This window comes from Sardina pilchardus, chromosome 2 (assembly GCF_963854185.1).
Source record: "Sardina pilchardus chromosome 2, fSarPil1.1, whole genome shotgun sequence".
NCBI lineage: Eukaryota > Metazoa > Chordata > Actinopteri > Clupeiformes > Clupeidae > Sardina > Sardina pilchardus.
Genome location: NC_084995.1, coordinates 43,657,151 through 43,799,253, shown reverse-complemented (window position 1 = coordinate 43,799,253; position 142,103 = coordinate 43,657,151). Strand labels below are relative to the sequence as shown.

The 142,103-nt window shown below is 44.5% G+C and overlaps 10 protein-coding genes and 7 gene segments (V, D, J or C); 11 read left to right on the top strand and 6 right to left on the bottom strand.

Moving 5' to 3' along the window:
• LOC134075187 (NACHT, LRR and PYD domains-containing protein 3-like) overlaps positions 1–2,730 on the top strand; it is a 15,172-nt gene extending 12,442 nt beyond the window's left edge. The window contains exon 12 of the mRNA XM_062530720.1: positions 1,121–2,730. Within this exon, the coding sequence (XP_062386704.1) occupies positions 1,121–1,304 (184 nt within the window). The 3' untranslated portion in view covers positions 1,305–2,730. The remainder of the gene's footprint in view (positions 1–1,120) is intronic.
• Positions 2,731–3,922: 1,192 nt separating this feature from the next.
• LOC134075195 (Ig kappa-b4 chain C region-like) lies at positions 3,923–5,569 on the top strand. The segment is given in 2 exon segments: positions 3,923–4,078; positions 5,208–5,569. Coding segments are annotated over 2 exon segments (432 nt in total).
• A 4,206-nt stretch (positions 5,570–9,775) lies between these two features.
• Positions 9,776–12,301, top strand: LOC134075200 (Ig kappa-b4 chain C region-like). The segment is given in 2 exon segments: positions 9,776–9,904; positions 11,625–12,301. Coding segments are annotated over 2 exon segments (432 nt in total).
• Positions 12,302–13,756: 1,455 nt separating this feature from the next.
• LOC134099856 (Ig kappa-b4 chain C region-like) lies at positions 13,757–15,815 on the top strand. The segment is given in 2 exon segments: positions 13,757–13,874; positions 15,474–15,815. Coding segments are annotated over 2 exon segments (432 nt in total).
• A 5,455-nt stretch (positions 15,816–21,270) lies between these two features.
• On the top strand, positions 21,271–23,221 carry LOC134075197 (Ig kappa-b4 chain C region-like). The segment is given in 2 exon segments: positions 21,271–21,395; positions 22,556–23,221. Coding segments are annotated over 2 exon segments (432 nt in total).
• A 3,706-nt stretch (positions 23,222–26,927) lies between these two features.
• Positions 26,928–29,347, top strand: LOC134099849 (Ig kappa-b4 chain C region-like). The segment is given in 3 exon segments: positions 26,928–26,970; positions 27,547–27,642; positions 28,970–29,347. Coding segments are annotated over 3 exon segments (453 nt in total).
• A 7,885-nt stretch (positions 29,348–37,232) lies between these two features.
• Positions 37,233–39,198, top strand: LOC134075196 (Ig kappa-b4 chain C region-like). The segment is given in 2 exon segments: positions 37,233–37,363; positions 38,536–39,198. Coding segments are annotated over 2 exon segments (432 nt in total).
• A 1,488-nt stretch (positions 39,199–40,686) lies between these two features.
• On the top strand, positions 40,687–42,591 carry LOC134075199 (Ig kappa-b4 chain C region-like). The segment is given in 2 exon segments: positions 40,687–40,817; positions 41,997–42,591. Coding segments are annotated over 2 exon segments (432 nt in total).
• A 9,073-nt stretch (positions 42,592–51,664) lies between these two features.
• On the bottom strand, positions 51,665–57,369 carry LOC134075190 (acid ceramidase-like). The gene is made up of 14 exons (XM_062530723.1): positions 57,222–57,369; positions 56,980–57,026; positions 56,633–56,723; positions 56,276–56,362; positions 56,073–56,151; positions 55,911–55,985; positions 55,753–55,798; positions 55,396–55,540; positions 54,665–54,719; positions 54,296–54,377; positions 53,836–53,967; positions 53,139–53,262; positions 52,746–52,802; positions 51,665–52,395 (listed from the first exon to the last, which is right to left on the bottom strand). Exons 1-14 carry the CDS (start codon positions 57,291–57,293, stop codon positions 52,306–52,308), a joined length of 1,182 nt encoding a protein of 393 aa, XP_062386707.1. The 5' UTR covers positions 57,294–57,369; the 3' UTR covers positions 51,665–52,305.
• A 170-nt stretch (positions 57,370–57,539) lies between these two features.
• aip (aryl hydrocarbon receptor interacting protein) lies at positions 57,540–62,902 on the top strand. The gene is made up of 7 exons (XM_062530724.1): positions 57,540–57,993; positions 58,796–58,978; positions 59,159–59,347; positions 60,459–60,635; positions 60,899–61,040; positions 61,165–61,385; positions 62,084–62,902. The coding sequence occupies exons 1-7, from the start codon at positions 57,895–57,897 to the stop codon at positions 62,087–62,089; spliced, it is 1,017 nt and encodes a 338-aa protein (XP_062386708.1). The 5' UTR covers positions 57,540–57,894; the 3' UTR covers positions 62,090–62,902.
• Positions 62,903–62,983: 81 nt separating this feature from the next.
• On the bottom strand, positions 62,984–65,494 carry cdk2ap2 (cyclin dependent kinase 2 associated protein 2). Its single transcript, XM_062530728.1, has 5 exons — positions 65,004–65,494; positions 64,793–64,909; positions 64,391–64,482; positions 64,045–64,165; positions 62,984–63,314 (listed from the first exon to the last, which is right to left on the bottom strand). Exons 2-5 carry the CDS (start codon positions 64,845–64,847, stop codon positions 63,247–63,249), a joined length of 336 nt encoding a protein of 111 aa, XP_062386712.1. The 5' UTR covers positions 64,848–64,909; positions 65,004–65,494; the 3' UTR covers positions 62,984–63,246.
• Positions 65,495–67,320: 1,826 nt separating this feature from the next.
• gatb (glutamyl-tRNA(Gln) amidotransferase, subunit B) lies at positions 67,321–78,720 on the top strand. The gene is made up of 13 exons (XM_062530722.1): positions 67,321–67,497; positions 68,048–68,201; positions 68,648–68,761; positions 69,181–69,379; positions 69,697–69,819; positions 69,933–70,046; positions 70,537–70,621; positions 70,974–71,018; positions 71,448–71,637; positions 75,891–76,024; positions 76,321–76,399; positions 77,770–77,904; positions 78,315–78,720. Exons 1-13 carry the CDS (start codon positions 67,337–67,339, stop codon positions 78,441–78,443), a joined length of 1,662 nt encoding a protein of 553 aa, XP_062386706.1. The 5' UTR covers positions 67,321–67,336; the 3' UTR covers positions 78,444–78,720.
• Positions 78,721–80,261: 1,541 nt separating this feature from the next.
• On the bottom strand, positions 80,262–109,366 carry fhip1aa (FHF complex subunit HOOK interacting protein 1Aa). Its single transcript, XM_062552858.1, has 13 exons — positions 108,936–109,366; positions 99,147–99,239; positions 96,857–97,077; positions 93,175–94,038; positions 91,770–91,928; positions 91,578–91,664; positions 90,926–91,093; positions 89,806–89,885; positions 89,150–89,337; positions 87,285–88,265; positions 86,965–87,143; positions 84,379–84,499; positions 80,262–82,899 (listed from the first exon to the last, which is right to left on the bottom strand). The coding sequence occupies exons 3-13, from the start codon at positions 96,962–96,964 to the stop codon at positions 82,715–82,717; spliced, it is 3,120 nt and encodes a 1,039-aa protein (XP_062408842.1). The 5' UTR covers positions 96,965–97,077; positions 99,147–99,239; positions 108,936–109,366; the 3' UTR covers positions 80,262–82,714.
• A 2,031-nt stretch (positions 109,367–111,397) lies between these two features.
• Positions 111,398–123,834, top strand: gtf2e2 (general transcription factor IIE, polypeptide 2, beta). Its single transcript, XM_062530725.1, has 8 exons — positions 111,398–111,586; positions 112,226–112,383; positions 117,587–117,678; positions 119,547–119,654; positions 120,131–120,313; positions 122,647–122,740; positions 122,985–123,100; positions 123,371–123,834. The coding sequence occupies exons 2-8, from the start codon at positions 112,227–112,229 to the stop codon at positions 123,485–123,487; spliced, it is 867 nt and encodes a 288-aa protein (XP_062386709.1). The 5' UTR covers positions 111,398–111,586; position 112,226; the 3' UTR covers positions 123,488–123,834.
• On the bottom strand, positions 113,439–114,018 carry smim18 (small integral membrane protein 18). Its single transcript, XM_062530729.1, has one exon. It carries the CDS (start codon positions 114,013–114,015, stop codon positions 113,719–113,721), a length of 297 nt encoding a protein of 98 aa, XP_062386713.1. The 5' UTR covers positions 114,016–114,018; the 3' UTR covers positions 113,439–113,718.
• Positions 123,835–123,892: 58 nt separating the features above from the next.
• Positions 123,893–132,111, bottom strand: LOC134075193 (RNA-binding protein with multiple splicing-like). The gene is made up of 9 exons (XM_062530726.1): positions 131,696–132,111; positions 130,776–130,853; positions 130,446–130,484; positions 130,235–130,297; positions 129,522–129,672; positions 127,567–127,691; positions 127,260–127,325; positions 125,562–125,635; positions 123,893–125,311 (listed from the first exon to the last, which is right to left on the bottom strand). The coding sequence occupies exons 1-7, from the start codon at positions 131,762–131,764 to the stop codon at positions 127,266–127,268; spliced, it is 585 nt and encodes a 194-aa protein (XP_062386710.1). The 5' UTR covers positions 131,765–132,111; the 3' UTR covers positions 123,893–125,311; positions 125,562–125,635; positions 127,260–127,265.
• A 3,723-nt stretch (positions 132,112–135,834) lies between these two features.
• Positions 135,835–138,491, bottom strand: LOC134075194 (dynactin subunit 6-like). The gene is made up of 7 exons (XM_062530727.1): positions 138,386–138,491; positions 138,055–138,119; positions 137,788–137,893; positions 137,593–137,681; positions 137,459–137,506; positions 137,178–137,320; positions 135,835–136,963 (listed from the first exon to the last, which is right to left on the bottom strand). Exons 1-7 carry the CDS (start codon positions 138,415–138,417, stop codon positions 136,874–136,876), a joined length of 573 nt encoding a protein of 190 aa, XP_062386711.1. The 5' UTR covers positions 138,418–138,491; the 3' UTR covers positions 135,835–136,873.
• Between the last annotated feature and the right edge of the window lie 3,612 nt (positions 138,492–142,103).

The following is a 142,103-nucleotide window of genomic DNA, read 5'->3' as shown; positions in this document are numbered from 1 at the left end:
TTTGGATTTGTGTGTAGAGTTCTGAGAATATGAGGCATGTTTTCAGAAAATGTGTGTTAACAATCGAGAAAAACTGTAGACAGAGAGATGATTAGAGTATTACGTATTGTTGTTACTTGTTTGTATTGTTTCTTTAGTTTTTCTTCAGTGACTGTAAGTGTATAGTACTTTTTATTTGTGTACAAATTTAGATTTTTCTACACTTTACAGTAGTAAGAACTATAATTTTGTAACTGAACATATGGTACAGTGAAAGAAAGAAATATTGTCTGCAGCATCAGTTTTGTGCATTGCTGGATGAGGGTTCATGAAAAATATTTTTGTCATCTAAATTATCCTAATGCTCTCAAACAATATGTCTGAATAACATCCATATATTGGAAGAGGGTTTTTACAGATGTGTTTTGAATTTATTGTGTTGGTGTGTATAAGATAGCGACAGTGTAGAATCATTCAAAGAATGTGTTAGTGATACGAGAACAGTATAAGGTTTTATCGATGTGTTTATTGTTTTGACAGAAATATTTCATTTTGCAAACAATCTGTTATGTTTTGCTGATTGGGTGTTGTGTTTGGTTAATTGTGTGATGTGTTTAGACAAAAAGAGCCCCGTTTTCAAAATTGTGTGTAAACGATTGGAAAAAACTGTAAAGCTGATGGGAGGGCCCAGAAGGCCAAGCCTTTTCCATTCTTGCAACAAGTGTTACACATGTACCATTTGAAATACTCTCTCAAATCGGCACCAATGCATTGATCTGCTGCCATTTCCTCAGACAGTCCTCTTTGAAACTAATTTACAAATGAAATCATCAAATAATTTACTAATCCATACAATACAATGCAATACACTAAACGAAACAAAGGGGGTAATGCTATTGTAAATAATGATAGTGTGTGTGTGTGTGTGTGTGTGTGCGTGCGTGCGTGCGTGCGTGCGTGCGTGCGTGCGTGCGTGCGCGCGCGTGGAGTGTGTGTCTTTGTGCGTGTTTAGGGGGGGAAGGGTGAAAATCTGTGTTTTACTGTAATTGCAGATGTATCCCCATGCCCTTCCTTTGCAGATCTGTATCAGGTACCGTGGGCTACTCACTAATAGTGTTATGTAAACCTTTTATCTCCTCAGTCTGCAGAAATGTGACCTCAGCGTGAGGAGCTGCACATCTCTAGCTGCAGCTCTCAGATCAAACCCCTCCAGTCTGAGAGAGCTGGACCTGACGCTCAACAGACTGCAGCAGTCTGGAGTGGAGCTGCTCTCTGCTCTACAGAGAGACCCTACCAACAGACTGAACAATCTCATTACTCAATAGAAAGAATGACTCACTGTAGCATATTTTCCTCCATATGAATGTTGCATCCATGTTTTTATGTATCTATGATAATTCAGTACTTATATCGGGCACAGTATCAGTATCGAGAATCCCATGCACTATCACAATTGAAAAAGATTGACCATGTTTACCCACATTAGTCTGGAGACACCCAGCATGTTTCTGCACTTCAGACCAATACTCTCCAAGCTACTGTGGGTTTGGTGAGGGGAGATGGGTGTCTCAATCTTAATATTTTGTTAAAGTTTCACAAGCCCATCTCATTGACTAAACCACCTGGTAGTGTCAAACTTTGCATGATGGTACATTTACAGGTAAAAATATAGAGCTAGAATTTTCCATTGATGTCATTGGGGGGCGCTGTGGCACTGCCACAGACATTAGGATTCAAACATGAAGCTGCATCTGTTCATTTACAGTTTTTCACAATGGCTAAACTAAAACCTGTCACCCTTTTCTCAGAACTATAAACACAAATCCCAAATCTCAAACTACATTTCCGAAACCTTTGCCAGCCTCTGCAAAACTGAACAATCACCTCAAAACAGTTGAATCTGTACTCTAAACCAAACACTCTTTTCAGAACATTCACAGAGCAATCCAAATGAAAACAGCACTGAGCAGGCAATACTAACAATGGATGACACGGCATTCAAGGCACCTCATATAGATCCAGGATTTAGACGAAATGTTCATTGTTTACAGTACAGTCAATGCATTTTGCATCTAAAGAACAAAACAAAAGAAGAATATTTCATAACTCCGGGGGGTTGTGAACAGAGTGGATGGTTAAAAAAAAAAGAGTTTTAGCGTTTTGTGAAAAACTGTATACCGGAAAAGACAGGCATTTCAGTACTTTAAATGAGAAGTACATTGCAGCCTACAATGTTCAGCCTACACGATTCAGGCAACTAAGAATTTGTTTCATAGAATGGAGTTTAGTGTTTCAGCAATTGTGAAAAACTGTAGAACGCACCACACACTCTTTGTCTTATACACGTCTGGCACTAGAGGGCGCTCTTCAGTCAGTGCAGACATCAGAGGCCCTTACCCATCACCCCTACTGAAGTCAGCAGCATGTTAGTGATTTACATCAGTGTGAACTTTTAAATGAATTGATTCAGTATATTACTCACTAGTAAAAATCACAATTCACAATTCACAATTCACAATACACGATCACAATTCTTAATTCAATGTTCTTTTTTTAAAATATTACTCAACTCAAAGTGGGCTTGTTGCATGGACTTGACGTTGCATGGGACCAACTTGAGTTGACGTTTAAAAGACAAAGTAAACAAATAAAACCGTGTAATTACTGTATATCTCAAATGAGTTGTTGTACACATTATCATTTGCAATGATGAACAATGATTAACTGAATAAATATGTCCTTAGCAATGTAGAGTATGTAGGCTATTGGAATTCAATAAATAACTGATTTGCTGTTTTGGAATAGCACATATCAAAATAAATGAACTGTGCATAAATAATGAGTTAACATTGTTCCATGTAAAGCAAATGAAATGTAAAGCATGGATGTCTTGTGTGACAGGTGTCCATCACATGAGTCATGCAGAAACTGCAGACCGGAAGTGAGATATCTATATCCAGATACTGTTCTGTAGAGACTGAGGTCATCTGCATATAAACTGAAAGAGCTGCTAGCGTGAGCTGAGTTCATTCATCTGTAGCAGCTCTGCACCTGTTCTCAGATCAGTCTGCTGAGGCCTCTGATCCTCTGCTGCTGAGGGAGGTTTTTGTACGGCGCTCTAACACTGTGTGAACGGATGTGAGCCATATTGCTGACAGTAGTAATCTGCTGCATCTTCAGACTGGACTCCTGTAATGGTCAGTGTGTACTGTGTACCAGACCTACTCCCACTGAACCGACCTGGAACACCAGACTGACGAGATGTTGCTGAATAGATCAGGAGTTTAGGAGCTTCTCCAGGTTTCTGGGAGTACCAGTTGAGATTATAATAAACACTCTCACTGGCTGAGCAGCTGATAGAGACGGTATCTCCAGGCTGAATAGACTTTGAGGTGGGAGTCTGAGTCAGAATTACATCAGCCAATGACACTGTTGACAAAAGTTGAAATTAATTGAACGTAAATAGATAAATATTTGGTATTACATTTGGTAACATTTAAAGTAGAACAGAAGTGTCTCACCTTGGACCATGAGGCCCATGACTAGCAGTACCAGAGTGGGAGAAATCATCTTTGTGGTTCTTGTCAGTGAAGCCCTGAAGTGCTCTGATCCCCACAGGCTCTCTTAAAGTAGATGGAGCTGCAAGCTGTGTGTGTCACTATGCAAATCTGACACACACACACACACACACACACACACACACACACACACACACATCCACCTTTCCCTCGGCATTCCTTTGGGAATTCCTTTTTTCCATATTATTCACATTTTTATTAGTAAAAATAAGCAGTACTTTCATTGACAAATACTGTAATAAGCAGTAGTGTGGAACTATGAAAATGCAGTTGGATACTTGACTGAAATATAACTATCCATTTTTAAATATATTCAATAAATCTCTATCACCTTGAAAGTCAGACATCCCAAAATAAATAAATGTACATTATTCAACACGTCCCCATAAATGGAATGTAAAGCATGTGCTGTGTGTGTACTGGAGACTACTGGAGTGTGCAGGAGGTTTTTGTACGGCTGCTTAATCAGTCTGTATCACTGTGGCGCACTTTTGGTGGAGGAACCAGACTGGCTGTTGGAAGTAAGTCACCATTTGATCAAACTTTTCACTGTAAAGAAATGTAAACGTGTAAGATATTCAGCAGGATGATGGCACACACTGTATTTTACCATATTTGGCTGTAGTTGCTGATTTAACCAACAGAAATATCGCCAAATGTCTGATAATAGCCCGATTGCTCTCCAAATCTCACAATGATTTCAAAATTGATTAGACACAACTGTAACACATCTGCCATTACAGTATGACAAGGTTATATATTTAAACAAAAACAAATTACTAGTGTTCCTATTTTTTATTAGAGTTATACAGTAGTATATATGTGGTTAGGATGCAACTTGCAGGATGCAACTTGTTTGTTCAATGTTCATACATTGCAATTTTCTTCTCAAGGATTATGTTGCAATGTATTCACGTCTAGTCGCATGCTTTTTCAAACACTGTAGTGATATAAAATTGAGGACATATACAGTATTTCAGAATAGATTTCAGAATATATGCTGTCTTCAATTTATTTGTGTCCTGCAAATAACATTGCTAACAAGCTCATCTGAACTAGCTTGACAAATATAATAATAGTTTAACAAATATACATAAATGTATCAAAAACCTTAATGTTGCCATTTAACTGTTTGCAGTATTGAGTTTGAAAGCTAAAAACTTTGGGCAAATGCAGTTCTCAAATTAGTTGATTTTTATATTGCCAAGAGATTATTTGCGAGTTGAATCTAATAACTGAGATCACTGATATATTGTGCAGATATCCTGAATGAAACGTACGGTTGTATTGTGGTGTGTAAGTGAGTGGAGCGTTTCCAGTGCTGTGCTGAGTGGGTAAAGAGAAGTGAGAGTGGGATGCAAATGCAGGCCTGTGTGTTGAGTCCTGTTCAGATCCCCAGAGGAGGAGCTGCAGCTGAACCCAGAGAGATGATGCTCCTCCACCCTGTTGAGGAGGACAACTACAGTACAGTACAGTACAGGCCTCCTGAGGACATACACCTGCACCTCCCTCTACTCTAACCTCCCTTCTTTTCTCCTCTCTAACCTCCCTTCTTCTCTCTCTCTTCCACTCCAACCACCCTACCCCTCTCACCTCCTCTCCCTCTCTAACCCCTTCGACTTCTAACACCCCCCCCCCCCCCCTCTGCAGGTGACAGGCGCCCCAGGCTGACGCTGCTTCCCCCCTCCAGTGTGGAGCTGCAGCAGGGGAAGGCCACCCTGGTGTGCCTGGCCACCAAGGGCTTCCCCTGGGACTGGAGGCTGAGCTGGAAGGTGTCCGGGAGCAGCTTGGAGGGGAGCCAGAGCCCTGCTCTCCTGGAGAAGGACGGCCTCTACAGCTGGAGCAGCAGCCTCACCCTCACCCAGGAGCAGTGGAGGAAGCAGCCAGCCGTCACCTGTGAGGCCACCCAGGGCACCCAGCAAGCCGTCACCCAGGACATCAACACGGGGGACTGTGCCCAGTAGAGCCGCGGCACACACACACACACACATGCTTACAGAGAGATAGAGACAGCACACACACACACACACGCTTACAGAGAGATAGAGACAGCACACACACACACACACACACACACACACACACACACACACACACACACTTACAGAGTGAGAGGCAGTACAGACAGACAGCTGCAGCCACAAACACACACTTATAGATAGAGAGAGAGAGAGAGAGAGAGAGAGAGAAAGGTGTGTGTACAAAAACATATAGACAGTGAAGGTGTTGCTTTACAAATTCAAGATATGCTTTGTCCTTTTTCATTTCAGCTTATGTGTTTCTGATGTGTGTGTGTGTGTGTGTGTTTAGTGCCTTATGTGAGAAACTGTTAAAGAATAAAAAATCAGAGTGAAACTGTTTGTGTGATGTCATTAGTACTTACTCATGTCCCACACAGCATGAAGGGGAAATACGGTTAGTTTCTCCACAAGATGCAGAAAACAGAAATGCTCTATGGTAGTCTGAAAAGAACATTAGTCACTGATCATCTTTGACTGGTGTGGTGGTCCAAAAAATACTTGGAACAGCTTGTTTAAATATACACTATATGGCAAAAGTATTTGCGCACCTGCCTTGAACTCTTATGCACATCATTAACTTAGGAGGGCATTGCTCCTGCTGTACATACTGTACTTATCAAATATAATCAAATGACTTCTTTGGAAAGCTAAGACACAGTAGTCTCAGTCAAGACAATCAGAATAACTGTGTGATGTACTGACACAGGGCTACAGAGGCTAGAAAATAGTTTTTACTTTCTGGCAGATTGCAAGTATCTCTGATCTGACCACATTTCAGCCCTCTAAGTCATATCAAGTGACCTAGAAACACAACTGAGCCCTGGCACCAGGTCATGTAAAGCAGGGTGCAAAAGTAGATCAATATAGCATGAAATATGAGTACTTAGACCTGTAGACTGTATTTGCCAAGGTATGCTCAGATGTTTTTTAAATGCCCTATGGAAATTCCCCATAGGACTTTTGGCTATCCAAAATGCCTACTGACAAGCAAATTCTTGCTGCACATGGACCCCTTTGTGTAGAGGCATAATCTTGGTCTCAAATGAAAGAGTTTGGATTGTATGTGAGGTGTTCTGATATAGAGTGACTACACAAAATATGGAATAATTGCACAAAAGACTATACATCTGCACAACCAATATTGGATACAACACTATGAAGACTTTTTTTTACCATTCTTTCAGAGGAGCATTTGTGAGGTCACACACTGATGTTGGACGAGGCGACTGGCTCTCAGTCTCTGCTGTAATTCATCCCAAAGGTGTTCTATTGGCTCTCAGTCTCTGCTGTAATTCATCCCAGAGGTGTTCTATTGGCTTGAGGTCAGGACTCTGCAGGCAAGTCAAGTTCATCCACACACACATCAGCTGCTCTAAAGTGCGTCCATAAGAGGGCAGACGCCCCGTGTCATGGTGTCTGGAGGCAAATATTTACAGTGTTGAAAATGACACTGGACAGGGTTACCTGAGTTACCAGAGTCTCCTCTAGTGTGGGGCCTTGGCTATATGATCACCACATGTGGTGGATGCACTGTGCTGTAGTGTGGGGCCTTGGCTATATGATCACCACATGTGGTGGATGCACTGTGCTGTAGTGTGGGGCCTTGGCTATATGATAACCACATGTGGTGGATGCACTGTGCTGTACTCTAGTGTGGGGCCTTGGCTATATGATAACCACATGTGGTGGATGCACTGTGCTGTAGTCTAGTGTGGGGCCTTGGCTATATGATTACAACGTGTGGTGGATGCACTGTGCTGTAGTCTAGTGTGGGGCCTTGGCTATATGATCACCACATGTGGTGGATGCACTGTGCTGTAGTCTAGTGTGGGGCCTTGGCTATATGATCACCACATGTGGTGGATGCTCTGTGCTGTAGTCTAGTGTAGGGCCTTGGCTATATGATCACCACATGTGGTGGATGCACTGTGCTGTAGTGTGGGGCCTTGGCTATATGATAACCACATGTGGTGGATGCACTGTGCTGTACTCTAGTGTGGGGCCTTGGCTATATGATCACCACATGTGGTGGATGCTCTGTGCTGTAGTGTAGTGTGGGGCCTTGGCTATATGATAACCACATGTGGTGGATGCACTGTGCTGTAGTCTAGTGTGGGGCCTTGGCTATATGATAACCACATGTGGTGGATGCTCTGTGCTGTAGTCTAGTGTGGGGCCTTGGCTATATGATAACCACATGTGGTGGATGCTCTGTGCTGTAGTCTAGTGTGGGGCATTGGCTATATGATAACCACATGTGGTGGATGCTCTGTGTAGTCTAGTGTGGGGCCTTGGCTATATGATAACCACATGTGGTGGATGCACTGTGCTGTAGTCTAGTGTGGGGCCTTGGCTAGATGATAACCATATGTGGTGGATGCTCTGTGCTGTAGTGTAGTGTGGGGCCTTGGCTAGATGATAACCATATGTGGTGGATGCAGTGTGCTGTAGTGTGGTGTGGGGCCTTGGCTATATGATAACCACATGTGGTGGATGCACTGTGCTGTAGTCTAGTATGGGGCCTTGGCTATATGATAACCACATGTGGTGGATGTGAAGATGGTCAGAGCTCCACTTCATGATGTGTGTTCAGAGATGTGAGTAATGAATGATGATGCACATTATGGATCTCAGTGGGATCATGGTTGGTCATATGAAGAGATTATGTGATGTAATGTTGCTTGATTCAACAAGTGATCCACTGATCCACACTAGCAATAAGGAAGGAATTCACTTAGAATAAAACTATAGATGGATTAACTAATCGACTATTGACGGATGTTTGTGTGTGTGTGTGTGTGTGTGTGTGTGTGTATTAGTATGCAAATAAGTGAAGTTTCTGCATGACTCATGTGATGGACACCTGTCAGTCAGACAGAGGAAGTGAGAGATATATTTCCAGCTACAGCTCTGTAGAGACTGAGGTCATCTGCATATAAGTTGTTCTTTGTTTTGGTTTGTCATTTATTCGTTAATGGCCTATGTCTCTTGATGTTTGCATGTGCAGCGCTTTGGGTATGCACTTTGTGCATGCTTTATAAATAAATGTGACTTGACTTGACTTGTCTTAATCTGAAAGAGCTGCTAGCATGAGCTGAGTTCAGTCATGTGTAGCAGCTCTGCACCTGTTCTCAGATCAGTCTGCTGAGGCCTCTGATCCTCTGCTGCTGAGGGAGGTTTTTGTACGGCGCTCTATCACTGTGTGCACGGGGGGTATGCACACTGACCACAGTAGTAATCTGCTGCATCTTCAGGCTGGACTCCTGTAATGGTCAGTGTGTACTGTGGATCAGACCCACTCCCACTGAACCGACCTGGAACACCAGACTGAAGAGTTGTTGCATAATAGATCAGGAGTTTAGGAGCTTCTCCAGGTTTCTGGGAGTACCAGTTGAGATAGTTGCTGATACTCTCACTTGCTGTGCATCTGATAGAAACTGTTTCTCCAGCCTGGACAGACTTTGAAGTGGGAGTCTGGGTCAGAATTTTGTCTCCTGATGATTCTGTTGAGATGAAAGAGGAGACATTGTTGCAGTTGATACTATTTTAACAGTTGGGTGCAATATATTAGCACTGCGATGTAACGTAATCACTGAATAAATGTCTCACCTTGGACCATGAGTCCCATAACTAGCAGTACCAGAGTGGGAGAAATCATCTTTGTGGTTCTTGTCAGTGAAGCCCTGAAGTGCTCTGATCCCCACAGGCTGTCTTAAAGTACATGGAACTGCAAGGTGTGTGTGTCACTATGCAAAACTGACACACACACACACACACACACACACACACACACACACACACACGCACAGACAGACACACACACACACACACACACACACACACACACACACACACACACACACACACACACACACACACACACACACACACACACACACACACACACGCACAGAGATCCACCTTTCCCTCAGCATTCCTTTGGGAATTCCTTTTTTCCATTATCACATTCTTCGTTATAATTATTTATTATTCACATTTTTATTAGTAAAAATAAGCAGTACTTTCATTGACAAATAATAAGCAGTATTGTGGAACTATGAAAAAGCAGTTGGATACTTGACTGAAATATAACTATCCATTTTTAAATATATTCTATAAATCTCTATCACCTTGAAAGTCAGACATCACAAAATAAATCAAATGTACTGTACATAATTCAAAACATCCCCATAAGTGAAATGTAAAGCATGCGTTGTGTGTGTACTGGAGACTACTGGAGTGTGCAGGAGGTTTTTGTACGGCTGCTTAATCAGTCTGTATCACTGTGGTACACTTTTGGTGGAGGAACCAGACTGGCTGTTGGAAGTAAGTAACCATTTGATCAAACTTTTCACTGTAAAGAAATGTAAACGTGTAAGATTTTCAGCAGGATGATGGCGCACAGTATTTTACCATATTTGCCTATTTGACTAATTGCTTATCTAACCAGCAGAGATACAGTATTGCTATACAGTATGTCTGATAATAGCCTGATTGCTCTCCAAATCTCACAATAATTATTTCCATTTTGATTAGACAAAACTGACACATCTGCTAGCACAGCAGGACAAGGTTATATATAACAAAAAACAAATTCCTAAGTGTTCCTATTTTTTTTATTAGAGTTATAGTACTATATGTTATATTCGGCTACCTTGCAGGATACAACTAGTTACGTTAAAAACATTCCATGTTCACACATTGCAATTTTCATCTCGGACTATTTTGCAATGTATTCACGTCTAGTCGCATGCTTTTGAATTCACTGTAGTTATGTGTAAATAAGGATATATATTTCAGAATATATTTCAGAATATAAAAGACAGTGAGATATAGAGGAGCACTGGTTCTGTTCTTAAACAGATGAGATGGAAGTACAAATTATCATTAAATGCTGTCTTCAATTCATTTGTATATTGCACTTGAAATTGCTAACAAACTGATCTGAACTATCTTTGTGATAGTTGCCCAGTGCTCTTCGTTCCATAGTATTGAGTCGTTCAAGAGGAATCTGAAGGCATATTTATTCAATATGCATTTAGTCTATTAATGTTCTTGTGGTGAAGTTTGTATGTTATAGCGCTGTTTTGTTACCATTAGGCCATTGATTAAATTGGCATTGTTTTATTATTGTTATTTATTCCATAGTTATTGTTATTAGATAATTGATTGAATGACTTTATTGTCTAACTACTATTCTCCTATTTAGTCACTGTTTTATTTTCATTGATTGCTTTCATTGACACTATTTATTGTTTAAGTAGGCTAGCTATTCTCTTTAGTCGACACTATAGTATGATCAACTGCTACATTTAATTATTGTGTTGTTTTGTTTGTATGTCACTTTGAACAAAAGCGTCTGCTGCTGCACCACCACCATAACCATAACCATCTTAACAAATACAGCAATAGTTTAATAAATATCAAATATCAAAAACACTTAATGTTGCCGTTTGTTTGCAGTATTACGCTTGAACAGCTTAAAACTTTAGGCGTACTGTATGCACTTTTCAAACTATGTGATTCTTATATTGCAGATTATAATAAGAGATTATTAGCCAGTTGTCTGTAATAACTGAGTTGTCTGTAATATCACAATATATTCTGCAGAAAAATAAAACATGTGTAAATGAGTGGAGCGTTTCCAGTGCTGTGCTGAGTGGGTAAAGAGAAGTGAGAGTGGGATGCAAATGCAGGCCTGTGTGTTGAGTCCTGTTCAGATCCCCAGAGGAGGAGCTGCAGCTGAACCCACAGATATGATGCTCCTCCACCCTGTTGAGGACACCTACAGTACAGTACAGTACAGGCCTCCTGAGGACATACACCTGCACCTCCCTCTCCTCTAACCTCCATTCTTATCCTCTCCATCTCCAACCTCCCGTCTTCTCTCCTCTCCGCTCCAACCTCCTTTCTTCTCCCCTCCTCCTCCTGCTCCCATCTGTCCCTCCCTCTCTCCCCTCCTCTTCTCCTGTACTCCTCCTCTAATCCTCTTCTCTCCTCCCTCCCTATCCTCCCTCCCTCCCTCTCCTCCTCCTCTGCTCTGCAGCTGACAGGCGCCCCAGGCTGACGCTGCTTCCCCCCTCCAGTGTGGAGCTGCAGCAGGGGAAGGCCACCCTGGTGTGCCTGGCCACCAAGGGCTTCCCCTGGGACTGGAGGCTGAGCTGGAAGGTGTCCGGGAGCAGCTTGGAGGGGAGCCAGAGCCCTGCTCTCCTGGAGAAGGACGGCCTCTACAGCTGGAGCAGCAGCCTCACCCTCACCCAGGAGCAGTGGAGGAAGCAGCCAGCCGTCACCTGTGAGGCCACCCAGGGCACCCAGCAAGCCGTCACCCAGCACATCAACACGGGGGACTGTGCCCAGTAGAGCCGCGGCACACACACACACGTGCTTACAGAGAGATAGAGACAGCACACACACACACACGCACGCACGTGCACATACACTCTTACAGAGAGATAGAAACAGCACATACACACACACACACACACACACACGCATCACACACACATGCTTACAGACAGATAGAAACAGCACACACACACACACACACACACACACGCTTACAGAGAGATAGAGACAGCACACACACACACACACACACACACGCTTACAGAGAGAGAAATCTTCTCTCTTTGTCCTTTAATTTCCACTCATGTGTTCTGATGTGTGTGCATGTTTAGTACTTTATGTGTGAAACTATTAAAAAATAAAGAATCTGAGTGAAAATGTTTGTGTGATGTCATCAGTACTTCTGTCCTAGACAGTATGAAGGGGCATGACGGTTAGTTTCTCTATGAGATGCAGAGAACAGAAATGCAGATGTGCGTGCCATTAGAAAATACAGTAAGATTGTCTGTCTGTTAGTTGGATATGAACATACTGTATGTTACTGATCAGCTCCGTATACACAATATAGGTTCCATATTGCTGCCTTAATGGCGGTTTCTCAAGACCGTCAGGTTGTCCACAGTTGACATTATGAATGATTTTTTGCAATGCAATTTTGGGAAGAATTTGGAAAACAAACTATTTGATCACTTGAATGTCCTGATATTCAGTAAACAGTTTATCTGTCGGTATCCAGACACCAACTCAGGCTATTCTACAGGATATAAAGATGAGGGCTGTGGTTTAAGACTGGGTCTGATGTGGTCATCTTACTTGTGGATACCATGAGAAGAGGGCAAAACTGTCTGTGAAACAGGGGAAGAGGGAGCGCTATTTTTACATGAGCTGAGTTCAGTCATCTGTAGCAGCTCTGCACCTGTTCTCAGATCAGTCTGCTGAGGCCTCTGATCCTCTGCTGCTGAGGGAGGTTCTTGTACGGCGCTCTAACACTGTGTGAACGGAGTTTCACTACCCTGCTGACAGTAGTAATCTGCTGCATCTTCAGACTGGAATCCTGTAATGGTCAGTGTGTACTGTGTGTACTGGCTACCAGACCCACTCCCACTGAACCGAGCTGGAACACCAGACTGACGATTTGTTGCATCGTTGATCAGGAGTCTAGGAGCTTCTCCAGGTTTCTGGGAGTACCAGTGGAGACTATCATAAACACTCCCACTGGCTGAGCAGCTGATAGAGACGGTGTCTCCAGGCTGAACAGACTTTGAGGTGGGAGTCTGAGTCAGAATTATATCAGCCAATGACACTGTTGACAAAGGTTGAGAAAAAATAATTGAACGTAAATAGACACATATTTGGTATTACAACATTTAAAGTAGAACAGAAGTGTCTCACCTTGGACCATGAGTCCCATAACTAGCAGTACCAGAGTGGGAGAAATCATCTTTGTGGTTCTTGTCAGTGAAGCCCTGAAGTGCTCTGATCCCCACAGGCTCTCTTAAAGTACATGGAGCTGCAAGCTGTGTGTGTCACTATGCAAAACTGACACACACACACACACACACACACACACACACACACACCTTTCCCTCAGCATTCCTTTGGGAATTCCTTTTTTCCCCATTATTCACATTTGTATTAGTTAAAATAAGCAGTACTTTCATTGACAAATAATAAGCATTGTGGAGCTATGAAAAAGCAGTTGGATACTTGACTGAAATATAACTATCCATTTTTAAATATATTCTATAAATCTCTATCACCTTGAAAGTCAGACATCACAAAATAAATTAAATGTACATAATTAAACACGTCCCCATAAATGAAAAGTAAAGCATGTGCTGTGTGTGTACTGGAGACTACTGGAGTGTGCAGGAGGTTTTTGTACGGCTGCTTAATCAGTCTGTATCACTGTGGTACACTTTTGGTGGAGGAACCAGACTGGCTGTTGGAAGTAAGTGACCATTTGATCAAACTTTTCACTGTAAAGAAATGTAAACGTGTAAGATATTCAGCAGGATGATGGCGCACAGCATTTTACCATATTTGGCTGTAATTGCTGATTTAACCAACAGAAATATTGCTGAATGTCCGGTAAATAGCCCGATTGACTCCAAATCTCACAATAATGATTTCCAAATTGATTAGACAAAACTGTTACATACTGTATCTGCTAGTACAGTATGACAAGGTTATATATTTGAACAAAAACAAATTCCGTTCCTGTTTTTTTATCAGAGTCATAGTACTATTATCTTCGGCTACCTTGCAGGATTGCAACTTGTTACGCTAAAAACGTTCAGTGTTCATACATCGCAATTTCCTTCTCAAGGATTATGTTGCAATGTATTCACGTCTAGTCGCATGCTTCTTAATTCGCTGTAGTGATATAAAAATGAGGACATATACAGTATTTCAGAATACATTTCAGAATATAAAGGACAGTGAGCTATGGAGGAGCACTGGTTGTGCTGTTCTTACCCATATGAAAAAGAAATAGAAAAAAACGTATACTGCCAGCAAAGTGTTTTACATACAAAACTTGTATGATTTACTCTTGAAAGTGGCCCCTTTCTCGTTTTCCTCAACATGTCATATATAGCCCTTACAGGTTACAAAGTTTTTTATGTTTCAGGTTACACAGATTTACTAAGGATCTTATACTGGTCTTATATGGGACAAGCTTCCACCCATATGGAAAAGAAATAGACAAATCATACACAATTTTACCATGCTTTATCTGAATCCTGATAGATTTTTATATGACAGTGAAACCATTATAAGATCCTTAGTAAATCTGTGTATGACATTGTATGAGGAGAACGAGAAAGGGGCCACTTTCAAGAGTAAATCATACAAGTTTTGCATACAAAACATATTGCTGGCAGCATAAGTTTTTTCTATTTCTTCTTCATATGGGTAAACAGATGAGATGGAAGTAAAAATGATCATTAAATGCTGTGTTCAATTTGTTTGTGTACTGCAAATGACATTGCTAACAAGCTCATCTAGACAAATATAATAATAGTCTTACAAATATACGTGTAAATCAAAAACCTTAATGCCATTTAACTGTTTGCAGTATTGAGTTTGAACAGCTAAAAACTGTGGGCAAATGCGATTCTCAAATTGTGTGATTTTTATATTGCCAAGAGATTATTAGCAAGTTGTCTGTAATAACTGAGATCAGCGATATATTCTGAGATATCTAAATAAAATGTCCGGTTGTGTTGTGGTGTGTACTGTAAGTGAGTGGAGCGTTTCCAGTGCTGTGCTGAGTGGGTAAAGAGAAGTGAGAGTGGGATGCAAATGCAGGCCTGTGTGTTGAGTCCTGTTCAGATCCCCAGAGGAGGAGCTGCAGCTGAACCCAGAGAGATGATGCTCCTCCACCCTGTTGAGGACACCTACAGTACAGTACAGTACAGGCCTCCTGAGGAGATGCACCTGCACCTCCCTCTCCTCCTCTTCTCTAACCTCCATTCTTCTCTCCACCTCCCTCTTCTCTCCTCCTCCCTCCCTCCCTCTCTCCCCCCCCCCCCCCCCTCCTCTGCAGCTGACAGGCGCCCCAGGCTGACGCTGCTTCCCCCCTCCAGTGTGGAGCTGCAGCAGGGGAAGGCCACCCTGGTGTGCCTGGCCACCAAGGGCTTCCCCTGGGACTGGAGGCTGAGCTGGAAGGTGTCCGGGAGCAGCTTGGAGGGGAGCCAGAGCCCTGCTCTCCTGGAGAAGGACGGCCTCTACAGCTGGAGCAGCAGCCTCACCCTCACCCAGGAGCAGTGGAGGAAGCAGCCAGCCGTCACCTGTGAGGCCACCCAGGGCACCCAGCAAGCCGTCACCCAGGACATCAACACGGGGGACTGTGCCCAGTAGAGCCGCGGCACACATACACACGTGCTTACAGAGAGATAGAGACAGCACACACACACACACAAGATGTGCTTTGTCCTTTTTAATGTCCGCTTATTTGTTTCTGATGTGTGTGTGTCTTTAGTGCTTTATGTGAGAAACTGTTAAAGAATTAAAAAATCAGAGTGAAACTGTTTGTGTGATGTCATTAGTACTTACTCATGTCCCACGCAGCATGAAGGGGAAATACAGTTAGTTTCTCCACAAGATGCAGAAAACAGAAATGCTCTATGGTAGTCTGAAAAGAACATTAGTCACTGATCATCTTTGGTGTGGTGGTCCAAAAAATACTTGGAACAGTTTGTTTAAATATACACTATACTGGCAAAGTATTTGCTCACCTGCCTTGAACTCTTATGGATATTTCAGCCCTCTAAGTCATATCAAGTGACCTACATAGAAACACAACTGAGCCCTGGCACCAGGTCATGTAAAGCTGGGTGCAAAAGTAGATCAATATAGCATGAAATATGTACTTAGACCTGTAGACTGTATTTGCCAAGGTATGCTCAGATGTTTTTTAAATGCCCTATGGAAATTCCCCATAGAACTTTTGGCTATCCAAAATGCCTACTGACAAGCAAATGCTTGCTGCACATGAACCCCTTTGTGTAGAAGCATAATCTTGGTCTCAAATGAAAGGGTTTGGATTGTATGTCAGGTGTTCTGATATAGAGTGACTACACAAAATATGGAATAATTGCAAAAAAGACTATGCATCTGCACAACCAATATTGGATACAACACCATGAAGACTTTTGTTTACCATTCTTTCAGAAGAGCATTTGTGAGGTCACACACTGATGTTGGACGAGGCGACTGGCTCTCAGTCTCTGCTGTAATTCATCTCAAATGTGTTCTATTGGCTTGAGGTCAGACTCTGCAGGCCAGTCAAGTTCATGCACACACATCAGCTGCTCTAAAGTGCGTCCATAAGAGGGCGGACGCCCCGTGTCATGGTGTCTGGAGGCAAATATCTACAGTGTTGAAAATGACACTGGACAGAGTTACCTGAGTTACCAGAGTCTCCTCTAGTGTGGGGCCTTGGCTATATGATAACCACATGTGGTGGATGCACTGTGTAGTCTAGTGTGGGGCCTTGGCTATATGATAACCACATGTGGTGGATGCTCTGTGTAGTCTAGTGTGGGGCCTTGGCTATATGATAACCACATGTGGTGGATGCTCTGTGCTGTAGTGTGGGGCCTTGGCTATATGATCACCACATGTGGTGGATGCACTGTGCTGTAGTCTAGTGTGGGGCCTTGGCTATATGATAACCACATGTGGTGGATGCACTGTGCTGTAGTCTAGTGTGGGGCCTTGGCTATATGATAACAACATGTGGTGGATGCACTGTGCTGTAGTCTAGTGTGGGGCCTTGGCTATATGATAACAACATGTGGTGGATGCACTGTGCTGTAGTCTAGTGTGGGGCCTTGGCTATATGATAGCCACATGTGGTGGATGCACTGTGCTGTAGTCTAGTGTGGGGCCTTGGCTATATGATAACCACATGTGGTGGATGCACTGTGCTGTAGTCTAGTGTGGGGCCTTGGCTATATGATCACCACATGTGGTGGATGCACTGTGCTGTAGTGTAGTGTGGGGCCTTGGCTATATGATAGCCACATGTGGTGGATGCACTGTGCTGTAGTGTGGGGCCTTGGCTATATGATAACCACATGTGGTGGATGCTCTGTGCTGTAGTCTAGTGTGGGGCCTTGGCTATATGATAACCACATGTGGTGGTCTGGTGGATGCTCTGTGCTGTAGTCTAGTGTGTGGCCTTGGCTATATGATAACCACATGTGGTGGATGCACTGTGCTGTAGTGTAGTGTGGGGCCTTGGCTATATGATAACCACATGTGGTGGATGCACTGTGCTGTACTGTGGGGCCTTGGCTATATGATAACCACATGTGGTGGATGCTCTGTGCTGTAGTCTAGTGTGGGGCCTTGGCTATATGATAACCACATGTGGTGGTCTGGTGGATGCTCTGTGCTGTAGTCTAGTGTGTGGCCTTGGCTATATGATAACCACATGTGGTGGATGCTCTGTGCTGTAGTGTAGGTTGGAGCCTTGGCTATATGATAACCACATGTGGTGGATGTGAAGATGGTCAGAGCTCCACTTCATGATGCGTGTTCAGAGATATGAGAAATGAATGATGATGCACATTATGGATCTCAGTGGGATCATGGTTGGTCATATGAAGAGATTATGTGATGTACTGTTGCTTGATTCAACAAGTGATCCACTGATCCACACTAGCAATAAGGAAGGACTAATCAACTATTGACGGAGGTTTGTGTGTGTGTGTGTGTGTGTGTGTGTGTGTGTGTGTGTGTGTGTGTTAGCATGCAAATAAGTGAATTTTCTGCATGACTCGTGTGATGGACACCTGTCAGTCAGACAGAGGAAGTGAGAGATCTATTTCCAGCTACAGCACTGTAGAGACTGAGGTCATCTGCATATACGTTTTTTTGTTTGTTTTTGTTTGTCATTTATTCGTTAATAGCCTATGTCTCTTGATGTCTGCATGTGCAGCGCTTTGGGTGTGCACTTTATGCATACAAAAAATGTGCTTTATAAATAAATGTGACTTGACTTGACTTGTCTTAATCTGAAAGAGCTGCTAACATGAGCTGAGTTCAGTCATCTGCAGCAGCTCTGCACCTGTTCTCAGATCAGTCTGCTGAGGCCTCTGATCCTCTGCTGCTGAGGGAGGTTTTTGTACGGCGCTCTAACACTGTGTGAACGGAGTGGTATAACCCTGCTGACAGTAGAAATCTGCTGCATCTTCAGGTTGGAATCCTGTAATGGTTAGTGTGTACTGTGGATCAGACCCACTCCCACTGAACCGACCTGGAACACCAGACTGAAGAGTTGCTGCATACTTGATCAGGAGTTTGGGAGCTTCTCCAGGTTTCTGGGAGTACCAGTTGAGATAGCCACCAACACTCTCACTGGCTGAGCAGCTGATAGAGACGGTATCTCCAGGCTGGACAGACTTTGAGGTGGGAGACTGAGTCAGAATTATATCACCTGAGGACCCTGATAAGAATAGTGAAAGAGTTAATTCAAGTAGAAGTGAATAACTTGCTAGCACACAATGATTTAAGGAAGTAATAATAAGAATATAATCACATAAAACACATCTCACCTTGAGCTAAGAGTCCCATTGTCACTAGCATTAGAATATGTTGACCCATTGGTGTATTGCTTGTTGGTCCCCAATAGCGGTTAACACCAGTAATGACACTGAGGCTTTTAAAGTGTGAGGAGCAGTAGGGCAGCTCAGCTATGCAAACACCACACAGTCACACACTCTTCCCCAAGGGACCCTCCAGTTAGCCCTTACAGGAATCACACATGCTCTCTTTACTCTCAAAATACACTTCCATAGAATTTATTATTCAGGGGACACACTGACACACCTCCTCACATAAAACCCTTTGAATAGATTATACTGTGGATTAAATATATGTTTCATCCTGCAATAATTGTGGTTAAGGTCGGGGCTGTGCTCTGTCTCCCCCTTGTGGGGGATGTGTGTAACAGCAGCTGTATCATGACGTGAAATTAGTTCCAGTGTTGAGGAGTGACGCCGGGTAGAGTTACTTTGCTGTGTCACTAACTCTAAGTACTTTAGTGGGCTGTTTGCTCTGTGCTTCTTGTGAATGTGGTCAGAACTCTACATGACAATGAGACATCAATGACCTGAACCATTGAGTCATTATGCACATAGTAATTGTCACTCACTATAACTTACAATATGGGCAGTTTTGAGAATGTGCAAAGATGATTATGATTGAATTGAATTTTATGATCATAGAATCCTACAGTAAAGTTAGACACTGAATTACAGTAATTCACTGAGAAGAAAATGTTAGGGGCCAGAATGCCCTCTTCATAATGGTATTGATGATAAGCAGTGTGGCCAGTATTTTATGGAAGAGCAGTTTTCAAGTTTTCAGAGCATTGAAAAAGAACACAGCAATAGGCTATGAAACTGTTATACTACTCATTAGCTTTAAATATGCATGGGTGATTATACAGTACCATCACAAAACTCATTCATGTTTTAGTCTTCATGCTGACTATTTTTTAGAAGCAGAGTAGAATGATACTGGCCAAAATGATGACGTAGCATATTGGAATTATGTAAAAAATTAAATTCTGTGTGAATGCATGCACTGTGTGTCTAAATCGTTCTGAGTTGCCATTAGTGAGCAGCCTGTGGCTCAACTCAGTTCAGGAGTCGGAGCTCAACAGCCACAGCTGATACTCTGAGAAACTGATGTGGTGTTTCAGGATGACTCATGTGATCATGGACACCTGTCAGTCAAACAGAGGAAGTGTGAGATCTATTCTTACATGAGCTGAGTTCAGTCATCTGTAACAGCTCTGCACCTGTTCTCAGATCAGTCTCCTGAGGCCTCTGATCCTCTGCTGCTGAGGGAGGTTTTTGTACGGCGCTCTAACACTGTGTGAACGGAAACTGCTGACTCTGCTGACAGTAGTAATCTGCTGCATCTTCAGACTGGACTCCTGTAATGGTCATTGTGCACTGTGTGTACGGGCTACCAGAGGACATCCCACTGAACCGAGCTGGAAAACCAGACTGACGAGTTGCTGCATTATAGATCAGGAGTTTAGGAGCTTCTCCAGGTTTCTGGGAGTACCAGTGGAGATTATTATAAACACTCTGACTGGCTGAGCAGCTGATAGAGACGGTATCTCCAGGCTGAACAGACTTTGAGGTGGGAGTCTGAGTCAGAATTATATCAGCCGATGACACTGTTGACAAAGGTTGAGAAAATTAATTGAACAGAAATAAATAAATATTTGGTATTACAACATTTAAAGTAGAACAGAAGTGTCTCACCTTGGACCATGAGGCCCATAACTAGCAGTACCAGAGTGGGAGAAATCATCTTTGTGGTTCTTGTCAGTGAAGCCCTGAAGTGCTCTGATCCCCACAGGCTCTCTTAAAGTACATGGAGCTGCAAGCTGTGTGTGTCACTATGCAAAACTGACACACACACACACACACACACACACACACACACACACACACACACACACACACACACACATACACACACAGATCCACCTTTCCCTCAGCATTCCTTTGGGCATTCCTTTTCTCCATTATTCACATTTTTATTAGTAACAATAAGCAGTTCTTTCATTGACAAATAATAAGTAGTATTGTGGAACTATGAAAAAGCAGTTGGATACTTGACTTAAATATAAGTATCCATTTTAAAATATATTCTATAAATCTCTATCACCTTGAAAGTCAGACATCGCAAAATAAATCAAATGTACATAATTCAAAACGTCCCCATAAATGGAATGTAAAGCATGTGCTGTGTGTGTACTGGAGACTACTGGAGTGTGCAGCATGTGTTGTGTGTGTACTGGAGACTACTGGAGTGTGCAGCATGTGCTGTGTGTGTACTGGAGACTACTGGAGTGTGCAGGAGGTTTTTGTACGGCTGCTTAATCAGTCTGTATCACTGTGGTACACTTTTGGTGGAGGAACCAGACTGGCTGTTGGAAGTAAGTGACCATTTAATCAATCTTTTCACTGTAAAGAAATGTAAACGTATAAGATATTCAGCAGGATGATGGCACACACTGTATTTTACCATATTTGGCTGTAACTGCTTATTTAACCAACAGAAATATTGCTAAATGCCTGATAATAGCCCGATTGTTCTCCAAATCTCACAATAATGATTTCCAAATTGATTAGACAAAAATGTTACACAGTATGACAAGGTTATATATTTCGATTCTGTTCTTATTTTTTATTAGAGTTATAGTACTATATGTGGTTATCTTCAGCTACCTTGCAGAATACAACTTGTCACGCTAAAAACGTTCAATGTTCATACATTCCAATTTTCTTCTCAAGGATTATGTTGCAATGTATTCACGTCTAGTCGCATGCTTTTTACTGTAATACACTGTAGTGATGTGTAAATGAGGACATATATTTCAGAATTTCAGAATATAAAAGACAGTGAGATATGGTGGAGCACTGGTTCTGTTCTTAAACAGATGAGATGGAATTAAACATTATCATTAAATGCTGTGTTCAATTTATTTGTGTACTGTAAATAACATTGCTAACAAACTCATCTGAACAAATACAATAATAGTTTAACAAATATAAATGTATCATGTTGCCATTTAACTGTTTGCAGTATTGAGTTTGAACAGTTTAAAAACTTTGGGCAAATGCAATACTTTGGGCAAATGCAATTCTCAAATTATGTGATTTTTAAATTGCCAAAAGATAAGTTGAATCTAATAACTGAGATCACGGCTATATTGTGCAGATATCCTAAATAAAACATCAGATTGTGTTGTGGTGTGTAAGTGAGTGGAGCGTTTCCAGTGCTGTGCTGAGTGGGTAAAGAGAAGTGAGAGTGGGATGCAAATGCAGGCCTGTGTGTTGAGTCCTGTTCAGATCCCCAGAGGAGGAGCTGCAGCTGAACCCACAGAGAGATGATGCTCCTCCACCCTGTTGAGGACAACTACAGTACAGTACAGGCCTCCTGAGGAGATGCACCTGCACCTCCCTCTACTCTCTAACCTCCCTTCTTCTCTCTTCCTTCCTCTCCTCTCTAACCTCCTCCTTCTTCTCTCTCTCTTCCTCTTCTCCTCTGTAACCTCCCTTCTTCTCCTCTCCTCCCCCCTCCTCTCCTCTGCAGGTGACAGGCGCCCCAGGCTGACGCTGCTTCCCCCCTCCAGTGTGGAGCTGCAGCAGGGGAAGGCCACCCTGGTGTGCCTGGCCACCAAGGGCTTCCCCTGGGACTGGAGGCTGAGCTGGAAGGTGTCCGGGAGCAGCTTGGAGGGGAGCCAGAGCCCTGCTCTCCTGGAGAAGGACGGCCTCTACAGCTGGAGCAGCAGCCTCACCCTCACCCAGGAGCAGTGGAGGAAGCAGCCAGCCGTCACCTGTGAGGCCACCCAGGGCACCCAGCAAGCCGTCACCCAGCACATCAACACGGGGGACTGTGCCCACTAGAGGAGCAGCACACACACACACACACACACGTGCTTATAGAGAGATAGAGACAGCACACACACGCTTACAGAGAGATAGAGACAACACACACACGCACATACACACACGTGCGCACACACACACACGCTTACAGACACAGCATACACACATACTTAAAGAGAGAGAATTGGCACACAGAAAGACACTTAGAGAGAGAAACATGCGTGCACATACAGACAGACACAGTGAAAGGTGTTGCCATAAAAATTCAAGATACGCTTTGTCCTTTTTGATGTCCGCTTATTTGTTTCTGATGTGTGTGTCTTTAGTGCTTTATGTGAGAAACTGTTAAAGAATAAAAAATCAGAGTGAACTGTTTGTGTGATGTCCTTAGTACTTACTCATGTCCCACACAGCATGAAGGGAAATTACAGTTAGTTTCTCTACAAGATGCAGAAATCAGAAATGCTTGTGTGTGTGTCATCAAAACATGTGAATTGTGCAACTCTCTGATGGATATGAACATACTGTACAACAAATTGCAATGTCCTATTCAATACTGCAGGAGTCTCAGGGCTCGGCATGTTAACCATACAAGCCCTGTGACAATCAGTTTAAAGACAAAGGAAAGCTTTACAGCAGATGATGAAGCTTTGTCTGTAACAGCACACATGAAAAACTCAAAGTTGAGCTTCTCCTGCATCATCTTGCTGTGACAGTATAGAGTTTAGAGTTTTGAGTTTACTCTTCATATGAGAAACTTTGATTTAGCCTACTTTGGAAATAACAGAGTAGATAGTATATTCACAAGAGCAATTATGGCTAAATGACCACGGAACACAACAGAATGAATCATAAACATCTGGAGAGGAATCTGATATTGATTGAGGTAGGATAAAGTTGGAATTCTAAGAACAGCTACTTCCTGTGTCTGATTGGGTGTAGACAGTGTTATGATGAAGTCAACAGTGAATTCTGATATTTTTCACCCTTTTCATCAATTTCCTGTATATCTACTGTATAACATGTTATGGGGTAAGGGGCTACCCAATTTCACAGCAAATGACAGAGAGGGTCACAGAACCTGCAGCAATAACAACACTAGATCATTACCAGGCGTTCCGGGGACACAACAGAAAAGCCAGAGAGTGTGGCATCCAAGAGAGCATAAAGCCGTTATTGTATAGTAGCATACTGTAACTACACGACAGTGCTTTAGGGCACAACAAATCTAGATCAATAAAATCCAAATCCATGAGACCTCCATACATCAGCTGCTCTAAAATGCATCCATAAGAGGGGAGACGCCTGTGTCATGGTGTCTGGAGGCAAATATCTACAGTGTTGAAAATGACACTGGACAGAGTTACCCTGTCTCCAGTGTATCAGGCACTGTGTACTCTAGTGTTAAAGAAATTATGTTATTATCATTGTTAAGTAGATTTAGGTGTGTCACAGTTATCTTGTCAAGTATGCATGTATACGTGGACTGCTGATGCAAGGAAAATTCTTGCATACATTGTTCTTCTTTACGTCAAAGGAAACAGATGTACCTGCAAAAGCAGGATATGGGGGCCTGCAAAAGAAGGATATGGGGGTTGGGACAAACAAGGACAAGGACACTTTTCTGTCAATAAAAGGATGCCCTGAGTTTCAGAGGATAGAGACTGTTTAGCAGAGAGGGGGAACCCTCTTGTCTGGACACTCTCCCCTCTGGGCCAGAGTCAAAAAACATACTACTTTTGTGGTTCTTGTTTCTTAAAATCTTAAATACTTGGAAGATTTTCCTAACATCTAGTGTGGGGCCTTGGCTATATGATAACCACATGTGGTGGATGCACTGTGCTGTAGTCTAGCGTGGGGCCTTGGCTATATGATAACCACATGTGGTGGATGCACTGTGCTGTAGTGTGGGGCCTTGGCTATATGATAACCACATGTGGTGGATGCACTGTGCTGTAGTCTAGTGTGGGGCCTTGGCTATATGATAACCACATGTGGTGGATGATCTGTGCTGTAGTCTAGTGTGGGGCCTTGGCTATATGATAACCACATGTGGTGGATGCACTGTGCTGTAGTGTGGGGCCTTGGCTATATGATAACCACATGTGGTGGATGCACTGTAGTCTAGTGTGGGGTCTTGACTATATGATAACCACATGTGGTGGATGTGAAGATGATCAGAACTCCACTTCATGATGCGTGTTCAGAGATATGAGTGATGAGTGATGATGCACATTATGGATCTCAGTGGGATCATGTGGGTCATATGAAGAGATTATGGGATGTAATGCTGCTTGATTCAATAAGTGATCCACTGATCCACACTAGCAATAAGGAAGGAATTCACTTGGAATAACACTATGCAGGACACTATGAGGTTCATGTGTGTGTGTGTGTGTGTGTGTGTGTGTGTGTGTGTGTGTGTGTGTTTGTGTGTGTGTGTGTGTGTGTGTGTGTGTGTGTGTGTGTGTGTGTGTCTGTGTGTGTGTGTGTGTGTGTGTGTGTGTGTGTGTGTGTGTGTGTGTGTATTAGCATGCAAATAAGTGAAGTTTTTGCATGACTCATGTGATGGACACCTGTCAGTCAGACGGAGGAAGTGAGAGATCTATTTCCAGATACAGCTCTGCAAACTGAGGTCATCTGCATATAAGGTTTTTTTTTGTTTTTGTTTGTCATTTAGTCGTCAATAGCCTATGTCTCTTGATGTCTGCATTTGCAGCACTTTGTGCATACAAAACATTTGCTTTATATATAATAAATGTGACTTAACTTGACTTGACTTAAACTGAGAGAGCTGCTAGCCTGAGCTGAGTTCAGTCATCTGTAGCAGCTCTGCACCTGTTCTCAGATCAGTCTGCTGAGGCCTCTGATCCTCTGCTGCTGAGGGAGGTTTTTGTACGGTGCTCTAACACTGTGTGAACGGAGTTGTCCAATCCTGCTGACAGTAGTAATCTGCTGCATCTTCAGACTGGACTCCTCTAATGGTCAGAGTGTACTGGTTACCAGACTGAGTTCCACTCAAACGATCCGGAACGCCAGACTGACGATTGTTTACATGATAAATCAGGAGTTTGGGAGCTTCTCCGGGTTTCTGGGAGTACCAGTCAACTTCAACACCAACATGTGAATTTGCAGTGCAGCTGATAGAGACTGTGTCTCCAATTTTAGCAGACACTGATTTTGGAGTCTGTGTCATAAGTATATCTGCTGAGGACTCTGGAGGGAACCATGAAATCATTGTTACTGCAATATTTAAATTAATTACATCAATTACAAGTTGTATGCCTAAAGTGAGATTGATTTTTTACCAGATATCAGCAATACATTATGAATAGTAATTAAATATTTGTTTGTCTCTCACCCTGCATTAAGAGTCCTATTGCTGTCATTTGTAAAACGACTGAGATCATCTTCATATTTCCTCTCGGTGTCCCTAACAGAACTGATCCCTTCTGATCAGCACTGGGTCTATTAAACTCTGAAGAGAGGAAGCAAGATATATATGCTAACACCTTTCTGTCAAACCTTTCTGCACCTCCCTCTTGTCTCCTCTTCCCTCCCTTCCTCTACCCCTCCCCTAACCCTCTCACCTCTACTCTCCTCTCCCATCTTATCTCCTCATTCACTAACCTCTTTCTCGTCTTTACTCCTCTCCCCTCCGCCTCTTCTCCCCCTCTCCTCTTTTCTCCTCTCCCACCTCTGAAGTTCACCTACTGTAAAAGCTACCATCTTTGCCCATATCACGAAATCCGGGTGTTTTGCAGCTAACTACCTATGGCAAGTTGCAAAAGCGTGTAGAGCAAACAATCTGCATTTCTTTGTGCTCGCAAGAGTTTAACAGCGATAATTCAAAATCCCTGTGTTATTTTCCTTTAGGAAAAATCTAAAGATACTGGATCTTCATATGGACAAAGATTGTAGCTTTTTTGTAGGCAAATTTCAGTGGTCTGGCTTCTTGGACAACGGAAGTTTCCAGATTACCAGATATTTGAATTGTGGTATCTAGACAAGCCAGAGTAGAGACAGGTGATTCGATAAGTGAGTTGACAGATTAGAATCCCCTGAAACCCATGAGTATGTTAGCTCATCACCCCAAATTCTACACCAATAAGGATGACAGTAAACAAGCCCTAAGAAATTGGTTCTGCAGAAGACCGGCACAGATTAGAAATGATACATATTTGATATGTGAAACATACTGTATGCGCCTCAATCAGTCATCAGGGGCCCTTGCCTTTCACATCTAAGTCAGAATTCAGAATACACAGGTTTTTGTTAGTGTGAATTGTAAGTACATTGATTCAGTAAATCTAAAGATCTAATTTAATCTAATCTGATGGATTTAAAGTGAGGAGAATGAACAAACATGTTATAGTAAATGCATTCTTAATTATCTAAATAACTTTGCCTTTATCCATGCCTTTGGAATAAAACGGTATTCATTTCAGACGGCATGATATATCTTTTTTCCACATTTCAGTTTTCATTGTTCACATTTGATTTTGTAAGAATGATAACATACAGCATATCAAAAATAATTGTGGTGCTATGAAAAATCATGTGGTTCATTACAGACTCAATTGTATGATACATTCAAAACAATGTACACAATTAATAACATTCACCATGTACATGCAGTCGATTAAATGTAAAGCATGTGTTGTGTGTGTGTGTGTGTGTGTGTGTACACTGAAGACTACTGGAGTGTGCAGGAGGTTTTTGTACGGCTGCTTAATCAGTCTGTATCACTGTGGTACACTTTTGGTGGAGGAACCAGACTGGCTGTTGGAAGTAAGTAACCATTTAATCAAACTTTTCACTGTAAAGAAATGTAAACATGTAAGATATTCAGCAGGATGATGGCATTTTACCATATTTGGCAGTAATTGCTAACCAACAGAAATCTGGCTAAAAATCTGATAATAGCCCCACTGCACTCCAAATCACACACTAACTGTTTCCAGATTGATTAAACAAAACTGGTTTGAACACATCTGCTAGAATGACAAAAGTTATGTATTAAATATTTGAACAAAAACTAGTTACTTAGTGTTCCTAACTTTTTTTTTTTTGAGTTATACTGTGTGGTTATCTTAGTCTACCTTAGTCAGCATTTAACAACTCAATAGACAACGTTAAATGTTCATACTTTGCCATTTATGTTTGAAGGCTTATGTTGCAATGTATTCACATCTAGTTGCATTCTTTTGAATACATTGAAGTGAAACAAGGACATATATTTCACAATAAATTTCAGAAAATAAAAGATTGTGCATGTGATATGGATGGACAGGGGATACTGGTTCTGTTGTTCTTAAGCAGATGAGTTGGAAGTAAAAATGGTCCTTTATAATGAAATCTAAATGCTGTCTTCAATGTATCTGTATATTGCACTTAAAATTGCTAACAAGCTGATCTGAACTATCTTAAGAAATACAGTAATAGGTTAACAAATGCAAATATAAAAACACTTAATGTTGCCGTTTAACTGTTTTGCAGTATTGAGTTTGAACATCTTAAAACTTTAGGCAAATGCAACTCTCAAATTATTTGACTTTTATATTGCCAAGAGATTATTTAGAAGTTCTAATAACTGAGATCAGTGATATATTCTGCATATATCTAAATAAAATGTCCGGTTGTGTTGTGGTGTGTAAGTGAGTGGAGTGTTTCCAGTGCTGTGCTGACTGGGTACAGAGAAGTGAGAGTGGGATGCAAATGCAGGCCTGTGTGTTGAGTCCTGTTCAGATCCCCAGAGGAGGAGCTGCAGCTGAACCCACAGAGATGATGATCCTCCACCCTGTTGAGGAGGACACCTACAGTACAGTACAGTACAGGCCTCCTGAGGACTTACACCTGCACCTCCCTCTCCTCTCCTCTAACCTCCATTCTCCTCTCCTCCTCCTCCATCCCTCCCTTCCCCCTCCTCACCTCCGCCTCTCCTCTCCTCTAACCTCCCTTCTTCTCTCCTCTCCTCTCCTCTCCTCTCCTCTCTAACCTCCGTCCCTCCTTGTCATCTTTTTCCTCTCCTCCTCTCCCATCTTCTCTCCTCTCCTCCCTCTCCCTCTCCTCTCCCTCTCACCGCCCCCCCCCCCCCCCCCCCCCCTCTCCTCTGCAGGTGACAGGCGCCCCAGGCTGACGCTGCTTCCCCCCTCCAGTGTGGAGCTGCAGCAGGGGAAGGCCACCCTGGTGTGCCTGGCCACCAAGGGCTTCCCCTGGGACTGGAGGCTGAGCTGGAAGGTGTCCGGGAGCAGCTTGGAGGGGAGCCAGAGCCCTGCTCTCCTGGAGAAGGACGGCCTCTACAGCTGGAGCAGCAGCCTCACCCTCACCCAGGAGCAGTGGAGGAAGCAGCCAGCCGTCACCTGTGAGGCCACCCAGGGCACCCAGCAAGCCGTCACCCAGCACATCAACACGGGGGACTGTGCCCACTAGAGGCGCAGCACACACACGCGCACACACACACACACACACATACGTGCGCAAACACACACACGTGCACACACACACGCTTACAGACACAGCCTACACACACGCTTAAAGAGAGAGAATTGGCACACAGAAAGACACTTAGAGAGAGAAACATGCGCCCACATACAGACAGACACAGTGAAAGATGTTGCTTTAAAATTCAAGATATGCTTTGTCCTTTTTAATGTCCACTTATTTGATGTGTGTGTCTTTAGTGCTTTATTTGAGAAACTGTTAAAGAATAAAAAATCAGAGTGAAACTGTTTGTATGATGTCATTAGTACTTACTCATGTCCCACGCCGTATGAAGGGGAAATACGGTTAGTTTCTCCACAAGATGCAGAAAACAGAAATGCTCTATGGTAGTCTGAAAAGAACATTAGTCACTGATCATCTTTGACTGGTGTGGTGGTCCAAAAAATACTTGGAACAGTTTGTTTAAATATACTCTACACTGGCAAAAGTATTTGCTCACCTGCCTTGAACTCTTATGGATACCCCTCCGCCCCCAACATTGCACATCATTAACTTAAGAGGGCATTGCTCCTACTGTACATACTGTACTTATCAAATATAATCAAATTACTTCTTTGGAAAGCTAAGACACAGTAGTCTCAGTCAAGACAATCAGAATAACTGTGTGATGTTGTGACACAGGGCTACAGAGGCTAGAATATAGTTTTTACTTTCTGGCGGATTGCAAGAAATCTCTGATATCTCTGATCTGACCACATTTCAGCCCTCTAAGTCATATCAAGTGACCTAGAAACACAACTGAGCCCTAGCACCAGGTCTTGTGAAGCTGGGTGCAAAAGTAGATCAATATGAAATATGAGTACTTACTTAGACCTGTAGACTGTATTTGCCAAGGTATGCTCAGATGTTTTTTAAATGCCCTTTGGAAATTCCCCATAGGACTTTTGGCTATCCAAAATGCCTACTAACAATCAAATGCTTGCTGCACATGAAGCCCTTTGTGTAGAAGCATAATCTTGGTCTCAAATGAAAGGGTTTGGGTTGTATGTCAGGTGTTCTGATATAGAGTGACTACACAAAATATGGAATAATTACACAAAAGACTATACATCTGTACAACCAATATTGGATACAACACCATGAAGACATTTTTTACCATTCTTTCAGTAGAGCATTTGTGAGGTCACACACTGATGTTGGACGAGGCGACTGGCTCTCAGTCTCTGCTGTAATTCATCCCAGAGGTGTTCTATTGGCTTGAGGTCAGGACTCTGCAGGCCAGTCAAGTTCATCCGCACACACATCAGCTGCTCTAAAGGGCGTCCATAAGAGGGCAGACGCCCCGTGTCATGGTGTCTGGAGGCGAATATCTACAGTGTTGAAAATGACACTGGACAGAGTTACCCTGTCTCCAGTGTATCAGGCACTGTGTACTCTAGTGTGGGGCCTTGACTATATGATAGTCACATGTGGTGGATGTGTAACCTGCGTTGTGTGGAACCACCGCGGTCCAGCCCTGCACACGCCCGGACTCGAACCCGCGAGACAGCAGCACCTTGGATCGGGAGTCGAGCGCGCTAACAATCCAGCTAAAAGCCCAGGCTACTAGCTTTCATGCCAGCAGCGCTCTTGAAGTGTCGGGGAGTGAGGTTTACTAACGTTCCACAGCATAGCTAACCAGCTAGCACCCGTTACAGATGCACTGTGCTGTAGTCTAGAATGGGACCTTGGCTATATGATAACCACATGTGGTGGATGCTCTGTGTAGTCTAGTGTGGGGCCTTGGCTATATGATAACCACATGTGGTGGATGCACTGTGCTGTAGTCTAGTGTGGGGCCTTGGCTATATGATCACCACATGTGGTGGGTGCACTGTGCTGTAGTGTGGGGCCTTGGCTATATGATCACCACATGTGGTGGATGCACTGTGCTGTAGTCTAGTGTGGGGCCTTGGCTATATGATAACCACATGTGGTGGATGCTCTGTGCTGTAGTCTAGTGTGGGGCCTTGGCTATATGATAACCACATGTGGTGGATGCTCTGTGCTGTAGTCTAGTGTGGGGCCTTGGCTATATGATAACCACATGTGGTGGATGCTCTGTGCTGTGGTCTAGTGTGGGGCCTTGGCTATATGATAACAACATGTGGTGGATGCACTGTGTAGTCTAGTGTGGGGCCTTGGCTATATGATAACCACATGTGGTGGATGCACTGTGCTGTAGTCTAGTGTGGGGCCTTGGCTATATGATAACCACATGTGGTAGATGCACTGTGCTGTAGTGTGGAGCCTTGGCTATATGATAACCACATGTGGTGGATGCACTGTGCTGTAGTCTAGTGTGGGGCCTTGGCTATATGATAACCACATGTGGTGGATGCACTGTGCTGTAGTCTAGTGTGGGGCCTTGGCTATATGATAACCACATGTGGTGGATGCACTGTGTAGTCTAGTGTGGGGCCTTGGCTATATGATAACCACATGTGGTGGATGCTCTGTGCTGTAGTCTAGTGTGGGGCCTTGGCTATATGATCACCACATGTGGTGGATGCTCTGTGCTGTAGTCTAGTGTGGGGCCTTGGCTATATGATAACCACATGTGGTGGATGCTCTGTGCTGTAGTCTAGTGTGGGGCCTTGGCTATATGATAACCACATGTGGTGGATGCACTGTGTAGTCTAGTGTGGGGCCTTGGCTATATGATAACCACATGTGGTGGATGCACTGTGCTGTAGTGTGGGGCCTTGGCTATATGATAACCACATGTGGTGGATGCACTGTGCTGTAGTCTAGTGTGGGGCCTTGGCTATATGATAGCCACATGTGGTGGATGCTCTGTGCTGTAGTCTAGTATGGGGCCTTGGCTATATGATAACCACATGTGGTGGATGCTCTGTGTAGTCTAGTGTGGGGCCTTGGCTATATGATAACCATATGTGGTGGATGCACTGTGCTGTAGTCTAGTGTGGGGCCTTGGCTATATGATAACCACACGTGGTGGATGCACTGTGCTGTAGTCTAGTGTGGGGCCTTGGCTATATGATAACCACATGTGGTGGATGCACTGTGCTGTAGTCTAGTGTGGGGCCTTGGCTATATGATAACCACATGTGGTAGATGCACTGTGCTGTAGTGTGGAGCCTTGGCTATATGATAACCACATGTGGTGGATGCACTGTGCTGTAGTCTAGTGTGGGGCCTTGGCTATATGATAACCACATGTGGTGGATGCACTGTGTAGTCTAGTGTGGGGCCTTGGCTATATGATCACCACATGTGGTGGATGCTCTGTGCTGTAGTCTAGTGTGGGGCCTTGGCTATATGATAACCACATGTGGTGGATGCACTGTGTAGTCTAGTGTGGGGCCTTGGTTATATGATAACCACATGTGGTGGATGCTCTGTGCTGTAGTCTAGTGTGGGGCCTTGGCTATATGATAACCACATGTGGTGGATGCGCTGTGCTGTAGTGTAGGGCCTTGGCTATATGATAACCACATGTGGTGGATGCACTGTGCTGTAGTCTAGTGTGGGGCCTTGGCTATATGATAACCACATGTGGTGGATGCTCTGTGCTGTAGTCTAGTGTGGGGCCTTGGCTATATGATGACCACATGTGGTGGATGCACTGTGCTGTAGTCTAGTGTGGGGCCTTGGCTATATGATAACCACATGTGGTGGATGCACTGTGCTGTAGTGTGGGGCCTTGGCTATATGATAACCACATGTGGTGGATGCACTGTGCTGTAGTCTAGTGTGGGGCCTTGGCTATATGATAGCCACATGTGGTGGATGCTCTGTGCTGTAGTCTAGTGTGGGGCCTTGGCTATATGATAGCCACATGTGGTGGATGCTCTGTGCTGTAGTGTAGTGTGGGGCCTTGGCTATATGATAACCACATGTGGTGGATGCACTGTGCTGTAGTCTAGTGTGGGGCCTTGGCTATATGATAACCACATGTGGTGGATGCTCTGTGTAGTCTAGTGTGGGGCCTTGGCTATATGATCACCACATGTGGTGGGTGCACTGTGCTGTAGTGTGGGGCCTTGGCTATATGATAACCACATGTGGTGGATGCACTGTGCTGTAGTCTAGTGTGGGGCCTTGGCTATATGATAACCACATGTGGTGGATGCACTGTGCTGTAGGTTAGTGTGGAGCCTTGGCTATATGATAACCACATGTGGTAGATGCACTGTGCTGTAGTGTGGGGCCTTGGCTATATGATAACCACATGTGGTGGATGCACTGTGCTGTAGTCTAGTGTGGGGCCTTGGCTATATGATAACCACATGTGGTGGATGCTCTGTGCTGTAGTGTAGTGTGAGGCCTTGGCTATATGATAACCACATGTGGTGGATGCACTGTGCTGTAGTCTAGTGTGGGGCCTTGGCTATATGATAACCACATGTGGTGGATGCACTGTGCTGTAGTGTAGTGTGGGGTCTTGGCTATATGATAACCACATGTGGTGGATGATCTGTGCTGTAGTGTAGTGTGGGGCCTTGGCTATATGATAACCACATGTGGTGGATGCTCTGTGCTGTAGTCTAGTGTGGGGCCTTGGCTATATGATAACCACATGTGGTGGATGTGAAGATGGTCAGAACTCCACTTCATATTGTGTGTTCAGAGATGGGAGTAATGAGTGGTGATGCACATTATGGATCTCAGTGGGATCATGGTGGGTCATATGAAGAGATTATGGGATGTAATGCTGCTTGATTCAACAAGTGTTCCACTGATCCACACTAGCAATAAGGAAGGAATTGACCTGGAATAACACTATGCAGGACACTATGAGGTGTGTGTGTGTGTGTGTGTGTGTGTGTGTGTGTGTGTGTGTGTGTGTGTGTGTGTGTGTGTGTGTGTGTGTGTGTGTGTGTGCATTAACATGCAAATAAGTGAAGTTTCTGCATGACTCATGTGATGGACACCTGTCAGTCAGACAGAGGAAGTGAGAGATCTATTTCCAGATACAGCTCTGTAAACTGAGGTCATCTGCATATAAGGGTTTTTGTTTGTCATTTATTCGTTAATAGCCTATGTCTCTTGATGTCTGCATTTGCAGCACTTTGTGCATACAAAAAAATGCTTTATAAATAAATGTGACTTAACTTGACTTGACTTAATCTGAAAGAGCTGCTAGCATGAGCTGAGTTCAGTCATCTGTAGCAGCTCTGCACCTGTTCTCAGATCAGTCTGCTGAGGCCTCTGATCCTCTGCTGCTGAGGGAGGTTTTTGTACGGCGCTCTAACACTGTGTGAACGGAGTGGAATAATCCTGCTGACAGTAGTAATCTGCTGCATCTTCAGGTTGGAATCCTGTAATGGTCAGTGTGTACTGTGGATCAGACCCACTCCCACTGAACCGAGCTGGAACACCAGACTGGCGAGATGCTGCATCGTAGATCAGGAGTTTAGGAGCTTCTCCAGGATTCTGGGAGTACCACTGAAGATTGTTTCCAACACTTTGACTGACTGTGCAGCTGATAGAGACGGTGTCTCCAGGCTGAACAGACTTTGAGGTGGGAGTCTGAGTCAGAATTATATCACCTGAGGACCCTGATAAGAATAGTGAAAGAGTTAATTCAAACAGAAGTGAATAACTTGCTAACATACAATGATTTAAGGAAGTAATAATAAGAATATAATCACATAAAAAACAATAATCTCACCTTGAGCAAAGAGTGCCACTGCCACTATTAGAATACATTGACACATTGTTGTATTGCTTGTTGTGTCCCCAATAGCAGTTAACACCAGTAATGACACAGAGGCTTTTAAAGTGTGAGCAGCAGCAGCTCAGCTATGCAAACACATCACAGCCACACAGTCACACAGTCACACAGTCTTCCCCAAGGGACCCTACCGTTAGCCCTTACAGGAATCACACATGCTCTCTTTACTCTCAAAATACACCTCCATGGAATTTATTATTCAGGGGACACACTGACACACCTCCTCACATAAACCTCTTTGAATAGATTATACTGTGGATTAAATATAAGTTTCATCTTGCTAGAATGATTGTGGTTAAGGTCAGGGCTAGGCTTTGTCTCCCCCTTGTGGGGGATGTATATAACAGAAGCTGTATCATGATGTGAAATTAGTCCTAGTGTTGAGGGGTGACGCCGGGTAGAGCTGCTCTGCTGTGTCACTAGCTCTACTGTAAGTACTTTAGCGGGCTGTTTGCTCTGTGCTTCTTGTGAATGTGCTCAGAACTCCACATGACAATGAGACATCAGTGACCTGAACAACTGAGTCATTATACACATAGTGATTCTCACTCAGTATAACTTACAATATGGGGCAATTTTGAGAACGTGCAAAGATGATTATGATTTAATTGAATTTTATGATCATAGAATCCTACAGTAAAGTTAGACACTGAATTACAGTAATTCACAGAGAAGAAAATGTTAGGGGCCAGAATGCCATCTTCATAACGGTATTGATGATAAGCAGTGTGGCCAGTATTTTATGGAAGAGCAGTTTTCAAGTTTTCAGAGCATTGAAAAAGAACACAGCATTAGTTTATGAAACTCTACACTACTCATTAGCTCGGAAATATGCATGGGTCAATATACAGTACCACCACATAACTCATTCATGTTTTAGTCTTCATGTTGACTATTTTTTAGAAGTACAGTAGAATGATACTGGCCAAAATGATGACGTAGCATATTGGAATTATGTAAAAAATGAAATTCTGTGTGAATGCATGCACCGTGTGTCCAAATCGTTCTGAGTTGCCATTAGTGAGCAGCCTGTGGCTCAACTCAGCTCAGGAGTCGGAGCTCAGCAGCCACAGCTGATACTCTGAGAAACTGATGTGGCGTCTCAGGATGACTCATGTGATGATGGACACCTGTTGGGGAAATTAAGGAAGTATGAGATCTATGTTTACATGAGCTGATGTTGAGGCTGAGCTTGTGTGCACATCCTCTGACACAGCTGCTAGCGTGAGCTGAAGGTTTTTGTACGGCACTCTAACACTGTGTGACTGGATATGAGGCATATTGTTTACAGTAGTAATCTGCTGCATCTTCAGACTGGACTCCTGTAATGGTCAGTGTGTACTGTGTGTACGGGCTACCAGAAGACATCCCACTGAACCGAGCTGGAACACCAGACTGAAGAGATGTTGCTGAATAGATCAGGAGTTTAGGAGCTTCTCCAGGTTTCTGGGAGTACCAGTAGAGAGCGTCACTAACACCCTGACTGGCTGAGCAGCTGATAGAGACGGTATCTCCAGGCTGGACAGACTTTGAGGTGGGAGTCTGAGTCAGAATTATATCAGCCAATGATACTGTTGACAAAAGTTGAGAAAAATTAATTGAACGTAAATAGATACATATTTGGTATTACAACATTTAAAGTAGAACAGAAGTGTCTCACCTTGGACCATGAGTCCCATAATTAGCAGTATCAGAGTGGGAGAAATCATCTTTGTGGTTCTTGTCAGTGAAGCCCTGAAGTGCTCTGATCCCCACAGGCTCTCTTAAAGTACATGGAGCTGCAAGGTGTGTGTGTCACTATGCAAAACTGACACACACACACACACACACACACACACACACACACACACACACACACACACACACACACACACACACACACACACACACACACACACACACACACACACACGCACAGAGATCCACCTTTCCCTCAGCATTCCTTTGGGAATTCCTTTTTTCCATTATTCACATTCTTCATTATAATTACTGTATTCATTATTCACATTTGTATTAGTAAAAATAAGCAGTACTTTCATTGACAAATAATAAGCATTGTGGTGCTATGAAAAAAACAGTTGGATACTTGACTGAAATATAACTATCCATTTTTAAATATATTCTATAAATCTCTATTACCTTGGGAGTCAGACACCACAAAATAAATCAAATGTACATAATTCAAAATGTCCCTATATGAAATGTAAAGCATGTGCTGTGTGTGTACTGGAGACTACTGGAGTGTGCAGGAGGTTTTTGTACGGCTGCTTAATCAGTCTGTATCACTGTGGCTCACTTTTGGTGGAGGAACCAGACTGGCTGTTGGAAGTAAGTAACCGTTTGATCAAACTTTTCACTGTAAAGAAATGTGAATGTGTAAGATATTCAGCAGGATGATGGCATACAGCATTTTACCATATTTGCCTGTTTGACTAATTGCTTATTTAACCAACAGTACTGTAATATTGCTAAATGTCTGATAATAGCCCGATTCCTTTCCAAATCTCACAATAATGATTTCCAAATTGATTATACAAAACTGTTACACATCTGCTAGTACAGTATGACAGGGTTGTATATTTTGACAAAAAAACAAATTCCTAGTGTTCCTATTTTTTATTAGAGTTAAAGTACTATATGTGGTTATCTTCGGCTACCTTGCAGGATACAACTTGTTACGCTAAAAACGTTCAGTGTTCACACACTGCAATTTTCTTCTCAAGGATTATGTTGCAATGTATTCACGTCTAGTCGCATGCTTCTTAATTCACTGTAGTGATGTGTAATTGAGGACATATATTTCAGAATAGATTTCAGAATATAAGGCAGTGAGATATGGAGGAGCACTGTGTGCTGTTCTTAAACAGATGAGATGGAATTAAAAATGATCATTAAATGCTGTGTTCAATTTCTTTGTGTTCTGCACATAACATTGCTAACAAGCTCATCTGAACTAGCTTGACGAATATAATGATAGTTTAACTAATATAATGTATCAAAAACCTTAATGTTGCCATTTAACTGTTTGCAGTATTGTGTTTGAACAGCTAAAAAACTTTGGGCAAATGCAATTCTCAAATTATGTGATTTTTATATTGCCAAGAGATTATTTGGAAGTTGAATCTATGAGATCAGCGATATATTCTGCATATATCTAAATAAAACGTCCAGTTGTGTTGTGGTGTGTAAGTGAGTGGAGCGTTTCCAGTGCTGTGCTGAGTGGGTAAAGAGAAGTGAGAGTGGGATGCAAATGCAGGCCTGTGTGTTGAGTCCTGTTCAGATCCCCAGAGGAGGAGCTGCAGCTGAACCCACAGAGATGATGCTCCTCCACTCTGTTGAGGACAACCTGAGGACATACTGTACACCTGCACCTCCATCTCCTCTCCTTTAACCTCCCTTCTTTTCTCTGTCTTCCACTCCAACCACCCTACCCCTCTCACCTCCTCCATCCCTCTCTCCTCCCCCCCCCCCCCCCCCCCCCCCCCCCCTCTCCTCTGCAGGTGACAGGCGCCCCAGGCTGACGCTGCTTCCCCCCTCCAGTGTGGAGCTGCAGCAGGGGAAGGCCACCCTGGTGTGCCTGGCCACCAAGGGCTTCCCCTGGGACTGGAGGCTGAGCTGGAAGGTGTCCGGGAGCAGCTTGGAGGGGAGCCAGAGCCCTGCTCTCCTGGAGAAGGACGGCCTCTACAGCTGGAGCAGCAGCCTCACCCTCACCCAGGAGCAGTGGAGGAAGCAGCCAGCCGTCACCTGTGAGGCCACCCAGGGCACCCAGCAAGCCGTCACCCAGCACATCAACACGGGGGACTGTGCCCAGTAGAGGCAGAGGAACACACACACACACACGTGCACACACACACACGTGCTTATAGAGAGATAGAGACAGCACACACACACACACACACACTTACAGAGAGTTAGTGACAGCACACACACATGCTTACAGACAGAATAGAAACAGCACACACACACACACACACACACACACACACAAACACGCTTACAGAGAGATAGAGACAGCACGCACACACACACACACACACACACACGCTTACACCGAGAGAAACCTTCTCTCTTTGTCCTTTAATTTCCACTCATGTGTTTCTGATGTGTGTGTGTTTAGTGCTTTATGTGGGAGACTTTTAAAAAATAAAGAATCTGAGTGAAAATGTTTGTGTGATGTCATCAGTACTTTTGTCCCACAAAGTAAGGGGCATGGCCATTAGTCTGAAATGCATGTGAGCGTGCCATTAGAAAATATGATTTGTGCAAACTGTATGCTAGACATGAGCATATCTCAGCTCCATATAAACTATGTAGGTTCCATATTGCTGCCTTAATGAGAGCCATAAAGACCATCAAGTTGTCTACAATTCATTTAAGTATTTTCTATGTAGTTAGTGAAAGAATTGACGACAAATGATTTGAGCACTTGAATGTCCTGATCTTCAGTAAATAGTGTGTCTGTATCCAGACACCAACTCAGGCTATTCTACAGGATATAAAGATGAGGGCTGTTATGTGGTTTAAGACTGGGTGTGATGTGAACATCTTACATGTGGATATCATAAGAGAAGAGGGCAAAACTGTCTGTCAAACAGAGGAAGTGTGAGATCTATTCTTACAAGAGCTGAGTTCAGTCATCTGTAGCAGCTCTGCACCTGTTCTCAGATCAGTCTGCTGAGGCCTCTGATCCTCTGCTGCTGAGGAAGGTTTTTGTACGGCGTTCTAACACCGTGTAACCCAGAGTATCCCTGCTGACAGTAGTAATCTGCTGCATCTTCAGACTGGACTCCTGTAATGGTCAGTGTGTACTGTGTGTGCGGGCTACCAGAAGACATTCCACTGAACCGAGCTGGAACACCAGACTGACGATTTGTTGCCGAATAGATCAGGAGTTTAGGAGCTTCTCCAGGTTTCTGGGAGTACCAGTAGAGATGATCATAAACACTCTGACTGGCTGAGCAGCTGATAGAGACGGTGTCTCCAGGCTGAACAGACTTTGAGGTGGGAGTCTGAGTTAGAATTCTATCAGCCGATGACACTGTTGACAAAGGTTGAGAAAAATTAATTGAACGTAAATAGATACATATTTGGTATTACAACATTTAAAGTAGAACAGAAGTGTCTCACCTTGGACCATGAGGCCCATAACTAGCAGTACCAGAGTGGGAGAAATCATCTTTGTGGTTCTTGTCAGTGAAGCCCTGAAGTGCTCTGATCCCCACAGGCTCTCTTAAAGTACATGGAGCTGCAAGCTGTGTGTGTCACTATGCAAAACTGACACACACACACACACACACACACACACACACACACACACACACACACACACACACACACACACACACACACACACACACACACACACACACACACACACACACACACACACATACACACACACACAAATCCACCTTTCCCTCAGCATTCCTTTGGGCATTCCTTTTCACCATTATTCACATTTTTATAATAAAAATAAGCAGTTCTTTCATTGATAAATAATGAGCAGTATTGTGGAACTATGAAAAAGCAGTTGGATACTTGACTTAAATATAATTATCCATTTTTAAATATATTCTATAAATCTCTATCACCTTGAAAGTCAGACATCGCAAAATAAATCAAATGTACATAATTCAAAAGGTCCCCATAAGTGAAATGTAAAGTATGTGCTGTGTGTGTACTGGAGACTACTGGAGTGTGCAGGAGGTTTTTGTACGGCTGCTTAATCAGTCTGTATCACTGTGGTACACTTTTGGTGGAGGAACCAGACTGGCTGTTGGAAGTAAGTAAACGTTTGATCAAACTTTTAACTGTAAAGAAAAGTAAACATATAAGATATTCAGCGGTATGATGCCATTTTATATTTGCCTGTTTGACTAATTGCTTATTTAACCAACAGAAATATTGCTAAATGTCTGATAATAGCCCGATTGACTCCAAATCTCACAATAATGATTTCCAAATTGATTAGACAAAACTGTTACACATCTGCTAGTACAGTATGACAAGGTTATATATTTTAACAAAAAACAAATTCCTAAGTGTTCCTATTATTTGTATTAGTGTTATAGTACTATATGTGGTTATCTTCGGCTACCTTGCAGGATACAACTAGTTACGTTAGAAACGTTCAATGCACATTGCAATTTTCTTTTCAATGATTGTCACAATGTATTCACGTCTAGTCGCATACTTTTTAATACACTGTAGTGACAGAAAATGAGGACATACTGTATTTCAGAATATAAAAGATAATGAGATATGGTGGAGCACTGGTTCTGCTGTTCTTAAACAGATGAGATGGAATTTAAAAATATCATTAAATGCTGTGTTCAATTTATTTGTGTACTGCAAATAACATTGCTAACAAGCTCATCTGAACTAGCTTAACAAATACAGTAGTAGTTTAGTAAATATCAAATATCAAAAACACTTAATGCTGCCATTTGTTTGCAGTATTACGCTTGAACAGCTTAAAGCTTTAGGCAATTTTCAAACTATGTGATTTTTATATTGCAGATTATAAAAAGAGATTATTTGCAAGGTGTCTGTAATAACTGAGATGACTGATATATTGTGCATATATCTAAATAAAACGTACAGTTGTGTTGTGGTGTGTAAGTGAGTGGAGCGTTTCCAGTGCTGTGCTGAGTGGGTAAAGAGAAGTGAGAGTGGGATGCAAATGCAGGCCTGTGTGTTGAGTCCTGTTCAGATCCCCAGAGGAGGAGCTGCAGCTGAACCCACAGAGATGATGCTCCTCCACCCTGTTGAGGAGGACACCTACAGTACAGTACAGGCCTCCTGAGGACATACACCTGCACCTCCCTCTACTCTAACCTCCTCTAACCTTCCTTCTCTCCTCTCCTCTCCTCCGTCCCTCCCTGTCATCTTTTTCCTCTCCTCCTCTCCCATCTTCTCTCCTCCCCCCCCCCCCCCCCCCCCCCCCTCCTCTCCTGTGCAGGTGACAGGCGTCCCAGGCTGACGCTGCTTCCCCCCTCCAGTGTGGAGCTGCAGCAGGGGAAGGCCACCCTGGTGTGCCTGGCCACCAAGGGCTTCCCCTGGGACTGGAGGCTGAGCTGGAAGGTGTCCGGGAGCAGCTTGGAGGGGAGCCAGAGCCCTGCTCTCCTGGAGAAGGACGGCCTCTACAGCTGGAGCAGCAGCCTCACCCTCACCCAGGAGCAGTGGAGGAAGCAGCCAGCCGTCACCTGTGAGGCCACCCAGGGCACCCAGCAAGCCGTCACCCAGCACATCAACACGGGGGACTGTGCCCACTAAAGGCGCAGCACACACACACGCTTACAGAGAGATAGAGACAACACACACACACACACACACACACGCTTACAGAGAGATAGAGACAGTACACACACACGCTTACAGAGACAGCACACACACGCTTACACACCGAGAGACACAGCCACAAACACATGCTTACACAGAGAGAGGCAAAGCCTTGAACATACACTGACAAAGTTAGATAGAAAGAGTTTTGCTTTGTTGTTTTTGTTTTGCTCTTCTGATCTGTGTGAAAAACTGTTGAAAAATAAAGAATCTGAGTGAAACTCTTTGTCTCAATTCATCAATGCTTACTCAAGTCTCAAACAGAATGGGGGGATTACGATTGGGAATATGAATGGGGAATTACGGTTAGTTTCAGAGGCAGAAAACAGATATGAATGTGTGTGTATCATTAGGAAATCAGATTTGTTTATGAGGGAGGCAGGACTATGAGCTTCTGGTGGCTCAGAAGAGAAGATAAGAACCCTGCTGATGGACTGACCACCAGTGCTTCACTAGAAACCCAATGCTCTCTTCTGCTAATGAGAAAGATCAGCATTAGTAGTGCCTTCTCACAAGTGGAACATTCATGTTGTCACAGCAAACTGTACACTGTATGTGTTGACGCTAGTGTGCTGGTTTCTGTACTTCCTGCAGATAAAGTGGTACGCTGGATAGTACCGTTCTTTCCAGTAGCGTCTCAGTTAGCTTGCTCCTCAGTATGTGTCCCTACCTACATTTGGACAGCACAAACTATTTGGCGTCACCTGACTCGGGGAGGGGGGGTGTGTTGACGATTTGCATGGCGTGTGGAGCTTGACCTGCGCTGCGCAATGGATTATGGGATATCTGAGGCCAGAAAAGATGCATCGATTCTAGAGTTCTCAACGGGCCTGAAAATTACAACCCGACCCGACCCGTGGCTTTCAAAGCCCGAGCCCGATGTAACCCGACACATAAATATGAATGATCTACCCGAACCCGGCCCGCGGCCCGACGCCGGCGGTTGAGTTTCCCCATGTTACAGACGGACGGTCATTAAGGGCACGGACGGTCATTTTTTATATGGAGACGGACGGTCGTTAAGGGCACAATTATGTGTAGTGGCCTGGCCAACCTAAGTAACTCACGTAAAAACCTAGTGAAACGATATTTTCCACAATAGAAACATGATATAAATGGGGAAACGGACTGTTTACTATTGCATCCACAGAGCATGATATTTCAATAAGCGCTTCATACACGCTTCACTATGATGAATGAATGAATGAATGAATGGTTTTATTTGACATTCTCAGTTCTTACATATAAAATAAATACATGATTCAGTTATTTAGTATACCATACCACATACTTAATCTAAAAAAAACCAGAGAGTCAGGATAACACAATAAAGCTTAAAAGCTTATTTCCATTGTGGTCCTTTGATGTTGTATGGCAGCAGATGTAAAAATGACAAGAATGGCACTGTGGCATTACTAAAACTGTAAAAAAAAAAAAACAACACTTACATTAACAGTATTCTTCAGCTATACATATTCTAAGTGCAAGCCCTACACTACCTGATCTCTAAGCCATGTTTTCGTAGAACGTTTAAATCCATCCAAGCTACTGCTTACCTTAATGTTACCTGGTAACTTATTCCACAGACTAGTCGCAACCAAAGCCATCGATATCTCAAAGTTGCGGCACTACCGTTGACTCCCGTGAACAAACAATGGCGGCACTTCCGGGAACTATTCCATAGAGAATGAATGAATATAATACGACTTTTCTACATGACTTATAGTCGTGTGCATAATAATGCATTTTCATTGAGTAATGTATATGTATGTGGAAATGCAGTTTATAGTAATTTTCATCGAGTATTCACCGTAAATATTAATGCGATCGCTGCTGTCAATCCCGTAGTAGCCTAAACCAGGGACCGAGGGAACTACTGAGTCGACCCACTAACCACGTGACCGCTCTAATCTGGCTTTAACATGAAAGTCAACGGCTGTCGCAACTTTGAGATATCGATGGCTTTGGTCGCAACATAAGGAGTTCTTCCCTACTTTTGATTTCACTCTTGGAGGAACAAAATCTGTGGAACTCCCCCTAGTGGAGTAGTTATGAACGTCCCTCACTCTACTGAAGAAATTATTTAAATATTTAGGGACATCTCCATGTACAATCTTGTATACCATGCTCAACTCAATTTGAGAGACTCTATCCTCCACCCTAAGCCATCCCAGCCTCTCAAAATGATGACGATCAAGGTGAGTTCTTGGGGGCAGATCTAGAATGGTCCTGACTAATTTATTTTGTGAGGTCTGGAGTTTATTCTTGAGATACTTAGTGAGGCCATTATACCAGGAGCAACAGGCATAATCATAGTAGGGCTGAATTATAGCGCCTGCTAAGGTCAGCATAGCCTTATTATTTAAATACTTGGAAATTCTGGCCAGAAAACGCACTCGTTGATTTATTTTAGTAATTACTTTCTGGGCTTGTCCAGCTCCAGACAACTGGCTACACTCTAAACCCAAATTAGTTGTCATTACTAGATCATTGCGTGGAAACCGATTGCCTTAAACCATTCTAGTTTTGGCAAAACATAAAACTAAACATGTTAAGTTGTGTCAACAAAGAATCTTATGTGGATGCTGTAGACCAATTAAGCTACATTAGTAGTCTGTACTTAAAATCTTTAGTTCATTTGAATGATCTGTTTCAGGAATTGCAGTTTTATAAATAAATAAATATTATAGGTTAAGGTTTGAATATTAAAAAGGCTCATTAAAATAGGCTAAACTAAGTTCTGTATTGTTGTTTCATGTTGAGATTATTGTATTAAATTAATTGTTTTATTCAATGTTGAAGAGAAAGAATTCATCTCAATGTAGGAATGTTTTTTATTATTGATAAATTAACAACCAGCATCAAAACTCGTAAATAGTTCACATCCAATGTAGGCTATCTCCCAGATGAAGAACCTATCAAACAAAAGAACACAAGAAAGCAAACTGTTAGTCCATGATCGTTTACTCCGTTAAAACAAGTCTGCTAAATCATCACCATGAATGTACTTCAGCTAACGTTAGCCAAAAGCTAACCAACGTGTGCAACTGTCTACAGACAGAAACACCAATTTAAATGATAAAGTCTGAGTTATGCTAAACCTAAAGCAGCAAGACAAGTACATTTACACAAAAATACACGTGTTAATATTATAAACTATGATCTGCCATACACACCAATTTGAATGTTAGGGTAGCTATGAGCTAACATCTAACCGAAATACCTAGCATGCTAACAACCAAGCCAACTTTACTGGAGTTTTCTCACAGTTTGTAGGCTAAGTTAATCACACAAACGAACATTTAGGTAACTATCTGTCAACTGAACAGTATTTTGGATAATTTCATCATAATTTGTCACAAAGTTAATCAGAAAGTTCACCCACCATTTAATGTTGTAACAGCAGCAAGATGAAGATACAGAGTGATTCAGACGTGTTTGAGTCGGGAAGAACGGTTGGTGGCATGGTGGGCAGAATTTTGATTAGACCCCTCCTCCGCCTTGCAAAAACATAAACTTTATAGTTGTCTACACTTAACATGATCAGTGCACTGCATATTTCTCTTAAATATTACAATCAACTAATTTGTTTTAGTTATGACGGAGAGTTTTCGCAAAACACACAAACATTAGTAATGACAACCTAAAAGATTAATTAGAACTAAATCTGGGTTTAGAGTGTATCCAGTACACACCCAAGATAGGTGACTGAATCCTTAGCAATAAGTACAGAGTCACCAGCTAATATTTCAAAATCTGGGTTTTTGTTTAACTTAATTCTTGACCCAAACAAGATGGACTCTGTTTTTCCTAAATGCAGAGATAATCTATTAAACGATAGCCAATGGCTGACTTCTAAAAGCTCAACACTTAAGGTTGATTCCACAGTGCGTTTGTCCTTATGTGAAAACACTAGTGCGGAATCATCAGCAAATAAAAACAGTTCACATGAACAAACTGATTTAAGATCATTAATATATAAAAGAAAAAGAAGAGGACCTAAAACACTCTCCTGCGGGACTCCACATTGCACAGTTTGTGGCTGGGATAAATTACCCCAACATCCACCACTTGCTTCCTTTCCCTCAGATATGAGTCAAACCATTTAACTGCTATGTTGTTAAAACCAATTGCCCTCAGTTTAGACAATAAGATACTATGGTCTACTGTATCAAAAGCCTTTTGCAAATCCAGCATTACCATTCCACAAAAATTGCCCATGTCAACCTCCTTCCTGATATAGTCAGATAGGTACAATAAACATGTGTCGGTTGAGTGTGATTTACGAAATCCTGATTGGAGTTCGTATAATAAATTGTAAGATAAGAGATATCTATTCACCTGCTCCAAAACAAGTCTTTCAATTATTTTTGATAGAGTACACAGAATGGAGACGGGTCTATATGTGACCGGTGGAATTACTCTCTGCGTTGTGATTGGGTTGTAGAGTAGTGACTGACGCGACACAGGACGACGATTTCGCGGGCTTGCTTTATTTACTGCAAAATATGCAAACAGCACACAGTTTGGGCTTAGGCTCCTTTCCCAACTCCTCTTCCCAAGGGTAACAGAAACAGGGCCTTACACACAGGTAACCCAACAAATACACGTCATAAATCCCCTTAAACAATTCGTTGGGAATTAGAAATTCATTTTAACAAGTAAGCACAAAACCCAGCCTGGCTTAGCCTAGCCTCCCATTGGAATACAGTGAGCTAGCTAGTTAGCTCGCTAGCTAGCGGGAGCTAGCATAGACGTAAAAATAGCTAACGTCAGGACCACACAGCATAAACATAGAACACGATAAACACGATAAATTAATGGAAAAATAATGACACACCTGCAAAATATGCAAACAGCACACAGTTTGGGCTTAGGCTCCTTTCCCAACTCCTATAAAAAGCAACAAACAACAATGCTAAATAGCGATGCTAACTGTTAGCTGTCAATCGCTAACCCATGTAATGCACAGTAATAACTAGCTCGTTAGCTACATGCTTGTAATATCGTAATAACCAGTTAGTTAGCCACAGGCTTATTTTACACCATGTGACTCTATAATATTACAAAATACATTAAACCAGACAAGTTACTGCTACAATACATATAGGGAAATGTACACAAAGAAGTAATATGCTAAATTATAGTTTTGAAAGTGGTGGATGGCAATGTAGTAAGAGGATAAAGATTAGATTTAGAAGAATGAATTAGACATAAGCATACCTCTTCCCAAGGGTAACAGAAACAGGGAAGAGGTGAAGGGGGGGAGGGACATAAAAATAAGGAAAAAGGAAATATCAGTAGGAGATACAGGAAGGAGCAGGAAGCTCAATAAACACCCAGAAGAAGAAGAAGAAGACTATGTACATATTTAGTGTGTCAAAATAAAAACATATTTGTGTAATTATAAACACTTGAGGAATACATTTGTGACCTGTTACATATAGTTACCCTGATCCATTTTGGCAATGAGTTGTTAGCTATTCACGAAGACGTAGCCCAGCAACAATCTAGGCTACTGCCATTTTATTTTGTTCAAGGAGACGGCTTCTTAGAACTTGCACAGGAACTAATAAATGTTGGTGCGGTGCAACAGAACAGAACACATGCAGAGTTGCTGCCAGCTCAGGTTTGTATGGGTAGGGCCGACTCTACATGTGTCTTCTCTCTCTCTCTCTCTCTCTCTCTCTCTCTCTCTCTCTCTGTGTATCAGTAGGTAAGAGTGAGCCGCTGGGCCAACTCTGAGGGTTCTCCCAACACAGCGTCACGTCTGTCGCATGATTGCATGCACGTTTCATGCGGCAGCCAGACTTTCTTTACGGTACAGATAGATAGATAGATAGATAGATAGATAGATAGATAGATAGACAGACTTTATTGATCCATAAGGGGAAATTCATGATGATTCGCGGTAAACAACAGCGATGATTAATAAAAAAAAAAAAATTCACTGAGCGGAAAATTAAGCCCGAGGACCGACCCGACCCGAGTCATCTGCTTATATTTTTTGACCCGAACCCGGCCCGAACCCTCGGGTCCCGTCGGGTTTTTCGGGCCGACCCGGCCCGTTGAGAACTCTAATCGATTCACGCTTGGAAATCACGCCAAACAAAGTACCCATCTAGTGAGAGCACTTGACTTTCAGACAGTCTATTCTGACGTAACTTCCGGAAAATGCACGCTGCTCAGCGTGTGTACTTATGATTCAGACCAGCCGATGTCTCCCTTTTCTGGGTCCAAAGCTCCCTCTTCTTTGGATTTAAACATTCTTTGTCTTTGAGATGCAGGCACTGTGTTATTGCAGAGCTCTGGCCAGTGGTAACTTTCCATTAAATAATGAGACGTGCTCTCACTGATAGCTGGGATCTCATTCCATGAGAACTGTGCTCACAGCTTCAAGTTGGAATTAAGATCTTTGAACTTTTGCATATCCACAGAAAAGCGATAATGTGAATTTCCACAATATTTTTTTTTCTTATGTTGAGTGGACACATTTGTTGAGTTCGTTATTAGTGAATTAAATATAAACCAAACATACCACAATGAGTCAAGGTGTGTGTGTGTGCGTGTGTGTGCGTGTGTGTGTGTGTGTGTGTGTGTGTGTGTGTGTGTGTTGAACACTTACCATCATCTCTATTACAATTCTCTTGACATTTCTTTTATCTCATGACGGCTGAATTTGAGAAATCTGCTGTGTCATGAATACCCAGAATGCCAAAGGAATGAAGAGAACCAAGAGAAGGAGTAGATGGAGGCCAGAGAAGGAGCTCTGGAGATCGCAGTGCATATCCTGAGGAACATGACAAGGAGCTCTGAAGATCGCAGTGCATATCCTGAGGAACATGACAAGGAGCTCTGAAGATCGCAGTGCATATCCTGAGAAACATGAGAAGGAGCTCTGAAGATCGCAGTGCATATCCTGAGGAACATGAGAAGGAGCTCTTAAGATCACATTGCATATCCCGAGGAACATGAGAAGGAGCTCTGAAGATCACAGTGCATATCCTGAGGAACATGAGGAGCCCTGAAGTTCGCAGTGCATATCCTGAGGAACATGAACTGAAGGAGATGCTCGCTCGGCAGCTGGAATGTAATTCATTATTTTGTCAGTTAAGATTTAATGTAATGCATCCATTGCATATACTGTAACATGCATGTACGTAGATAAAGAGGAATTTCCTTTTCACTAAACTCATAGTATCAGATTTACTCATTCCTATGAATTTAATCCATTTAAATTTCACAACGAGTTTGGCGAATTGATATTCAAGTGTGATACAGCCAACAAATAGGAACTACTTCATAGCCGTGCATACATCGAAAGTTAAGGCACGCCTTATAGAACGCAGGACAATGGGGAATTCAACCAAGCAGTGGAATAACAAGGAATGTTCTTTTGACAAACATCTTATCACGTTTGTTTATGTCCAGGTGGATAGTTTTACAGATGGCAACAACAGCTGAGATCTAAAGGAGAAGTCTGAAGGCATCTCAAGGCAGGGCAAGACTACTTCAGAGACAATTGACACAGAGCTCTACGTCAAAGAAGACAAAGATGCCAACCCAGGGAGAAGTTAAAAAGTGTGAAATACCAATTCATTGTACTAACATCTTCAAGCCCTTAGCGGGACAAGTCAAACCCATCAGAACAGTATGACAAAGGGAGTGGCTCTCATCCATCACCTTAGGGCCAAGGTCTGACTAACTACAGTGTTAGTAACAGATGTGACGATAAAAAACTCAGAGTTGAATTGTCATTTTGAATGGCGAGGAGCCTCCTGATCACAAAGCAGAGAAGTCGACATGTCTGACTCTCCATGGGACCTTGCTTTGGAGCTAGTGGCTGACTTATGGCTCTCCTGCCCTCTAGTGGCCGAATAGTGGTAGAGTGGACCACCAGTCCCAACCTCTACCAAGAGAAAGGAGACAAAATGCCCCACAATTCTTTCTTGTTTCAACAACCCAGAGTTAGGAGTGTGGACTTTGGGCGCATTTTCATGATCCGCAAACCCTTCTGACCATTTCAGGTAAATTTTTAGCCTTTTTGAGCATTCTAGCCTGGAGAAAATACTGTTACTTATTCTGGTACTGTTGGTAGGTTGCTACATTCGCTCATCAATACGTCAGCAACACGTACAGTATCTTTATGCAGACAGGACTCGATCCTAGGGTTGCCAACTTTCTGAAATCCAAATCAGGGACAGTAATGTTAACCACAACGTCGTTGCTGGAAAAAAGAAATAGCGAACAGCCCATTATAACTTGTGCGTGGCGGGCCAGATCTATATGATAAAACTAATGTATGCTTGGCGTGCCGCATTAGTTTGGACACCCCTGAGCAGTCCCGCGGCCCTTGCGGCCCACAGGTGCAAAACTGAAAGTTCGTTGCGGCCCTCGTTGGGGTGCTGGCGGCCCAAGTTTGGGCTGACAAGGCTGTGTTTGAAATACGAGACAGGAGCTGTCCCTGAAGGGACAAATCAATATTACTCATAATTCGGGAAATCCCGCGTAATACGGGACGGTTGGCAACCCTACTCGATCCCCATTTCGCACCCATAGACAGGAACTATGACAAACATTGCAGCCAGGTGAGAACGAGGAATTACAAGGGTCTGGCGAGAGTCAGGCTAGGTATTTTGGATTCTCTTAACGAACTACACCTTTTCTGTTTGCATTTGATATGTTCACCCAGTATTGTCATGCAATACATTAATTTATAAACCAATGGATTCACCACAGACTTCCCACACAAGGGGAGCAAACACCCTTAGAGCTCTGGAACGCTGGTGTCATGAGGAATCCGTCCTGGATGATATATTTCTGGACAAGAACCATTATGTTAGAGAAGAAGCCTTGGCCTGCATTTCAAACAGGCAGCAATATAGTGGTTCCCGATATCAATGTTCAGTTTGGCAATGTCACCATTAACACTTCAGGGAGGCGTAGGGAGGCGATGTAATGTAATTAAAATCGTTAAAATCATTGGACTTCCACTCTACACACACACACAGACACTGTGTGTGTGTGTGTGTGTGTGTGTGTCTCTGTTGTGTGTATGTGTGTGTGTGTGTGTGTGTGTGTGTCTGTGCTCCTTCCAGTGGTCATAATTGAGAGACACACACACACAGTGATTTTAACGATCGGTGTGTGTGTCTCTGTGTGTGTGACACACACACACACACACACACACACACACACACACAGACAGACAGACAGACAGACAGACACACAGACAGACAGACACACAGACACACAGCAATCTTCCCAAGCACAAACAATAGACGGCTCTTTCATTTCTCGTTGTTTATTTCAGAGTGTTAGGACATTTAGCAAAATAATCATCTTTGCATCTGCATCATTACAGTGATTAGTCGGGTAAGTACAGAACATATTAAATGGGCCCCTAGAATTTAGTGTCCCATCACACTCATGGGCCAAAATCATTTTACCATCTTTCAAGCATTCAAGTTTTAAACATAATGTAGAAAAATTAAACCATTCGAAACCTGAGGTATACAGACTTGATAAAACTAAAAAGGCATCTTGTGCTGTTTCAAACAACTGACACCTTTTACCTGACACGGCAACTAGTTTTAACGTACTAAACTCATTCTCAATCAAGTGGTCAGATGCAGACTCACTTCTAAGGTCCAACCCTTGGTTGCATTGATAAAGGTAGACAGGACATTTAAAAGTGCAGAAGATATTTTGTGGGAGTTCTCCCTACCATAAAGCTTTGTCATTTTTAAGCACTTGATTCTGAGCGGTTAATGAAGGCATTCAGTGGTGTGTGTGTGTGTGTGTGTGTGACTAAGACCAGCCAGTATTCTGATGAATTCCTCTTGGTCTTCGCTTCGCATTCAAACGGATGCATCTCCTGGATGAGCAGGGCTTCCCCCCCTTAAATCAATCTAATGTCGGAACAGCCTTCACCAAGGCATGCATGGGCTGGGGCAGTCGCGCACAAAAGACTCCAGCTTGCCCTTCGATACCTCCATCAGTGTAGTGTAGGTGGTCAACTGGGGATCGGGAATCCCAGAGAAATATGAAAGAAGACGATTGCAACATAAATACATTGAAAACGCTAACATGATGTGCTAGCACCATATTACTACACTAAACTAGTTTACCTGGAAGTAAAATGTACAATTGTGAATAGAAATGCTTCATTGAGGATTATGAAGCCCTGATGGACAGGTCTCAATAATTATCCTGTGCAGTCTAGGCATTGGCATTCCACTGTGCCTTAAGATACATATACTGTAGGTGCCATAGAGGCCTCTGAGGACTTCGCCCTTAATAGTGCTGCTAAATGGTGCAAACATTTGCATTTCATTTGAATGTTGGAATGTAATATTTCAACACCCACCTTGTTCAAGACTGGCTTCGTAGAGAGTACATCATAGAGTGTCTTGAAGGAGATGTTCTGTAAAGACCATCACAGTCACATTCTTTACACAATGCAACATATTGTCTTTTAATAACTGCTGCCTTCGGTTAGGTTAAGGCTAATGTTTCATGGTCATTACTGCCTGGGACTGAGCCCCCTTGTCCTGAGGAGAGGGTGTATGGTACAGTAATTTCCCGCATATAAGCCGCTTTGTGTATAAGCCGCAGGACAGTGTTTTATGCAAGTTAAAAGAAACCAGACCATATCAACACCATATTAACTGCTCCCCTGTATTAACCTCATAGCTGAAGAAATTTAGCAAAATCAATGTATAAGCCGCGGCTAATAGTCGGGAAATTACGGTACACTTACAGGCTGCAGCGTCTGGTTCATGCACTTCATGCCAGGGGTCCGGCGGTTGTCCAGGAACAGCGGCTCCTTCCAGTGGTCATAGTTGGTCTGCAGCAGGTACCACCTGCCCTGCTTTAAGTTCAGCCTGGCAGAGAAAAGAGAGGCTATAAATGTCCACAGGCTCGAACGAAAAAGTTTCCAAAACAATTTAACTAAATGAAATACAAATGCATTATAGCCATAATCCCTAGTGCTACTTTCTGGATTCTAAAAAATAGAATATATACTTTTTACATTACATTTACATTACTTCTATGTTTCATTATGGTTTATCGTACACAAAAGATTTGTGTAATCTTGTATTGTCTCATTAAACATCAATGGATGATGTACCATTTACCCACATCACATACTGTATGTGTTCTCTCTCCTGCACACAATGAATAGTGTACAGTAAGTGATCTGGCTCTTAGTGTTGTGTAAAGAGGAGCAGTGAGGGAAGGTGACGGACACTACAGCATTAGCATTACAGTAATTTCCCGCATATAAGCCGCATTGTGTATAAGCCGCAGGACAGTGTTTTATGCAAGTTAAAAGAAACAAAACCATATTAACACCATATTAACTGGCCCCCTGTATTAACCTCATAGCTGAAGAAATTTTGCAAAATCAATGTATAAACTGCGGCTAATAGTCGGGAAATTACGGTAGCACTCACTCCAAGGGCTTCAGGCTCTGTGTTCGGGCACGGGTGATGAGGCAGCCCTGCCCAGTCTGGTTCCCTCCCAGGATGAAGTAGGCCGGAGCCAGCAGTTTAGTCTGGGACAGCATGGAGCGGGCCTCCTCATAGCTGCAGCAAGGGAGGAAAACATTCTTTATTTCTAGCTCTCTTCAGATACCATTCAGTCACACTGGGTGTGGGGTTGGGAAGCTACACTAGCACTTTGAGATCATTGACTTGATGTAAAGTGCCTTATAAATAAAATGTATTATATTATTATTATTACCGGTACCACCATATAAGAGCTACACTTGAGAAGCTACACAATATAGTGCCGATCCTCTGCTATAGGTTACACGTGGTGCTGTGGCCCATACTCTTGTTGTGGAACTGTGCAGTGATGTGTGAAAATGATTATCCCCTGAGGCCGTTAAAGAATCTATCTAGAATGAGTCACCTGGTGGCGTTCTCCAGAACTGTGCGAGTCAGGAACCCCATCCACATGGCATCCCGGTGATGCAGAAGCCACTCAATGATGCCTACAACAGACGGGTAAACCAGCAAAGCCATGGGTTGGTCTTCAAAACAATACATGTAGTTCAGTAATGACAATGCACAATTATCTACAAATAGTTCTCAAATAACAAGCATAACAACGTATTACACATGACTGATAACGTACAGAACGGCATAGGATATGTTGCCAAGTGTAAAGCAAAACTAAGATCATTTGAACATTTTGATGTACATTTCATATGGTCATTTGACCATTATTCCACTGGGGCCATTTGTGGTCATGCAGATGTAGTGCTGGAGAGGAGCTCACCGATATAGCCTCCATCCATGCTGAAGCGCTCGTTGATGGTCAGGGAAAAGGAGTGCTAGGAAGAATTTTAGCAAACTATGAATTTGAATATGTACTTCTAAACAAGACTACTGTAGATATTTAAAGAGACCCTATGCAACTTTCTGCAGGAGATCGCTCTTTGTTTACATCTGGAAGTCTGAGACGAAGAACCACGCTTACAATTTATATATTTAAATATAGCCTATACATGTATAAATATACACGCTAAAGCTGTCGGGGAAGCTCTGCAGAGAAAATGTAAGCATAAAACGAGCGAAAACGAACAACAAAACCGAAACCAGAGATGAAATCGCCAATCCTGCATAGTTCCTCTTTAATTCAAAACTACAAAAAGTCTGAAGAATAAATTCTCATATGGTAACATGCACAGCAAAAGAGTGCTATTCTGTGAAACCCTGTGAAACAGTAACTCTTCACCAGCCATAGACTGTCACACACAGTAGTTTTATCATTTGTAATTGCAGCATGTGGGTGGGAAAGCTGTTTGAGTCAGGACAGTATACTGGGCATGACTGTCATAAATCAGTGAATTAACTACAGCCGCACTGCAACAGCCTCACTGCCATTGGGGCATTCACTTTAACTACAGCCGTACTGCAACAGCCTCACTGCCATTGGGGCATTCTCAGCACTTCCTTGTCCCCTCTGTCCTCTGCTGTCTGTGCCCAACTGCCCCCGTCACCACTCACCGGCCTCATGCCAGTCAGCATGCCAGCGTAGCCAGCGAAGCCTGTGGACTTGAAGACAGTATGGTTGCTCCTCCTGAAGTCAATGTTCACCACCAGCGGTTTCAGCTTCTCTGTGATCATCCATGACTTGTTCTTCATATCCCATCTGTAAAGGGAGAGGTAGATAGATACTGGTCATCATTGCCGTCAACAACAGAGCAAGCAAATACAGTTAAAATCTCCGCAGTACCAGATTTGTTTCTTCTCCCATGACAACACTGGACAGGTTTAAGAGTACTAGTACATACACTGTGTTGATTTAATAGTATACAATTATTTAGTCCCATTTCTGACATGTGATTGAACTCAATGTCTCACCCCATGAACAGTCCAAAATCCAGATTTCTGCCATGGATCAAATTACCTGTTACAGAAATAGTACTTTCAGTCACTGTCAGTGACAATTTTGGGTAGGCTACATCATTAGTCCATTATTGTATTCATATACTGCAATAATTTAGCTTAAAAGTACTCACCATCTGAATCTTCAGCTACCACTGAGGTGCAAACAGTGAACACCTCGTAGAACAGATTGAAAAGAGCAACCTCGCCTGTGAGGTACAAAGAGGAAGCAGCCTTAACAAAAATACCACATCGACCCAAGTTAACATTTCCTTAGTCTGCTCGTCCTCACGTACCCAAAGGAACTTCGGAAGCTGCTGCTATTCCTTTAAGTTCTTCGTTAAATGGATATGGAAGTGTGTCAACTATGAGAGGCTGAAAGAACGGAGATCTTAAGGTCATAAGTGGTGAAATGAAAGTCTCCTTTTATTTTTGATTTATTTTCTGAGGAGAAAGTTTGAAGGAAGGCTGGAGAAAGGTTGAATTACTAAATACTTACCAGAAGAGTGTCAACAAATTCAACAAGTTTCCCGCTGGGAACAAAAGCATCAGCCAAATCCTTGATGACCTTGATCATACTGGCAATCTACCAAATCAATCAAATCAGGCGTATTGGTCATGTATAGGCTACTACATGAAATACTATAAAAAAATACAATAGGTCAATGATCCCATAATTGCGACTCAACACAGTTTCTCCAAGACAATCATTCTGTTTGAGGTTTGTCTCTTGTTCACTTTTCACATGACACAATCAGCTATTTTACTACCAGCAAGCGCTGTAAGTGAATATAGCCTGGTTTTATTGATTGCCACAAGGTGACTTGTTTATAGAACACCCTTAAAAAGCACTCACCTCATCTTTCTTCTCAGTCATAAGTGCTGCCCATCTTTTGCTTGGAGGCAAATCTAGATCAACTGTGTACCAGGTAACTGCACCCTTGAACCTGTCAATGGAACATGTTTGGCATGGTTAATACCCCAAACTCCTCCCTTGTAACCTCTTTTATAAGATGCTGTGTCACTGTTTTGGTTCACCAACTGTCTGTGAGGCGCAACACGCCAGCTATATAATTCAAAAACATGATCTTGTATAACCCTTGCACATATGACAGGCCCAATTAACCCGGGCAGCCAGGCCACATTACATCAGTCGAATGTTATCTGAAAATAGTATTTTGCGAGTGTATAGATTATACATACGTTGGACCCTGAGGAGGGTACATGCCAGTTCTGCATTCTTCTGTGTACTGCAATGACAGACATGTGAGAGTTTAGGAGTTTAGAAGTAACTGCTAATTGGGAAATAATCCCATATTCAACAATAACATCAAAATGTAAACTTGTTGCGGTAGGCTATTTTAAGTCAGCCAAGCGCAGGCAAGTTCAGGCAGTTCTCAAGCGCAGGCAATTTATCATTTCATTTCTCAACTGCTTTTACTCACCGGCGGAACATATTGCGTCGACACAATTGTTACTGTTGAGGTCAGGAAAATATAAAAAGCCAGGCGAGACATCTTTGCCTGTGTAGGCTACAGCACAAGACAACTTCAGACAACACGGAAGTTTGTCGTCCTCGTGATCTATTATTCTTGGAATGTACCATCTAGGTGGCCTACAAAGGGAACGGGGGTGTGCGTTTGCCTGCAACAGACAGACATGTGAAAGCGTCAATAGACAGGGCTACATTGTTTCACTGTTTGCACCTGTTCTAAATGGTAGCTACAACATATCGATCATTAGAAGCCAGACGATAGCCTATAATAAAATGACTACATAAGTTTTGCTAGGAGATATAGGGCTGGTGTTTGCATTTGCTGCGTTCATCTTGAAAACGTTATTTTGACATCTTTGAAAATGCTTGATTCCAATCAAAGCCTAAATATGAGCCACTCATAAGTGAGCGGTATGTAAACCTACACTTTCCAACAGGCCGTTATATGGTAGCCTACTTGTGCTGAACTATTTCTATGTAGGCCTACTAACGTTAGAGCATTTTCTCAGAGTTTCTCGAGTTTCTGCGCCATGGCATCGTGACTCTTCGGCATTTCCCGAGTTGTCCCGCGAGTACAGGATCCTCCCACTTCTCTACGAACTAATGCTGTTTTTCGAACAAGGATGGAGGAGATAGCAGTGGCCCTCAGCGCGGAAGGGATACAGAAAAAAGTAACATGTCCAGGCAGAGGGCAGTTATCGGCATTTCCTGACGGAACTAAGGTATTCATGTTGTTCAGTAAGCATCCCAATAATCTCACTGGTAGCTGCGTTGCGTATTTTTTCATAGAACTGAAGGATAGTTAGCTAGCTAACGTTAGCTTGTCTAGCATAGGGCAAACGATAGTCAAGAAATCGACGAACTTCATCATTTACTGTTTACATACTGGTGCGTTACGCACTGGGATGCTGAATTGCATTTTGTGTTTCGATGATGGTTCAGGAAAGTTGATCCTCGGTAAGGAAATGTTTTTTGATTTACCTGTCGGTAGGCTACTGGAGAAGCCGTACGCCTGAAAACACGTCATTTATTGAGTGGCAGTCGGATTCTCCAGTAAAACACTAGTACCAGGGCCAGTCGATGGGTGACTGCGTTATCCTAGCCAAATCCGCTATTCTAGTTATTTTATGCACTAGAAGTTATAGCAATTAGCAGTTATAGCAATTAATCTATCTCCAAAGAAATGTACATAAAAACAACGGTTCACAATAGGACTATTCAATTAGCAGTTATAGCAATTTCCCTATATGCCCTTTGCCTTCTTATCTTTAACTAGTTAAGCGTAGTTCGGTTTGTCTTGGATATCTGTTATGGTAAACTAAACCAGGACATGTACCAACTAACGTTTACGTTAGTAGTTTACACTAGGAAAGTAAACACATTTGCAGTCACTCTGTCAAATTATTATCTCCAACACATTTGCAGTCACTCTGTCAAATTATTATCTCCAACGTCCTGCACTGTAACTTCCATTTTGAGTGAAGAGGTATACAGCAACACCAAAAGTGATTCTGTTTTGTTTAGGTGAAGTTCCACTATCGCACCAGCCTTTGCGATGGAACCATGTTGGATGACTCGAGAACGCCGGAGTGCCACAACAAGCCGATGGAGCTGATCATGGGCAAGAAATTCAAGCTGCCTGTCTGGGAGCAGATAGTCACAACTATGAGGGAGGGTGAAATTTCTGAATTCACCTGTGAAGTCAAGGTTTGTATTGCCGCTACTGTAAGAGACATTCTGAGGAACAGAAACATAAGATGTAATGGCCAATGTTAAGCTAGTCATCCTCTAAGAGTAACCAGATACTGTGTTGCCAGATGTGTCATTAAACATCACTTTTAAATCTGGGCAAAAAAATATCCATGTACGTCTGTATGTCTTCCCCAGCACACAGCACTGTATCCCCTGATGTCCCAGTCCTTGAGGAACATCAGGGCAGGGAAAGATCCTCTGGAAGGCCAGCGGCACTGCTGCGGCATTGCCCAGATACACTCCCACCACTCCACAGGCTACCACGACCTGGACGATCTGCAGGCCAACCCCCAGCCCCTTGTCTTCACCATAGAGCTGCTGCAGGTGAGGCCCTGGGTCGCTCTAACGCTGCATTTCAGTATGCTACACAACTGTGATGTCAGTGTTCCGATGGTCCAGGATGCAGAAGCAATCACATCTGATCTTCCATCAACCTAAAAGGCCACATGGGGGCCGTAGTGGAGCTCCACTGGCTACATGTAGCCGCCAGAATCAAATTCAAATTGCTAATGTTGGCCTACTAATTCATCTGGTTCCGCACCTACCTACTTGAATGCTCTAGCTGTTGTTACCAGAGCAGGGGTGTACCTCTACACCACATCTAACACACGTAACTAGTGCTTCCCATGATTAGTCTCTATCCTGTTTATCCCTCTTATCTGCATCCGTTGACTAAACTTAGTGAACCGAAACTAGTACTTATTGTCACACGATTGGCTCCTATTTGCACTATTTGTTGATTGTTCTCTCCTTTTTGATTTGGACAAAGGCATTGGCTAGAATTAATAAATGTAATTGTTAAATGTATAAAGAGTTAAAGGAGCTATGTGGAGTTCTGTTGGCTTCGAGTTGTCTCGACTATAGCCATACGACACTCCTGCGCTGACTTTTATTGTGTTAATACATAGACTGTAAAAAATAGGTTTAATACTGTGGCCAAGAGTGCCCATTACAAGGGAGCTGGCCTGGTGCTAGCTGGTTTGCATGCCAACTTAAGTGGATGTCTCGACAACAGGGAGGTGTTTTTGGCATTCATCAAAACTGTTGTTTCTCCATATTCTGTTGCTATTTCTTGGTTTTATAAAAAACAAAAGCGTCACATGGCACCTTTAAAGAACTTGCCAGTGATTTGGGAAATTGATTTATTTGCCTTTTCCATTTACTCAGAGTTAAAGAAGAGGATGCATACTCTTTGTGTGTGCAATAACTCAGCCTGACACCATTAGCCTAGCTTAGCGTAATTCAGGAAGTGGAAGTGGGTTGTAGTTAGCCAATAGCTCCCTTTAGGCTAGCAGTAGGCCAACTGTGGTGGTAACCCACTTCCAGTAAATTGGTGATTGGAAAGGTTACATGTTGGTTTTATGTGAAGCTCAGGTATGCATCACCACTATTTTCATTGAGAAGCCTCATATTCTCCTTTTCTCCTGTTCTCTAGGTCCTGACCCCAGGCACCTTTCAGCTGGACACCTGGGCAATGACCGATGATGAGAAGCTGGAAGCTGTGCCTCAGATTCATGAGCAGGGCAATGCACTCTTCAAACAGGGTGACTTTCCCGGAGCGGCTGAACATTACCACAATGCCATTGCCTGCCTGAAGAACCTGCAGATGAAGGTGAGTTCGCAGTATTGCAAAGGAGCTGAGGACAGACTGTCTTGTGGGTCTTGTACTGGCGCTTGTAATCAGACTCTTTTCTGTTGTATGTATCAAGCTAGCTGCAGCTTTAAGTTCTTTGGCTACTTTGTGTGAAAGACTAAGTGAGATTTTATGCATCCCTACCCTATGTATCGGTGTTGTAATACATACCAAAACGATTCATTTTTGGTAATTCTGTCTGTGGCCTTGCTTACATCGTTTTACCTGTTTGTGGTGCTTAGGAGAAACCAGGAGATGAGCCCTGGATTAAACTAGACAACATGATCACGCCCCTGCTACTCAACTACTGCCAGTGCAAGCTCAATCAGAACCAGTACTATGAGGTACTGGACCACTGCTCTTCACTCCTCTCCAAATACGAAAGTGAGTTTGTGCTCAGAGTCTGCCCGCCAACTTACGTCTCATGCATCCTAAAGATGGTGGTGTGATATCAAAGCCATGATTGCCCTAACATCTGAAGCTATTGGTCTCTCTGATCTGATTACAGACAATGTGAAGGCATACTTTAAGCGTGGCAAAGCCCATGCCGCTGTATGGAACGAGAAGGAGGCACGAGCGGACTTTGCCAAGGTGGTGGAGTTGGACCCAAGCCTGGCACCGAGTGTGGCACGCGAGCTCAGAGCCATGGAGGAGCGCATCCGTGAAAAAGAGAAGGAAGAGAAGGGCCGTTACAAAAACCTTTTTGCCGCCGGAGCAACTGCCACCACGGTAAGACATTAGGCCTTAGCTAGCCTCTCAGACTGCATTACATTACATTTGGCTGACTTTTTTAACTAAAGCGACTTACAACATGGTAAAAAAAATACCCCAACAATTTTACAACAATAAACAAAAATCACAATAAGTGCATCAAGGAGTGCAATTGTCCGTAGGATCAGCATGACAGTCAACACGTGTGATGTGATGTATTCTATGCAAGTATGAAGAAGTACTAGAATGTTAACAGCTTGTTCTAACGGGTGTTCTGGTAGTTTTCATGTCGCCCTAAAAGGCCCAGTTTACTCAACACAGTTGATGTCAATCCCAGTTCTTCCTGAAAAAATAACTAGTCTCTCAGTACTGTCAGCTGATCCTCTTGTTTACATTTTCTTCTTCAGTGGTGTAGAGTCAGTAGCAATAGCCTTTCCAAAGCAGGGACACCTCTGTTCAGAGGACTGCACGCATATATGTAAGAGTCTCGCATAGGCCTACATTGTGTTTCTTATGTTTTGGCAACTATAGTACTCCCCTTCAGGTGCTTGTTGACAGTCATGTCAACAAACAGGAAACCCGTTTGCTGACTTCAACACTAGCTAGTGCACAGAGCCTATATTGTTGGTATTGTGACCATACTGTATAGTAGGTGTAAGTTGTGTTGGTATTGTTGATCTAACTTTTTTCCCACTTTCTTTTTTTCCTTTCTCTAGGGCTAAATATTTTAGTATTATGCGAAGTAGCACAGCAGCTGTAAATGTGGAGCCATTGCTTTTTATGCATCTCTTTTGTACACATACACACTCTCCATCCATGCACTACACATGTGAAGACATCTGCAACACCAAACCAGATGTTCATCCTCAGGCCATGAACCCAACATCTCTCATGGTCCTAAGAAATTACATGTACTCTGCTGCCACTTCACTCAGATACTCATATCCATGGTGTTCACTGGAATGAATTATTCCTGGTGGTCCACACACCTGACGTGAAATGGTCATTCAAGACAATCAGTGGAACCAGGAAGTGAGAAGTCTTCTGACCCTGGACTTGGAGATCACATCCTTACCCGTACACTTCATATTGCACTTCATGTTACTCAGTTATAGTCATTCATATTTATATTCTTTTTAACTATTATGTATTCATGTGTTTTGATTGTAATTCATTGTAATCTGTGTAATCAGTGTAACCACGCTTGAGCTTGTGACTTAGCCCCATCGAGGAAGATAAGTAAAGGGCAGGATGACATTCTACTGCAGTCACAGACCAAAACCTCTGTATGGTCTATGAGCAAGGAGCAGGCCAGTCAGTGACACTGTGTGTAAGAAGTCCTGAGACTTTTCTGTGGCCAAGCATAATGTATCAGTCATGTGTATTGACTCATTTTTAAAAGATACGGTTGACTGGACACTTGGATGTGCTGTTATTCCCTGTAATAATTGCCTTCAGACTGATATTTTGGGAGAACCATGCCCTTGTCCTTCTGCAGTTTGTGGCTGAGGTCTAATAAAGATGAGTCTCATGTGGTTCCTGATGCTTCTGTACCCACACAAACGCCACATACCATTATATTCTCCAACTAACAATGAAAGAGGCGAGTAAATGGATTTCTATTAATGATTCACTTTATTCTTGATACAAGTACTCAAACTGCAAAAATCAGGATTACAAAATAGCCACGCTAACAGCATTGGCCCTATCTGAGAACTGTAAATGCTCAAGGGAGTTGTGGGTCTGCCTGGGCTTGTGTGTGAAGGGGGAGGGAAGCGTTGTATGTGCACACATGTGGGTGAGATTGGGGGATGGGAGAGGTGTGAGTGAACGGGTGTGGGGAGAAAATAATGGCAGAAATGACATGGCCGTGAGGAGGTTATGTGCGAGCACTTCTCTCCGTCTCAGCCAGACACTCCCGTACAAGAGCACGCGCATGGATGATACCTGCACAGAAGAGGCAAGATGGGTTCCCATGATCAGCATTTCAATACAAAGATCTTTCACTACCCACCACATGCCGAATAATCACATTGTTATCTTTTCCCCCCGCTTCCATGGGTCTCTCGGACCATGAGAGACGTATTCCCTGCGATAACCATAAAATATGAAATAATGGATAGTTTTGTAATTTCTCGGAACAAAAGGTTTGCGTCGACGCCTCCCTAATTAAAATGTGGCTAACTGTAAGGTAGAAAAATAAAACTAAATGAGTTCAACAAAGCACCCCTATTATAGATCATGTATCATTTTGTATGGGAATGTCTATGTGACTGACATGTGTCGGGGAATGTGTATGTGACTGACTTAGTTCCAAATATAAGATATGAATATCAGGCCTAAATTTGCAGTGTGGGTAGGGTTTTGTGCTTAGTGCCTCTCAGTCAAGGGGTCCATAGGCTGAAAAAGGTTGAAGACCCTTGCATTACACTATAACGCTCATTCATGAACCCTTCCCAAACAATGCTTGAGAAAAACTCTTGCAACCTGGCCATTTCTAGACCGCCTTGCTGGAGATCAATTTCTAAATGGTTGTTGGCTTATGAATTTCTGACTTTTTATTGGAGCAATTGTTTACTCTGATATCAACATAATGAATGACAGAGGGGAGAATTACATGACCTGTAGACACAAGTATCATTCATGTTATTTTACTAGGCTGCAAGAGTTCATGTACCTCTCTTCAGTCTCTCCATGGCACTCTTACTTCCAGCATAAGTGGGCCGGATCTCACGGCCCATCTCTTCAATGACAGACAGCAACTCGCTGTAGGTGGATCCCTGAGAAACTTTCACAGGCTGAGAGAGAAGACACAAAGCCTACATATTTAGATTACTGGCCAGAGACACGGACAATATGGTAAAGACATTACAATAACTCAAACTCAAGTGAAGTTACAAAACAAATACAAACGGCGTTTGTTACATTTCACATCTATCTCCAAAGAAATATACATAAAAACAACAGTTCACAATAGGACTATTCAACCTTTCCTTACAACTACTACAGAAGAAGAAAAGTACCTGTACAAAGCCCATGGACGGTGGACCAAAATCACTGAAAGCTGGTCTGAAGTTGGAGGAGGAGGGGAGGGAGGGGGATGGAACACTGGAGCCTGAGTAGAAACAAATATGCTTTATTAGGTCGACATATGCTCTCAACTACCATAATGTGCAAGTATTGCAGATGGAGGTGCAGAGTGTCTTGCAGCTACACCCAACTCATTCTCTAACACGGAGTTGAGCCTACACCAGTTACCCTAATGTTGTTGTTGGGTTTTTTTTTTAAATGAAATGTACAGTGCAGGTGTAATCTCGACCTTTCTCACCTACATACACTTCTATTCAGCTGGTGTTAGTAGCGACTTCCCTAAACAGAACGAGAGAAAATGGCAATCCCCACAGGAAAGTTTTAGAGGACCTTACCTGGTGGCGTGTGGTTTGACCCGACAGGGGCGGGTGCAATCGGCTTGTAGCTCATCCTCTGATATTCACCGTTTCCGTCCGTGGTGATATCGTTAATTGCAAAGCGCTACAGAGAATCTGAGAAGGGGGTAGAACATTTGGTCCACAGCCAATATCGCTTTTATGAGCTTTACCAGGGGGTTAACTATTTCTGCCCAGCCAACCCTCTTACCAGTCTGATATGACGTTGCTCCCCGATCAGGTAGGCGACGTAAGCTTGCTAGATAGCTAGCAGTTATTTACTAGTGATCACACTTCACGAAGTTGCTGCTCACGTCTACGTGTAAGGGTTTTCCTTTCGCAAAACAAAACTTTTCACTACGACTTCTTTCCACTGCGTTATTATCTAATCAAGAAAAGTTTTTTCGAAAATGAGTTTATTTTATATATACTTCCATTCAACCTATTTAACTGCTAACAGGTTAGCCTGTTATGCCAAAAACTAACGAGTCGATACCGGTATGCGACGAAGTTACCGTTTATTCACTTAAAATAGTTCGTCTTAGTTTATATGTCACTAGTAAGCGATTAAATGATATGCTTCGAGATGAACACGGCAACCATCCAGCTCAGAAAGTATTGTAAATAAGCCTTTTTGTCGGAGCGTCGGCTCTGTGCTTTCGGCAGAGGAGCTGCTTCCTTTTCCCATGACGCCTTGCGCCCTGTCAGAGGCGTGGCTCAACCTCTGATCTAGTCTCAGTTACTCAGTTTTACATTTAATGCAAATCTCGCTTGTTTATTTATTTTAGCCGTTATAGATTCCCTTTCTGATTGATTATTTTCAATAACTGAATATCGTGTTGTGTTTTTAATAAAACAATTCCTACACAAAGTAAGCTTGAAACAGATGGGCTGTTGAACTAATCAGCTGAACTCAACACTAGAGAAGCAAGTTGTCTGGTCACTATTTGATAATAAAGAGCAGCAGAATAAAACTAATCTCCAACTGCTTGAAAAGGTAGTGTACTTGGATGCTGCTATTGTAGGCCTACACCATTTTCTATTCCACTCAAAGAAACACAATCTGCCGTCAATCAGACATAGGCCAAATGTTCATTTTAGGATGTAGGCTTTTCCAGAAAATGTTTGACTACCACAGCAATATTAATATGGTTGACATTTATGAAAGTAAGCACCTTCACTTTTGAGATGGGGATTGATATCTAAATCCACAGTGACAGACAAAACAATAGGACAGGACACATTTTGTAAAACCTTTGAAGTGTAATATATGGACAGCATAGCAAGGATAGGCCTACAATAGCCCAGAAGATGAGCACTTGTCAAACGGTCACCTCAAATTAGTCAGTTGAGGTTTTATGGGAAACAAAGAAAGAACCTAATCAAAATGTAACATTTGTGTACAGTCTTAATTTAGTGAATTCCGGGGGGGGGGAAATATAAACCGTAAAATGGCCTACTCTGGGCACTTAAACTGAAACCATGCAAGTTACAGATTCCAGAAAGATCAAGATCCTTTCTTTAACAATGGCATTAACACTCCTGGTGGCAAGGGTAAAACACTGCCAATTAAAATAGGCTACAAGCTGAAAGTGCGTTTTAACAGCACATAATTAAAATATGAACACCGCGCCTGTGCGACATCTTGCTGCATAACATATCCGTAATCTTTGGGGACAGTCTGATTTGTCTCTGCTATTCAGCGGCAAAGTTCGAGTGGATCACAGCAAAACATTATTCGTTGTATTCAGTGTACTTCTTTGCCGACCCATGGACTTTGCTTGCTGGATATTTCTGTCGATTCAAAGCCATTTTCCGAAGGACAGCTTGGGGTAAGTCAATGTGGCATTTCTCTGCAAGTTCCACCAAGTAGATCAAGACATCACTCAGTTCTTGAGACAAATGCTCCCTCTCTGACTCTGTCCAGTCGGGCAGTCCCTCGGCAACTTCCCCGCGCCATTGGAAGAGTTCGGACACCTCTCCTACTTCGCCAACCATTGCCAAGAGGAGATTTCGGGGTTGGTGAAACTGGTTCCAGTCCCTCTCGTCTGTGAACTCTGCCTGCATCCGTCGTATGTCCTCGAGAGTGGGTTCAGCGCTAAATGTGTGTCTCCGGTATTCCTGGACACCATTCACAGGTGAACTGGCATGGTTTTGTCCATTTGTTAACTTTAGCTGGCTGTGTTCCTGAGCGCAGAGGGTCTCACCGTTCGAAGGAGAAACAGACACATCGCTTCTCAACTCAACCTTCTCTTGTCTGTTATCTTCCATGTTTCAGGCAGGCAAAGAAAGCTTTTGATAAAATTGCAGGGTAAAACGCTGTACAATTTCACCAGTACATGCAGCACGCGTTGAACTCCCGCCACAAGTCACCCAGCTCTTACCAAAACAGGAACTGACGTGCGACTCTGCGGAAATTTACCTCGAAAACGGGAGGCGTGGCAATGATGCATTGTGGAACTTGTATTTTCTCGAGGATTTTATGTCGCGGTAAGAATGAATACACAAACTACAAGGCCCATGACATTCTATGAAGGAGTAATCATGGCGGCCGCCTCAGCAGGATTTTGTGGCATGATATATAATTGTAACAATCCAAAACATATTTCTGTTCTTACTTCAAATATAGTATATCTTGTTTTAAAAAGAAGGATAAGCACATGTAGCAATCGCTGTCAAAGTAAACCCCAAGCAAAAAAGAAGAGGTAAGGCACATTGACATTGGTGATCATGAGCTAAAGTTACCATTTCAAAGTTAATGCAGTCACAGCGCTAACGCATCTTGTCAAATGTGTAAGAATGACAGCTTTGCCAACGTTATTCTATTTAGTCTAGACTGTCTCCAAAGCACTCAAAGAGGTGGATACGTTACCTTTTATGCTAAAATTTAATTGTGTTTGACAAGGTCAATGCTAGCGGTTTATTTGTTATGAAGACGGTCAATTTCTGAAGAATACTAGCTCTTTTTTTTTTTACTGTTAAAATGAATTGATCTCGTCACGTCGAACTGTGACGATCAAAGATGAGCTGTGTTGATCTAATCCCTTACAAAAGTGCACATGAACGGCAAGGAATTCTCCAGAAATGTAACTTATATTTTTTGTAAGGAATGATTGATACTGATGATAAGAATATTATGTAGCCTATAAAAGTAGACATTTCTTTATAAGTAATACTATTGCATGTAGTCCCCACAATAAACACAGCTAGACCAGTAAGTTTACCAGAAGTTAATTTGGGCTTTTTCATCTATAGTGTCCCTCAAAGGATGGTGGGAGTCGTGGGCCTGGAGATCCATGCTCAGATCAACTCCTTGTCAAAGCTCTTCTCTGGTTCTCAAGTCAAGTTCTTAGCCCCACCCAACTCACTTGTCTCTTGCTTCGATGCATCTCTTCCGGGCACATTGCCAGTGAGTAAGCTTAACACAATAATTATGTTATGGACTTATTATACATTATTAGAAAAGTATTGGCAATAACATTTGCAGACCTCAATATTGTCTGACCGTTGTGCTTTGGTGTCTCCAAAGTATACTCCTTTTGCTGTTGGGAATACATCAGTGTCAGTGTTTGACACTGGGAACATAAAGGTGGCGGTGCATTACTGTGCAGTTCACATTAGTTCATGGCAATAATATTATTTTCTGAGGCAATATATCGTCACAAAAAAGTTTGTCACCGGCATACTGGTGACTATCAAAGTACAAAAGATACTGGCGGGCAAAACGCACATCTCTTAGTGCTTAAGTTGCCTTATTTTGTGTTGACAGGTACTTTGACAAATTCACCAAGCCCACAGGCGTTAACACTGCAGTGGGGGCAAAATGATGAAATCATAGCTGCTCTTTTTCCTCAGGTGCTGAACAAGAGATGTGTGGAGGCTGCAGTGAGGACCGCCCTGGCTCTCAACTGTTCCATAAACAGGAAATCGCTATTTGACAGGAAGCACTACTTTTACGCCGACATGCCTGTGAGTCCACCCTGCCTAACACAGGCTCTGTCCACCAAGTCTTGTCATTAGTCTGAAAAGACTCATCAAGTGGTTGCAGCGGGTGAATGGTTGTGATTGGGAATATTTTTGTTCTTGTCACTTGCCGCTGTCTAATGATGTGAAACAGAGCTAATGGACTTGGCTTCTGATGGAGCTATTTGACATTTAACAGAAAGATTAGTCTTAGGGCTGATTCATAGTCTATGCAATCTACATGGACACAATTGACAATGCAAGGCTCATGCACATATTGAGATGTGTGCCCCATTTTTTAGTTGTGCTGTAATCCACCTCTGTGAAATGTCCTTTAGTCATCATTTGTCATGTGTATTTCTGTCAAGACTTACAACCATCCACAGAGTTCTCCTCTCGCTGATGATCGTTTATTTTCTACTCAGGCGGGCTACCAGATTACCCAGCAAAGGCTGCCCATTGCAGTGGACGGCACGCTGACCTACAGCTACCTGGGTGGCCCCAAGAGGAACCAGATGGTGACCAAGAGTGTCCACATCAAACAGATCCAGCTGGAGCAGGACAGTGGCAAAAGCCTCCACGATGAGCCTCGCAACCAGACCCTCATCGACCTCAACAGGGCAGGTGTGTCAGCTTGTGTCCAACTCCTTAGTTCACTGTGTGTGTTTGGAGGTATGCTGGTAGGAGAGGTGCAAACGCACACCAAAGTCGAGGTGCAGGCAACTATGTTTACAGCTTATGGAGAGAGAGCGAGAGAGAGGCTGCACACTCAGAGTTATAAGTAAGTTTTGTTTTGCTTATAACTCGGAGTGTGCGGCATCTCTCTCTCTCTTCATGGAGGAATGCTGGTGCTTGAAGAATATACAGTATGACCTGTTCTCTGGAGGCTGCCCATTTTCTCAGTGTAAGGAGGTGAAGTGTTGACATGTGTGCGTTTGTAGGTGTCGGTCTGATGGAGCTGGTGATGGAGCCTGAGATGAGCTGTGGGGAGGAGGCAGCGGCAGCTGTGCGAGAGCTCCAGCTCATCCTGCAGACACTGGGGACGTGCCGGGGCAACATGGCGGGCAAGAGTCTTTTCCCTTCTCTTCTCTCTGTCCTTTTGTCTCTCTGTGTTAGTCTCTTTCGCTCCCTCTCTTTTTAGCTCGGGGTCTAATGGCCCCTTCTTCTCCTCCCACAGAGGGCCAGCTGAGGGTGGACGCTAACGTGTCGGTGCATGTGCCCGGGGAACCACTGGGCATCAGGACAGAGGTGAAGAACATCAACAGCGCCCGCTTCCTGGCCAGGGCCATAGGTGAGAGCGCCCTCTGGTGGAGAGCATGGATAGTGTGATTATTCTCTCTTTGCCCTGACCCAGCTGGTCTCCGGTTCACAGTACATTTTTTGTCTGCGGACACTGGTCCGTTTATATCATAAACACTAGCTTCTATTCACCACTATCACTTGGCAGTGTCACAAAACGTTATATCCTGGTTTTGGAAACAGATATAATTCAAACTGCACCGGAGTTCTAACAAACCGTGTCCCAGACCACTGTTTTCTAGCAGACTCTGGTTGGGACCCGGGTCCATTCTCAGGTTCAGCAGACTGCATTCACACTATCAAAAATCACCGACACATCGGTCCAAATGATCTCAGGTCTGGACCAAACGGGTCTAGTGTGAATGCACCCATAATCTTTGCTCTTAGACAGGTGAATTCAGCTGACCAAAGCACAACCCCTCAACATAAGCACTCTTTCTTTCCCTCCCTCTGTATGTGTGCATGTTTACTGTGTTCATTAGATTATGAGATCCAGAGGCAGATGGAGTTGCTAGAACAGGGTGGCGTTGTCCAGAACGAGACCAGAGCTTATGACCAGAGAACCGGGTAGGAGAGCCCAGAAGAAACCTTGCACGTGCTAGTCTGCTACAAGGACTTACAAGTATCATGTGTCCCTTTATGGCTTAGCATTTATAATGTTATATTATGATAATGATAATAATAATAGTAATAATGATAATAATACATTGTATTTGTAACACACTTTACATTCACAAGACATCTCAAAGTATCCAAAGTGACATTCTGTCTAACTGCACAATAGCATACTGTATATGCCTTATTGTTGTCTTCTGTGTATGGATATGTTATTCTCTTATTCTTAAGGTCCTATTGTATGGTTTACTGGACCTTGAGTATTACATTATTACACATTGTATTCATATGTTGTGGTCCTCAGCACGACTCTTCCCATGAGAGACAAGGAGGACTTCCAGGACTACAGGTGAGCAGCGGACAGAGTCCACTAAAGATGACAATGTGCTAACTGGCTGGTGATGACCATGCCATGCATCATTTAGAGGCACTATGATTTGCCAAACTATGTTAAACATACAGACAGACAAACACACTAAGTGGACAACATTGTGTTATTTAGAAGGCTGGCATTTTCTATAAGTTTACCATGCATATATCTTCACATGTATTGAATAGATTGATTTGTGAAGTTCTGACCACTTAATGTAGTGTGTGTGTGTGTGTGTGTGTGTATGTGTATGTGTGTGTGTGTGTGTGTGTGTGTGTGTGTGTGTGTGTGTGTGTGTGTGTGTGTGTGTGTGTGTGTGTGTGTGTGTGTGTGTGTGTGTGTGTGTGTGTGTGTGTGTGTGTGTGTGTCCGTCCGTGTCCATGTCCGTGTGTCCGTCCGTCCACGCAGGTTCATGCCGGAGCCCAACCTGCCCCCTCTGCGGGTGTATGACAGCGCGAGTGTTCCGGCGGGGCTGGACCCGTCTCAGGTGGTGCTGGTGGACCGGCTGCAGGCCACCCTGCCGGAGCTGCCCAGCGTGTGCAGGGACAGACTGGTGCGGACCTACGGCATCCTGCCAGAGCTCAGCTTCACACTGGTGGTGAGGATATGGCTCAGAGCTCAGCTTCACACTGGTGGTGAGGATATGGCTCATGTAGTGTGTGCAGGGGCAGACTGGTGTAGGCCTACGGCATCCTGCCAGAGCTCAGCTTCACACTGGTGGTGAGGATATGGCTCATAGCTCAGCTTCACAGCTTCACCCTGGTGGTGAGGATATGGCTCATAGCTCAGCTTCACACTGGTGGTGAGGATATGGCTCATAGCTCAGCTTCACACTGGTGGTGAGGATATGGCTCAGAGCTCAGCTTCACACTGGTGGTGAGGATATGGCTCAGAGATCAGCTTCACACTGGTGGTGAGGATATGGCTCATGTAGTGTGTGCAGGGGCAGACTGGTGCAGGCCTACGGCATCCTGCCAGAGCTCAGCTTCACACTGGTGGTGAGGATATGGCTCATAGCTCAGCTTCACACTGGTGGTGAGGATATGGCTCAGAGCTCAGCTTCACACTGGTGGTGAGGATATGGCTCATAGATCAGCTTCACACTGGTGGTGAGGATATGGCTCATGTAGTGTGTGCAGGGGCAGACTGGTGTAGGCCTACGGCATCCTGCCAGAGCTCAGCTTCACACTGGTGGTGAGGATATGGCTCATAGCTCAGCTTCACAGCTTCACCCTGGTGGTGAGGATATGGCTCATGTAGTGTGTGCAGGGACAGACTCACTGGTGGTGAGGATATGGCTCATAGCTCAGCTTCACACTGGTGGTGAGGACATGGCTCATAGCTCAGCTTCACACTGGTGGTGAGGATATGGCTCAGAGCTCAGCTTCACACTGGTGGTGAGGATATGGCTCATAGCTCAGCTTCACACTGGTGGTGAGGATATGGCTCATAGCTCAGCTTCACACTGGTGGTGAGGATATGGCTCATAGCTCAGCTTCACACTGGTGGTGAGGATATGGCTCAGAGCTCAGCTTCACACTGGTGGTGAGGATATGGCTCAGAGATCAGCTTCACACTGGTGGTGAGGATATGGCTCATGTAGTGTGTGCAGGGGCAGACTGGTGCAGGCCTACGGCATCCTGCCAGAGCTCAGCTTCACACTGGTGGTGAGGATATGGCTCATGTAGCGTGTGCAGTAGTGTTGTTTTTGGCGGCCTGTTTTGGTTTTAGTTTTAGTCTAGTCTTTGTGTCAAGCTGTCATTTTAGTTTTTATCAGTTTTAGTCACGTTCATACTCTTTTAGTCTAGTCAAGTTTTAGTCGACTAAAAGTATGAACATTTTAGTCTTATTTTCGTCTAGTTTTAGTTGACGGAAACTAATTACTTTTAGTCTTGTTTTAGTCAATGAAAATTGGATTTTAGCATCTTTTTATTAATGCAATTCTATTTTAAGGGGTTGTTCCTCCATAGACTGGGTAAGACTGTTTTTAGTGGCAGGCACTATAGCACCAGCGAACTCTGAAACTATAGGACTGGATGAAATGTGCAGATAACGGTCTCCACTGATAAATATCACACTGGCTAACCTGGCAATGAGGTCCTATGTCTAAAATTCTGAACTACCCCTTTAATAGGAAATGATACATTTTGGTTAATTTTCATGGATTAAAAAATTACAAATATTACAGGTTACATAGGCACTGAACATTGACAGTGGAATCAGGTTTGTTACACAGAGTTTGGTCTCCCCCTGTCACCATGAAAGGACTATTTTGAATATTCTGTAGACCTGCTGTTCCTTTTCTGAGAACAATTTAACTTAAGATCAAGTTGTCCTTAGGTTATTGAATGCTGTAAATGTGGATGCTATTTCACCATTAACTAGGTAGCCTAAGCGTGGTTACACACAGTTGTCATCTTAATGCAGTGTTTTGTAGCCTATAAAACGCATTTCACGTTCATCACTCAGTTTTGGTAGGCTACAGGCCTATGCCTTGAGTGGTCGCTGCCCCTTTAAATGCGTGGGACTTTAAATTACGTTTTAACTCCATGCTGATTTTGTTGATGAACAGCACCGTCTATGATTCAGTTTTTCTACCGTTTAAATAAACGACACACGCGCACTTGTGTGGTTGGTAAGGAATATCTTTCTTGCAATTCCCACACAACATTAGATAGCCTACTAAGCCAAGGTTCCATTAAAAATGTGTCTATGATTAGAACTTCGTTGCTGATCGGTGGAATAATGTTATTATATTGTAGGGCCAGGCTATATGACAGCGCCAGCATCAGCTGGACAGAAGCTTAGGCTACACACAAATCAAATCTGCAGTTGCCTGTTAATATTTTCATCTGAATTAGATCTACATACGGAGGTGAGATAAGTAGCCTAGTGCAAAGTTGAACTGAGAGAGTTGCCAATCTAACGGACTGAACGTAGCCTATATTTCTTAGCTTCTATTAGCGATAACGATAGGCTATACATCTACCGCTCCTTTGCTACATGATCAAATATTATCAGATGAGTGACAGAAGCATCGGATATGACCAACAGGCCCACGCGAGAAACGCTGGTTCTCTGGTGTGATAATCAGACCATGCAACCTGATGCGCCCCTGAAGTGAGACGCAGGAAACAGAAATACTGCAAAATAATAACATGACTAAACGACACAAAATAATGTTATAACATTCCTGTCCTTCTGGTCTTCGAAAATGAAGAGAGATGTTAGCATGGTTTTTATTTTGTAAACCACATTTAGTCTCGTTTTTATTCGTCAACGATATTGCCTTATAAATTTAATTATAGTCATCGTCACATGGCCAGCATTTACGTTGCGTCTCGTCTCGTTATAGTCACGTGAAAAAAGTTCGTTGACGACGATATTTAGTCATAATTTTCGTTGACGAAAGCAACACTAGTGTGCAGGGGCAGACTGGTGCAGGCCTACGGCATCCTGCCAGAGCTCAGCTTCACACTGGTGGTGAGGACATGGCTCATAGCTCAGCTTCACACTGGTGGTGAGGATATGGCTCAGAGCTCAGCTTCACACTGGTGGTGAGGATATGGCTCATAGCTCAGCTTCACACTGGTGGTGAGGATATGGCTCATAGCTCAGCTTCACACTGGTGGTGAGGATATGGCTCATAGCTCAGCTTCACACTGGTGGTGAGGATATGGCTCATAGCTCAGCTTCACACTGGTGGTGAGGATATGGCTCATAGCTCAGCTTCACACTGGTGGTGAGGATATGGCTCATAGCTCAGCTTCACACTGGTGGTGAGGATATGGCTCATAGCTCAGCTTCACACTGGTGGTGAGGATATGGCTCATGTAGTGTGTGCAGGGGCAGACTGGTGCGGAGCTACGGCATCCTGCCAGAGCTCAGCTTCACACTGGTGGTGAGGACATGGCTCATAGCTCAGCTTCACACTGGTGGTGAGGATATGGCTCATAGGATATGGCTCATAGCTCAGCTTCACACTGGTGGTGAGGACATGGCTCATAGCTCAGCTTCACACAGGTGGTGAGGATATGGCTCAGAGCTCAGCTTCACACTGGTGGTGAGGATATGGCTCATAGCTCAGCTTCACACTGGTGGTGAGGATATGGCTCAGAGCTCAGCTTCACACTGGTGGTGAGGATATGGCTCATGTAGTGTGTGCAGGGGCAGACTGGTGTAGGCCTACGGCATCCTGCCAGAGCTCAGCTTCACACTGGTGGTGAGGATATGGCTCATAGCTCAGCTTCACAGCTTCACCCTGGTGGTGAGGATATGGCTCATGTAGTGTGTGCAGGGACAGACTCACTGGTGGTGAGGATATGGCTCATAGCTCAGCTTCACACTGTAGGTGAGCACATGGCTCATAGCTCAGCTTCAGAGAATACAACCAGCTCCTTAGTAATCCTTAATACTTTGGATGCCCCTTCTCTGTATTGAGCGTGGATGATGGTGTACACTGTTTTGTTGGATAGCCATGCAATGGGTCACCAATGATTTGTCTCAGAGAAAAACTTGAGGATAGTACTCTGACAAGTTCTCATGAACATCCAGTAGGTGGCAGTAAGGGTTAATTGGTTTGCTTGGACAGTGTCCATCTTTGCACATCAAAGTCTATCGACCTTTTGTCCAGCCTTTGCCAGACTTTTTACAACGGCAGCTGAACAGTCAGTGTTTGTTATAGGGCAAGTGTAGTACAGTCATGGCTACAATTGCAGTTATCCTTCCACGACTTTGCGCTGCTTAGAGATGTTCTGACAGAACTTTTACCTTTAACATGCTTGTCTATCATTTTCAAGGCATCGCTTTCCTTTCATTTGTCTGATCTATGTTCATGTCACTCTGTCACAGAATGAAGACGGGCTGTTGGACTATTTTGAGAGCGTAGTGAAGTCCACCAAAGCTGAGCCCAAGAAGGTGATTGGTTGGGTGGTGAAAGAACTGGTGGGGGCTCTGAACCAGGAGAGTCTCCAGGTCAGCCAGAGGTGAGGAAGGCCTAGTGGCGGTGGGAGCACGTCGTGTGTGTGTGTGTGTGTGTGTGTGTGTGTGTGTGTGTGTGTGTGTGTGTGTGTGTGTGTGTGTGTGTGTGTGTGTGTGTGTGTGTGTGTGTGTGTGTGTGTGTGTGTGTGTGTTAGTGTGTGTGTGTGTGTGTTAGTGTGTGTGTGTGTGTGTGTGTGTGTGTGGTACCGACTGATTTCCCCTGGGGTGCTAATCATGAGCCACTGAGCTAATTGGACTGGTCTGCTATATATGGACCTGTCTTGTTCTTCTCTCCATTAAGCCCAGTGTCTCCCCACGCTCTGGCTGGACTTCTGGACTTACTGGAGGCCGGCTCCATCTCCTCCTCCGCTGCTAAACAGGTAAGCGCCATTGGGTCTCTGTCTGTCTCTGAGTGTGACTGAGATGAGTGTATGGAACAGCCGGTATGAGTCTTGGGTCACTGAGATGTGTGTATGGAACAGCCAGTATCAGTCTTGGGTCACTGAGATGTGTGTATGGAACAGCCAGTATGAGTCTTGGGTCACTGAGATGTGTGTATGGAACTGCCAGTATGGGTCTTGGGTCACTGAGATGAGTGTATGGAACAGCCAGTATGAGTCTTGGGTCACTGAGATGTGTCTATGGAACAGCCAGTATGAGTCTTGGGTCACTGAGATGTGTGTTTGGTGCAGCCATTAGAGTCTTGGGTCACTGAGATGTGTGTATGGAACAGCCAGTATCAGACTCTTGGGTCACTGAGATGTGTGTATGGAACAGCCAGTATCAGTCTTGGGTTACGAAGATGTGTGTATGGAACAGCCAGTATGAGTCTCGGGTCACTGAGATGTGTGTATGGAACAGCCAGTATGAGTCTCGGGTCACTGAGATGTGTGTATGGAACAGCCAGTGTGAGTCTTGGGTCACTGAGATGTGTGTATGGAACAGCCAGTGTGAGTCTTGGGTCACTGAGATGTGTGTATGGAACAGCCAGTATGAGTCTCGGGTCACTGAGATGTGTGTATGGAACAGCCAGTATGAGTCTTGGGTCACTGAGATGAGTGTATGGAGCAGCCAGTATGAGTCTTGGGTCACTGAGATGAGTGTATGGAACTGCCAGTATGAGTCATGGGTCACTGAGATGTGTGTATGGTACAGCCAGTATGAGTCTTGGGTCACTGAGATGTGTGTATGGAACTGCCAGTATGAGTCTTGGGTCACTGAGATGTGTGTATGGAACAGCCAGTATCAGTCTTGGGTCACTGAGATGAGTGTATGGAGCAGCCAGTATGAGTCTTGGGTCACTGAGATGTGTGTATGGAGCAGCCAGTATGAGTCTTGGGTCACCGAGATGTGTGTATGGAGCAGCCAGTATGAGTCTTGGGTCACTGAGATGTGTGTATGGAACAGCCAGTATGAGTCTTGGGTCACTGAGATGTGTGTATGGAACAGCCAGTATGAGTCTTGGGTCACTGAGATGTGTGTATGGAACAGCCAGTATGAGTCTTGGGTCACTGAGATGTGTGTATGGAACTGCCAGTATGAGTCTTGGGTCACTGAGATGTGTGTATGGAACAGCCAGTATGAGTCTTGGGTCACTGAGATCTTGGGTCACTGAGATGTGTGTATGGAACAGCCAGTATGAGTCTTGGGTCACTGAGATGTGTGTTTGGAACAGCCAGTATGAGTCTTGGGTCACTGAGATGTGTGTTTGATGTGTGATGTGATGTGAGATGTGTGTTTGGTGCATCAGGTCTTCCAGGAGCTGTGGAAGAGTCCAGGGAAGAGTGCCGAGCAGATCGTCCAGGAGCAGGACCTGGGCCTGCTGTCTGACCTCGCCCAGCTCCACTCCATCTGCCAGAGGGTGGTGGACACCCACCCCGAGCAGGTGACCCCCCCCACCAGGGGCCGAGCACCTCACACAGTGTTCACCGATTATTTGCTTTTCAAGTGCAAGGAGTTTGTTTGAAGCATGTGCTTGCAGTTAAAGGAGAATTCCGGCGATTTTTCACAGAGATATCTGTTTCTCGAGGTCACCGAGTACTGTTGGTATGGAAAAAAATGCAGCAACTCCAGCTAGGAAGGACCGATTGTTGTTGTTTTGTACTGACAAGTACTCATGACCTCGAGAAACAGATCTATGCGAAAATTCTCTAGAATATCCCATTTAAAACTAAATGTATCTTTAATGTTGTTCGCTAAATCAGGCTAAAAAAATCAACACAAAATATGGAAGTAAGGTTTTTTTTTTTTTTTTTTTGAATATCTGGGACTTAACGGCACTGGTCATCACTGCAGGTCCGGGCCATCCAGCAGGGGAACCATAAGGTCCTGAACAAGCTCCTGGGGGAGGTCCAGAGGGAGACCAAGGGACGAGCCAACCCAGTGCAGGTCCGCTCCATCCTCCAGGAGCTGCTGTCATCCTGAGGGACCGGTCCAGTGACCCCCAGGACTGGACACCCATCTGGGAGAGAACCCTGAGGAGTCCGCACAGGCTGCTCCGCCCCTTTGGAACTTCTGCGGCTTTGGTCGGTGGCAATGAACCAACGGTTTATAAACTGTGCTGGTGTTGGTTAAAAGCCAAGATGTTCGATATCTATCTATTTGCTCATTTGTTTTGATTGTCTGTTGTGTAAGCTGCTGCTTATTCAGTAGGATGCTGCATGCATCAGCAATCATGTAAATAAATATCTATGGTTTTCTATTCCTTCGTCCTCACTCCCTTCATATTACGAGCTACGCAGGTTTCCCCTGAGATGATAGCGATAGTGAAACTGAATGTGGAGCATCTCGTTTGCAATATTATTCAGAATCTATGCAGAACGGGCTTAATTGGTATTGTGTTCAAACGCGGGCACAAGGACCAATTATCATTTATAGCACGGTTTAACAACTGAAAGGAACAAGTATGTTTGGGGAGTTTTGATACTGCTGAACACATCTTCATGCTGAGTGCAGTCATGTGGAGCACGGAGGACTGTGTGGGATAATTGGGTTGGGCACAGATAGTGCTGAAGTACATTAGCAGTTCAGACTGCGCTGAACCCACCAGCCTCCAGTTCAAGAGTGGCTCAGCTATAGGGACACTGACACCTTATATTTTCTGTCATAGTTGAATTGTAGTCAAAATGAAATGTAGTTTTTTGAAGGTAGAGAGGGGTCATGCCGCTTAAGATCATATCAGTAAAGATTAGTCTTCATGAGGTTAGTGAAGGCAGAGGCTATCTCTGGATCAGATAGAGTGGGGTCTCATCTTCCACTACTGAAGGACCAAGAGCAAAAGGAGTAATCTGTTGCAGGAAGAAGTGGTGCATGATCCTTGTGCTGCATAGGCCTATAGTGTGCTGCATAGACCTAATAGTGTGATAGATAGGCCTAATAGTGGTCTGCATAGGCCTATAGTGTGATAGGCCTATAGTGGTCTGCATAGACCTAATAGTGTGATAGGCCTAATAGTGTGCTGAAAAGCACAACACAAGACGCAGGACACGTACTCCGAGGGATGGACAAACACAGACATGTGACAGGAGAAGGATCACATCTTTGTGCTGCTGTGCATAATAATGTAACAACAAATGTACAGTTTATTTTCAAACTGTCAACAAATATCTCCAGTTACTGTGAGATCCCCAGGAGTGATTGTTAGACAATTACCAAAATATACGGGTAGGAGCTTTTGCATCTTCTAGGGCATACAACAATGGAGACAACTGCTTCATTTGTCTGACAAGCTTTAAAAGTGGCTTAATATTAAGTCAAGCATGAAGTTTCAAAGAAGAATAACACTGGCAAATGTGTTGTTAAACACAGGTCATTTCCCTGTGCTGTGAGTGCCTGCTTGTAACAACCCCCGAGGCCAGTAAATGACAGATAATGGCCTATCTGACCGCACAAAAGCAAAGGTTTGGATGGCTGAGGACAAGGCTGCTTTGGAGTCATAATAACCAAAGCACTGAGGAAAGACCCAGTTTTCAACAAAAGCCTCCATTTGAATGAAAGGACTAACTGTACAAGAGGGGGACACGGCCAAATAAGGACAGCACTCACTCCAATTCTACACATTTCCAACCTCTCCTGACTGAGTCACTGTTTGAATGTTCGCACAAGAAGACACTGGAATTCATTTGAGCCCCCTCTTTCAGTGTTTCATCGCTTAAATATAAAATCACTACACCACTAGAGATTTGTATTCTCTACAAAAAGGAGCAACTTGTCAGTGGAGTAAACAAACACAGAACAGATAAATAAGGTAAGAGAGCTCTTTAATAAAGACATCATACATGTGTGTATGACAGACAGAATAAAAACAAGAATCCACAGAATGGGAACATTAAAAAATCGTAACTACAAGAGCTTCAAGGGGAAATATGGGCTTAAAATGTACAAATAGACAAGAGTGTTTAAACAGCCACATCTGTGTCCAGGGATCACAAAATGAAGATGGGAAGAAAGTCATACCATTTCAAGTTGTTAAGGTTGTTAACTTTAGGAGACTCTGATGAGGAATGCACAAGAGATATTATGAGGCACTCTACACAAACAGAAGCCCTAACCCTAGAATACACTCATTTATAAATATCTTTGGGTTCATGTTGTCTGCTAAGGTCACCGTTACCATGGTCATTATTATACCACAACAATTGGTTCCTACAGCAATCACGGTGTGTAGCCTACAGCCTGTCTCTTTGACTTGGTGAAACATTGTAAGAAAAAGATAGTAACTAAATATCTTTCATTTTACAGTGATGACACCCCTGTCTGTATTATGCAGAATTGTAAAAAAAAAGATCCTCCAAAACCAAGGCAACTCTTTTGAGTCTTGGGGGCCTACAGCATACTCCATGCAGGCTTAGATCAACATTAATCACTGCAACAAAATCAGTACAAATTGTGCTTATGTGGTAGAAATCTGTCTCCATACCTAAAGGCATGCACACATACACATACATTATATATATACACTCAGATGTCAACTCCAATAGAAATGACAGGCAGAAAAATGCAGAACTCCCACACAACTTCTGTGAAAAAATATGGCAATAGAATCTCTCTCTCTTTCTACAAAATGGTTTAAATACCCACCCCCTTCAGACATATGTATAAACAGTACAGTACACAGTATACTAAATGTCAAAATATCAATTTACACGTCTCTTGTTTGCATTAAAATAACTTCCACAACCATTTCCGTAAATGTGTTAACTCTAATATGGAGTAAGGCTTGGATATTGGTTACGTTATGACACACAGATTGTGTCATATGATATGTTTAATTGCTGTGGGGTTGTGAAATGGAGACTGATGAGCAATGTAACTCAATGAGGTATTGCCTATTTTCCTTAGGCTTACAACTGTTGCTGAAATAGTTCAACATCAGAGTTCAACATCAGTAATGCACTGGGTGGCTCGCCAAGTTCTCTTCAAAAGAGTTGACATCAACTGTACTGTGTGTCAGTAGAAATAGTGAAGCAAGGTGGAGCTTAAACGATGGTGCTCACACGATTAAAACAAACAGGCATGGTGACCTCCTTAAGATCACTGCTTGTGTGAGGTCAGAAACCATCAGAATGATGTCCTTCTATACCCCTTGTGCGTACCATCACAGAATCCAGCCAAAAGTAAATTGTGCTTTTTTCCTAACTCATAAAACTCAAAGGACAATTAAATCAGATTGGCAAGCAAGCAAAGTAATCTCACAGATAAAAATGCATGCAAACTGTGTTGTGAAATTGGAACCAATACAATTAAACTTCAGTGAGTAAAAACGATTAATCACCTTTTTAGTGTAAGATTGAGTGGAAAGACTTTAGACTCCAGAAGTGAGTGTTTTCTGCAGTTAACCTCGACCTAAAACCCCCCAAAACGAAGAAAATAAATCCCGGGAAGAACCGTTGTGTGTAAAAAGCATTGCATCACATGTAGGCAGCAGTGTTGTCCACGAGCTCATCTGAGCAACAGGAGGCACAAACAGTCTTATGCTGGAAGGCCACAATATGGAGTGTACAACAACCAATTGAGATATACCCTCTGAGATATCACCATTTGAGTTCATAATCATCTGTCTACGAACAAACAAAAGAAAACAACCATGTTCCACACGGCTGTGTTGACCGATCGCAGCGCGGCCACCGGCTCCCTGCTGCGCTACACTGCCCCTGACCTGTTCTGCCTTTGGTCTCCTCCTGCAGGTCTCCTGTTTCAGGGCTGTTCACTGGTGTCCGGTGTCCCCTGGGTGGGGTGGAGCAGGCTACCAATGTAGGTCACCTTCTGTGTACGCACACGAACGATGGGATGCATGCCTCGCACGTAAGACACTTTGCATAGGATTGTCCGCAGGCATGCTAAGCCACTAAGGGTAGTGATCAGATGTTTCCAGATAAAAGGGAATGGTTAAAAAGGATTTATGCAGAGTATGAGGAAAAAACTCACACGACTTTAAATAAAGTCATGTGTTTTAATAAAATAAACTGAGTAGCTGATTAATCATCCATCCAAGAGGTATCTTCAAGTCTATTAGTGCAGAGAAGAATGAGACGGTCGTTATTGAAAGGTCCTTAAGACGTTGGAGAATGTTCACGCATGTTCCCATCCCACTGCTCAGAGTCCTGTTCTACTCCTCCATGGGGAGGTGGGAGAGGATGGTGTGCTCCTGGACTACTCCTCCATGGGGAGGTGGGAGAGGATGGTGTACTCCTGGGCTACTCCTCCATGGGGAGGTGGGAGAGGATGGTGTGCTCCTGGGTGATGGCCGCCAGTTCTTTGAGGAACTCGGTGAACAGGACGGTGCCGTACACCTCCGTGCGGTTGGCTGGCAGGATGCTCTTGGGTTTTGGTACTCCACCATCCCCACCATTCTCCGAACTGTGAGAATCTGGCCTCACATCTGTGGATCCAGAAAAAAGACAAACGAGTGGCTTAGGCCGGGAGATGATTTCCCTCATGAGTAACATGTCATTACACAGCAGGCCATGGTGCGAGCAGTAAAAGATTTTATGGTAACACTTTAGCTATGTTGCTCCTTTCCAAGACAGCAGTCGTAAAGTCAGTGTGAAATAAACAGCGTATGTCTGTCTGTAGGTGATACACAGCTGATAGAGTATATCTGACAAGTGCTCAGAGCTCTTGGACACCCTTTATGAATATTACATCAGGGACAGTTGTGACTGATGACAGACATTATTCTGAGACCTGAAAAGACCTGAACAGTGTAACCATGACAATATAAGACAGTGTTCTGAGAGCGCTGAGAACAGGCCTCAGTGCAGTGGCAACCACACATGAGAACCAGCTCTGTAAGGGATAATCAATGACGCGCCGTGCGTTTATAGGAAAATAATGCACGTTCGAAGTGGTAATAAGGACCCGACGCCGCAGGCGGAGGGGACTTTACACTTCGATAAGTGCATTATTTACCTATAAACGCACAGGGCGCGGAGTTGATTATCCCGCTTATACCACTGCTACTATCATTTTCGTTTATATTGCCGCTGTCTTAGATACAACGTTGTTGTTTTTACCGTTACATTAACATTGGCGAATTGATATTCAAGTGTAATAAGCCCAAAAAAAGGAAATACTTCATAGCCGTGCGGTATATAGAAAAATAATGCACGTTCCAAATAGCGCATCACAATAGGAAATTTGACCAAGCAGTGGTATAAAATAACAATATTTGCTGTTTCACTGACTCAGCACAAGGTGCATTCAAGCATGACTGGGAGGAGTAATCAGTATCACGTCTAACATCTATAAAGATATAGGACACAGGTCAATGTTATGTTTCTTGTGGCTTCCTTCCTTGTCTGTGGGTGGACACACACACATGAGTGGTGCACTGACCCTCCCATGTTTGCATATGGGATTGATCGTATGTAGCCTACGCTATTATATCAGCAAATGATTTTGTCTAATGATTAAATAGCTTTAGTTCATGCTTAACAGACATAGCACAACTTCTATGTTCTGTGTCATAAGAAATTAAACCCCAGTCGGTTCAATACAACTGATTTCTATTCCTATACATGAATACACATATATGTATAAATATGCCGTTTCAAACGTCTGTATTATGACCTAAATATACCTTTTATGTTACCTCATGCATGGAATTCATATATGCACTGACTGAGCCTCTGGATTATTAATAATTTGTTACTCTGTTATAAATGTAGCCAGAAATTCTGCTGAATTGGAGAAATTCTACTGATAGAGAAATGTACATGTGCGCATGGTACTCAGAGCTAATGGTATAGAGAAGAAAAAAACAAATCTCTAACTTAAAACAACTCAGATATGACAAACAAACACCAAGATCCATGACAACAGCATGTAGGGGCAACAAGCTGACTAATAATGAACTTGCCTTCACCCCAGAGGGAGCTCTCTCTGGCCAGTAGGGAGTGCTGGGCAGTTGTCAGCAGTTCTGCAAAGTCTTTCCGGGTCATTGCAACCTGGTCAATCTGATTCTTCACAGATGCCAGCACCTGGAGCCACACACACAGCAGCACAAATGTGATTCAAGTCAAAACAGACAGCACAGTCCTTCACTGGTCTCATGAACAAGTACTTGGCCAGAAAAAGGCTTATGGTAAATGAAAGAACAGTACGGTACTACTAATATGCAACACTGCAGTGGTTTAGCAGTCGTATTCTCATCCCCCAAACACGAAACTGTAAGTGTTTACAGAAAATCTTTCACCTCATCTTTTGAAACTCTCGCTCTAGTTTTATTACAGGCTTTCCATCAGGCGGACAGCTCCCAGCTATTTGATTTACTTGTTTACATTTCATTCTCAATTATGCATAGAACAACACTAAAAGAGCTTCTCTAGAATCGTCTCTCTGGAGAGTTGGTCTGTAGTGAAGGGCACATAGGGGAGTCGTTTCATTTGCAAGGCATTCTGGGATGGCAGCGTCAGTGACAGACAGCTCTAGAGACTTGCAGGTTCATTGGCTGGCTCGTCTGATGAGTCTCCAAGGATTTGCTCAGAGCAAAACCGAGCAGACAGTTGTTGTTTTTATCCTGCGTCTCTTACCTCAGTGTTGACAAAGTGCTAGTGACTGGGCAGGGCACTCGCTGTTCTCTGAGGGAGAGTGTGTTTGTGCCAGTGAAAACTGTCCCAGATCTCCCATGGTAATGGAAAAGGCCCAGATAGAGCGATTATGGAGCAGGGAGAGAAACATCTGAACACCAATCCATAAATAGAGAGATGCGAAGAGCCAACTTTAGCAGCTAGGAGACATTTCAATCAGAGAAATATACCATCAGACAGGTGACTAGCCTGAGCTGACATAAGCTTGCCACACATCTCCCAGAGTGTGAGGCTCAGGCATGTGAGTTGATGGTGCTTATCAAAGCGCTTAACACAGGGGCTCCCAACCTCTTTTGGCAGGTGTCCCTATTTCAATGTCACAAGATGTTGTAGACCCCAATCATTCATGAGAAGCGAGAGGAAACGCAACTCATCTCTGCTGTATCATCCAGACAAGTGCGCTACTTTGATTTTCCGCAAATGTCTTTGCACATCTGGTTGTTTAACTACTTTGTTTTGAACATTGATCAAGCATAATTCCATCAAACATCTTATGCAGGCTGTCTAACTTTATTTTTACTTAGCTGGATTGTAACAAAGGATCTGTAATTTAACTTGGATATCATGGGGTTATTAATATTTTTTTATTTAGTTTATGTAAAATTTGTGTATGTCAGCTGACCCTATTTAGATTTCAGGCGACTTCACATGGGGTCCCGACCCCAAGGCTGGGCAATGATGGCTTAAGAGTCTAGTGAAGCTAGTGTAAGGTGTCTCCTCGTGCTCCAAGTCTAGTGAAGCTAAGCTACGCAGGTGTGTCCTCGTGCTCCAAGTCTAATGAAGCTAAGCTACGCAGGTGTGTCCTCGTGCTCCAAGTCTAGTGAAGCTAAGCTACGCAGGTGTGTCCTCGTGCTCCAAGTCTAGTGAAGCTAAGCTACGCAGGTGTGTCCTCGTGCTCCAAGTCTAGTGAAGCTAAGCCATGCAAGTGTGTCCTATTGCTCCAAGTCTAGTGAAGCTAAGCTACGCAGGTGTGTCCTGATGCTCCAAGTCTAGTGAAGCTAAGCTACGCAGGTGTGTCCTAATACTCCAAGTCTAGTGAAGCTAAGCTACACAGGACAAGTGTGTCCTAATGCTCCAAGTCTAGTGAAGCTAAGCTACGCAGGACAGGTGTGTCCTAATGCTCCAAGTCTAGTGAAGCTAAGCTACGCAGGTGTGTCCTAATGCTCCAAGTCTAGTGAAGCTAAGCTACACAGGACAAGTGTGTCCTAATGCTCCAAGTCTAATGAAGCTAAGCTACGCAGGTGTGTCCTCGTGCTCCAAGTCTAGTGAAGCTAAGCTACGCAGGTGTGTCCTCGTGCTCCAAGTCTAGTGAAGCTAAGTTACGCAGGTGTGTCCTAATACTCCAAGTCTAGTGAAGCTAAGCTACACAGGACAAGTGTGTCCTAATGCTCCAAGTCTAGTGAAGCTAAGCTACGCAGGACAGGTGTGTCCTAATGCTCCAAGTCTAGTGAAGCTAAGCTACGCAGGTGTGTCCTAATGCTCCAAGTCTAGTGAAGCTAAGCTACACAGGACAAGTGTGTCCTAATGCTCCAAGTCTAGTGAAGCTAAGCTACACAGGACAGGTGTGTCCTAATGCTCCAAGTCTAGTGAAGCTAAGCTACGCAGGTGTGTCCTAATGCTCCAGGAGAGGAGTGAAGCTACGCAGGTGTGTCCTAATGCTCCAGGAGAGGAGTGAGGCTACGCAGGTGTGTCCTAATGCTCCAGGAGAGGAGTGAAGCTACGCAGGTGTATCCTAATGCTCCAGGAGAGGAGTGAGGCTACGCAGGTGTGTCCTAATGCTCCAGGAGAGGAGTGAAGCTACGCAGGACAGGTGTGTCCTAATGCTCCAGGAGAGGAGTGAGGCCTGCAGTGCTGACCTGGTAGAGGGAGCGCACGCTGGGCTGCAGCACCATGCTGGTGTTGAGCAGGAAGGAGCGCAGGATGGGCTGGGGGTAGGTGGCCAGCTGGGCCAGGATGCCCGTGAGCAGCAGGTTCACGTGGAGCGAGTTGTCCAGCATGTTCTCCAGACGCGACAGCAGCACGCTCACAAATGGCCCTGAGGCAGAAGGTCAGAAATAGTCAACTTGGTCAGAAATGCCAGCCAATACTACACATGTTAAATACATAATATACCTTCATATCTTATAAGCTTCACATGTAACTACAGTATACCATCAATGGGTATGTCAGTATTTACCAGTGAAAGGCACTCCATGGGTCCTGCTCCCAGGCTTTGTTACAAACGGTGAGGTGATCTTCTCTGCCTCTGGCGTTTCAGCGGTAAAGGAGAAGTCCACCTCCTCTTCCTCCTCCTCCTCCATGGGGGAAATGGCCCGCTGGAAGTCCCGGTCGGCTCTGATGGGGCTCCCCGCCTCCACCCCCAGGGTCTTGATCAGCTCCTCATACTGGGCCATCAGCTCCTCCCCATCCACACTGGACTGGGCCTGTAAACCGTACTGGCCCTGGTCCTCCTCCACACTGTGCAAGGGAGAGAGGCCGAGGCCATTACTGACTGTCCCGTCGCTCTCCGGACAGGTCTGCACTAGCTGGTGGTTATTTGCATCTGTTAATGGATTTCCTGAATGCGCTTGCTTGTCCGCAGGTGCTGCGCCCACAGCTTTGGGCAGTTCAACAGGGTCATTGGCATCCTTTTGTGCCACGAGGTCGTACACCATGACGTCGTTCTGAAAGTCGGACTCCTCGATGTAGGAGCCCTTGATGAGCATGATGGCGTTCTTCCTCAGCTCCTGGATGTGTTTTGGGGGGTCCGCCGGCATGGGCTTAGTGTCCTCCGGCTCCGGCGGGGGTTGAGCAGAACCTGCATCGTAGCTGTCGTCCCACTCCAGCTCCTGCAGGTTGGGGGCCGCGGGGGAGTCCCTCTGGGGGTCTGGGCGGGGCTTCAGCGGGCGGTGGGACTGGGGGATGGGAGGCGGCTTCCGGGAGAGCGTGTTGGCGCGCGGCCTGCCCCCTTCCTCGAGGGCGCTGGGCTGGTACTCCTCGGGGGGCGGCTTCTCCCCGTCGTAAGGCGCCGACCACACCTGACAGGCGCGGATGCACCTGCTGATCCCGCTGCGGGCGTCATACAGGTAGTGCAGGTAGCTGGCGTCCATGTAGATCTCCGAGCCAATGACACAGGAGTGGCCCGAGCTGTCCATCTGAGAGCAGTCCTCATCAGTCTCTGGGAGAACACATACAAAATAAACTCTAAAACTGCCCCCGGTACACTTCAATCAGCAGTACGGGGAGTCTCTAAAGTCTCTAAAGAGCACTGAAATAAATAACTTGTTTAGCGTATACAAAGTAACTGGCATATGCATACAAATAAGGGGGGTAGCAGTATTGCACATTCATGTGAAGATCATAATAATGAGTCTGCATCAGAATAATGACACACACCAGATTTCAGATTTCACTTGCATACACTCCCCACTAAGTCTAATGAAAAGTCTTGCAACAGCGAGAGATTTCCTTTGGTGCTAGGCACTTTCTTGACTCAGATTAACACAGGAAATGCCACTGTGCTGCTTACAGAACCAAAAAGACCCATACAGATTTGGATCAAGCCCTACTTAACTTACTTGCTTTCTGTACCCAACACCTATCCCTTCAATAAGATTTGACAAACAATCCGAATCAACTATTCTGAACCACTTAAAATGAGATCATCTGTCTAGCGCTTACGCGAAAAACAGAATTACCGTTCAATCCAATGGCAGTCAAACAGAGCCACGGCCTACTTTTCACGTGAAATCAGCAGAGAGTATTTATTCAGCTCTGCACACCATCTCCCTCCTCTTTCCTTATCATAAGAGGTAGGAAAAAGCGCAACACTGCTACTTTCGAATCACCACTTTATTTGACTATAATGACGTTTATATATAATAACGTACTATAATAACGTCATGATAGTCAAATAAAGTGGTGATTCTAAAGCAGCAGTGTTGCACTTTTTCCTACCTCTTATAATATTGAACCCTTAAAAAGCTGCACCTGCAAAAAAAAACGCTATCAAGGTGTGCAGGTCCTTTCTTGACTTTGTGGAATAACCCCCTCTCTCCTTACCCATAGCTCCATCTCCAGTCTTGGACCACAGCACTCCGTCCAGCTGTCGGATGGGTGGGGGGATGATGTCCGGGGAGCAGCAGGACGGGGTGAGGGACAGGAACTTAGCGGCGGAGACGGAGTAGCAGTCCCTCTCCCTCAGCACGGCTCGCTGGCTCAGCATCATGTGATTGCACGGGATCAGGTACCTGCACATGCAGCAGAGGAAAGAACGTTACAGCTAGGCCCCCCTGAGGCTACTGCTGAGGACAGCAGGCGTGGGAGTGACCATACGCAAGGGTGCAGGGGCAAGTTGCATTGAACATCTCCACAGCAAAGCCTCGAAATGAACGCATGAGGCATTGCAATCACAAACAGCAGGTCTACTTGGACCTCTACAGGGGCTTCAAAGAGGTGTGTGAGCCTATTAGCTAGATGGCATAAATCCACACAGCACCACAGAGACATTCAGAATTAGGCTAGCCACCTTTTTTTGTGCTACTGGTGATTGACAAAGCCGATTTCGAACTGTTGACACACATGGAAAAGCTCACACAGGCACACAATAGTGGGGCACACTTGCAGGGCTGTACAGACACATACTAGTCAAGCAGTAAAAACATTTATATAGACTATGACTTTGTGCAAAAACGAGTAAGAATAACAAACGTGCTCACCTTAATATAAGCTGTAACATGACATCCTCACAGTACAAGCCAATCAGGGTGCGGAACAGGGCCAAGGACACAGTCCCCAACTAGAAGGAAACAGGAAGGTCAACAGTACATAAACAGCAGTCCAACAGATACAGTATGGAAAAGCCTTTCACAGTTCAACAAATAGAAAAGATGCACTTCACTCCAGCCCTGAGGTGTGTTGAATACATTCAAATGTTGTTTATACAATGCACATTATTCTGGAGACGCCCTGGTGTTTCAGTCATGAGCTGCGTATATCTGAGTCTGCCCAAGAGGATGTTTTGGGCTAAATTCTTGAGGACTTCCTCCTTTAATGACCTCCTCAGCTGAGCATCCTGTTCTGCCACCCAACATCTAGAAATAATCAATTCACTCCCTTTAAAAGCGCTGGGTTACTGACTAACCATCATCAAGCCATTGTTCTCAAAACTCAGGGAAAACCTTTGACATCACTGAACTTCAGCCTGAAGTACAGAATTAGGCACATTCTGAAGAGGCAACTGTAGAAGTATTTCAGAGAAGAATTAGAAGAATTTCCTTAACCATGTTGTTACTTATGTACAGTCATGTGCCTTAACTCTCTCAGCATTGTCTGGAGAACTACTGTATGCTGATGACGAGTTGCAAAATATAGTAGAACAACAGTAGCAAAAGGTGCTGCTTCAATTCAACTTTAAATCAAACAACAGCTTTTCAAACAAACAAAAACAAACTCAAAAACAGTCCAGCATGGGTGGCATCTTTGCCGTTCAAAAGCCAGTATTTTTCCATACGAGTTGTTTTGTCTAATTAGACACAGAGATAGCTACCCTGTCAGCGAGGCAGCCTTGGCTCTTGATTCTGACATTTATTCCAGCAGAGCCAGAGGCTCTACCGTCATCTCACCAAGTGGAACACAAGTTAATACATGTAAAGGTTGGCTTTAAAATTCTGTCCATCGTTTTAAACGCTAACGAAGAAAAAAAAAATCAAATCCACAGTATGTGGTGGCTTGTCTGTTGTTGGCTGGTGGCTGGTGGGGCAATACAGATACAGTTGAATGTTGTTGGCTGGCATGGCTAATACAGACATAGATGAATGTGTCCTGGGCTGGGCTTACTTGGAAGGGCACGTTGATGCGGCTGACGAGGGTGTCCAGGATGTGGACGCTGTCGTGGCGATGCAGCAGGATGAAGCTGAGGAAGGTCTGCAGGAGCGCCGGCTCAGACACGCTGCGCAGGAACAGGTCCAAGTAGGCCGTGGTGGTCATCACCTCCTCCAGAGTCAACTACAGCATGGAGCACAGGACACCAACCAAATGAGGCTTTTGTGTGGTCTTTCTTTGATGTTACACTTTACTAGGCTGGGCGAACCCTGCCTGAACTTCCAGGGAATTTGAATTTCACCTCCTCCAGAGTCAACTACAGCATGGAGCACAGGACACCAGCCAAATGAGGCTTTTGTGTGGTCTTTGATGTTACACTTTACTAGGCTGGGCGACCCCTGCCTGAACTTCCGGGGAATTTGAATTTCACCCGGCAGCTCAGGCTGGAAACCAGCAGATCTATATTCTCTGTTTACTGCCAGAACCTTTGGCTCCAATCAGAAATGGCACGCTATTGGCCGGTGACGTGACGATAGCGAAACTTAAGCTACGCGAAGTCCCCAGACATTGAGCTTAGTATGGTGAAAAGAAAACCAGACTAACACTTTACAGTATATTGCAGTATATTGGAGTGGTGGTGTTTGGGAGGTCAGTTTTTCCTACTAACCTTGTGCAGAGCTGGGGCCAGGACAGGTACCAGAAAGCCATTATAGATGTACCCCAGCAGCTGATCTCTTATGGACGGATGTGCCACCTACAACCAACATACAGGAGCGTCAAACAGATGTGCTAACAGAGTGGTTTTAATGGCTGAAAATAGAGCTGAAGTGTGAGATGAAACGCTGGAGACCACAGTGACCTGGATGACGGCGTTGCAGAACTCGAGGGAGTTGAGGAACTGCACCAGCGCGGGCATCAGCTGCCAGTCCTCTCTGTGCAGGCAGTGCCACTCGTCACCGCGCACCTCCAGCTTGGTGGGCAGAGACGAGTACAGGCCACTCAGACCTGTGGCCAGAACCTGCCCGCCGACAAACACAGAGACACACCAGGGGTCAGAAGAGCCATCGGTCAACAAGAGTAGCATACATACACCAACTGCGGTCAAGGCCATAACACTTGACTATATTTATGGTTATTACAGTAATTTCCCACATATAAGCCGCATTGTGTATAAGCCGCAGGGCAGTGCAAGTTAAAAGAAACAAAACCATATTAACACCATATTAACTGCCCCCCTGTATTAACCTCATAGCTGAAGAAATTTAGCAAAATCATTGTATAAGCTGCGTCTAATAGTCGGGAAATCACGGTATAGGTTATGGTTATGCTATTTAGCAGACACCTTTGTCCAAAGCGATTTAGAGTGAAATGTTTACAGTTGTACTGTTATGTTGAATACAATCAGATTCATTAAATCATTTCCGTTTTGCTCAGGCTTCAAATGAAATCCACTATGCACTAAATGAAAGGATAAACTCAACCTGTGCTCATATTGACAAAAACATTTCATTTTCATTGCGTCTAAAAAGGTTTCTCCCCGTGTTCTGACCAGATGCAGTCTCAGATGATGGACGTGAGTGAGCAGCTGTGGTCAAGGGGAAATCATGTGCTGCTCCTCCATCAGGTCCAATAACCGACTCCAGCGGACAGCTGCTTACTACTGCGTGGGTAATCACTTAATATGGATCAGCTGAGGGCCCCGTCGCTGTGTGTGCTGTGCTGTCCGAGTGTCTTACGTAAGGCCTAATCATGTGCAGCGCGGGGGGTGTCCTAAACACAGCCACCGGCACGGAGCTCTGCGCAGGTGAGTTCATCACTAATGAGCAGAGCAGAGCACGCAGGCCTGTTCCACTGGATGGAATTACACCTCAGAACAGAGCCTGCTGTTCATTGGCTAACAATACCCTCAGTGCATTCATGTGGCCTCTACGCTGGGCAACTCAGAACAGATGTCATAGAAACCATAAGTACTGAGAACATCCCATGATTATTTCTATTCTCATTTTTCATAAAATTCTCATTTTTCAAAACCACATGGCAAATGTTGCTCATAAAAAATCTCTATATACTTTTTCAGTAAGTTCAACATATATCAACATAATAACACAGACTTAAACAGACTACGATACAGTCTAAGAATGCAGTGGAGAGAAGGAGAGACAGAGAGAGAGATAGAGATAGAGAGAGAGACAGAGAGTGAGAAATGAGAGCTAAGAAGGAGAGATCTCCACAGCTGTAGGTGGCGGTAGTGCTGGCGGTGTTACCGGGCAGAAGTAGGTGTTCTCGGCGATGTGCTTGGCCACCACGTGGTTCTCGGCGGACAGCGCCATGATGAGCAGCAGCGCGTCGCGGGCCTGCTGCCCCACGGAGCCCTCGCGGTGGATGAAGGGGATGAGCAGCGAGAAGATGAGGAAGTTGGCGGCGCCCTGGTCCTCGCTGGTGTGGAAGAAGAGCTCCAGCACGGACGGGTCCTTGGCCAGCACGCAGCACAGCTGATGCAGCAGCAGCACCAGCTCGGCCTCCACGGCCAGCGAGGAGGAGGAGGAGGAGGAGGAAGAGGAGGAAGAGGAGGAGGCGGGCCCCGGCGACGAGCACGCCGACAGCAGCATCATGAGCGGCCGCAGCACGGGCTTGTGGTGCAGCAGCGGCTGGCGTGCCTGGCCCACCAGCATCTCGTACATCTTCAGCTGCTCCAGCTTCATGTCGTCGGTGAACTCGCGCCGCAGGCTCCACAGGAACAGGCGCTCCATCACGTTCTCCATCACCACGAACTCCAGGATGGGGCCCATGGCGCCCTCCTGCCCGCTCTCCTCCTCCATCAGCAGGAAGAGCATGTGCTCCACGTAGTTCTGCACCGCGCTCGCCTCGTCGCCCGGGATGGGCCCGAAGCGTAGCCCCCCCAGGCCCCCGACCCCCCCGCCCAGCCCTGCCAGCGCCGACGAGCCGCCACCTCCGCCGCCGCGCAACGCCGATATGCCACCTCCACTGCCACGCAGCGCCGAGATGCCACCCCCACTGCCACGCAACGCCGAGATGCCACCCCCACCACTGCCACGCAGCGCCGAGATGCCGCCTCCGCCACCTCCACCACTGCGCAGCGGGTCATGCTTCTCCAAGATCTTCACCACCTGAGCAGAGAGAGGACAGCAGGGCTGCTGTTAGCATTACTAGCATACTGTTAGCATACTACATTACTGTTAGCATTACTGCACACTCATCAAGATGACTTTAGTAGTCCACACATATAGATTTTTAATATGTGATGCAGGAGGGTTTAAGGATCAATAAAAAGTATGAACCATTACTATTGCAATTAGTTTAAGCTTTGGCCCTTTTTTGAGCTAGATTGACTGGCCTATTAGTAGTCCACATACAGGTCACAGTGGACTACTAAAACCTCATGAGGACAACACAGACAGAGAGAGCACAGTTTCAAGATATAAAAACCCAAACTGAACAAAAAGCTTTAGTTAGTCATTACAAATGACATAATGATGCACTAGACATACTGGAAAACTGTTCTCTAGATGGAACTGAACATTTAATTCATCTGAAATGAGCAGAAGACAGAAATGAGATGAGAATGAGAAGTTTGTCACTAATGTTCGCCAGTGATTAGTCACCACACTTCCAGTGAACTTCTGGTAACAAACCTAATTTGCATATAACATTTCTGCAACACTGCCAAAAGTTAACCGCAACATGTTTGCCAGAATCCTAATTTGCATCTGAAAATATGACCTTTCTATAAGTGTCTGCTCGTAACCAAATGTGTACTTTGTCGGAGTGTACAATATGACTGCTACTCCCGCTGTCCTGACACTATCCCAGTGTCCAGACTCCGGTGACACAGATCATTCTAAATCTGGAGCTAGGGCAACAAAGGAAGTAGGGAACCGCAAACAATAAGGCCAGTGTCTAAGCCATGGTCTGCTACCATGGCAATGGCCATCTACAGCGACAATCATTCAGGTGACCGATTAGAACGTGTCAACCAGCGGACAGACAGACCAGGAAGAGGCCGAGAGCCAGCCCAGATAAGGACGCTGATGCTCCATCAGTCCCATCGCCGTGAGCTGAAGGTTATTTCCTCCCAGCTCAGGCCACTTCCATCATTACAGACGAGGCGTGCGCGGTGCGCTGGAAGTCGGGCCAGGGCCACGGATGACCCCAAACTACTCATAAGCGCACAGCCGAGTGCAAGTGGAGAGTTACACAAGCGTGTGTGCTCACAGGGCTCCATAGGTGGGAGTATTGATGTTCTCTGCTCAGGCCCCATGTGAGTGAATGTGATTGAGCGGAGGGGTTACATAATGCACTCACATGACGTCCCACTGACTCGGGTGTGTACACTGGTTACCACAACTCGCCGAGCATTCCAGTGAATTGATTTGAAACACAGGTTTATGCGTGTGCATTGAGTACAATCTTGAGTAGGGGTGGGAATTGGCAAAAAAATTAAGATTCGATACTATTGCGATATTTGGGCCACAATTCGATAATATTGCGATTCTTAACATATTGCGATACACCAAGTATTGCAATTCGATTTTGCGATATATTGCTATTCATGTCTCTCATATTATTCTAAGTCATTACAAAAAATTAGGAAAATAACACTGTTCAACTCACTTTGCAATGGCATGGTGCATGTCAAGGTCCTTACTATTCACTTTTTGTTGAAAACCAAAATACACCCACCTTTTTCGATGTGAAAGTAGTGTAGAGTGTCGTGTATAACAGGTTGTGATTGTGAAGCCATTTTCATTTATTATTGCTGTTGAATGCACAATGAAACACCACAACACGTGCCCCCCTTATAAGCATAATAAGCTCATTTAATGTGATCAGAGTAAACCCTGAGTAAAATCGACTCAAATAAAAGTAAAATGGATAATTAAATTATATAATTAAGTATTGCGATACTTTGAGCTACAAGTATCGATTTAATTGTGTGCACAAAATATCGCGATACTGAACAGAATCGATTTTTTCCCCCACCACTAATCTTGAGCATTTACAGAATGACACTGCTGTAGTTTACACTTATTTTATAACTGACTTACTTTAGAACAGAAACAATTGAAAGAACTGAAACATATTTGCTATTGCCTGGGCCGAATAGATTCTCCCACTTTCCCTTGCTGTTTTGCTCATCCTCGCAGTAATGTGGCATTAACCTTATTTGTAGTCTACCTCCACCTCCCCGGCTTGCGCATATTTGTGCTGTCAGGCTGATTTGTTTTCAATTGGCTACGCTACTCACCACTCTCAGTCACTCAGTCAGGAGTCTAATTTCAGGCTTGGCGGCCCGCTCTCTCCTGTACACAAACAAAGCCCGTTGTGTTAGGGGGCACTGGGCGCCCACAGAGCTCTCAGGGCAGCTGCTGTGTGAGGAGAGAGCTGCCGCAGCGCGCTGCCAACCGCCACAGAGGAGACGGAGCAGGCATGGCACGAGTCCAGGGAGGGTTTTAACACCCCCCACCCCCCCCACACACACACCTCACCCCACCCCACACACACACACATCCATACTCACAACGTGGTAAATGGGCTCATGAGTGTATCGACAGACGAGATGGGTGCTGGACCTTCTAATGCCCGTCGTAGCACAGACTCTTTGAGCGGTCAAGCGTACGGTGATGCAGCCCCTGCCCCGCACGCTTTGTCCTGGCCTCACACACGCACACCTGATTCAAATCTATGAGCAGCTTAGTGATTAATTGGCAGGCTAAACTAGGCATGAATGTCTTGTTTGCTGGAGTAATAAGCACTGGTTTTCAGAGCCTCCACTAAGATCAATAGAAATGACTACTTCAGCAAAGATATTATAACGATGACATGATCTCAAACTGTTGCGTTCATTCAGTCTATGGCATATGAATGATTGCTTCCAGTGACTCTTCAGCCACTCTTCACTGTGTAGTGATGCTAAAGTGCTCTCACCTGCGCCCAGTGATTCTTGAAGACGATCATGCATGTCTCTGGGTCCACCCCCTTCAGGACCAGCGACTGGCTGCCTTGGTTCCCATTGGCAACCACGGAGGCCATCATGATGCTGGTGCCCGCGCTGTGTGGGTTTAGACCATAGTGTGGGAGGCAGAGGTGGTCCTCACTGAGCGATGGGAGCCATGGCAACTGCGCTGATGCACTCGAGCCCTGAGGGCCTGTGGAAGAGCATGCCAGAGAGTAAGTTATACATAACAGCCAAACACCCACACACTCACTAATGTACAGAATACCTCAGCCTATGGAATGGAACATATATATATATATATTTATGCTCCACAGTACTGCATTCGGTAGCGTATCAGCCATGATAACAGTCCAACTGTACGAAGACAACTGCCAGGAAAGAACTTGAGTCGTACTGTGTATGCATGAATTAAGAAGACAGATCCAGTATGAATGGCTTTCAGTTTATTCAAGACTAAATGAACATGAATGCTCATTCACTGCCAACTCAAATGAACTACCACTTCTTACAGAAAAAAAAAGACAGAAGATAATAGAGGTTTCTCCCTGACCTTTTGTCTACAGATGAACCATGTCGATCATGTATATCCATTCCAAACCATCTCAAGTTTTCTGGCATGTTTGAGAACAGGCCTTCCATGCCACAACCACAAACACCAGAGAGCCCCAGGGAGTGTCAAACCTCGGACGCTCGCCTCCAACCCAGCCCAGGAGCCGGCCGCCCTCTCGTCTGCCTCCACGGCCTCACGCGCTGGCCGTGAAACTAACGAGCCAGCAGAGATAGAGCAGACAGCCCAGCTCCCCGGGGAGGGAAAGGCCGGTCCTCCACAAGACCACAATGCCGAGCGAGAGGGCCAGACCGTAGCCAAGCTGGCCAAAGACAGCTCACAGAGTGTTCCAGTCCACAGGGTGTTGGAATGCCTCAACCAGGCGGCAGCCAATCCAGTGTTGCCTCAGAAACTTTTCAGAGGATACAGTGAAAGTCTAGGCCAGATGCAAAGACAGCTGGGTGTGAATAGGTAGTGTTCAGTCTAATTAGTCGACAGCTTCAGAGTGATTTGTTTTGGCAGGTTGTGAATACAGAAGCGTTGCACACCATGTGGGTCCCTCTGTGATGTCAACAGCCTCCTGAGATCTCAGCATGAGAAATCAAAGGCATACAGTAAGTCATTCCGTACACCTGAGATCTCAGCATGAGAAATCAAAGGCATACAGTAAGACATTCCGTACACCTGAGATCTCAGCATGAGAAATCAAAGGCATACAGTAAGACATTCCGTACACCTGAGATCTCAGCATGAGAAATCAAAGGCATACAGTAAGACATTCCGTAAACCTGAGATCTCAGCATGAGAAATCAAAGGCATACAGTAAGACATTCCGTAAACCTGGGAGCAGCACGCTGATGTGCTCACACTGCGGTGTGGCCTCAGTGAACTCCACTAAGAGGGCTTCCTTGTTATTTCCTTGCTAGAGGGTCCAGCATGTCGGCGACCAGATATGACTGTATACAGTAAACAAAAGCCGCCATGTCCCAGGCAGCCGTTCCCATACTCATATCTGCTGTGTGGTGTAAATAACTTAAGGAAATGCAGATAGTCCTTTCTGCCAGATACCCTTCCCTTGTAGGACACTGCATGGCGTCTGTTATTATTAGAATGACGCATTGCTCTACTACAGCAGTTTTGACATGAGCAGACAACACCAACAGAGAAGCCCTGTGGGACTATGGTTTCTAACTAAATGCAACATCTCAAACAGTGATGGAAATTTCCATAGGAAATGCCTGTTGTTTGAATGCACTCCACAGAGTTGGAGTCACTCTTTTGACTCATTACTCGGGTGTTTTCCTTTAAATCCCTGACCTCTGTGTCAGTGCAAGGCACACACAACAGGGGGTCAACTGACAATTATGTCGTTTCGGACAACACAAAACTACCAATCAGCTACTTCGTATTCGTGTGAATAGCCAATCAGCACTCTGACACTTTTTTAAAAAAGAAGCTCTAGGTTACTTTCAAAGGACGGGGTGTACAGCTACCCACCCACCCTATAAAACTCAGACCCTGACAAAGCAGTGGAGAAATAGTTTGAATATCAGAGTAAATCCCATCTGTTTCTGCTTAGATCTCAGAGAGCACACACAGGGAGGACTACTCAAGAATGCAGAGTTGGTGCTCCACACACACACACACACACACACACACACACACATACACACACACACACACACTCCACACATTATTAGAATTCCACCTACCTCTCTAGGACCATAACTGCCTGTTGTTTGTGATGTGTAGTTTCTAAAGCCAGGGCAGAATGTTCTGGATGCCTCAGAACCAACTCATGCATGCTAGGGAGTAGGGACGAGAGGAAGACTCAGAACCAACTCATGCATGCTAGGGAGTAGGGACGAGAGGAAGACTCAGGGAGAGACTGTCGTGGTGTGCTTCAGCACGGCGGAGTGGAGCTGCTCTGAACATGCTGTGGTTTGAGGAGGGAGGGGGAGGAGGATGAGAGGAGAAGGAGGAGGAGGAGGAATAGGAGGAATAGGAGGAATGTGTATGTGTGTGTGTGTGTGTGTGTGTGTGTGTGTGTGTGTGAGATAGAGAGGGATAGAGAGAGGAAGTGACTGATGAATGAGTATGACCAAGCGATTTTGAATACACGCATGGAGTGGAAAACGAGGGATACAGTACAGGACATGGATGGGAAACAGAAAGCATGACACAGAGAACTGAGCGAGAAATGACAGGAGAGAAACCCTCTTCCTCCCTCTTCCTCCCTCTTCCTCCCTCTTCCTCCCAGCCACCAGACACCGCCGTCAGCCCACCACGGGCAGCATGAGACAATGGCCCTCAACTGAACTAGCAAGCCAGGGCCCCATACTGTGAGGACAAACAGCCATTATCAACCAAACCGACAACTTCATTCACTCATGAAAACCCATCTCATCATCCCCCACTGTGTCATCTGTTCCTCCCAGCATCCCACCCATACAGCAGCCGAGGGGACACGCCGGCTCTACAGCAGCGCTCCTCCCAGTCATGGAAACTGTTGGACACACACACACACACACACACACACACACACACACACACACTGCCCGTCTCCTGGCCCCTTGTTGGACGGACACACACACACACACTGCCCGTCTCCACTGCCCTTGTCTTTTAAGCAGCCGCCCGCCACTCAGCCCAAAGCCCCCCAGATGGCTCGTAAAGTGCTGTGGCTGGACCTCCAAGGGCTAGACCTGCCCCACCCAGGGGGTCCAGCTGCACCCACAGCCCACAGGAGAGGCAGAGAGGAGGGGGGAAGGGGGGGGAGTGGAGGGTGACAAACCTCCACACCATGCACACTGATGCCAGAGACAAGCCATTTCGCCACCTAGACATGACATGTTTACACATGAGCTCTCTGGGATACACAATGGAAGACTGTAATCTTTATGCATTACTTGTTATTGCTAATTAGAATGTATTTGCGCAACAGCATTTGCTCTGAAGTGTTGACTGTTTTTCAATAATCTACAGTCAGTGATATTTGTATGACCCAGATCAGTGGAATATAGTTGGCCTGAGTTTGGTTGTCGGTGCCTTGTGTACGCTTAATTCTGCGCTAATCTGTCTGTTTAAGGCTATATCAGACAGATTTCCCGGGCAGACGGAGTGTGTGGTTATGGGGTCAGCCACACAAAGGCGTGAGGGATTACAGCCACTCCTCAGTTCTGATTAAGTCCAGCCCGTCTACAGTACAGTACGCAGCAGCGGGTCGGATCGGCCCCCATCTGCGCTTCAGCAGCGCTGCCATGGCCAGGGAGGCCAGGATCATATGCTTCACTCAATTAGAGTGTGTGTGTGTGTGTGTGTGTGTGTGTGTGTGTGTGTGTGTGTGTGGTATGCCGGGCCCCTCCCTGCACACTGACCGCTGGAGAACAAGACCTGGGGTTAATATATTGAGCTGCACCCCCTCCCTTTGAAACAACCGTGGCGTGCATACCTCTCAAGGTGGGGTCAGTTTCCCAACTTACGGATTCCAAGGTCAACAAACAATAATGATGACGACAGGAGCCTATTCATCTTTTACTGTACAGGACTGAGGCACTACTAGAGTCTCAGTTCTACAGCACTGTACTACACAGAGAAAGTTCATGTCAACAAACAATAATGATGACGATAGGAGCCTATTCATCTTTTACTGTACAGGACTGAGGCACGACTAGAGTCTCAGTTCTACAGCACTGTACTACACAGAGAAAGTTCATGTCATGGTTACGTTACGGGTGAGGCGCTAGAGTCTCAGTTCTACAGCACTGTACTACACAGAGAAAGTTCATGTCATGATTACGTTACGGGTGCATGAGGGGCTAATCCAGCACCCTCTGGATCTGATTGGTCTAAAGCAGTCCATTGTGTGTGTGTGCGCGCTGTGACCCAGATGAAAGGTGTGTTCATCTCGTACTGCAGCAGCTGCTGGTGCTGGTGGGGGGGGGGGGGGGGGGGGCACGGCCGTGTCCCTGGGGAGGGACAGACACAGAGAGAGGACAGGAGACGCGGCAGCGGAGAGGAGACCATGCTCCACATCCTCAAAATAGCCCGGCGGGGCAGGCATGCTGAACACACAGCTGAACTAGGCCAGCCGCGCCGCTCGCCAAACGCCCGCCTCGGAGCAGGAGGAAGCCCACAGATTACACAGACTCTCAAGCGCCGCCCGTGCACCAGTGTGTGTTTTTGCGCTGGCGGGCACGTTTGTGTGTGTGTGTTCTGTTTGTGTGTGCATGGGGAGCGCACGCTAGGGACCTCCTTATCAACGGATCTGTATCACAAGCAGCCTGCTCACTCCACTTACCTGTAATTATCAAATTAGGTGATTATGTTCATTAAGATCGTTTGTCTCGCACACAGAGATGATCTTGAGACGGTTACGTTCAAACATGAGAGGAGTCACAAAAACAAGTGGGTAAACAAACTTCCTTCAGAAGTGAAGTGTATAAGCTCCCTGGTGTGAGCTCCCAGTCAGACGCACACGCACACACCCAAACACAAACAGGAACGCCGGAATGCTGCTCACTGCACAGAGTCAACATGTAAACAGGAACATTAGAGAGAGAGAATACTCTGAAGACTCCACTGATCAAGATACTTTTCTCCCTTCGAAAATACCAAAAGCTTTCTAAGGGAGAGATCAAGTCTTCTGTTCTAGAGTTAAAAGGACCCCTATGGAGAAACCTCAGTCATCTACAGACTCCTCTTCAGCAACTACCAGAGCTATGTCTCCTAATTAGTCTCTCTCTCTCTCTCTCTCTCTCCTCTCTCCCTTTCTCTCTCTCTCTCTCTCTCTCACACACACACACACACACACACACGCATTGAGCAGTGTACACTCATACAACATACTGCATTGTGCTGTAGATTCCTATGGAACATGTGTGTGTGTGTGTGTGTGTGCGCACGTGAAAGGGGAGAGGTCAGGAAGGCTGGCACATTCCTCACTGAATGGGCAAACTCATTTCAGGCATGTGGCAGGGTACTGCAGAGTGCTTTGTATGACATAAGAGGCCACCGAGTGAGTAAGATGGAGAGAGAAAAAGAGAAACAGATAGGGAGGGAGGGAGAGAGAGAGAGAGAGAGAGAGAGAGAGAGAGAGAGAGGGAGGGAGGGAGGGAGAGAGAGAGAGAGAGAAAGAGAGAGGGAGAGAGAGAGAGAGAGGGAGGGAGAGAGAGAGAGAGAGAGAGTGTGAGAGAGAGAGAGAGAGAAAGAGAGAGGGAGAGAGAGAGAGAGAGGGGGAGAGAGCATTGGAGCGCTGACTGCTTTAAAAATGTCCACTTCACAGAAACATCACATGCTAAGTCAAGGGTGAGACCAAGTGGCTAAGCTACGCAGCACTCTGCCTTTAAATATTTCACTGCCGCCTGTGTCCTTGGTACAGTAGTACAGTACAGTAGTGTGTTGTGTGTGGCATGGAAACAGAGCGAAGACAGCAGAGACATGACGAGCACATAAGCTCAGAGCGACCTCAGCCTGACACAGCACTGACCCTGTGATACGCTCTGCTGCTGCGGCTGCTAAGCTAAGCTAAGCTACGTCAGGTGAGGAGAAAACTCCCTGACTCATCATCATCATCTCATAGAGCTACTCTATAGCATGCATCAGTGTGGGCCTGGGTCATCCCTATGTTCCCCGGGTCCTATGTTCCCCAGTTTTTCCAAAAAGGGTCCTATGTTCCCCGGTCGCAATACATACCGGGGAATATGGCCCTTTTTTTTTGGAAAAGCAGGGAACATATTAGAACCCTTTTCAAAATTTAAGAAAAAAAGGGTCCTATGTTCCCCGGTCCCATACAAAGTGGGGAACATAGGACCCGGGGAACATAGGACCCGGGGAACATAGGACCTGGGGAACATAGGTACACTCCCCATGCATCAGTGTGGGCCTGATCCATGTTTAAAGGCTGTCAACTGTCACATTTCAGCACACAAGCTGACCTACACAGTAAATCACTCAACGCAAATTAGTAAAGCTCTGACAAAAGTACAGAGAACAAAAACAGTGTACAGCAAGTCCCAGACAGAAATAAAAACAATTACATAAACGCGGTACTTTCAAATCTTCTGATGAATAGTTTCAGTGATCATATCATTATTGGCACTCGTCCAGTTTTGCAGGCATCTAACAATGACGTGTGAAATCATCACAAGCCTATCAAGTTCCAGTGAAACTCAATCCCACATGTCACTCTCGCTGGCTTACAACATAAAGGCCAGAGACGTGGCCATTTCAAACAGGGGGCCACAGGTACCAGGGCCACGCCAGAGAACACTGTGGAGCTTCAGCACCGGAGTAGAGCAGCTGTTCACATCCCTCTGGCCTGCAGCACGGAGCTCATGTGACCCGTCCTATAGATCCTGCACACCGAGGAGCACACACAGGGAGCTTCAAAGGTGGAACAATATAGGAGAGAGGCTTAGTAAGGAGATAATGTCACCGGGAAAGACTGAATGTGTACATATGTGTGTGTGTGTGTGTGTGTGTGTGTGTGTGTGTGTGTGTGTGTGTGATACCACACCCATTTCTGCTCCACACCCAGTGCGAGATTTTCTCCCTGGAGGTTTCACACAGAAGGGCGAGGCCGGTCTCACTCACTCACTCACTCACAACCACACCTACCTGCACTGGAGCTGGAGCTGGGGCTGGGGCTGCTGTTGCAACTTGTGCTGCTGGCACCAGCTGAGCACATACCACAGATCTGCACCTGTCCTGCACTTTGCCCACTCAGCACATTGAGTACTGGTTCTATCACTAGCTCATGCTAGAAGCTCTCGGCTTCTCTCTCTCGGGACTGACTGGGAGCACTTCTCTTTTGAAGTTACCATTAGATTTTCAAGCGACGTGCCTCGAGTGAAATGCATTGCAACGTTCTTCCAGACATGAGAACACTTTGACCCCGTCCCTGGATATTGGCCGACAATGATAGCAGTAATCTCAACTGAAATAAATAAAATCACTCGTAAAATCCTCCTCAGGACAATTGCATTGATGTTAGTCTTTCAATTTCCACATAATGTCGACATTACTCATACAAGTGCTGCCAGAGAGAGAGAGAGAGAGAGAGAGAGAGAGAGAGAGAGAGAGAGAGAGAGAGAGAGAGAGAGAGAAAGAGAGAGACAGAGAGAGAGACTTGATGAAGCGATGACGACGCAGGGGAGATGTACAGGTCCAGGTGTCCAAGGAGACAGGGGCCACAGACGTGACAGACTCTGCTGAAATATTTACAGGTGGGAGCGAGGAGGCCAGATTACCACTCACTATTAATAGCCTGGTGCAGCACGGGGCCAGTAACAGAGAGAGAGAGAGAGAGAGAGAGAGAGAGAGAGACAGCACGGTGACTCACAGCCGCTCACTCCCACACAGCAGAGTCCAGCGGGGGTCACAACCCTCCTCAGATCCACTGCCCCTCACCAACACCAAGGGGCCGTGCTACAGCTACAGTATAGTGTTGCTTCAGGTTGGGATTCCAGTTCTTCAAGTTCTTTTTGTCATGTACATTTAGGCTAAATTACTTAATCCACATTGTCCAAGCATATTATTTTTGTGTTATCATTTTACAATGTCAATTGATATCGTGAATGTAAATTGATGTCAGAGGACTAGAAATATCCATAATAAAGTGTCAATAACCGGTCTGCATGGGCGCTGTCGACCTTGGCCAACATCAGTTATCAGAGAGCTGCTGTAATAACGTATGATTAACTGGGCCTGGTGGACTGCATGCTGACTCTGTGCGGGAATCAGCACCTGTTTGTGAAGGCCGTGCCGGACACGTGACTCTCCCCTGGGCCATGTGCGCCATGCAGTATGTGCTCACCCACAAGCAGGTTCATTTACATGTTCAAACAGAGCAGCGCAGCTAGAGGCCTGATAGCAGCCTACCAGAGCAGGCCTTACCCAGAGGGGGTTCTGCCACCGGTAACCAAGGAAGTGTAAACATGCGGGAGAGTGAGACCCAACTCTCCAGAGGCCATGGAAACACATGACAACATCACACACTCCCCACACCTCACACGAGGTCGCTGAGTACAAATATAAATGGATATCCACAGTTTCTATGGCACCCAAAATACAATGATACATTTTGGGCTTACCTGCACTGTGAGAGAAAATTAAGTCCAATATTCTAATATCTGGTTCCATTTTCTCTCAATTGTCAGATCACCTCACCTCATCTGCTATGCCATCTTAAATGTTTATATGTCATCTCATTTGCCATACTGGGCTACAGATGACTTCTAGCACCAGAGTATTATAGGGTCAGGAAACACACATCAGAATGAGGGATTGCAGGTGACGGGGCACAATTGTTCAAAGCTGTGTTTTGTATTGGAGGGCAACATTGAGGGCAGCATTCTGCCAGGCTCTGATAAGGGCGCTTTACGATGGAGGAGGGGCTCTGCCACAGAGAGACACACACAATCCAAACAGCAGCTGATAACACTCACTCAGGTGACGGATGGTGTTTTTGTTCTTACAGCTGATTACGAGTGCGGTGCGGAGTTGCTCGCTAATAAGGTGTAACAGAGGGGCAGCGTGGGTTTAAACCAGCTCGACTATTTCTGGTGCCTCGGAGTTCAGACTGCTTGTGGACATTAGTGCTTGGCTGCCAGCCTACACATCACAGGGGGCACGACAGCTCAGCTCAGCTCTGCACCCCAGACTGGCAGGGGTGAGGAGAGCTGCCATGAGGACTGTATAAACAGGGCATCCCCAGAAATGGTAGAAAACACAACAACCACAAAAAAACATTTGATCCTTGTTACTCACTATTCTGTACCTCTAGCAACACTATCTACATCATAGAGATTTTTTCTGATGTCACTCGGCCAGAGGGACAAAACATGAAAGACTGCTTAGCGATTCCGTTTGATTACAAAGAGCCGGCCCAGAGCGCAGGCTCTCACACAAAGGAGTCGGCCAGCATCAGCGCCCGTGTGGGAGAGATCTGAGCGATCACCACTTCCTCTGCAGGCCTGTCTGAGCGCACGGAAGGCAGATAAAACGGACTCCTCTCTGCATGAGCAGCACGGAGACGGCTGACTGTGAAGCGCACAGATGACAGTGAGGGGGGAAGCACACAAAGAGCAAAAGGGAGGATGAGGGAGAGGAGGAAAAATGGCCATGGCATATATATGTTATCTCTGTGCCTCTTCTCCAGTTATACTCTCCGTTTAAACGGGTCACGTGAGGAGGCTGTGGCTGCCCAGCTCGGCCCTTTGAAGAGGACAGATACTCATCTCTTAACCTCATCTGCTCCAGTTCTCCCTGCTCCAAGATGTAGGAGAAGAGGAAAACAAACCTGATAAGAAATGATTGTTTCTGAGTTTGTACATGAGTGACAGAACTAGAGTGGGTCATTATTTCAGGATTGAGTGATCCCAGCTAATTCTCCCACAGAACCTGGCCACCTTCGGCTCGCCGAGGCCCCGGGCCCCAGAGCGGCTCCCAGGAGGAATGCTTGGAAGCCATTGAAGGTGGATTTAATCCCAAACACGGGACACGGCAGAGGTGAGCCGGGCCACACGGCATGATGGGAACTACGGGAACCAAAGCCATCGCTGTGGCTAGGAGTAGTCGGCCAATCTTTAATCGACTGTCAAAAAGAACTTGGACAGCCACCTGCATGGCACTGGATAAAAGTCCAATGTCCTGTCCAGTTGCATATAACTCTGTGTAAGATGGCTGCGAAGCTCTCAAGTTTCATACCACAGATCTAAACAGCATATAAACGACTACAGTTTCTCTTCGTCTGAGACTTGTAACTGAGCCAGCAATACCTGCACATATTTGGTTTTGGGCAGTGCCCTACCATTCATCAATTTTGTATGAATTTGCATGGACTGCAACTGAGCATTGCACAGGGGACTTCTTTACAAACACATCTGTGTGGTCTCTCTGTTCTTCAAAACCAAGTCTACAAGATAGTTATCCTAATATACTCACATACTATTGTAGTTACCTCATACACATAGCAGACGATGTAGTAAACTAGATATCTGCTAAGCTTGTCAAAGGTGTGGTAACGAAAGAGGTTGAACCGGATATTTCACAAAACCGAATGTTTTGGAATGCATCAGTCCCCCAGACAGGCATTTAAATATCCTTCGTCTGTTCTATAAAGAAGTGGCCAACAACAGAAATGGTCAAAACTAGAAGAGTACTTAAAAGTGAACAGTATTCAAGAAACTACATGCCAGGATCTGAGAAAGGTGGAAAGGAAAGGTGTTATTTGTGTAGGCTACAGCAATCTGAGAGCCAATACAGATGGCTTGTTAACAGATGAAACTGGCACAGTTCTGCTAATATTCCACCCACTCAGAGCATTGTAAATGAACAGTTATGAGGGTATCGTATCTCTTAGTCGATCATCTTGTTTACTTTTTCATAAACATGCAAGTTTAATGCTGAAATCGCACTAAATGTCAACCTTATACGGTGATTGAAAATGGAAATGCAACACACAGGTACACTCATACTTGTAGTACAACTCCATTCATAAAGAGCTATGTCTGCCCCCTCTCCCTCCAATCATTATAATGGTATTGTAACTCAGGGGAAAAGTCGGAGCTTTTCTTATAGGCTATAGCATAAGTTTACTGTATGTTTACTGTACTGTTACTGTGTGGTAGTTTGAGAAATGGCACACAACACCAAAAACTCCTAAGCTACAATATGCCCTTAGGACAGGAACAATGGGCAGGAAACAAGAGTTAACATGAACCATGTCTACTATAAGGCCTCTGGATACTTGATACGGGCTGCATCAATTTTGGAATTGCGCTTGGAATTGCGCTTCATATTTTGATAATATGATAGCCTACTTGAAGTTGACTTATCCACATGGAGCCACCGTTTAGAACTTCAGAGAAGCCTAATAAGCACAAGTTCAGTGACAGGCTCATATCCCAAACAGAATTACACAAACCAAGGTAAGGGAATCTTAATTTACATAAAATGTACTTAAAACAGCCTACACAAAGCAATGATAACCACCTGGCTGCAATAAGGTTGGCAAGAGTTGACCGTGAGAGGGGTTTGGAAGACCATGAGAGTTCAACTCGTTCTACGGTGAATGAATCTACAAACCGTATGACATAAAAAAACTTCTACGCTTCTCTTATACAACAAATGACTTATTACCAAGTGTTTCTGACTAAATGTGTTCTTTCACAGGTAGGGTATACTGTATTACGCATGTTTCACTCTCGCCCGCTCACAACTCCATATCACATCAGAGAATAAGCTAACGATTCTTAAAATAAATATTAAAAAACCGTGCAGACACACGTGAATTGTTAAATGTAGCCAATGGCTACTGTAACAACGTCTTATAAACACCAGATAAGATACAGGCAATTTGTATTGTGCCAATACATAACATAACAAATGACTGCAAATGACAGTAACTTTGCGCATAAGATCCCACATTCAACAGCCAAATGAAGCTTATTGACATGTAGGCTTGTCTATTTTTCCAAAACTGGAGAAATACAACTCACCACAGTAGTAGGGCAATCTGTCGCGGCTTCAATTAAAATATGTCTTGTTGTTGCTGACGAGTTCAAATATGTTTGCCGTACAAAATATATTTCAGGCTCTCCACTTCAAACATCCAACGCTGAGGCGGCAAACTGATCCCCCTTCAGTGGTAGACGATCACTATCACCAAAATGTGATTTTCAGTGTTTCAACAAACAAGCTAGATTTCTTTAAAATGAAATGTCAACTACGACCGACCGTCCTGCCAATATCTACAGCTAACCTGAATGTTGCGCGAGGCAAGGTGAGTTGGGAAGCAGTTTAGCTCCACCCCTGTCAACTCACAGTCGCAACTGGAAATTAGAAACAGTGTCATTCCCAAAACTGACCTAATGTAGATACTAGTTCCCCTTAATGACAAAATCGTCAAGATATTTCACGAATCCCCCTTCCTTCACACAGAGAGATACATTTTGACGCTGTGACTCGGTCTCCCATAAATAATATGCAACTGTGCATGGTGGTCACATGATAATGTATTACATAATGCTCCTGGCTGCATCTGACTGTCATAAATGCTACAGCTATTTTCCAATCCAGGACAGTCAATAATATTAGGCTCCCACTACTTTTAGAGGGTGCATTCCAACGATGTGCATAGAGAAAAAAAATGGCAATTCCCTCAAAAAAATCTCAGCCTATAACATTACACGACATGCTATAGCCTACATAGGCTATGACGGTATTAGGTCTATATGAATCCACTAGGCTGATTGATGAATTTGGGCATCTGTTTGTAGGCGATTGGTCTTTGCAACAGCAGAGGGCAATAAAGCACAGAATAGTCACAGAAAATTGAAGAACAAGTAAATTACAAACTGGGAGTTGCTGATAGAGATAGAAATATAGCCATTTTGCAATGGAAATGTTAACCACACATTTATTTCTAATAAGCTGGTTATCATAATGTATTAACATTGCTCATAGGGCTTATAGACCAGACAGTGCTGATTTGCTAACTGTTTACAGGGCGTTGATTTGTAGGGGCATAAAAAACAATAGCCTAACTCACCAAACCCAACATAACATGTTAATCATCGCCTTCTTTCAGCTGAAATTGTGAAAAGCTTAATTTGATTATTTATATAAATTCAGTGATTTAAGGTAGCCTAATCTCTTGTGCACCATTAACCAATTTTATGAGTATCTCAAATACTTTTAAAATAGCTGATGATGACAGACAGGCTTATCTCATTAACTGATACTTACTGATAAAGATCACCTACCATCATTTCTAGTGTGTGCATCCTTATGGTTAAAATAGACAACTGTTGGTGAATGCCTTTTTTTTTTTTACTTTGAAAGCCTGATCTCTTAAATGTATTTGTATGACAGTGCAGTGAACTACAGCGACTTGGGCTCTGCCATTATTTAGTCTTAGTTTACACTAATTAAGAAACTATTATTTTTAGAGAGGGTCTCTAAACATCTATAGGCTATTAATATACCATTGTTCACTCTGAACTATCATACACCAAACGTTTTAGACCTAGTCCTATTAGTGTAGGCCCTTGTTAGCCAGTGTAATGACTGACTGACTTAACAAGAGGGGTTTGAATTAGAGTGGAGAGCACTGCACATCAGCGCAGCTCATAATGGATGGTGGATGGGACAGTTCGATCCATTCTTTTTTTGTTAATGTACAAGTGCATCTAAAAAAAATATTTTCTAAAAATCAAATGGACAAACATTGCCACTGCCAGCCTCTAATTTCTTGAGATGCACCTGAAGCCTTCCCAAATGACTGGAAGTTGCAAAAGATCGCCAGGTCAGCACGTGGCGCTATTTCAGATGTTTTTGTAAAAGGGGAAAATAAAGAAGAAACGTAGTTGAACCTCCGGAAGTTTTGTGGAGCCAGCGACAATAAGCGACAGTCATAGGCAAAAGAACGCGACAATACGGCGGCGAAAAAGCGTCAAAATAAAGGCACACGAACAATCAGATAAAGTAGGCCTAGGTTAATATGGTTTATGCGCAATTAATTGCATGCAAATATGCACCATTTCTTGTTTTCACAGCTACACAATTTGAAGTTCAACAGTATCTATGTGTGTCAATGACATGCTTTGTGACTCAGGACAAGTAAAGGTGCATTTGTCATAACATTCTTAAAATACATGCCTAAGCATAGCCTAGACCTTCCGTTTTCCATTCCACCCCTTTTAAATATGCACAACTCGTTGTTTTACCAATCTTAATCCAACACAGACAATACAGTAGAAATATAGCATTTCGTGTTGAATTTTTGATTCAAATTACGTATTTAATGATTTTAAAACTGTACTTTACCTTGCGTAACACAATGGAGTTCTCTTCACGAATGAATAAGTTCTGATTTTTATTTTGAAGGATTACCGTATGGTGGCCATATTGAATTTTCCTTACTGCTGCTAGTTTCACGCTGCTACCACCAGAACCAACGAACCAACCACCCAACAGGTACCAAGCAAGCTAGTCAGTCAGGCCAGTTAAACGCAAACTAGACACAAAAGAGTGACTTGACACACTGTATACGGTTTATTTATCAGGTATCAGATGAGCGTCACATTGGTATTTCAAACGTAGCCTGACTGTTTCTCTCAACGAGGGGACACGCGGTCGGATATACAAGGTTGGTTTTTGACGTTTTCCGAAAGATTGAAGTTAACTTGTCAGCTAGCTTGTACGCTAACCTCCAGTCCTCTGTTGAATCTGTATTGACAACTTCGTTTGAAACCAACGCTTAACGTACAAATATTCTTAAACAAACCATATCAGCTACTCACAAAACTATACAAAACGGACAGATCGGCGAATATGTGCAGTTGTCGTTCAGATAATACCGTGATTCGATTGAATTTAGCTTATTAACTCCGAGTGAAAATCCAGAGTTACCCTAATGTTAGGAGATATAGCATAGCTTATTAGTTGTACGTCATGTCATGAGGTTGGCCATGACCATATTAATTTGCTTTTTAATCTATTCACATACTGTTCATTGCCCCAAAGCAGTCCTTGCTACGTGTCATATAATTGTATCGTCCGATACAGTATATGTGTAGAGAGATTGTAGGAGGCAGGCAGCATACCATCATCATCAGTAACGCTAGTCGATACTGTGACTATTGTATTTGTCTCAATAACAGCTTTCTTGTAAGAATTACATGTTTTCCTGTCTGTTTTTTTAACAAGTGGCGGTGTTAAACTGTGACCTGGAATCTGGAGTTCTAGACTGTCGTATCTAATCAAAGAACATCAACTTCATTTTCAGGATGGATCCAGCTTTACTTCGGGAGAGGGAGTTGTTCAAGAAGAGGGCCCTTAGCACGCCTGCAGTTGAGAAGAGGCCAGCCCCCTCTGAGTCCAGCTCTTCCAAGAAGAAGAAGTCCAAACCAGACAAGGAGGCTTCAGGATCCAAACACAGCGCAGGTTAGATGAGTGGCACCGGTGTCTTGTTTGACATTTGTTTTGAGCCTGTTAAGTCCTGTCTGAAATTATTGCATCTTAATTTCAGTTTGATACATACAGCCTAAGCATCATCACCACTAACAGATGAAGTGAACATGTTTTCACATGTATTAACAAACCTGTTAATATCCTGGAGATGTTAGATGTCAGGCAAGCCACGTAGAGAATTGTAGTAGTGCAAAGACTTTGGGTCCAAGTTGCAGGGATTTTAGAAAAGTTGTCATAATAACACAGAGTGTAATGTACTCCGTTGTGTGTGGGAAAGTGTAGCCACAGACCTGTGATGGTGCCCATGCCAAACCCTGTCCAGTGTAAACAAAAGCAAGTGTAAATAGAACCAACAGTCCACATTTTATTTAGGATATAAATGGAGATTCATTGTATACAGATGGAAGTGATTAAATGAGCCAAGCTGTTAGAGTGAGTGTAATGGTCAGGGAAGCGATTCCCTGGAAACCCCTGGGTCCAGAGATTTGTCTGGATTGACCTGTGCCCCCAACCTAAACATGGTTAATCAGTTTATTATTCACACATAATCATTCAGAATCTATAGAGCATCACTACCCACCACGTCCAGTTTGAAGTAGTTTTATGGGAGCGGAGCAGATCAACAGCATATGGTTATATGGTATATGGTATTTGGCAGATATTACGTACGTGGTCACAATGTTGCAGAGATCATTTACAATATGAAAGCCTTGCTTTTTGAAGAAATGTATAGTTCTATCAATGCATCATATTGAATCAGCACCAAATGCAGATATATACAGTAACATACACTATTTGGTGGAAGGTTTTTAATGGAGGTTCTTAAGGCAGGTCACTCAATACAATGCTCAAAATGCACCATAGGCAATTATAATTAAGATCTCTTCCCTTCCCTTTGACCCAAATGCAAATTGTGGAGATTGAAATATGCACAAAACCAACCATTATAATCCAATACAATGTCCCTGCTCTGTTCAAAGATCCTCATTTGGTCCACCATTCAGCTATGATAAAATAAAAAAAAAAAATTTTGACACACCCCCATCAGAATCTTTAATTGTAGAAAGGATATCTTACTTAAACGATACATAAACATGGACTTAAAAAAAGGTTGAAGCCAGCCCGAGGCCACGCTCTGCTTGTGTCTGTAGTCTGCTCATTGTCAGTGATGTGATTAGAACTCAAAAGGTTTGACGACCTGTGTATATGTTTAGGGGTGTGACCTGTGTGTGGTTGTGGCCCGGGGGGTGCTCTGTGCTGCGTGCTTCCAGTATAGTCCTCTTTGTAGAAAGCCACTTCTCCTCTCCACTACACCACCTCTGTGTGGCTGCTGCCCCCCATTCTCTCCATCACCCGGCAGAAGGTGCCAGGCTCTTGGCGTAGGTCGCGCACGGTCTTGCCTTTGGCGAAGCACCCGCAGTCCAGCAGCTCGTAGAGGAATGCCAGCGCAGCGAGGGAGAGGACGGTGAGGATGAAGAGCATGAGGATGACGAAGCAGGCCACGTTCCAGCCATCGTGGAACGGATACAGCTCTTGGACCTGCAGCACCACGTTCTTCAGCTGCGTGTCTGGTCGCAGCGGCAACTCTGCCTCAGAGCTGTTCATGATGATCTGAGAGGCACAAGAAGAGAGATGACTTCATTCCCTTGCGTTTACATGATAGTAACAAAAAAGACAACGCCTGCCCTGCAACATTCCACAGTGCATCAAGCATTTTATAAAACAATTTGACACACGTCACAAAGGCTTGAATTTCACCCAGAAGAGTAGAGGGCCTGAAAGAAACAAATATGCCAATCTCCTGTGCTGAAAGAGGATATTGGAGATGAGAGCACACAAAGTAAAGTGTGAAGACCGCATCAGAAATGGAGCAGGTCACTGCTGTCAGGGCTCTCATCAACCAGAGGCCAGACTCTCTGGCTGCCTCTCCCTGTATCAGCGCTCCTGTTCAATTCTGCTCCCCGTGAAGGGGTCTGTAGCCTTAGTCAGGTTGCACAGATTAGAAAGACAAGCATGGTGCAGGTCAGGAGTGGACAGTGGGCTGTTTTGTGTTGGGTTTCCTGGAGGATCGGCTTTAACCAGGTCAGCTGTGTAATGTGATCTGGATCCGTCATGTGTCATGGCCACAAGAGGGCCAGCTACAGTATGTTCACTTTCCTTTAAATGGCCACATTTCATGCACTGAGAGGACTAACAAGGCTGTGGGTAGCTGGAACATATTTAGGCAATATTGGGAACACTGACTTGTTATTTGGCAACATTGATTGAATAATATGAATGTTGGGACCAAACAGTGTTGGCTTTAGTTTAGGTTGTTTGTGGCATGCAAAGTCATGAAAATGCTGCCTCTGGATGATTCTTGTCTCTTGCTTGTCAGTTTCTATATAGCCGACCATCATTTTGGCTATATCTGTTAATCACATATGCACAGTTTGTTTGCTACATACTACATTGTTGTAAACATTGGCATTGTCGGTATCCAGGCACTGAAAAATTACAAATGAAAGGAGACCTTTTTTGTTTGGCGCCCGGTTTTCCTCAGCGTTGCGCTGAGATATTCCACATAGGCCTAGTAACCTAGTAACTGGAAACTCATAATAGAGGTTACTCAGTGCATCGCTGTGTAATATGCTCAGCACAAACCTTTCATGCTGTGATGCACAATAAAGGCTGCACAGTGTCATCCCAAATTATATTTGGAGCCACGCAGAACAAGAAGCAGCACAGTCCACAGACGACTCCTACGAGCAGAGTTGATGGAGCATTGATGTTGCCCTCGTGCTGTGGAGCTTGTAGCCATCAGTGGATGGCAGTGGATCAGAGGGAACAGACAGGAGTGGGCTGTCTCCTACTGAAGTGGCTGCTTTTGTATAAGCATTGGGGAGGTCTGAGCAGGGCACATCTGTGTTAGCGTCCGTGATGAGTGTGTGTGTGTGTGTGTGTGTGTACCCATGCATGAATGTGTATCTCTCTGTGTGTGTGTGTGTGTGTGTGTGTGTGTGTGTGTGTGTGTGTGTGTGTGTGTCAGGGATGCACTCAGTGGCCTCTTAAGCTGGAGGCCATTTAGCCTCCATACACAGACACAAATACACACACACATGCACATTAGCCCAGCCTAGCCCCTCTTTGTAATTGTGTAATGCAGGAACAGATGGGTTTCCCCTCCTCGTCAATTACTTCCCGTCGCCCATCAGCGTCTCCCTTCATCAGCCCTCTAAGGACCCCCTCCATCCCCCTCCATCCCCCGCCAGGAGTGCCCAACGGAGCCCTACCGGCCAGCATCTCTCCTTTTGCTGCCCCCTCCTCTCCTCCCTTCCTCCCTCCCTCCCTCCTCAGCCATCCTCCCCTTCATCTGTGAGCCTCCTCTTCAGTCTCTCCATCCAGACTGATCCGTTTCAGACAGGAGCCCCAGTCTCCCTCCAAACCCACTCATGTATTTATTAATGCGTCTGACAGGTCTGTGTGCCCTGCCCGGCTCCTCTCCTCTCCTCTCCTCTCCTCTCAGCTGCTCACCTCGCAGTCTACAGGCAGGGCTCAGTCCACAGTCCCCGGTCAACAGTCCACAGACCACGCTTTACTTCTTTCCGTCCGGTCAGCACTGGCCTGTGTTGTAAGAGCGGCGGCGGCGGCGTCTGGACAGGTTGTGGTGCTGCCTGAGCTGCCCTGCGAGGAGACGGAGGCACAGCAGAGTGGAGATGCCCATGGATGAGCAGGAGAGGAGGAGATGCGCAGCAGAATATTGCGCTCACTGCCAGTGCTCTCGTCCTAGCGCCTGTGTCGTGTGCTCAGTGTGTGGTGCTGCTCTCTTTAGAGATGTGCAGTGCACGGAGAGAAGCGATTGGATGGAGCATGCAGGACTTACCTGTGTGCTTGGGGTGAGGTGGGTGATGCTGACCAGAGCTGCTCTCGTCTCTCCTCTCGCTCGCTGCCTCTCCCTCCTTCCCTGCTGCGCTTCAATCCTGCACGGCTCACTGCCTGTTTGGAGACAATGCTGCCACGCCATTGGCTGGCCTCGCTCGCACACAAAGACCAAGTCCCACCCCTCAGCCTCAGCAGCTCTAGGCAGCAGGTCCCGCCCACGTGATAAATCATTCATGAGTCCCAGCCAATGGTGTGCTCTGATTGGCCAGCTTCCAGCTTTCCCCTCTCCCTTATCTCAAGCCGAGGGGCAAAGGGAAAGCTGTAGCCACTCAACAGCGTCCAAGGAGATGTGATGTGTTTGGGCTGGTCTGTATGTGGGCCACGGAAGGGATGAGTACAATCGATAATAAAAAGGGCTAGGAATCACAGTTACTCACAAATACCATCACAATACAGCGTGATGCAGCAATTCATTCTCAATATATTGTAAAAGATTAATCGATGATGCATCATGATATTCGTCCAAATGAAGAGGAAGAAAAAAGATGGATTTTTAAATTGTTATTTTTCATTGCGTTTCACAATTGAATTGAAACATTGTACAATGTGAATAGATTTTAGCTGTGTCTCTTGAAAATATGAAAATAAAATGACTGTGTATAAGATTATCCTGAATCATTTCATAAGGGCCACCTCAAGGATGTCAAATTGGTAGATGAAACGGTTAGGCATATGAATTGTACAATTTAATATTTTAGTAAAAATTATTGTTTGGTGCCAACACATTGATAATGTATCAATATGCTGGAAAAAATGCAAGAAGTTTTTTGGTATTTTGTACCATGTCTTATAGTGTAGTTCCAGTAGATGTCTTAGATTCAGGCTGCAGCAGTTAATTTCCCAGCACACAGATGGAAATGGAAGAAATGACAAATCTACCACCCACACCAGCACCTCAGTGCTTGAGATCCAGTCCAGCTTAATGTGTCCAAAACATGTCTTACACATGATTCCTACAAGCTTTTTTACAAGCTACAAGATTGTTATCCCTGGGTCTATGCACAATTCATATCCCTTTAAAAAATACTTGAATGCAGATATGTTATTGCTTTACATCAGTCCTTACTGAAATAATTGTTGACTCAGTTACAGAATACAGTTAATAACTGTACAATAATTGTAATAAGTAAACCAAATAAGAGTGGATAGAAATGTTACTAACAGAATAACTGAAGGAAACTAATGAACAGTCCAACAGTTAACATGTTTTTTCCTCTCTTCTCCTCCTGTCTCTCCATCTCTCTCTTTGGCACAGATTCCAACAATGGCTCCTTTAACTTGAAAGCTCTCACTGGTAGCTCCGGCTACAAGTTTGGAGTTCTGGCCAAAATAGTCAACTACATGAAGGTACTGCTCCCAGTGTTACAGTAGACCATCTGCTCCCACAACCTCTCTGTGTTTAACAACTCATTTTCAGCCCACTTACACATTATGTTTGCACTCAGAATAGCCCAGTCCACACAGTTAATACATATGCATGCTGCTCAAGTTATATGTGTCTGATTATTCTCTTTACAGCCATTTGACCACTCTGTTCACTTCAAACAAAAGCAAAGAGCAGATCTAGTTGTGCATATGATGAGCAGATCTAGTTGTGCATATGATGAGCAGATCTAGTTGTGCATATGATGAGCAGATCTAGCTGTGCATATCATGAGCAGATCTAGCTGTGCATATCATGAGCAGATTTAGCTGTGCATATCATGAGCAGATTTAGCTGTGCATATCATGAGCAGATCTAACTGTGCATATCATGAGCAGATCTAGCTGTGCATATCATGAGCAGATCTAGCTGTGCATATCATGAGCAGATTTAGCTGTGCATATCATGAGCAGATTTAGCTGTGCATATCATGAGCAGATCTAGCTGTGCATATCATGAGCAGATCTAGCTGTGCATATCATGAGCAGATCTAGCTGTGCATATCATGAGCAGATCTAGCTGTGCATATCATGACGGGTGTAGCGCTTGATGCTCACCTCATTTGCACCCCTCATCGTTAGTCCACTGATAACCTGCACAACTGGTTTGTGCATTAGAGAAGTCTTATAAAACTGGCCTGCATGGGGATAATTAGGGAATCCGTTGCATGTCAGTGTTGTTTTATTTTTCTCTTCTCTCCCTCTGAAGTAAACATCTTGTTTACCAGCCAGTGCCAACTCGGGCCGAGCCGAGCTGTGAGTGAGTGTGTCACACCATAAGTGTGACTCATCCATATTTGCATAATGTCCTCCATTTCTGCGGGCTTTCATCCACACGCTCAGGCTGATCACAGCTGCCGTCCCCCAGTGCCAGGGCAGCACACTCGGGAGCCTCTGGGAATAAGAGCGCAGCGCTGGGGGGGGGCGTTAGTGCTCAGTGCAGGGGGCATTAGTGCTCAGTGCAGGGGGGGGCATTAGTGCTCAGTGCAGGGGGGCATTAGTGCTCAGTGCAGGGGGGGCATTAGTGCTCAGTGCTGGGGGCATTAGTGCTCAGTGCTGGGGGCATTAGTGCTCAGTGCTGGGGGCATCAGTGCAGGGGGCATTAGTGCTCAGTGCTGGGGGCATTAGTGCTCAGTGCTGGGGGCATCAGTGCAGGGGGCATTAGTGCTCAGTGCTGGGGGCATTAGTGCTCAGTGCTGGGGGGCATTAGTGCTCAGTGCTGGGGGGCATTAGTGCTCAGTGCTGGGGGCATTAGTGCTCAGTGCAGGGGGGCATTAGTGCTCAGTGCTGGGGGCATTAGTGCTCAGTGCAGGGGGGCCGCCCTGTAACTGATCTGCCCAGCAGGTCGGCGCCGTGCTGCTGGACCTCAAAAGAAGGCCAGTGGTCAGATGCAGGGGCAGCATTAAGGCCCTGTGTTATGGGGGGGGAGGGGGGGGGGGGGGGGGGGTTGGGTGTGTGGGCAGGACTGGAGCTCTCGGACTCTGATGGACAAAGGCCAGCCTGCTCTCTCCACTGTCAGCAAATCTGGTGTTCCTCGGAGAGCGTCCTGCTAGTCTTAAGTGACAGGAATGCCTGCTTGCTCCAGCAGCCTTTTTGTTTTGTTTTTCAGAAGATTGCATTGCGTGTTCCTTTTAGACCTCCAGAAAAGACTGCGTGCAGCTTTGTGATTTTTATTTCATCTGAAGCTTTTGAATGTCATTGTATGATGGTGATTTAACTGTGTGTGTGTGTGTCCGGGTGATTTAACTGTGTGTCCGGGTATGCTCTCCCCCCCCCCCCCCCCTTCCCCACAGACGAGACACCAGAAAGGAGACACACACCACCTGTCCCTCGAGGAGATTCTGGATGAGACCAAACTGCTGGACATTGGCATGAAGCAGAAACAATGGCTGATGAGCGAGGTGTGTGTGTGTGTGTGTGTGTGTGTGTGGTGTGCTCCATCCGATCTCAGCCAGTAGGGGTGGCAGAGAGAGGCCTGCTGTAGAAGCTGTCTAGGAGTGAGTCACTAGTGGGAGCTGTGGGGCCATGTGCTGCTGCTGCTGCTGCTGCTCTTATCCTCCTCTGTTGATGCTTCTCTTTCTCTTTCTCTTTCTCTCTACCACTCACCCCTTTACCTCCTTCATGCTTTTCTCACTCTCACTTTTTCTCTCTCCCTCTCTCCCTCTGTCTCGGCTTCTGAGGGAACTGGTTTGCACATGACTAGAGTTTTCTAGGATTATATTGGTGGCAGATCACTTTGTTCTTTCCGTTGCCCTTAAGTTCATCTCATCATTCTTGAGTACTTTGCAGTCCTCACTCTCTCTCTCTCTCTCTCTCTCTCTCTCTCTCTCTCTCTCTCTCTCTCTCTCTCTCTCTCTCTCTCTCTCTGTCTCTCTAGGCTCTTGCCAATAACCCAAAGATAGATGTGAATGATGGGAAGTATGGCTTCAAGCCCAAGTTCAATCTGAAGGATAAGAAGGCTCTGTTGCGGCTGCTGGACAAACACGACCAGCTGGGACTGGGAGGAATACTGCTGGACGATGTGGAGGAGGGCCTGCCCAATTCAGCCAAGGCCATCAAAGTGTGTATAGCACTCATGCACACATTAGCCTAGCCTAATACAGCACAAAGTATATACAGTATAGCACTCATGCACACATTAGCCTAGCCTAATACAGCACAAAGTATATATATGCACTCATGCACACATTAGCCTAGCCTAATACAGCACAAAGTATATGCACTCATACACACATTAGCCTAGCCTAAGTATATATATATATATATATATGCACCCATACACACATTAGCCTAGCCTAATACAGCACAAAGTATATGCACTCATGCACGCATTAGCCTAGCCTACATATATATATATATATATATATATATATATATGCACTCATGCACACATTAGCCTAGCCTAATACAGCACAAAGTATATCCACTTATGCACATATTAGCCTAGCCTAATACAGCACAAAGTATATGCACTCATGCACACATTAGCCCAGCCTAATACAGTATATATATATATGCACTCATGCACACATTAGCCTAGCCTAATACAGCACAAAGTATATGCACTCATGCACACATTAGCCTAGCCTAATACTGCACAAAGTATATATATGCACACATTAGCCTAGCCTAATACAGCACAAAGTATATATACAGTGGGTATAGTAAGTATTCACACCCATGCTAAAGTTGACTAAAAAGAGGAATATAAAATCATCTTTTGAGAATTGATTGTAATGCCTTAATTCAAAAAATGAGTAAAAATCAAACCGCTAAGGACACTAATTTTCTTTGTGATTGAAGAATGTATCGTAAATAGATAAATGTTCTTCCTTAAATACAGGTTGCATAAGTATTCAACCCCTATGTTAAATTCCCATAGGAGCAGGAGGATTTTTTATATGTTTTTATTTTTAAAGGCCAGCTATTTCATGGATCCAGGATATTATGCATCCTGATAAAGTTCCCTTGGCCTTTGGAATTAAAATAGCCCCACATCATCACATACCCTTCACCATAGATAGAGATTGGCATGGTGCTTTTTACAGTTAGCCAATTAGCCTGTTTGATGCTCATTGAGCTCAATGCAAATCAAACAGGCTAATAGGCTAACTGGAAAAAGCACCATGCCAATCTCTATCTATGGTGAAGGGTATGTGATGATGTGGGGCTATTTTAATTCCAAAGGCCAAGGGAACTTTATCAGGATGCATAATATCCTGGATCCATGAAATAGCTGGCCTTTAAAAATAAAAACATATAAAAAATCCTCCTGCTCCTATGGGAATTTAACATAGGGGTTGAATACTTATGCAACCTGTATTTAAGGAAGAACATTTATCTATTTACGATACATTCTTCAATCACAAAGAAAATTAGTGTCCTTAGCGGTTTGATTTTTACTCATTTTTTGAATTATAGCATTACAATCAATTCTCAAAAGATGATTTTATATTCCTCTTTTTAGTCAACTTTAGCATGGGTGTGAATACTTACTATACCCACTGTATGCACTCATGCACACATTAGCCTAGCCTAATACAGCACAAAGTATATATATATGCACTCATATATATATGCACTCATGCACACATTAGCCTAGCCTAATACAGCACAAAGTATATGCACTCATGCACACATTAGCCTTCAGCCAAGGCCATCAAAGTATATATATATGCACTCATACACACATTAGCCTTCAGCCAAGGCCATCAAAGTATATATATGCACTCAAACACACATTAGCCTAGCCTAAGGTTAGGATTACCTAGCCTCAGCCCCAGCCCTAATACAGCACAGATGGAGAAAGAAGTGCAGATTTCCTAACGCTTAGGATGGTGCTGTTGTCTTTGCAATATACCTCAGACACCTCAAAGACAAGCTCAAAGTCCACCTTTGACAATGTGCTTCTGTATTCAATTAGGACCTTCTATGACTGCTTATTCGGTTCTTAAGTCCGATGTCACGGGCCCAACAGCTTTTTTAATGAAAAGACGTTTACTAGCGCAGCCAGACGTTTTTTAGCAAGCGTAAAACTTTAAAGCGTAAAATCGCTAAACTTTAACAGAGTAATTACTGTAGCTGTGCAGCCAGATGATATATTCAAGGGTAACATCCAGGCTTCCATGGGTTTGATTAGGTTGAGGCAACAATTCAGTATAAGATGGCAATTTTCTTAAAGGCCACTCAGAATAGTGGATTTTATTTTATTTTATTTTACTGTCTATTGAGAAAAACAAGTCTGAAAGCCTTTGGACCCGAAAAGAGATTTATGATCCCATTATTACATCATCACTTAATAACCAAATAGTGCTGTGATCTGATTATGCCCATTTTGTGTCACTGAGCTAATCCATGTTATATTAACCCACTTTAATCCGTTGTACTGTTTAGGCTTTAGGTGATCATATCATATTTGTTACAAGACCAGACAAGAAGAAGATTCTTTTCTTCAATGATAAACACTGCCAGTTTACAGTAGATGAAGGTACGTGGTCTCATCCTGCTGCTGATGGGTGTATGTGTGTGTGTACGTACGTGTGTGTGTGTGTGTGTGTGTGCGTACATGTATACGTGCCTGTGCAGATGCCCCTGCTCATGCAGTGATGCCAAGTAATAGGTTGTGGTGCTAACCCAGATAATGGAACATTGGCAAACAGTTTAGGACATAATGTCCCATAATGATTTACTGCTGATGATGCAGCTACGTGTTGATCTCCACATTCCCACAGAGTTCCAGAAGCTGTGGCGCAGTATTCCTGTGGACTCCATGGATGAGGAAAAGATCGAGGACTACCTGAAGAGGCAGGGCATCACATCTATGCAGGAGACTGGACCAAAGAAAATGGTAGGCTTATACGCGCACACACACATGCACACACACACACACACACACACACACATATACATGCACACGCACACCCACCCATGCACACACACACACACACACACACACACACACATACATGCACACGCACACCCACCCATGCACAGAAACACACCCACACACATTAATCAACAGTTGTATCACATTTTTCACATTGAGGCTCAGATTGCTGTTCAATCTCTCCTTTGATTGGTCACGCTCTATTTAATCCTCTGTGATTGGCTTCCACAGGCACCAATTCAGAAGAGGAAGAAGCCAAGCCAGAAGGGACGACGCTTCAAGACGCACAACCACCATCTGGCTGGAGTGTTGGAAGACTACACGGATGGAGTGCCCACCAAGAAGTGACCACACACACATACACACGCACACTCACTCACTCACTCCATATAGGCAAACTTGTGATTACATGGGACTGAGTTTCAAGAGGATTATTACTTTGCCACATTCAAAACTACACACACACAGAAAGAAATAACAAAAACAAAACAAAAACAAAACAACAAGAAAAGTGGACATCATAAGGCACTGCCATTTTTCTCCGAGTTGAGCTCCATGACAAATGCAAATGTGAACTGTTGTAAATATTTTCTTTATTCTTTTAAGTTTGTTCTTAAGACAGTACAAATGATTCCGTTGATCGCATTTGATTGGAAATCTTTCTAGACAGATGATTAAAGAGGAACATCAATGGCTGTTGTCTGAATTCTCCTTTCTAATGCAATACTGAAATTGATTTTCAATTCTGATTTGTGAAAGTACCTAGATACAGGCTGGCTTTGTGGACCAGATGGGGTTAACCTGCTTGTTTATGGAGTCTGGAGTGCCTTGGGCCCTCCTATTCCCAAGGAAATGTCACCAAAAAGCAGAGAAATCTCAACAGCCTGCCTGGGATGCAGGCCCAGGGTGGAGCTTATGTTGTCAACAGGAGATAGGGAGAAGGAGAGGGTTGAGTGAGTTTGATATATACACCGTCTGCAGCAAGTCCTTTCCACAGTTTCGCCTGATTTATGGAAGCCCGAAATGCAAATATTCTCTAGACTTTGCTGTGCTTCATTTGCAATTGATTTATCCTTTCACATTCTTGGATAGTTCATTTTTCTTCGAGAAAAAACCTCCCGCGACATCTAACCTTCACTAGCATTGCTGCTGTCTGCACCGTGGGGAGAGTCTCTATACGGCTTCTCCCGATGAGACCGCCTGAGACACACAGTCATTCAGGGCTCAGGGTGAAGAGAGAAACCGGAGTATGGAAATTACATTTTACTCTACTTATGGACACTGCACAAGTACAGGGTTCTCTTTTAATATGTAGCACCGCAAGTTGTTGTTGCTTTGTTTGGATCTAGGAAACATTTATATAATTTCACAATTTGACATTATCCTAGTGAATGATCATCTTAGTTGAATCTGAATAATAATATTGTTATAATAATAACAATATAAAATTGAGTCACCATAACTCAGTTATGTCCTTAAATCCTTAGATAGCTTGATCAAATACAAATGTATGATCTAAATGAGATGTACAAGGCCTTGATGGTGAAAGGCTAAAAATGGTCATCAACAGTTTGATGTTCACCTTTGAGACTGAACTCGATTTCAGTTTAAAGACGGGACTTCATATTCTCAAGGGAGTTGCGTCACTTTCCCAAAATACACTGACGATTCTATTTTAAGATCCTCTATGTGACTCCCCCTTGACTTGAGAGATTAAAGACTACAAAATAAGCCAACCCCCACTGGAAACATCATTTTCTCAAAGCCCGATCACGGCCCGTTCAGATACAGATGCCACGTGTTTGCTTTAATCTTTCACGCCACACTTTCTCTTTACAGCTCATATTCTCACTCAACATTGATGCTAATACATACTCAACAGTAAATAAACACAAACATTCTACAAAGGAGTAATAGTGCTATACAAGATACATTCATTACAAAAATATTATAATGCTTTTTGTCTGTTTTGTCCTCAAAATATTCAGAAATGTTCACACTTTTGTAAAGTATACTTGTATCTTGTTTAATCATATGAACGAAGTAACAGGCATTTTCTTTTATGCATAAATAGTAAAAAGACTGTACAGTATAAAATTGGACAAGTGTTCCTTTGGACGGCCGGTTGATGTTTGGTTGAGGCACTCTGCCTTTTGCATGTCCATGGAGACCCTGTTGTTGGGAAAAGTCATGTGATGCGTTAGTTACCATGGCAACTGAACTTGGGGCCTTGTATCAGCAAATCAACGGAAAATAGCTTCCAGGAGTGACAACATTGGGTGACAGTCACCAAAATATTCAGCAGTTACTGAAATCTTTTAAAGATGTTCAGCAGTGACTACTGTATCTGGTACACAACATACAGTATATGATCCCTTACTGAGTACCTTCTAACAACGAGGGAAGTATGTCTGAAACTCACCCAAAGCCAAAAAGTCCTTTAAATCAGGAAATCTTCATTGTTGATAATGAAGGCTTTAAAGGACTCCGTCGTAACTACAGAGAGCAAAAAAAGTAAAAGTCAGCAACACCATACTAGGGCAATATTAGAGTTCTCAGTAGTGCACTTCAAACTGTGATGGGTCTTATTAACATCTGATCTTCCACCCTCACTGAGTGCACCCAGGGAACCTGAGGGATGTACTACCAAGCAAGGCTACTGGATCAAAATAATGTCACTCTAGAAGCAAAATACGCAGTAAAGCATCCTTTTGGAGATCAGCAGTAACTCCTGAAGTTACCGGGCTAAGCCAGTAACCTCTCTCTATAGCACACAGCCCTCTGATGGGGAGGGGGGAGGAGGGTGTGTTATGAGCAGGCCTGGAACTTCATCATTTTAGGGGCAAGGCCACCTGGCTGTGATGGCCGCCGTGAAATTCCATCCCTGCTTATGAGATTGGTGGGCTGCCTAGCCCTTTACACGGCATATCTAACCCTGATAAAAACCCTGTCAAGCAAACGAGCCTCACCGGCCAATTAAGCACGCTGCATTCAGCTCCACTTCAACCAGCTTCCCAGCGCCGAGCAGGCTGCCTGAGCTGAGACTGAGAACGAGCTGCTCCACCGCGGAGCCCCGCCATGCAGGCGTGAAGGGCCAAATGAAGCAGACCAGCTTGATTGCTCATTAGCGAGCGAGTAGGAGGAGGTGATTAGAGGCTGATCTGCGTGTTCACCGCGGGCCGTGTGAGGAGGAGGAGGAAGAGGAGGAGGAGGAGGAGGAGGATGGGCCCGAGCGCACTGCTCTAATGGGCACATGATGAAGCATGGTGACCCGTCATTTACGGAGCAAATTGTTCCTGAAGGTCCCTGTTTCCGTTCCACACCCCTCCCTCTGGGAGACTCACGCGGGGCAGATAAGGAGGCCCTGCTCATTTGTCCTTAATTTCTCTCCCTCTCTCCCTCCCTCTCTCTCTCTCTCTCCCTCTCTCACTCCCTCTCTCACTCTCTCCAGTCCCCAGTATTCCCCTGCTCGTTCTCCACCCTCGCGTTTGTGGAGAGAGCTGCTGAAGCCTTTGGTCACACCAATTAACATGCCATCCCCCTGCTCTCCCACCGCTCCTCTTCCTCCCAACTCCCACAGGCGCTCCGTGAAAGCCACACCATCGCGAGGCGAGCACAGATCATGTGCTCAGCACTATTCCCAGCTCCAGCGCATGTGAGCGGATAGTCTCCTACAGCAGGTACAAACACACTCCAGAACAGGACAAATGGTCACATGAATAGATTACCATGACCTTTCTAACCATTCCATGCTGTTCCATTCCCATACATGGAATTCCCATTCTCGCGCACTAAAAGGGAACTTCCATAGAGATTTCCAGTGATTAAAGTGTTCAGTGTAGGACTAGTGTAGGCTTAACTTTATGAACAGGAGGCTGTACCTAAATGTGTGAGGTCTGATATTCATATGGAAGAAAGACTGAATGCATGGGATTGCGTGGGAGCAATTCCTTGCCTTCAGAAATGACATCTAATCTAGAGGCATATCCTTTTTGACACTGGAAATTACATCTTGCACGTTGAGAGAACAAATGGCTTTCAATTCCAGCACAGGGTTTCAGGACATCAGCGATATGTGTGTGTGCTCTCTTTGTTCAAAGTGTGCAGGACGAGAGCTCACCCTCTCTCAGCAGAACTGCCTGACCTTCCATCCCTGTGAGGAGTCGGCAGGAGGGATCCAGCGAACCTGCACAACACACACACACAAAGAAACCAGGTCTTTGGCTTTCCCCCCATACATTGTGTGTGTGTGTGTGTGTGTGTGTGTGTGTGTGTGTAGTGACTTGAGAAGCTACGGTGACAGGCTGTGTAAACTGGACTTACCAGACAGAATTTATTTGAGTGTGTGTTTAGATGACCAGACAGATTGTCTGTGTGTGTTTGGGTGTGTGTGTGTGTGTGTGTCTGTGTGTGTTTGTGAGTGTTACCTGTGTGTGCAGAGCAGACGGATAGCTGAACGCTGGCAGATTGGGGCTAACCTCCGAGGGGTAGAGCGCATAGGGGGACCAGACCTCGGGAGCAGCTGGGTACAGGATGGGAACAGACACATCATCTAGGAGAGAGAGAGAGAGAGAGAGAGAGAGAGAGAGAGAGAGAGAGCACCAGGGTGGAAACAGGGCACTGGAAACTATTCAATATTCAGGTATTGAACATGTGTATCATATCGCATATCAAATATCGCTTCTTCTTCCTCTGCACAGAACCCTCTAAGTGCTCAGACTCAGTCACTCACTCACCGACAGAAAGAGGCAGAAAGAACCGATATCATCAGAAACGCTGAGCACAGCACTAACACAACACACATGCAACCATTTCAAATAGCCAGTCCAGGTCGCTCTGTGTGGTAGCGGCGGAGGGGGCATGGTGAACACATTTGCTGTGTGCTAGATGCGGAGGGGGCATGGTGAACACATTTGCTGTGTGCTAACTGCCGAGGGGGCATGGTGAACACATTTGCGCTGTGCTAGCGGCGGAGGGGGCATGGTGAACACATTTGCTGTGTGCTAGATGCGGAGGGGGCATGGTGAACACATTTGCTGTGTGCTAACTGCCGAGGGGGCATGGTGAACACATTTGCGCTGTGCTAGCGGCGGAGGGGGCATGGTGAACACATTTGCTGTGTGCTAGATGCGGAGGGGGCATGGTGAACACATTTGCTGTGTGCTAGATGCGGAGGGGGCATGGTGAACACATTTGCTGTGTGCTAGCGGCGGAGGGGGCATGGTGAACACATTTGCGCTGTGCTAGATGCGGAGGGGGCATGGTGAACACATTTGCTGTGTGCTAGATGCGGAGGGGGCATGGTGAACACATTTGCTGTGTGCTAACTGCCGAGGGGGCATGGTGAACACATTTGCGCTGTGCTAGCGGTGGAGGGGGCATGGTGAACACATTTGCTGTGTGCTAGATGCGGAGGGGGCATGGTGAACACATTTGCTGTGTGCTAGATGCGGAGGGGGCATGGTGAACACATTTGCTGTGTGCTAACTGCCGAGGGGGCATGGTGAACACATTTGCGCTGTGCTAGCGGCGGAGGGGGCATGGTGAACACATTTGCTGTGTGCTAGCGGCGGAGGGGGCATGTTGAACACATTTGCTGTGTGCTAGTTGCGGATGGGGGCATGGTGAACACATTTGCTGTGTGCTAGCTGCCGAGGGGGCATGGTGAACACATTTGCGCTGTGCTAGCGGCGGAGGGGGCATGGTGAACACATTTGCTGTGTGCTAGTTGCGGATGGGGGCATGGTGAACACATTTGCTGTGTGCTAGTTGCGGATGGGGGCATGTTGAACACATTTGCTGTGTGCTAGTTGCGGATGGGGGCATGGTGAACACATTTGCTGTGTGCTACTGTAGCTGCGGAGGGGGCATGGTGAACACATTTGACATGCTGCCGGCTCCGGCTCTTCCTCTGTTATCTAGAGCTGTTTACAAACCTACAAACCATGTTGAACACATCAAAGTGGAGGAGGGGCCGGCGCCGCCTTATGTTTAGTTTATCTTGTTGGATGACGTTCTGTTTACCCCCACTGTCCACTCAAGAGAGGTCAACTTTACTGCCACACTTAGCTGGAGGAGCATCAGTGTTCTCTCTGTACTTGCCAAAGCTGGCCTGAGAGTAATGTTAGTAATAGCCATGTTTATGGTTGTCAAATGTTATTTATTCCACAATCTAATTGTTTTTAGTAAAGGCAAGGTAATCCAGACAGTTTACCAAACCACATTTATGGAGGTTTATTGAAAGTCACAGTAGACGTGTTTATGTGTCCTGGTTCCAAGTTACAGTATGTGCTCTGAGGTTGCATAATAGGACTAGAATATGAGAGGATGTCATTGTGTTTAAGATGTCCTTGGTCAGTTAAGGCAAGTGTGGGCTACTCACATGCATCTCTGTTGAGGAACTGGAGGCCAGGGTTCTGCTGGGGCATGGATGGGTTGGGCGTTCCCACTAGTTTGTTCTTGGCCATCTTTGTGTTGGCCTTGGCGAATTCCAGCCTCAGGGTCTGAGGAATTTCCGGGTCGAACCGAACCCCCTGCACATAGGTCACACATAGGTCACACAAAGGTCCAGGTGTCGCATTAGCTCTTCACATCAGCTTTGGGATTTCTCTACATTACAAAAACAAAATCTACACCTACTCTAACAAGCTGGAGTAGTTTTCAGCTCTCCACTAGTGATGTACCAGAACCTCTGCTCCTGGATAGCTCCAGCACCTCCTGAACTACAATAAATATCATGTAAACTCCACACACAGACTGACTCCACAGCTACCTTCCATATAAATACCTAGTACACATTATCCTCCTAGCAACCCTGTCAACACGCTGTGCTGAACATCAGACTGAGCTTCTGCAGAGAACCATGTTTTGCCAGGAGTGTTTTTTTCCGCTCCCCTGATCTGACGCCCTTTTAAGCAGCACAGCTCTGCGAGCGGAGCTTTATTTCCACTACAAATCTGTGACACGGCGACTGATCAAAGTGCGGAGCGGCGCGGTGCCGGGCCGGGTGCGTGCGCGGGAGCGGGAGTGGGGGAGCAGGTGTGTGTGTGTGTGTGTGTGTGTGTGTGTGTGTGCGCTGGGCTCTGCTCCACTCACGTTCAGTGCGTTCTTCGCTGCCTCCGCTTCAGGTCTGCTGTCGAAACTAACAAAGCCCACAGGCTGCCAGAGAGATAGAGAGAGAGACAGAGAGAGACAGAGAGAGAGACAGAGAGAGGAGAGAGGAGAGACAGAGAGAGGAGAGAGGAGAGGTTAGTATTAGCAGGATATACAGTATCTTTGTGGCTTGGTGATGTGTCCCTCTACTTACCTGCTTAGAGGTCAGCTTGATCAATGACCCCTCGTAACCCTGAGAAACGGGAATGACACCGAAGACATGGGTATTATTTACTGTGTGGAGTACAGTGACAACATATGTAAAATTGTCATAATGGTTTATCCATCATATTTCAGTGACCCAAAACTCCACATCCAGTGACTATGACAACGCTACTTAAATATTGTAACATTTTCATGAAATGAAAAGGCATTTATTTATACGTGCTTGATAGAAAGTGTCTTGAGTGCACATGTGTTGGTGCACAGCATACGTAACTGTGGTTTTTGAGCACTGATCGTTCTCCCAGCTTGAACAGCTTACCTTAAAAGGCCTGAAGAGGAGGTAAAGCTCTCTGGGTTTAATGTCTAGGGGCAGTCCACTGACAAACAACGTCCTGACCTTAGAACAAAAAGGCTACCATGAGGCTTCATCTCACAATTATTAAATACAGATGCACAACAGTGGAGTTGGAATTAAATGGAGAAAATGGGAATTCAAGAGACACAAGATTTGTGAGACCAAAGTGAGTTCGTGGAATCCCCAATCGGTTAATAAACCTCACCTCCCCACAAATGAGTAAAAACACAGTTGCTGTTGGACAATGATCCATTGAAAACATATGCTCTGGTGTTTGCGCCCCATTTGAGCCAAAGCATTTCCACTTCAAATCACAGTGAAAAGAGGACAGACACAAACACCAATCGGAATATCAAAACTTCTCTCGCTCTCCCAGAGGGGGCGGGTCATCCGTCAACAGCCATACTGACACATTCAACTCCAAGAGTTATAGTATTTGCTTGAGTGCTACCGAATTCAATACATCTTTTGTTCCAGCCAAGTTCAAAGAGACGCCATGGTGTCATTTTTAGATCAATGGAGCCAGTAGAGCTCCTGAAGTTATGGGGCCCAGGTGTTCACACACACACACACACACACACACACACACACACACACACACACACACACACACACACACACAATGGAATGGCTTAACAGACAGCTGATTTGCCACAGATGGAAAATACACTCTGACTCACATCTTCACAAACAATAAACAAAGATAGGACGACTTGCATTTTCGGACTTAAAATTAAAACAACTATAGGTCAACTACAGGTCTTAAAATCACTTTGGAAAAACAGCATTTATAGGCGCCCTATTTCAGATTTAGCCTATCATTAGTTTTGCGCAAACAAATAAGGAAGTAAATAAAAAAACAGAAGTGACAGACAATATCCTACCTCTTCATCGCTGGCTGCAAATTCATTTCCATCGGTCTCCTTCTCCAGAGCGAAGCTATTCATTTTCATAGGAGATGGACAGGCGTAGGTGCGGCGACCGACACGAAGTAGAGGACAGTGCAGCCCTGCCCAGCCCAGCCCAGGTAGCCTACAAACGCCGCGTTCAACTCAAAGTCGTCATCAGCTGCGGGAGAAACCCAGCGAAAACTTGCACGGGAGGAGGTAGAAAGTGTTGTCAACGAAACTATCAGGCCAGTGACACTGCTTCCAAACACATCAGTGATAATTGTCCGTGATAGTGAGAAACATTTCCCCTTTGTTATCTCCCAGTTAGCACAGTGAGCGGTGCCGCCGATGATATCATCCTCAGCACAGCAGCGCAACTGCTCCTCGGATCCACCGCTTTTCATTGGGGGCTGGGAAGAAGGCGAGGGGTGGGGACCAGACCGGTGGCAATGCTATTGCGTTTATGTAAATGGCTACAACTGCGCTGGAAGAGGAGGGTGTGTTAATCATTTGAACAGCAGTGAGCTATCTCAAAATTGCCACTTGATCTCGAGTCGTAATGATGCCAAAACAGCATTCCGACTTCACCGAGCTCCTTGCCAATAGGCAAAGGGACTATTATAATGGCCAAAGTCTGCCATGTTAACAATCACAGCTATGTATAGTGTTTGGGTTTGTGAGCAGACAGAGGGCTCAGGAAGATCAACAATGAAATGCAGTGTTGAGTTCAGCTGTTTAACACTGGGACACGCCGGCACTCTGGAGATGAACATACTTGGCAACGCTGAGTCAATACGCACAGATTCTATATGATCATCATCATCATGGCGCATATAGATTAAAGAAGCAAGTTTTCACTTCAACTGCTCAAATCTACACACAACATTAAGTGACAGTGAATTAAAAGGAATGTATTGAATGATCAGGATATGTTATTGATCGTTCCCCTCATCTCGGGTGGCTAGGGCATATTGCAGTTCCAGGATGACATGATTCATTAGGCTAAAAGTGTGAGTGGAGGAATTATCAGTGTCATACATTGGTCCATCGCAGGGTCCCGAATTCAACCACACTGAAATTCAAAGTGCAGGAAAACACTGAAGTGGTTAAACTCTCCCCCCATCATTAATACAATGCAATATTGCATGGCAAACAAAGGAATAGATGTTGTGAAACTACAAAATAGTCAAAACAATGTCATGGCAAATGTGTGGTAAAAAAACAAAGTGGTCCAAAGAAGTATTGTGTGCCAATAAGTAACTTTTGGCCAAGCAGTGTGTGAATAAGACGGAGCAATTCTCTTGAGTAGCTGCTGCTCCCTCGTCTCTCTCCCCCATTTGTCCCTAGAGAGGAGTGTGAAGAGAGGAGATGTCACAGCTGCTCCTGACAGGGCTGCATGCTAACGAGGAGTGTACAGTGTGTGTGTGTGTGTGTGTGTGTGTGTGTGTGTGTGTGTGTGTGTGTGTGTGTGTGTGTGTGTGTGTGTGTGTGCAACACCCTGCCCAGGGAGGATTTTACTTTATCAGTGGGCTTGTTTGCACACATCTAGCCAATAGCTAAAGTGAGGAATGCTTTTGTGGTTTATTCGTGAACACCTGCTAACAAAGACCCCCCACCCCGCCCCACCCTTCTACGGTTCTGGATAGCTGAGAGACTGAGAGGGAGCTGGCACTGATGGACAGAGCTGGTCCAGGATCAGTGCTGTGTTACGGACATTTTTATGAAGGAAAGAATCATACAAGTGCTATCTTTATGTTGGAGTTGGAGTTCTGCCTCCACACCTAAGTGCGCACACACACACACACACACACACACACACACACACACACACACACACTTATGTACTGTAGTATGTACTGGAGTAGGAGTTCTACCTCCACACCCAAGTGTACACACACATGTAAACACACACACACACACACACACACACACACACACACACACACACACACTCATGTACTCCTGTCTCCCACAGATGTGGTGTTGTTGTGTCCAGTGTAGTGGGCTAGGGATAACAGTGTGACTGCATGGTCAGTGCCTCCCATTTTCACACACAGATTCACTCGGCAGCGGAGGCCCTGCGGAGAGGCTCAGGAAGAGTGTGTGTGTGCTCAACCTTTGAACCGCGGATGGAGTCATTTGGACCGCTGGGCCCTGGGCTTGGCAGGCCATGGAGGACAGGCCATCATGCAGAAAATAGCCCCTCTCTGATACCGCCGCTTCCCCCGACTGGAGCACCTGCAACGTCTCTCTGCCGTTACGATGACAGCGCGGAGCAAGACAGGGCAAGGCTAGGCTGGCCGTGTTGGCTGTCCTGTATCCCCATGCCTCAGCAGACTGAGATATATTAAACAAGCAGAGGAGAGAGAGAGAGAGAGAGAGAGAGAGAGAGAGAGAGAGAGATGAGGTGGGGGAGGAGCAGACCTATAGGGTTCTGTTGCAGAATTCCAAAGAGTTGACATATGTTTCCATAATGGTTAATCATTTCAGATAGGAAGTGAAAGTCTTTAACGAAGGTTTCCTCCTCACCGCACTGTGACAAAATGTGAAGCGTGAACCATGACGGCCTATCAGCCCTCAGCCTGACTGGCTCCCAGCTGAAAGGCAAACTAAAACAAACTCATGATAGCAGGCGGAGTGCTTTTCCTCTGGGAGCTATGAGCTTTAAGGAGGGATGAACAGCTCTTATTTTTCTGCTCTGTGCTACTTTCTGGAGCAGTAAATTATGCCTTTCAGGATATGTGTTTGTGAAAAGACTATGTGCTATCCTTGGTGTTTTTCTTCAAAGATTTTCACTCCTTACTCTTCTTCCCAAATGTGTGTGGGTGTGTTCATAGGCAAACAAATAGAGAAGAAGAAATAAATGAAATGTGCGCATAGTGTCCATCTTGACAGCTACCAAAACCCATGAGAAGATACGCCAAGTGGGTGGGCATTTTGCTCATATGGCTACCAAACTACCAAGTCTATACATCGCTACGCAGTACGGAATCCATATGCTGAGCATTAAAGTGCAATTCCAGTCCAGGCCAGCGCAGTGAGACCTCAGTCCATATAAGGCAAGGCATTTCAGCCCTGAGTTATTGCTGTGATGTAGAATAATATTTATAGTAGTTCAACTCACCATTGCTCTCGCTCTCTTAACGTCCGATTATTTCCCTTGTTTTCACATTTCCCCAGAGCCAACAGCAACAGCAGGTTCAGTACGATCTGAAATGCATACATTTATCCTGTTCAAGTTTTACAGCAGAAACATATGCTGATAAAACCAGTTCACTGAGTGCATTAACACTGAAGCACAGGCTACCACCTGAGCTGTCAAATGATTTACAATAATGTATCTGCAATATATTCTTAATCACACTTGTATTGTTTTGCTCTCAGTTGTAAGAGGCTCTTGTGTTTTCTTTATTCTCTGACACCTCACCACCTTTCTCTTGTTCCCTCTCCTGGCCGCCATGCGATGCGGAGGTGAGATCAAACGCAGCCTGTGACGATGGTGATCCCAGTTGTGTAAGATCCATAGGTCACCCTCCATGCTCTCCAGGGATGCAAAGGCCAGCTGTCAGAACGACATCATCAGCTCCCTTGGGAGCTTTTTTCTGTGTGCCGCTCGCAGTATGTGGGTCACTCTACGCTGACCGCAGGGGGAAGAGACAGAGCTGTGCTCTTTACCTTTGGAAACGGGTGACTAGGAACCCCTTATATCATCTCAGGTAAGCCATTATATATGTGGAAACCTTTTACTGACATCACTACCCATTTCTTTTTTGTTGTACACACAAAGATGGTTTAGCAGATTTTAAAGCCATTTATAATAGAAAGACATGACACTCCATGGGTGTATGGCTATATCAAAATATATATATTTTTGATGATGACCTGCATGCTGCTAACCAAATATGCAGACAACACACTGCTGCTGCTCTGCACAGAACAGACGCAGGTATGAAGAGAAAGGCCCCAAGAGCGCCACACTGTGGCCAGGGCAAACATTACAGCAGTCAGGAGCTTCTGGGGCAGAATACAATGTGGAAAAACTACATTATGGAACTTTTAGCTTTAGTACAGATACCACATAAACTGTACATAATCTGGACGTTTTGACTGAAATAACAAAGAACACATGGATAAACAGGTGTTACACAGACCTTAATTTAATGACAACAAAACTGTACAAAGCAATACAAATAGGAGTGTGGAATGTCTATGAGGCTGGAAACAATAGTTGCCTACCGAAAATTGTTTATTCTAAAACGGATAGGCCCGGACCTTGATTATGATTGGCTGAATTGCGTTCAACGCCATTGTAAAATTCAACACAAACATACACCTTGACCGCATTTCATTCTACAGTAATGCGCTACCAAAACTACACAAAAGTTAGAGTAGCTACGTCTCAATGTTGGCAACCATTCGGATAGAGGAACTATATTTCTTGGCGGAAGAATGATTACCTATGAATACATTGTTACATTTCTCGTTGCTGTGCCATTATTACATGAAATCTTGCCAGATAATTGTAGTAAACACTTTAGAAAAGCAATAAGCCACTCGAGTCCGTAGTTTACACTGATTTTAGAACAGCTAAGGGGGGTTTTAGGCATGACACACACAGTCCCTAAAACCTCCTTTAGCTGTTCTAAAATCAGTGTTAACTACGGCCTCTCAGGGCTTATTGCTTAAGTAAGCTACCTTTACAATGACTGATGTCACTGCTTTAGTGGTGGATGTGGATCAGTCTACTTCAAGAACAGATCAGCCCAGAACCCAAAGCATAGCTGGAGTGATGAGTGATGTCAGTGTAGCCCTATTTCATGAGTTCTGGAGCACATCGGGCCCTAATTTAACAGACGGGCAAATGGCAAAATCAGTCACCAAGGAAAGTTTTTGTGCATGAGCTGTAACCATTGTGTTGTATGGCAGCACTGAGGTGACTCATTAGTGTGTGCGCTTAAGGTCTTACTCAGGGTATTAAATTAGTGAATGTTGCCTATTAAGTTTAATTTTGCCAATTAAATTAGCTTTAGTGTTCCTTAAAGCGTTGCCCATCATTCAATTTAGGGCCCATAAACATCGTGGAGTGTCAGTCCAGCTGAAGGCCCAGTTCGTCCATTTCTTCTCCTGATGGGGAATACAACACTTGCACTTCCATCAATCATGTCTCCTCGGTTAATTCTTGCCAGAGGATTTTACTGTCTTTTTTAGATGATGATAATTTGGAAGAATCTTCATGAGGAAATCAAGCTGGAGAGTCTGTGGCTGTGGGTCCATGTGGGTGATAAAGAGAGAATTCCGTTACATACAAAATATACATTTGCTGTGTTTTGTAACGAGTACAGATGCATTTGTTAAAGTAGTCCTTGTGCTCAGAGTGTGGAGGGGGGCGTAGGTACCTCAGCGTGTGTGTGCGTGTGTGCGTGTGTGTGTGTGTGTGTGTGTGTGTGTGTGTGTGTGTGGAGGGGGGCGTAGGTACCTGTGGTTTCTCTGTCTGGACCCGGCGCATGCAGTCGGAGCCGTAGATGACCGTGTTCTCTGGGATGACCTCACACGTGTTCACCTGGCAGCATGCTCCAATGATGCAGCCACTCGTCAGGATCACATTCCTACCCACATCAGCTACACACACACACACACACACACACACACACACACACACACACACACACTTGATTGACTTTCAATGCACTCTGTTATCATTGTAAAGATGTTTCCATCACATAAAATGTCAAATGGATTATATTGTTATATCCAAACCTTTTGATTCAATGACATTATTATCCCCAATCTTCAAAGCCTGAGAAACTGTTAGGTCAGTGGTAAGAAACTTAACGGACCTTAGGTAATGGACATGTAATGGAATAAATTATAAGATGGTTTGAAAAGGATACCACATCCGACTTCAAAGACATTGTTGATGCCAATTGACATGGTTTTGGGTTCCACATCCTCGGACTCGGGCATGATATTCTCTGGATAACTGAAAATATATGTGGCATATCAATGACAACAACATAATCCAGTGCAAGATGGAAAAGTGGCCTAGTCTATTGTGGCTCATTTAAGCATGATTCAGACTTGTTTACCTGTTGATGATGAGAGCTTGCTCCTCTATCAGGTTCCCTTCGCCTATTATTATAGGTCCTGCTTCGGCAATGATGCGGGCTTTGGGGTGGACCACTGTCCGAGCACCTGTCAGAACATGAATCACACGTGTGGTATAAATGTGTAGTTACACAAACATTATGTCACGTACACTTGAAATGCTGCAAGGTAGGCTACAACACATATTATGCCTTCTGATATAACGAATTTCAACCCAAGATTCCTCCGAATGCAAACAGACAGCTTACCTATGGTGACATCTCCTCTAATCTCACTTTCTACACAGACCACTGCGCCAGCCGCAATCTTCCCACTGAAGCGACACACAGACATGGTCATGTATTCATGCAATCAGACAATGTACACAAATGACCTAGAATGCATATGTGATATTCATATTAGAAAGTATTTAGTCTGTAACCAATGACTGCTCAGCTAAAGCTAATTCGCTAACGATAGTCTGCTAAAGTTTATTAATCGGAGGCTCGGAGCACATTTGAAATGTTCAACTTCTGTTCAACACGAGATGTTCTATATCATGCATCACAAAATACATTCTGTTTCATTAATAATACCAACCTCTTCAGGACAGTTTGCTGTTTATCAGCCATTTTCACATCAGTTGCCTTAGCTCAGATTGTGAAGAAACAATCATTGGTAGCCTACAGTCATAGCTCCTTCGACAATTGATTAAACAGTCTGCAGAACAATTTTGAGCAAACTCGGCAATCGACATTTTATGTCTCATGTACAGCTCTGCAGCTAACTACAGGAGGAGCTGTCGCCACCCACTGGTTCTTTTCGATAGTGCATTTAAAATTTATAAAATGTATGCTGTATTATACAAGACCTTATCATCCCATATCACAGACAGAGCCAGTGGAATATTTTGGCAAGGTAGTTATACAATAAGACAGGGATCAGTTGGTAGGATACATTTTTATCCTATTAGTGTCTGCTAGAAACTTAAGGCTATTAAGCAGACAGAGTTAGTCTGTTTCTTTTAAGATGCTCTAAATTATTGCGTACATTTTTTCTTTCTTTTTTCTTTTTACTTAATTTATTTTCAGTAAAGATTGTGAATCCCCACTGGACTGTGGCAGTTCTGGCGCTTAATTAGCCGGCCCTGAACATGGTGTGGTAATTAGGCTACGGGGCTTCAGAATGATGATCATGTCTCGACTCGCTGGGTCTGAGTTGAATCTGAGCTCCTCTGTCGCTAAGTCCCACAGGGTCGCTGTCAGCGACAGTCCCATCGCTGGTTAACCCTCCAAAACACAGCCGGGCCACGGCACCGTTCGTCAGTAATCAACACGGCAACACCAGGCGCATAGCAATGGAGACGCGGCCTCTCCTTTGCATACTTATGATGTTATTGAGTGGGAGCTGAAGGCATTTAAAAAAACAGTCACTCTCTTTCTCACCTGCCTGGAAACACTGTGTATGTGGCCTTGAAAGCTTAGTTACCTGGGAGACATCACATTCTAAACTCCTGATGGCAGCTAATGGTCCCCCAGCTTCCAGATCTGGTGTCAGATTCTCACTTTATCTTGTAATTGTGTAGATCAGAATTGAGATAGGTGTGACTGCGCCTAGATCTGCAATGGAGAGTAACTTTTTACCTCTAGGACTGCACTGAGCTTTAAACCTAAGTTACTCTCATTTCCTCAATCAGTTTACACTTCAAAATGTCCACACAGAGAGACCAAAGTAGCTTTTTATTTCTGTGGTAAATAATTAATCACTCCTGATCGAGGGTGGGGGGAGTGTGTGTGAGGGGGACATGAATGTTTAATGAAGCTGTAACCTAATTTAGGCTGAATAAATAACGAACAGTCAAACGGACCACACTTTTTAGACATCGGATGAGAGAAAGGGTGTATGCGTGTGTGTGTGTGTGTGTGTGTGTGTGTGTGTGTGTGTGTGTGTTTGAAAGACAGAGAGAGAAAGAGAGAGAAAGGAAGAGATGTGAGGAGACTAAAATCATAAATAATTCCTCCTAAATGGTCAGACCTGCATCCCTGACACAATCAGGGCAGTGTTCACCTGCTGCCCAACACCTGGGCATGTGCGGCTCGTGTCTGAGACACACGGGCGGAGCGACCCTGTCGTCCACTCGCCTCCGTCCCGGGCCCTGCCCGCTCTCGCAGCGGAGAGGAAGCGCACGCACACACACACACACACACAAATGTGGGTCAGTGGGGAGTGTGCTGCATGTGGGACAACGATGACGCCAAGGAGCCCCAACCGAACCTCACGGGGATGGGTCCTCACAGGAGAGACTCTGTATCAAGGCAATTGAAAAAGCAAGGTTCTTCCTTGTGTGTGTGTGTGTGTGTGTGTGTGTGTGTGTGTGTGTGTGTGTGTGTGTGTGTGTGTGTGTGTGTGTGTGTGTGTGTGTGTTCTGTTTCCATCTGCATTGGGAGGTGGAGAGATGGACGGGGGTGTGGCCGGTCCAGCAGGACTGTAAGTTGTGTGAGCACAGGGCTGCTGTTTGGTCTGTAGGCGTGAAATACAGTTGGGCTTTAGAGTGCTGATGTGGATGAGCCTGATTAGTGAGCAGCTAATGAGGGGCAATCCCTCAGAGCAGTGTGTGTGTGTGTGTGTGTGTGTGTGTGTGTGTGTGTGTGTGTGTGTGTGTGTGTGTGTGTGTGTGTGTGTGTGTGTTTGTGTGTTTGTGTGTGTGTGTGGTTAATGAAAGGACTTCGCTCATTGTCTCTGATGGGCAGGAGGAGGGGAAATGTGTTTTTGTCATTGCCTTAGGGAGCTCAGTAAACTAAGATCACACACACACACACACACACACACAGACAGAGACGTATGTACAGGCAATGACAAAATAACACACACACACACACACACACACATGAACACAGACAGAGACTTATGTACAAGCAATGACAAAATAGCGCGCACACACACACACACACACACACACACACACACACACACTCTGCCTCAGATGTATCGTAAATCCATTCAAGCTCATTTGAGAGGGGTTGCTGAAGGTCGTCTATGTTGACTCTAAGCAGCAGGTGTATCCTCCTCCCCTGCCTGTGACCTACACATACACAGACACACACACACACACACACACACACACACACACACACACACACACACACACACACACACACACACAGTGAAGAGTGTGACTGAGCAGACAAACGACCTTACAATAAAGACAGGAAATGCTGTGTGTATGCCCACATTGTCTCCCTGTTGTGGGCTTCTTGTGAATAGATGTTGTTAAGAGTGCAGAATAGGCCGTCAATCTCTCTAATCTCTGCTTTATTGAATCAGTACGACACAATAAGAAATGCATTAATGAACTTAACTCCACTCTTCTGCACCTGTTTCAATACAAAACAACAATCTGACATTCTGACCTCATCACAGTAATATTCAGTAGAACTATGATCTCAGGTGATGGTGCTGAAAATAGCCCTCTTTCATGGTAAACTGCAGGGTATTAATACTGTAAATGGATCAGTTATGTGCGGAGAGGCAGAATGAGCCTGCAGTTCATCTAATGTCCAGGAGAGGGCAGTAACACAGCACTGTCAGTCTGCTCTCTTTTAGCGCAATACTAACCAACTTGACCATAATGGAGGAAGATAGTGGTCTCAGATAACATGTTCAAAGCCTGATGAAAGGTTTAAGATTTACAGATTTTGTTGTTTTGACCAGCTTTTTCACAAGGGTTTCAGTGGTATGTTTGTTTGAGGTGCAACTGTAGTGAAGTTGCCTTATGTAATAAGCATATTACGTTTACTTTAGATCAAAGCATGCCTGCTGCTTAGTAGGGTCTTAAGCCCATTTTAGATTTATATTATTGTGACATATGTATTGTATATATGAAACACCAAAATGTGGTAGAGCATGCGGGCAGCTCATTATAGGAATGTGATGATGATGATGATGATGATGATGACGATGAAGATGAATAGAGAAGGCCGAAGCCTTGCCATGTTGTATACAAAGCACCCAGACACAGTCCAAACCAACCAAATTAAATCTAAATGAAAGCCTTTGGAAAATGAGATGGCTGTTCAATCATTAAAGCCTGAATTTTTCACTTTGAATAGCTAGCATCTTTCAATGGCCACTCAGATGAAAAGAAATGGCTGATAAAACACCCAAATCAATAGAGGCATTTGATTGAAAATGTTGCTCTTTTGCCCTCCGTTCTCACAAGAGCTCGTGGTGCTTATTGGCCGTGAGTGTCTGTTCTCCAGTCTTACCTCAGTAAACAGATGGCCTCCAAAACGCTGGCACCACACACACACACACACAC

Excerpts from the sequence above, each read along its gene's own strand:
- LOC134075190 (XM_062530723.1), bottom strand. The coding sequence starts at position 57,293 with ATGTCTCGCCTGGCTTTTTATATTTTCCTGACCTCAACAGTAACAATT. Across the intron at positions 54,720-55,395 it reads TGCTGACTGGCATGAGGCCG|CACTCCTTTTCCCTGACCAT; the intron begins GTGAGTGGTGAC and ends AATTCTTCCTAG. Across the intron at positions 52,396-52,745 it reads CGAAGCCAGTCTTGAACAAG|TTGACCACCTACACTACACT; the intron begins GTGGGTGTTGAA and ends CCCGATCCCCAG.
- LOC134075193 (XM_062530726.1), bottom strand. The coding sequence starts at position 131,764 with ATGAAAATGAATAGCTTCGCTCTGGAGAAGGAGACCGATGGAAATGAA. Across the intron at positions 130,854-131,695 it reads TTGCAGCCAGCGATGAAGAG|GTCAGGACGTTGTTTGTCAG; the intron begins GTAGGATATTGT and ends TTTTGTTCTAAG. Across the intron at positions 130,298-130,445 it reads TCAAGCTGACCTCTAAGCAG|CCTGTGGGCTTTGTTAGTTT; the intron begins GTAAGTAGAGGG and ends TCTCTCTGGCAG.
- fhip1aa (XM_062552858.1), bottom strand. The coding sequence starts at position 96,964 with ATGATGGCCTCCGTGGTTGCCAATGGGAACCAAGGCAGCCAGTCGCTG. Across the intron at positions 94,039-96,856 it reads TCAAGAATCACTGGGCGCAG|GTGGTGAAGATCTTGGAGAA; the intron begins GTGAGAGCACTT and ends CTCTCTGCTCAG. Across the intron at positions 88,266-89,149 it reads GACTGGAGATGGAGCTATGG|AGACTGATGAGGACTGCTCT; the intron begins GTAAGGAGAGAG and ends GTGTTCTCCCAG.
- cdk2ap2 (XM_062530728.1), bottom strand. The coding sequence starts at position 64,847 with ATGAGCTACAAGCCGATTGCACCCGCCCCTGTCGGGTCAAACCACACG. Across the intron at positions 64,483-64,792 it reads GTCAAACCACACGCCACCAG|GCTCCAGTGTTCCATCCCCC; the intron begins GTAAGGTCCTCT and ends GTTTCTACTCAG. Across the intron at positions 64,166-64,390 it reads CGTCCATGGGCTTTGTACAG|CCTGTGAAAGTTTCTCAGGG; the intron begins GTACTTTTCTTC and ends CTTCTCTCTCAG.
- LOC134075194 (XM_062530727.1), bottom strand. The coding sequence starts at position 138,417 with ATGGCTGATAAACAGCAAACTGTCCTGAAGAG. Across the intron at positions 137,682-137,787 it reads CAAGCTCTCATCATCAACAG|TTATCCAGAGAATATCATGC; the intron begins GTAAACAAGTCT and ends ATATATTTTCAG. Across the intron at positions 136,964-137,177 it reads TCCAGACAGAGAAACCACAG|CCACAGACTCTCCAGCTTGA; the intron begins GTACCTACGCCC and ends ATGGACCCACAG.
- gatb (XM_062530722.1), top strand. The coding sequence starts at position 67,337 with ATGGCGGCCGCCTCAGCAGGATTTTGTGGCATGATATATAATTGTAAC. Across the intron at positions 71,019-71,447 it reads GAGGACTTCCAGGACTACAG|GTTCATGCCGGAGCCCAACC; the intron begins GTGAGCAGCGGA and ends CCGTCCACGCAG. Across the intron at positions 77,905-78,314 it reads TGGACACCCACCCCGAGCAG|GTCCGGGCCATCCAGCAGGG; the intron begins GTGACCCCCCCC and ends TCATCACTGCAG.
- gtf2e2 (XM_062530725.1), top strand. The coding sequence starts at position 112,227 with ATGGATCCAGCTTTACTTCGGGAGAGGGAGTTGTTCAAGAAGAGGGCC. Across the intron at positions 117,679-119,546 it reads AAATAGTCAACTACATGAAG|ACGAGACACCAGAAAGGAGA; the intron begins GTACTGCTCCCA and ends CCTTCCCCACAG. Across the intron at positions 122,741-122,984 it reads CCAGTTTACAGTAGATGAAG|AGTTCCAGAAGCTGTGGCGC; the intron begins GTACGTGGTCTC and ends ACATTCCCACAG.
- smim18 (XM_062530729.1), bottom strand. The coding sequence starts at position 114,015 with ATGAACAGCTCTGAGGCAGAGTTGCCGCTGCGACCAGACACGCAGCTG.
- aip (XM_062530724.1), top strand. The coding sequence starts at position 57,895 with ATGGAGGAGATAGCAGTGGCCCTCAGCGCGGAAGGGATACAGAAAAAA. Across the intron at positions 58,979-59,158 it reads AATTCACCTGTGAAGTCAAG|CACACAGCACTGTATCCCCT; the intron begins GTTTGTATTGCC and ends TGTCTTCCCCAG. Across the intron at positions 60,636-60,898 it reads TGAAGAACCTGCAGATGAAG|GAGAAACCAGGAGATGAGCC; the intron begins GTGAGTTCGCAG and ends TGTGGTGCTTAG.